Raw genomic sequence first — 144179 nt, forward strand, 5'->3', positions numbered from 1 at the left:
TATGTGATTATACATATTGCAGGGTCACATCAGTCATGCAGTCATACATGTACATGAGGTAATGATGTCTGTTATACTCTACTATACTTCCTTCCCCCATACCCTTTCCTCTCCCTTCACTCCCTTCTAACTAATATAAAGTAACGCTAAACTTCTCTATCCTCCCCTTATTGTGAACTAGCTTCTGCATATCAGAGAAAACATTCAACCTTTGGTTTTTTGGGTTTGCTTATTTCACTTATCAAGATATTCTCCAGTTCAATCCATTTATCAGTACATGTCATGACTTTATTCTTCTTTAAAGCTGAGTAAAATTCCATCATTTTCTTTATGCATTCATCTGTCAAAGAGCATCTAGGTTGATTCCATGTTTTACCTATGGTGAATTGAGCTGCTAAAAACACTGATGTGGCTGTATCATTGTAGTATTGATTTTAAGTCCTTCAGGTATAAACTGAGGAGCAATGCCTGGTTCTTTTTTTAATATTTACAATTTTTTTCTTTTATTTTATTTGTTCTAATTAGTTGCACATGACAGTACAATGCCTGGTTCTTATTGTTTATATTCTTATTTCCCAAAGAAATGGAGGCTCAAAATGTAAGCACATTGCTTTGCTAAAGCACTTTTGCCTTACTAAATTTTAACCCTATCTAACCCAGATACCTGTCTTGTTTATTATGTAAACTGTTTTAGGGATGTTTGGTTTGTTTTTGCAAAATGTTTATGTGTTTAATGGAAGAAGTGAACACAAATAAAAAGTTGAGTGGTTAGGAAATCAGGTTTTTCTTTTGTTTGGTCGCCTGGATTTGTTTCAGGACTTTTGTTTCAGTCAGCTTCAAGTGAAAGATGCATAATCCCTTGGTAAATTTCCAGTGTCCTTTAGGAAACTTGAGCTTTCCATCCTTCATTCAGGTTAACAGGAATTTTGGCAGTTAAGCCAAACACATCTTGGTGGACAGGCCTGGGGGAAATCCTTTAGGGAAATTGCAGCACTATCCATAGTGAAGTATAAATACAACATTTTATTTATTAGAACTGTCAGCTTTTGGGTCCCCTTTATGAGAGCTCAATAATCTTCTTAGCATTTATCATAATATTAAGTATTATTCTTCAGCTAAGGATGTCAGTCAATCTTTTATCTCTATGACCAAAATTCCTGACAGGAGCAATTTATAGAAGGAAAGTTTATTTTGTACTCTTGGTTTCAGAGGTCTGAGTTGAGGGTTTACTGACTCCATTGCTCTGGGTTCATGTGGAGAGAGAGCATCATGGTGGAAGGGCAAGGCAGAGGGAGGATGTTCTGCTCCTGGTATCTGGGAAGTGGTGTTGGGAAGGGAGAGGGCTGCAGGGAGAACAACTCTCCCAGGGTAAGCCTCTGACAACCCACCTCCTCCAGACACACCCGCCGACTTACAGCTATCACCTAGTCATTTCATTCAGAGTGAATGGATGAGGTGATGCTCTCATAATCTAATAATTCACCCTGAATGTCCATGTATTCAGGAGTTTTTGAGAGATACCTCCTCTCCAAACCATAGCACTGTGCACAACTCCCTTTCTGGATTTTTGTCTTCTAGTATCTAAAGAATGGCTCAATTCTATGGAATAAAAAAGGAAAAGTGATTATTTTACCCTTGAGAATAAGTTTTTTAAAAACTTGGCAGTATGAATCACATTAAATTCTAACACCCTTGTATAGTAGAGACGAGTGAACAATAACAACCAGTCATCGGGATGATGGAAATGGAAACAACCTAGAAGGCTGTGGGTATAGCTCAGTGGGAGAACACTTCCTTCACCCTGCCAGGCCCTGGATCCCATCCTCAGGGCTGCATAGAAAAAAACTAAGTGATTTGAATCAATGACATTTTCACAGGTTCTTTGTGTTTGCCTGGAAGTAAAAGAAGTTTGAAATGGAAGCACATAGCTCTTGGGAAAGATAATGTGCATGAGATATCCACAAGGCTCAGCAGCTACCATGTGAAGTTGTGTGCTGCAGTTGCTTCCACATCTAAATGAAGGCAAAGGACTTAGAAAGGCAAGAGTCCACATATCACAGGGAAAAAAAGACCCCGTTAGTCCATTGTACCTCAGGGGAATGAATGATGGGTATTGAGAATGCATCACACAGAGCAGATGGAAAAAGAGCTGGGACAAAAGGGTTAAGAGGATGCTGAGGAGGCAGCCAGTGCCGGTTCCCAGGTGTGTGCAGAAAAATCTCAGAGGAGATGGACCAGGGAAGGACACAGGTTAAGGCCAAAGCAGGAAGAGCCTCTGCAATCTGAGCAACAGCTGGATTCTTCTCTCCCCTCCTTCTTCCACAGGGACAGTAGAGGTATGTACCCTGGTATAAATGGACAATGTTGCACTTAAATTTGCTGAGCCACCAGGTTCAGCAAAGGGTAGGGATGAGTTGAAGACACTAAACGGAGAAGAATTCTGCAGGTGAATACTGGAAGATTTACCCTCTTCTCCTGATTGGCTCCTAGCAACCTCCTCTAGGTAGAGATTGGATGAGTCCTCCACGAAGAAACTAAATGGACCTACAGAAAATGCCTGAACCTCAGGGAGCTGGGAGTCCTCCCTCTTCTCAGCTGCGTCCTCCTTGAGCTTATCATACTGGTCCAGGGACTCACTCTTAGGAATTAACAGCCATCAATCACTGGCCATTTGAGGGAAGCCAATAATGAAAAAAGAGAAAAAAAAAAAAAAAAAAAAAAAAAAAAAACCAAATGAACAAAATAGAAAAAAAAAAAAAAAAAGAAAAGAAACACAATGGAAAATGATGCTAAAGGTATTAGAATAGAATAAGAAGTAGACAATACCCTTAGAGAAATGAAAGGACATTTTATTCAAGGAAAAATATCAGGAGGTAGTGAAAAAGATCCCAAAAGAAAACAAAGAAGAAATCTGGATAATAAATAATGTGGGAACCGAAACAAATAGAAAGCTCAAGTGAAGATTAGAATTAGGAAGCCTACCAGAAGAAATTAAAATTAAAAACTCAAAGAATAAGAAAGTAGAGTAGCTAACAAAAATTCAAAAGTCTATGAATTTCAAGGTCTCTTAAATAACTTCATCAAAAGAGAAAAGTAATAAATGAGGAAGAGAAATAATGTATATTTCTTACTTTTTATTTATTTTATAAATTTAAAAAATCTAAATTTAAAAAATTTTGGTAGTGGGGGTTGAACCCGTGGGGTCTCTACCACTAATCTACATCCTCAGCCTCTCTCTCTCTCTCTCTCTTTTTTGAGATAGTCTCTTGCTAAATTTCTGAGACTGATCTCTGATCTTGAACTTGAGTCCTCCTGCCTCAGTGTCTCTAGCTGGGGTTACAGGTCTGTAGTACCACACCTGGCAGGAATATAATATTTTTTTTTGCAATATTTTTTTCAAATTCAAATAATGCTAGTTTTGGTGTTAAAGACCTTTCCTCTTCTTAACCTTACATCCCAAGGCAAAGAACAATAAGGAAAAGACCCAGAAACTTGGTAAAACTACAAGAAGTGTTTAAGACAAAGGACAGAAGATCAGACTGTTCTGATGTATCTTAAGATCAGCACTGGGATTGAGAAAGACAATGGAGACAGATCTTTAAAATGACAGAGAAAAACCATTCTATCTGGGAAGGTTCAGCAAAGACAGCTCCATAAAAGGGAGTTTCCAGAAGTTTATGAGACAAATGCACTTCAGTGGAAACGAGGGTGTGTTCTTCCAAGACCAGCACAGGTGTCAGACAGAGCACAAGTTGGGAGCCAGAGCACAGGCCATGTGATATAGAAGGAGGGACACTGGGTCCAGGGAAGCTGCCCTGTGTCAAAGTCAGGGTCACACTGGAACCTGAGAATCAGTGCTCCCAAGAGACAAACATGGAACAACAGACTATGCAGTGTGTGGACGGTGCAGAAAACTGTACTCAGAGTGTCAGAAGTGACATCGGTGTGCAAAGTAAGAATGAGTGACAGGGACATACAAAATAAAGCTAATGGAAAAATGGATCAATCAGTAAAACTGTACAGAAAAGAAAATATGCATAGTGATATGCAAATGCTGCACTGAACTTAAGGGTCCTGGGCATCTGCATCTTGGGTATCTGAAGGAGGTCCTGGCATCAACCCCCTTACGTACTAAGGGACAACTGTATACAGTGCACTGATTGGCTCAGGAGTGAAGAGCTAATGACTGTGCATAGCAGTTACACTCAGCATTAGTAATGAAATGTGATCAGCTGCTTCTTTTTATTTGTGTGTGTGTGTGTGTATGATGTGATTCTACAGGACAGAATGTGGGAGGAAACAATACAGCCAGGAAAGACCCCTAAACCCCTTTTGTCCCCATTTGATACCTGAACAACGTGTGTAAATAAATCAACAAACACACTGCAGACTCTGCCAACAGTAGCATGCATAAAGGTAAAAGCTGAGTGAAGAGCCAAACCAGCAGAATGTGCCTGACTTTGGGAAAAAATGTCCAGAAGGCGCGAACTAGGTGTAAGCTATTAGGTTTTGTTTTTTTCCAGTCTTAGAGAGTAAACCCAGGAGCTCTCTACCAATGAGCTGCCTCCCTTTCCCTTTAATTTTTAGGGTTCAAACAGAGTCTTCCTAGCTTCAAAGTTGCATTCTTCTGCCTCATCCTCCCAAGTCACTACCATTACAGCCTCATGTAGACTGGCAACCACTGACCTTTCAATCTCATGTAAATGAATTCTTTCTGCGATTCAATTATTGATTTGATTGCTTTATTCATTACTGATTTTTTGCTTCTGGGGATTGAACCCAGAGCTTTGGGTATGCTAAACATGACTCTATCACTGAGCTATACCCCCCAGGTCCACCAAAATTAATTGTAAAAAGATATGGGCTTGAGTATAATTATAAGAAAGTACTTATACTTCTATAATTTTCTACATTTTTTCTTTTCTAAAATTTCTTCTATTTTCTTAAGTCAGAACTCTATGATAAAAGTTGTCCTAAGGGCTGTGGGTGTAGCTTGGTGGTAGAGATCATGTTGTGTTTTTATAGGTCCTGTATTGAATTCCCATCCCAGCAAAAATAAAAAAAAAATGTATTAAAGAGACCGCAAAATGGTTTTGTAGTTGTATGTGGGTACTAGTTAGGGGTCAGTGGAGTTCAGAAGATACTGTGAGGATCCTTAGGGAAGAATCAATAAAAGTCTCCTTCAAAAAAAGGACTTAATACTACAGTGACACAGTCACATCGATGTTCATAGTTGCTTAATTCACAACAGCTAGATTGTGGAACGCAGATGCCCTTCAATTGATGAATAAAGAAACTGTGGTACACATACACAATGGAACATTATTAAACCATAAAGAAGAGTAAAATTATGGTCTTTGCTGATAAATGGATGGAGTTGGAGAATATCATTCTAAGTGAAATAAGCCAAGCCCTAAAAACCAAAGGCCAAGTATTTTCTCTAAGTGGATGATGACACTTAATGGCAGGGGCGGGGGTGGCAAGAGAAGAATGGAGGAACTTTGGATTGTGTAATGGGAAATGGGGTAGGAGGCAATGGGGGAAGAAAGAGAGTGAACTGAGACAGTATTACGCTATGTACATGTATGATTACATGAATGTGAATCTACAATGTGTACAACCATAGAAATGAAAAGTTGTACCCCATCTGTGTACAATAAATCAAATGCAGTCCATAAAAATAAAAATAAAAAAAAGGAGAGGGCTGGATATAAGATACTACCAAGGTGTACTCAGAGTGAAGGGAAAGGCTTATACAGCTAGATGCATGAAGAGGAGCTTGGTGGAAGGACTCAATGGCAGGATTTGGGGACACAGGGATAAAACTTAGCTGCATTCCAGTTCTCCCCATTCCCTAGGATCACCTATGGGGTGCAGGATGGGTACCTCTGCAGGGTCACACTAAAGTTACTCACGAAGCTGGTATGAGAACAAAGGGCTGTACACACCACTGCACATTTCAACTTAGTGCCTGCATCTGGGAGGGACCCTTGTCTGTGCTCGTGGGGATTGGGCTCTGACACTTGCATACAGACCTTGCCTCTATTCTCTTGCTGCCCAGCCCAAACTTTTTAGATGTTGTGCCTGGAAAACTGGCTTCATTTTCTGAACTTTTAGAGGCTGTGCCTTCACCTCTCCTGATCTTCTGTTGTGAGCAGCATCCATTATCATGCACTGCTTGCCTGATAAATGACAGGGGCATGAAATGATCCAACAGCAAAGAACCAAGGCCCATAGCACTGCCAGCTCCAAATACTGGGAAAATTGTATCAGATTCTTATTCTGTGACAAGGGCAAATATTTCCTAAATTTTCTATGAGAATTAAATAAGAAAGTATATATAAAATATTAAAGTTGATCATACCAAGATGAAATCATTCTTCCAAGATGAAATCATTCTTCTCAGACTCAGACAAAATTGGAGCTGGAAAGTCCTGCAAGCCTGTCTGAGATAAGAACATTCTCAAGTTCTTAGAGACCCAGAGAAATTTCTTCTCAGTGTCACACAATTCTTGCTTTGCATGTCATGTCTGTTTGCCCCTATTTCTGTAATGCAGTTTATCTTTAGCATTGTGAAATCTGTGGCAATTCAGATGAGGTGCTGTGGACAGAATACTTACCAAGAAATATCACCCCACTCATGAGCTGGCAGTAACTCCTGCCTCAGTTCTCCAAGACCAGTGAACTCTGCATCTGCACAGCTCAGGTGAAAGTCCCAGTTTGCCTCTAAACATCACCCCTTGTCTCCACCTCTTGACAATGCCCATGGTTTTCCAGGGCATGTGAATTCTTCTTTTTTTTTTTTTTTTAATGGAGACCATAGTAAGTTATTTGGATTTTATTCAAAGTTCAGAGCATGTGAATTCTTAAAGCAATACTTGGTCATTCCCAATTATCACATTTTCAACAGGAGAGAGAATCTCTCTCCTGTTGTTATACAGGGTGACAAAACAACACATAGAATGCCCATAAATGCTTCTCCCTTTATTTCACAGATGCTGAGAGAATGATTGATGTGGGTGATGAACTCTGAGAATCAAAAGAGAGATAATTTCTTGGCAAAGAAATCCCCAGATATTCTAGAAGGGAATCAAAGCACTGTAAGAAGTAAGGTATGGCTTCTTGCTCATTCAAGGTAGTTGAATAACTACTCTGTCAACATTATTTTCCTTTTTTAAAAAAAGGACAAAAGCCAGGCACACTGGCATTTGCCTGTAATCCCAGTTGCTTGGGGGACTGAGGCAGAAGGATCATGAGTTCAAAGTCAGCCTCAACAACTTAGGGAGGCCCTAAGCAACTCAGCAAGATCCTGTCTGTAATAAAATACCTAAAAAAAGCTGGGGATGTGGCTCAGTGTTTGAGCCTGGGTTCAATCCCTGGTACAAAAAAATAAAAATAAAAAATAAAATATAAAAAGACAGATTGTGGTAGTGCCCCTATTGGGGTTGCCATGAGGGTTAGGGGTGGCTGGACTGTAAAGTGCTTGGAAGAGTGTTGGGCACACATAAGGCCCATGCTGGTTGTTTTCAGGAGGTCTCCGAGCCTCTGAAACTTCCCCATACTCAGGACTTTCTTGTGACCTTTTGGTAGGATAAAAACCAACATATTAATAAACGCAGGTGGAAAAATATGGCAGACTTCAAACAGCAGTTAAAAGACAAAAAGTTCTTTGAAAGTAATAAAATATAAAAATGTCATGTTTATTTTTTCAGTTATTATGTCTTTATTTTTTCTAATGTGTTCTAATTGGTTACACACAGCAGTAGAAATGTTGCATTTATTTCACATACACTTTACAAAGGAAAGATTGCAATAAAACAGATAAAAGAAAAATATCTGAAAATAAATAAAGTCTATTAATTGACCACATTGCTTTTAACTCAAAGACTCTGACTTAGGTTTTCTTTCCTTTGTATGACAGCTAGGGAAAATCAGTGCAATGGTGTAGTTGTAAAGTGTATGACAGGTCCTGCCCTAAGCAGTGCATGGATCCTTCCCAGTCCACCTGGAGCTTACAGCTGCTGGTGATCTCTGGTGCCTGGCAGCACAGTGATCCTGTCCTTCACTGCTTTGATACTTTCCAGGAGAGCTTTGCATTGTGTGAACTGTCCTGTTCCAGCTTGCTGTACACGTCTGTAAGCTTATTTACATATGCCGCAACGCTCTGCTCACTGACAGGTCCCTAAGTGGAGGCAGACACAATCAATCAGACATTGTGAGGCATCTATTGTTTTAAGCAAAACCAACTGCAATTCTTTTTTATTACATAGCTGCATCTTTAAACCATTTTACATATAAAACTGGAAACTTTAGAAAACTTATTCAAGGAATGTAAACAAAGAAGAAATTTAAAATATTCCTCCTCCTCCAAAGATTTATCTATATTTATAAAAAAATGTAAAATAATTTTTTAGAATTTCTAAATAGCTTTACATTTTGGAAATAAGGTTGCTTTGCTCACTTCTGTGGTTTTTTTTGCAGTGTGAGAAGAACTGAATTATGTTCTGCATACTTCTGTATGAAAAAAAGTGCCAGGTTTATTGGGAATTAAACTTTTTTATAGTTCTTGAGTTGGGGAGATAATGCAAAAGCTCAGATTTTTAAGATATGAACTCTTACATTTGGAAATATATTTCAGTGAGGATATTTTGTCTTCTAAATGTCATGTTACATAATAAAACAAGCTTCAAATAAACCTTTATCTTTAAATGTCCTTCACCTTTAAGAATATCCTTGGCTTTTGTATAATTTAAACCAACAGTATTGACCACCTTTCCATCAGGGAAACTGGGAGTAAGACCATGGTGAAATCATGAGATCTCTTGTGACTGCTGACAGATCTCTTCACCGTGCAATCCTGCTAACTGGCAGCCCCTGAATAACTACATGGTGACCTTGCGACACTTGCAAAAGAGGAGAAAAGTTCTGGTCTTTGACTTACCATCAGTGGAGGCTGGATGTTGCCACAGCTTGAAGTGAGAGTGTGACTCAGATCTTTTAGCTCCTTCAGTCTTCCATCATTCCATCCTGTGAGTTTGTTCCCTTCCTCCATCGCCTTGGAGCTGGTCTCCACAGATGTGATCTAAAATGGAAACAAAAAAGGAACACAAGAAGTGGAGTTTGGAGGTGAACAGAAGGTCTGTCTCTCAGGAAGATGCATGGCAGTTTATAGAAACACACGTCATGACTCTGGGGCTCCAAATTGCACCCCCATCACACTGCTCTAGATGTTGGAATAATTATAATGATGATACTTAAGAACTGTGTAATTATCAAATAATACTTAATGATACTAATAAACAATTAGTCATCAATAACTTATGCTAGTAATTATTACATAATAATGTAATTCAGTCTACATTTCTCCATAAATTGCAGATCCAGTGTCTGCACATGATTCTATGTAAAATATCTCAAACTCAATTTGCCTCCAAGGAAATCTTTGCATTTTCTGCAAACATGCTTTATCTAGTCCTCTCCTTTCCAGCAGATGGGAATCCCAGTGATGCTCCAACTTCAAGGTGTCCCTAGGATTCTCCGTCAAACTTTGAATCCATTGGGTACCTCCTTTAAAATCCACAGTGTGGGACACCATCCACACCTACACTGCTGCTGCCATGCTGCTGTCACCTGGTTGGCAACAGTTTTCTGATGGGGTGGCCCTACATCTGCCTTCACCCTCATGTAGACCTTCTAGGTCCTTCCTCAACTTTGCCACCAGAACAAATCTCTTCAAATGCAAGTCAGAATCTAAACCAAAAAAGACCATGATACCCCTCAGCTTGAAACCCTACAAGGGTTCTGTACTCACTCAGAATAAAAACCAAAATCATCAAAATGGCCTAGGATGCTCCATGTGAATGACCCTGGGTCATCCCTGGTCCTTTGACCTGCCTGTGTACACCTCACTTACCTGCAAACACACTCCCTCTTTACTATTTCTCATATCTCTTTGTGCCCTTGGCACTTGGTATATTTTTCTGTCTGACATAGTCTCCTCCATGAATATTTGGCTAACTCCATCATACCTCATCTTGCCCAACTTTCCTTCTTCCTGATTCTGGTTGTCGCAATTAATATTGAAATCCAGCTGCCCAATCCTTTCCTCCCTCCTTCTAGCAGAATTTATCTTGTATGATTATTTTTTTGGTTACTTTCTGTCTTTCCTTTCTAAACTTCAAGATCCATGAGGGCAGAGGCCTGTGCAGTTTTTGTTATAGGCTCCCAAGAGAAACTCCCATGATTTCTGAACCAAAGCATTAAGCATTCTGTGAACCTGACTGCCATCATGGGGGATTCTTGCAATCATCACAATGCATGAGGAAATTAGAATGGCATTTCAGATGGATTATGATGGCTTTATGCCACTTGAGTTGAGAATACTGAGAGTCCACAACCATGGTGGCATAAAACCCTGCATTTCAGGAAAGGAGAGGAGAGGAGGGAAGGGGGGCGGATTGTCCAATCTCCAATGGGGTTCAATCATTTTTTTTTTGACTTGTTGTAGTTGTTATTAGTATGGAGGAGTATGGAAACACTGTGAAGTATGGGCTGAAAACAGAATTCTGGGAATTACATGATAATATCAATTATAATCATTCTAACATTTATTATTAATGTTTAAAAAATCTTGGTCTGAACTTTTCACTTGGACAAATTTAATCAAGGGATGAGGCAGGCATTTTGAAAAATTAACAAACCACTTGGATTTCTGGATAAAGCATTTGTTCAGGAAAATCTGTTTCTAATAAACACTGGTACATGTAGAGATATTCTAGAAAAATGAAACAGGATGTTTCATTTTAATTTTGAATAAATATAAGGACACTGAACCCTCTTATCCTGATTTTTCTGAAGCACCACCTGCTCTGCAGGACTCTCTGACTATAGCATTATCTACTGCTTGATTTGTTTTTGAAGGTTTTGATTCAACCATGGCAAAATTGTGTAACTTTGCCTAAAGCTACAGAATCTATGTGCTCTTGGAAGAGCCACACATTCAGGACTTTACAATAATTGTGTAGTCAAGAGAGGCTCAGTGTATTCCCTACAAGATGTAAGGGTATTTCCAGACTCAAGGCTTGGGAAGATCTGTGTTTTGCTTCACCAAAGATCATACTTTTATTTTAAAGATAATCAATTTGTTTTATTTTTACCTGAGTCTGAAGTTTCATCTTATGTGATTCACTTTTAAGGTGAGGTTCACTGAGTTCCTTCAATCCTTCATCCAAATGCCTAATGTGTTCATCATCTTCAATACCTATGAAGAGTTCAGATTTATACACACTGAAACTAAATAAGGGCAACTGTGCCTCATATTAAATTTAACTTGCCATTTCATCATTGAATGTGAGGCTCTAGTTTGAGCATTTCCATCCAAACCTGCACAGGAAGGATTTTGAAAATGTGGTTAAGAGGAGCAGAAGCAACATTTCCTGTCACCTCTGAGGCATTACCCTACAAGATGTAAGGGTATTTCCAGACTCAAGGCTTGGGAAGATCTGTGTTTTGCTTCACCGAAGATCATACTTTTATTTTAAAGATAATCAATTTGTTTTATTTTTACCTGAGTCTGAAGTTTCATCTTATGTGATTCATATATATAGATGTATGACTTCATATATAAGTCTTTCATATATAAATCTTTCATATATATATCTTTCATATATAAAGATGCATGACTTTGGAGCAGTGCAAAGAGGCCTCAGTGATCACTGGCAGAAGTTAAAGGACCTCAGGTTTAATTCTGAGACAGATCTGATCTAAACTCCAGTGCCTGTGAGTCCTTGTCTACCTGGGATGCCAAGGCATGAATGATGCCGAGTGACTGACAGCTGTTGAGCTGAGTAGGACCTCACCCAGGACTGGAGGCAGAGCTGGGGTACTGCCAGGTGAGTCAGTCCAGGGACACACAGTAGGGTTCTCTGTATGGACTTGGTGAGAAGTTCATGTACTTTAGGGGAAAGAACATGAAGTTGACCCATGTCCTGGAATATGAGCAACTTACTTAGCTTCTTTTGGCTTCTGCTTATTCTTCCATAAAACAGGCGTGGTATCTATGTGCTGAGAATGAAGGCCATAATGTAAAGCCCTGAATCAGAGCAGACTTACACTGGAGGGGCGTTACCGCCATCATTAGTTTTTATGTTGTTTGTCTGTCTCTGTGGGGTGCTGGGGACTGAACCTGGGACCCTGGGACCCTGCACATGCTGGGCAAGTGCTCTACCACTGGGCTACACCCCAGCATTTGTATGTTTAATTTGAGATACAGTCTTGCTAAGGGACCAAGACTGGACTCCAGCTTGTGATCCTCCTGCCTCACCCTAAGTGTTCCTGGGAAGTTGCTGGAGTAACAGGTTTCACCAGCATGCCTGGCTCCCGCCAGCATTTTTACATTAACATGAACTGGAGAAGCTGGTAAAAGGTAGTTAATATCATGGATGCCACCAATAGTATTAAAGGCAATTTCAACCATGCAGAAGAGTGAGTTTAAAGCAGTGTTGATAACCAGGAGGAATAAATGTAAACATCTGCAGTTCAATTTAATGTGACTGAATTCATGTGAGCAGGATGTGTGCCTGGGGCTTAGTGTGATTTGCTTTGGAAGATACTCTATAACTTACTGCTATGGCTTGCATGTGCCACTAAAAGTTCCTGTGTTGGAAACTTAAATTTCCAAAGTCATAGTTAATGATATTTAGAGGTGGGACCTCTGGTAGGTAATTAGGAACAGAAGAAGTTATGAAAATGAGATTAGTGTCTTTATGTAAGAAGAGGAAAAGACTTGTTCTTCTTGCCCTGTGATGTCCTCTTCTATGTTATACTGCAGCATGAAAGTTTTTACCAGATATTATGGAGATGACAGAGACCTGCTCCTGAACTTCCCAGCCTCCAGAACTATGAAGCAAACAGACTTCTATTGTTTATAAATTTCAGTCTTAAGGCATTTTGGGATAGCAACAGAAAATGGACTAAAATCCTTAATCCTTCACCTTAAAAGATGAAGTTTCATATTCTCCACAACTGAGAAATTCCATCCCCAGGTATGTACTCAAGACAGACGGGTGAACATATGCAGCACAAAACATGCAAAAAACATGCATAGCAGTACTGTTCACAAACTCTGACCTAGAAAAAAGCTGTCTGTCCCCAAAGACAAAGTGGAAGACTCTTCATGATACTATATGAGGAGAGAAATCAAACCCTGAAAGTTTACAATTAATGTGAAATAACAGGTGGCTATTTTGCAAGTCATTATTGTTTTATTAAGAAAAACTACCTAAATAAAAACGGTGCATGCACAGGCCAATTAAGAGAGTATGTTCCAAAACGGGTCCCATTCTAGGCTCTGAGATTCAATTAAAAAATAAAAATAAAAACCAACCCAACAACTAATTGTATGTATCTTACTATATGAATCAATCTGAAAATAAGCCAATAGCCTAACACAGCTACTAAGAAAACCCAGATAGCAGAGAAGGTAGCTCTGTGCAAAAGTACTTGCCTAGTAAGCATGACACCTCGGGTCCAATCCTCAGGACTGCAAAGCAAAAGCAAGACAAAACAAACAAAACAGACAAACAGAGTTACCTGGGAGCAAACTATCCTATCCCAGGCACAGGATTACTACTGAATCCTGGATACAGGATTTCTTCTGTGCTGGTGGCCTGCATCTGAAGAATGCTTTTATTTTTAAGCACTGTCTTTAACTGTCTAGAAAAAGTGTCCCTAAGTCAAGTGGTAGGTAAGAATAAGGAAGACAGATTGAACTGTGTGGATTCTCAGTGACATAGGTATTTGGGGTGCCACAAGCACTTGATGTTTTCTGATCTGAGCAAATAAAAACTTGTATTGCTGTATTTCTCTGACATATTGTTTTTCCATTCTGTCTTTCTGCAATAAAATTCCCCTTCAGGACTGGTGTTTTCTAACACAACACCTGGGGGAACAGACAAAAAGCAGGCAGACATGTATAAAATAAGAGTAACTCTGAAGGAAGTAGGTGGGATGGTCTGTGGACTCCCGGAGTAGACCCACTTGTTATAAGACTTGGAAGTTGAGGCAGGGGTGGGAACAAAAGAATGGAGCTGTGAGCTGAGCATCCCAGGTGGAGAAGTGGAGTGAGCTGTTGCAGTAGGGAGGAAGGGCTGCTCTCAACCTGCAAGAAGGTGAACGTTATACAGGAGGAGCTTGAGTTATCCCAGGGGAAGGGGGACCAGGCGAGGGTTTTAAGGGGCTGTTTGATCTGACTGACACCAAGAACGTCACTAGAGTTTTGAGTAGAGATTAGACTAAGGAGGGACAGAGCAGAAGCCAGCAGGTGTTCTGCTTAAGTTCTGCCTGAGTCCAACATGGCTGTGCCCCATGGCCAGGGAAACAGGACAAAGATGGACTCAAGACATAATTTGTAGGAATATGCAAAACTTGGAGGTTAGGGTGAGAGATGTCTGCCTGCTTGTTGGAGCAAGGATATTTTATGGCTGTCCCTGTGGTCAGATGGCTATGGAGAGTGTACAGTGGGGAAATTCTTATTGTAAAGTTCTGAGTGTGCACATGAACAGTCTTGAAGTGAGAACTTACATTGTGTTTTACTGATGTCTGGTCATGATAATGACAACGGCTATAATTTGGATTTTGGAAATCCTCTAAAAACTAATGTGTTAAAAGGCTTGATCCCCAGAGTGTTGCTAGTGGGAGACTGTGAAACTTTATGAGGTAGGGCCTATAGGAAGCCTCCAAGTTACTGGAGATGTGCCTTCAAAGGGAACTGATTAAGGGACTCCAGTTCCTTTCTCTTTGTCTCCTTGATTCCTGGCCATCAGGTGCACAGATCTATTCCACTACATGTCCCACCTTGATATATGCTGCCTTACCACAGGCCTAAAGCAAGAGGCCAGCTGATCAAGGGCTATCAGCTCTAAAACTATGAGTCAAAATAAATCTTTTCTTTTCATAAGTTATCTCATGTACTTAGTTGCAATAATGGAAAGCTAACAACAATGGAGTCTCCTAATAAAGATGGCGACACTGGAAAGATGCCCAGTAGTAAAAGGAGTCTGGAGCTTATGGGGAAGGTATCATCATGGGTTGGGACATCAAAACTAAAAAAAAAAAAAAATCATATTTAGTTCCTCCAAATCTTCAGTTTTGCTTTCTGAGACTTTAGTTACTGGTGGTCAGCTCCAGTCTGAAAATATTAAAGGAAGATTCCAGAAATAATTCATAAGCTTTAAGTTACTTTAGTATAATATTATAGTCATTCTATTTTATTAGTTGCTGAACTTTTAGCATGCCTAATAAATAAAAGTTCGTCACTGAAATGTACATATAGAAAAAAATAGTATAGATAGGGTTTGGTACTATTCTCAGTTTTAGGCATCCACAGGGGTCTTGGGACACATCCCCTGCAGATAAAGGAGACACTATTGTAATGTTACCTTTACTTACAGATATGCAAATAAAAATTGTGCACTAATACTACTTTACAGGCAGAGGCAAATGTTAGACTAACTATGTACTGCTGATAAGAAAACCATATTAACTTTCTCCTAAATATTTAATATGACAACTCAATGATCCTGCTTTTCAAATAAAGCCCATCAATGGCAGAGCAAAAACTACTTTTTAACTCAATTATTCTAATTTTTCTTGATGGTAATATGTGCTTAATCTGTGGAGTCAGCAATTATGTAATTTATAATAACATTTTCTTTGTATCACATATACTTATTATGAAGGATGCAAATGCCAATATGTAGCAGATGTACACAATTTATAGGGGGAATTAAGTGTTTATCTTTTCCTATTATACAAACAACATAATTCAATCTTATTTCAAACAAATTTCATTATATTTCTTGATTGAACCTTTATTTTTATATTGCTTTTATAGACTAAAATTTTGGTTTTTTTTTTATTAAGGAAAAAAATGTGTTAATGTGAATCTTACCCCTTTTGTCATTAAATGTGTGAAGAGATTTAATATCCACAGAGGAATCAGGAGAAGAGTTAGGAGGATCTATTTGGTGTAGACTATGTGCATGGGTCGACTCTCCTAATTTTTCCCTTTGTTCATGCACTCAAAGCTCAAAAGGTTGTTTCTTGTGCAGATGTCTAAATTTGATGATGGAGGATGACTAGTGGTCTTTACATAAAGTAGCATGGCAACAATTATGGCAAGGACAGAGAACCAATGACACATTAATTCTTCTGAAATAAATGTGAGCTTTTTTTTGGCATAGGCCTTTCATGTGCAAACTGGCAATATTCTCTTAAAACATTATCTAACTCACCTAATAGCACGAATGACTTTTACCTAGATTAGCTTAACACTGTAGGCAAAGCTAAACTCATATGTACCTTGTATTTTATTGCAATTTGAATTTTTTCTTTATTTTTTGCTTCATTATAATTCGGCGCAATGCCACAGGCTTCATGTTCTATTTTGATCTTTATTAGGAGCAGTGCTGTGATTTATATTTGAAAAATAGGTATTGTTACTCTTCTCATAATAAGGACTCACAGGAAATATTTCTTCATGTGTTCAGTTTTAGAAAGAGATTTGCTCTGAATTAACTTACTGTTGTGTGGTTCTTATGGTGATCATATTCTTTTTTTTACTTTTGATCTTAAACATGGGAGTCAGATTTGACCTCCTTGTTTACTGAGTGTGAAATGGCTTGGAAAGCACATTTTTTGTTATTCTCAAGCTTGCTCTATCTTATCTTCTTATCTTTTATTTTCCTTTGTTACCACAGTTTCAAGTAATTTTCAAACAGCTTTTTTTCCTGTAGATTTGCTCTTCTTATCCTTTAAATACTGACTGAATTAATGTGCTATAGAAATAAATAATTACAAGTTAAATTGTCCCAAGTTTGAAAATGTACTGAGAACTGATGGAGAGAGTATTTCCTAGGGAAACCCAACACATGGGGGACAACTCTCCTACTGACCCTCTGGATGATGGACACAGTGGGGGACTCAAGACTGTTCAAACAACTATAAGTGTCCAGGGCACTTATTTTTACTCTAGTAAGTACTGCCTGGTCTCCTAAGTGTTCACTTCCAATAAAGAAGATGAAGGTCTCACTAGGAAGGAAACCATTGAGAAGCTCCAGAGTCCTACCAAGAGGAAAGCTCTCTCCCACAGATTCTGCATACCTCTGTGTAAAGACTCATGTTCACATTAAAACAGTCAGCAGGCTTTCAGGGAAATGAAATGACACCAGGTATGCATCCTCAGCTGGAGATGGAGGTGCCACTCAGGGGTAAAGCCTGGGTTTAACCTATAAGAAGCCCTGGGTTCAATCTCCATTAAAAGCACAAACACAGAAAAGGATCTAGCTCACTCTAATCATGTGCCAAAGACACCATCAAATAAAATCTGTGATGCTAAATAAAAGCCTTGCCATCATCCACGGTGCCATAGAAAGATCTTTGAGGAAAAGCACTGAAGTCCTGAGACAATGCAAATTAGAAATCACAGGAAAGCACTCAAGGACCAGAGAACAACAGGAAGATTCGAATTAGAACTCAGAGACTACATATTGCAATTCTGATGAGTGACTGACACTAAGGAAATAGAGACAGAGAGAGAGATGTTAAGTCTAAGGCATCCAGAATCACTATGAACATATTTTGAATAGATTAGAACAACATTAAGTGTTTAAATACAGACTCTAGAAATTGTGTTTCCTGAAAGTTGACAGGAGACATATCAGGAAAACACACACACACACACACACACACACACACACACAGAACAAGAGAGGCACCATCATTATGCACAGTGACAGTCACAACTTCAGTGTGTGCCTGTTGATCCACTGGATACCATTTCCTAACTTTCTCTGTTGTAGCATTATTTTAAAAAATAAAAGAGAGATTGGGGATGTAGCTCATGGGTAGAACCCTTGCTTAGCACATGTGAGGCACTAGGCTCCATTCTCAGCACAGGAAAGGATAAATTAATACATAAAAAAAATGATGGAGAGACTAAGGAATTGTTGCTCAGATAATCGGATTTGTCCCCAAATTCAACCTTTCTTTTCATATGTTAAAATTGTACTTCACATCCAGCACACACTTCCACATACAGAACCCCTTGGGGGCTACCATCTATACCCCTGTGGAGGTGGTGACTTACCCCCAGTGACTTTGCGCTTGACGGCCATTAGTTCTTTAGGGACCTGGCCCTTTATGATACCTTGTGCACTGAGCAGATTTCCAGAGAAGCTGTGAAAACAGAATTCATACTAATGTGTGAAAGAAACATTATTTCTTATAAAAGTAAAGAGTTTTATTCATTGCCTATTACTGATGTTTTATTTACTGAAATCATTATTGTTTTTTACTAGTGATGTTTTGGCCTGCCCACTAATTAGATCACAGCCCACAGTCTCTTTTACGAAGTAACCAATAAATATCTATTAAAGCAAAGGCAAAATGCCCTAAAGAGTGAATTTTTTAAAAATTTTCTTTTGGCAGTGCTGGGGATGGGTCCCAGGGCTTCTTGCAAACCAGGCAAGCACTCTACCTCTGAGATTCAAATCCAGCCCCAGAAAAAGTTGTGTTAATTTTAAATTTTCTTTATATCAATGCTCAACTAGTCATTGCTGCTACATAAGCATGATTTAGTTTATTACGGTCTCTGCTGCACTGATAGCTATATATTTTTCCATCAACAAGAAATTATACATAGAAACAACTGCTGTCTGTAATCTATAACTAGTTAAAATTCCATAAACAAAAAAGGAGCATCTAGTTCTTGTCTGTACAGAAAACGTGCTCTGATCTTTATAGGATGACTTAAATGAATAAAACCTTTTCCTATGGCAAATTCATTCCAGTTATGGGAAAGTTTCTGATTTTTCACTTTAACTGTTAAAATGATATTTTTTTCATTTTACAAGTCTCTACCCTGAAAGGAGAATAAAGGGAGCTGCAGCACAAGTATTCAGATGCTGTCCTGGCCGAGGGGTGCTTTCTGTGGAAGTATCTGCAATCCCTCCCACAGAAGAGTGGTACTCCTCAGCAATACTCCTCCCCGTAGCATCATTGGTTTTATTTAAATTGCACTAATATGATAATGCAACTTTGAACTAAGCCCATTTCCACCATTTATGATTAGACAATTCTGTTGTTCCAAGCAGCCAGTAATTCTTTTCCAGTTTTGTTGCATCATTGTGGGAAAAATTTTTAGAACACAATAAAAATGACCCTAACCAGTAATTTAAAATATTTTTCCTTTATAGCAATGTGGTTACAATTCATCTATAAAACAATCATTTTCAATCTGAAGTTGGCAACCATGTGAAAAGTAGAAGAAAATGTTCCTGTAACAAAGCCCTTCATAAATGTGATTCACTGTATTTTGAAGAATAGTAAATTAAAACAGACATTATATGACTGCATAAACAATGTGACCCTACAATATGTAGAATCAGAAAAATGAAAGACAACACTCCATGTAGGGTGATCAAAATGTATACATGCATTCTACTGTCATGTGTAACTAATTTGAACAAATAAAAAATAGTGTTCTAAATTAAGATTCTATGAAATATAAAAAATATCAATACATGAAAACACATTAATAAATAGGATCATTAATATCATATACAAAGTAAAGATTATGTGCTTTGTCAAATTTGATAAAAGACAAACTATTTTACAGGGGAAAATAAAATGATAAGAGACACAAACTAAACTTGGAACCATGAATTTCCATTCTGGAAGCTTCTCACTGTCAACCATGACCAAGATATGCTTTTTTATTATTTCTTTTTCTGGAGAATGTGTACAAGTTTGTCTTGTTTTACTGCTGAATCTTGTGTTCTCAAAAACTGATCATGAGGAGATAACTCAGTTGGCAGAGTGCTTCCTTCATAAGCACAAGGCCCTGGGTCAATCACCACAAAAAAAAAAAAAAAAGATAATAAAAGGGATGAATAGCGGACTAAAGGGAGGCTGCATCCTTGTCGCTCCCAAACTCTGGTTTCAAGCAGATGATATCTGTTTCTTGATTGTTCACTGTCAGGCACCTATCATCCGCCATTTGCCTGCCTCTCACCTGTCCATCGCCTGCCTTACACCTATCCACCACCCAACGCAGGAGGTACACCTCCGGATCATCCGACAATAGTCAGTAAACTGATCACCGACCACCAGTGAAGCACCAGCTGCCTGCTGTCAACTGGAAGTTCACTGTTACAGTACCTGCAGGTTTGAATACACGTGGCTGCCACCATTTTGAGACAACAGCCAGGCCTTGGCCGGACTAACTGAGCACCGTCTCCAACCCAACCGATCACTCCCTGCCTCTGGGGCCCTCACATTTACGGACTACTCCCAGCCGCCAGGACCCATAGACCAACTGACTATGCCCTATCACCAGGACCCCAGACCAACTGATTGCACCCGGCCTCCAGGATCCCACAACATACCAAACACACCCGACCTCCAGGACCCCTGCCAGGCCAACCCCATCCCATCTCCAGGACCTCCAGCTGACCACGTCCACCCCTGAGCTGCAGCTCCCCATTTGCCAACACATTTCGAAGCCAGAGCGACCACCTTGATAATCCTGAAAGCCTTAGCTCCTCTTTGTGTGGGGCAAATCCCATCCTGCAACGCCCGCTGGAGGCTTGAAGTTCATTGTCAGGTACCTCTCATGCATCAGGCTACTGAACACTGGGAGGTTTCATTAGTATATGACTGTTATACAGTAGATTTTCTTTTATCTCCTTTTTAAAAAATTTAAGTTTTTATTTCTTTACTTTTCTTGCTCTCTTTTCCTTTTATTTACCTGTTCCCTCAGAGTCTCTTTCTACCTTTTTTGCAAGCTAACATCCGATTTCTTTTGATTACACTCTCACCCTTTCTATTTTCTAGAACTTCTGTATATTCTTTTCTTGTCCCATAAACAGTCACATCCTGCATCCCTCTGCATCCTCCTTGTCCTCCATTAGAAACTGCGAACCTTATTGCAAATCTGTTTGTTTTACCAAAGATAATATTTGAACTCATATTGTTTATTATGACAATTTTGTTATTGTCCCCATAGGGGCTATTTCATCTAGAATTGCATAGTGTCTGATTTGTGCACTGCTAATATTGATCTCCCCTTACAGAAAGGGTTTTGGAAACCTACAGGGCCACTATAAGCCTATAGGGGGAAATCTGCAATACCCGAGATCTGCACTGCTAGAGGGGAAGATACATGAACAACATGAAAAAACAAGGGAAGAAAATGATCCAAACAAAACTAGATTCTACAGTAATAAAATCCAATACATTATGTTAGAAGAAATGTCAGAAAAGGACTTCAGTTTATATATGACTAAGATGATTCGCGAAGCAAAGGATGAGATAAGAGAGTAAATGCAGGAAATGAATGATAATACCAATAAACTGAAGGAGCACCTGCAGGAAGCAAACGATCATTTCAACAAAGAGATAGAGATTCTCAAAAAAAACCAAATGGAAAACCTTGAAATGAGGGAAACAATAAACCAAATAAAAAAACTCAATGGAAAGCATCACCAAAAGCCTACACCACGTGGAAGACAGAACCTCAAACAATGAAGACAAAATATTTAGTCTTGAAAATAAAGTTGCCCAAACAGAGAAGATGGTAAGAAATCATGAACAAAATCTCCAAGAAAAGAAAAGACCAAATTTAAGAATTATTGGGATTGAGGAAGGCACAGAGATACAAAGCAAAGGAATAAACAACCTATTCAATGAAATAATATCAGAAAATTTCCCAAACCTGAAAAATGAAATGGAAAATCAAATACAAGAGACCTAGAGAACACCAAATACACAAAATTACAACAGATCCACACCAAGGCACATTATAATGAAAATGCCTAATGTTCAAATTAAAGATAGGATTTTGAAGGCCAAGAGAGAAAAGCATCAGATTATATATAGGGGGAAACCAATATAGATAGCAGCAGACTTCTAAACCTAGACTCTAAAAGACAGAAGGGCCTGAAACAACATATTTCAAGCTCAGAAAGAACATGGTTGACAACCAAGAATCCTATACCCAGCAAAACTAACATTCAGATTTGAAGATGAAATAAAATCCTTCCATGATAAACAAAAGTTAAAAGAATTTACAAATAGAAAGCCTGCAACTAAAGAATGTTCTCAACAAAATATTCCATGAGGAGGAAATGAAAAACAACAATGTAGGTCAGCAAAGGGAGGTACTACCCTAGAGAAAAACCACTCAAAGGAGAAACCAAGCCAACTTAAAAACCAAAAATAAGCCAAATGCCTGGGAATACATATCATATCTCAATAATAACACTGAACGTTAATGGCCTAAACTCATCAATCAAAAGACATAGATTGGCAGAATGGATTAAAAAGAAAGACCCAACAATATGCTGCCTGCAAGAGACTCATCTCATAGAAAAAGATATCCACAGACTAAAGGTGAAAGAATGGGAAAAAACCTACCACATTCATGGACTCTGTAAAAAAGCAGGTTTTCCATCCTTTTATCAGATAAAGTGGACTGCAAGCCAAAGTTAGTCAGAAGGGATAAAGAAGGACATTTCATACTGCTTAAGGGAACCATAAATCAGGAAGACATAAGGATAGTAAATACTTATGCCCCAAACAATGGTGCATCCCTGTACATCAAACAAATTCTTCTCAATTTCAGGAATCACATAGATCAAAACACAATAATTCTGGGTGACTTTAACACACTGCTGTCACCACTAGATAGATCTTCCAAACAAAATCCAACCAAAGAAACCATAGAACTCAATAACACAATTAATAACCTAGATTTACTAGACATATATAGAATATCCCATCCATCAACAAGCGGATTCACTCTCTTCTCAGCAGCACATGGAACCTTCTCGAAAATAGACCATATGTTATGCCACAAAGCAGCCCTTAGTAAATGCAAAAAAATAGAGATACTGCCTTGTGTTCTATCAGATCATAATGTAATGAGAGTAGAAATCAATGACAAAATAAAAAAACAGAAATTACTCCAACACCTGGAGACTAAATAATATGCTATTGAATGAAACATGGATAACAAAAAACATCAGGGAGGACATAAAAAATTCTTACAGGTCAATGAGAATTACGATACAACATATCAAAATCTCTGGGACACCCTGAAAGTGGTACTAAGAGGAAAATTCATTGCATGGAGCGCATTCCAGAAAAGCACGAAAAGTCAATAAGTAAATGACCTAACATTACAGCTCAAAGCCCTAAAAAGAGAAGAACAGAATAACAGCAAAAGTAGTAGAAGACAGGAAATAATTAAAATCAGAGCTGAAATCAATGAAATTGAAACAAAAGAAACAAATCAAAAAAGCTGACAAAACAAAAAGTTGATTCTTTGAGAAAGTAATCAAAATAGACAAACCCTTAGCCACACTAACAAAGAGAAGGAGAGAGAAGACTCAAATTACTAAAATACATGATGCAAAAGGAAATATCACGACAGACACCACTGATATACAGAACATAATGAGAAGCTACTTTGAAAATCTGTATTCCAAAAAAACAGAAACTACCGAAGACATTGACAAATTTCTAGAGACTTATGCTCCTCCCAAACTGAACCAGGAGGACATACGCAATTTAAACAGGTCAATATCAAGCAATGAAATAGAAGAAGCCATTAAAAATCTACCATCCAAGAAAAGCCAAGCACCAAACGGATTCTCAGCCAAGTTCTGCAGGACCTTCAAAGAAGAACTCATTCCAATACTTCTCAAAGTACTCCAGGAAATAGAAAAGGAGGGTACCCTACCGAACTCATTCTATGAAGTGAAGATCACCCTCATACCCACTCTAGGCAAAGACACATCAAGGAAAGAAAATTTTAGGCCAATATCCTTGATGAATATATATGCAATGATCCTTAACAAAATATTGGCAAACCGTACCCAAAAACATATTAAGAAAATTGTGCACCACACTCAAATGGGGTTCATCCCTGGAATGCAAGGATGGTTCAACATTGGTAAATAAATATACGTAATCCATCATGTCAATAGACTTAAGGATAAGAATCATATGGTTATTTCAATTGACGCAGAAAAAGCATTCGACAAAATACAACACCCCTTCATGCTCAAAACACTAGAAAAAATAGGCATAGTAGGAACATACCTGAACATTGTAAAGGCTATTTATACTAAGTGCATGGCCAAAATCATTCTTAATGGAGAAAAACTGAAACCATTCCCTTTAAAAACGGGAACAAGACAGGGATGTCATCTTTCACCACTTCTATTCAATATTGTCCTCAAAACTCTAGCCAGAGCAATTAGGAAGACTAAAGAAATTAAAGGGATACGAATAGGAAAAGATGAACTTAAGCTGTCACTATTTGCTGATGACATGATTCTCCATTTAGAGGATCCAAAAACCTCCTCCAAAAAACTAGTTCTAGACCTCATCTATGAATTCAGAAAAATAGCAGGGTATAAAATCAACACGCATAAATCTAAATCATATTTATATGCAAGTGATGAAACAACTGAAAGGGAAATGGGGAAAACAACCCCATTTGCAATAGCCTCAAAAACAATAAAATACTTGGGAATCAATCTAACCAAAGAAGTTAAAGATTTCTACAATGAAAACTACAAAACATTGCAGACCTTAGAAGATGGAAAGATCTCCCATGTGCTTGGATATGCAGAATTAATATTGTCAAAATGGCCATACTACCAAAAGTGCTATACAAATTCAATGCAATTCCTATTAAAATCCCAATGATGTACCTTACAGAAATAGAGTAAGCAATCATGAAATTCATCTGGAAGAGTAAGAATCCCAGAATAGATAAAGCAATTCTTAGGAGAAAGAAGAAAACGGGGTATCAAATACCAGAACTTCAACTATACTACAAAGCTATAGTAACAAGAACAGCGTGGTATTGGCACCAAAATAGACAGGTAGATCAATGGTACAGAATAGAGGACATGGACACAAACCCAAATAAATACAATTTTCTAATACTAGACAAAGGTGCCAAAAATATGCAATGGAGAAAAGATAGCCTCTTCAACAAAAGGTGCTGGGAAAACTGGAAAACCATACGCAACAGAATGAAACTGAACCCCTATCTCTCACCCTGCACAAAAATCAACTCACAATGGATCAAGGACCTTGAAATCAGACCAGAGACTCTTCATTTTATAGAAGAAAAATTAGGTCCAAATCTTAACTTGTTGTCTTAGGATCAGAATTCCTTAACAGGACTCCCACAGCACAAGAAATAAAAGCAAGAATCAACAACAGAATAGAGTCAAACTAAAAAGTTTTCTCTCAGCAAAGGAAACTATCAGTAATGTGAAGAGAGAGCCTACAGAGTGGGAGAATATTTTTGCCACTCATGCTTCAGATAAAGCACAAATTTCCAGAATATATAAAGAAGTGAAAAAACTCTACACCAAGCATGCAAATAAACCAATCAACAAATGGGCTAAAGATATGAACAGACATGTCACAGAAGAAGATCTACAAGCAATCAACATATATATGAAAAAATGTTCACCATCTTTAGTAATAAGAGAAATTCAAATCAAAACTACACTAAGATTCCATCTCACCCCAATTAGAATGGTGATTATCAAGAATACAAGGAACAATAGGTGTTGGCGAGGATGTGGGGAAAAAAGTACACTCATACGTTGCTGGTGGGGCTGCAAATTAGTGCAGTCACTCTGGAAAGCAGTGTGGAGACTCCTTAGAAAACTTGGAATGAAACCCCATTTATCCCAGTTATCCCACTCCTTGGCCTATACCCAAAAGTCTTAAAATCAGCATACTACAGAGATACAGCCACATCAATGTTCATAGTTGCTCAATTCACAATAGCCAGATTGTGGAACCAACCTAGATGTCCTTCAATTGATGAATGGATAAAGAAACTGTGGTATGTATGTATATACAATGGAATATTACTCAGCTACAAAGAATAATAAAATTATGGCATTTCAGGCAAATGGATGAAATTGGAGACTATCATGTTAAGTGAGATAAGTCAATCTCAAAAATCCAAAAGGCGAATGATCTCACTGATAAGCAGATGATGACACATAATGGGGAGTGGGAGAGGGGCAAGAATGGAGGAAGGAGGGGCTGTATAGAGGGAAAAGAGAGGTGGGATGGGTGGGAGGGGAAGGAAAAAAAATAACAGAATGAATCAAACATCATTGCCCTATGTAAATGTATGAATATGCAAATGGTATGCTGTTACTCCATGTACAAACAGAAACAACACGTATCCCATTTGTTTACAATAAAAATAAATTTAAAAAAATTAAGAATGAAAAAAAATAAAAGGGATGAATATTTAGTTGGCAGACTGTATATTTAGGGGTGCTTGTTGTAGTTGTGCCAGGTTAGCTCAGGTGCAGGTAAGGATGTGGAGTCAAGAGCTCCAGACTCCGGGAGATGGGTAGAAGCAGGATTGTGGTGAACAGCCTGCAAACTTGTTTATTGAAGTAACATCTATATATTTTACAGTCTTCTTGCCCAATTGCAATGTGCCATGGAGGATCAGACCACAAGGTTCCTATACAGGTTCCCTTGGTATAACACTAGGTCAATTTGGGGCAGTTGTTTACTTTCCTAGGTGGCCAGAGCAAAATGCTCCTCTCCGCGGGTTTTCCTGACAGTCATGAATGTGTGAAGGTTTTCCTTTACACACTTGAGACATTCACTGCTGCCAGTCAAGAACTAGGATTTCTCCCAACAGCTTGTAGTAAGTTTCCTTGTAACGTAATAGATAGTAACCTGTCCTTTGAGGCCCTCTGTCATTTTTTCTGAAAGATAAATTTTGTTTAGATACTTTGTAGTAAATTTCCTGGGTGATACAATGTTGTAAAAATGTTGATGAAGTATCCATCATAATCACGTAGCTTAGAATTGGAGCATAAATTATGAAAGTGAGGCTTTGGTTTAAAAAGTACCACATAATAATTTATTCTGTATCTTCTAAGGCATTAAAAAATAAAAATTGCGTAGGAATAATGTTTTAGAAGTTCTTTCTCCTTTAGAAGATAAAGTTTGGCAGGTCTATGGTACAGACTTCCAGGTTTGGAGCTCCTTAACGAACAGAAAGGGAAAAAAAATGTGCTTATAGGACTTTGACTAAATTAGAAACCCTCTTAAGAGATACCAAACAATGTAAGCAAGATCTTCATCTACTTCTTAGAGCCAAATGGACAGGGACACTTAATGGCACACTTGATTTGTGACAGCTCCCCTGACCACACAGTAATGATCCAAACTAAGAATGAAACAAGATGAACTACAGTGGGCATTAGCCTGCATTTGAAGGATATTAAAACAGAACAGAAAAACCCCCAATCCTACAATAATTCACGTTTTCTCAGTATGCAGTTTTCACTGACAACCTGGAAGCAAGTCCCTCCTGGAAGTCTTCATTTTCTGAAGACATTTCATTTGATACACTTCCTAAGAACTGAATGGAGTCAAGATGCTCCAACTTTGCTGGATTTGTACACTGTTTAAAAACAAAGCTTCTGCGGTTCCTGGACTTCACTAGGTTTTAAATCAGCACTGGGCACAGTGGCTCCCAAGACTAGAATGGGGACTCATCACTCACAGATTGGAGAAATATGTCATAAATCTTCTCACTTTTGTCCTTTATGTAGAAAGCAAACCCAAAAGCTGGACTAAGAGTGTGCTTGTTCAACAAAGGGCTCAGATGAAACAGGACACTCAGTGATAAAAGACTTAAGTCATTGTCAAACTATGAAAGGGTTTTCTAAATCTCCCCTCATCCTGCTGTGCACTTGGCAGTTGTTAAGTCAGTTTTCTTTCACACCTTCCTTGCAGCAAAATAATTACCATTTTGGGTGGAAATTTGAGCCAATGCACGAGAGGAAGGGAATGGTACAAACACATCAAGTGAGAGTTTACAATCACATAACCTAACAGTAGATATCACCACTGGGGACTGAAGTGAACCATTAACAGTCTGAACAGACTTCCAGGTTTGGAGCTCCTTAATGAAACAGAAATGGGAAAAAAATGTGCTTACAGGGCTTTGACCAAATCTGAAACCCTCTTAAGAAATACCAAACAATGTAAGCAAGATCTTCTTCTACTTCTTAGAACCAAATGGACAGGGACACACTTAATGGCACACTTGATTTGTGACAGCTCCCCTGACCACACAGTAATGATCCAAACTCAGAATGAAACAAGATGAACTACAGTGCTATCTTAAAATATCTTAAAATAGCAGCATACATGATATTTTATAATACAAAAACAAGTGCACAGTTTCTAGGGCACTCACTGTAGTGAATTTTCAGAACCACGTAAAGTAACATTTAGACTAGTCAAATATCTATCTAGCATGATAATGTTATAACATCTAAAGGAGAGTAATTAATGACTTTAGAAGGGGGTGCACCTCCTCCCCCAAGCACCCCAGATGACAACCAATTACACTAAGAACAGAACAGAAAGGCAGGAAACAAAAGTTACCTTCTGTGGGTGACAGAATCAGTATTTTCATGGCCCAGTCCTTTGCAGTCCGGGAAGGGCCAAGGGGACAGCTCTTGCTTGCTCAGTTTCCAGGAAAGAGGGGCCTCCTTGAGAGGACTCTCCCTCTGCCTCTTGGCACCCAGGGGACAGCCAGAAGCCATCTGGTGTGCTGCGTGTTTACCTGATATGTGACCTTGGCCATCACACCCCATTATAGGACATCTAGAGAGACAAAAGACACACATTACCAGCTGGGGAGAAGGAAGAAATAGTTCTACACCATCCTCAAGGAAATTCATGAAACCCATACCTGCATAAAAGCCACCCCTGTTAGCAAGCAGCATTGTATTAGTAGTGATAGTTGACAGGTTCAGATCTAAGCATTTTTTACACATTATCTAATTTTTGCTGCAAACCCACAGGATAGAGTGTGTTATGATTCCATTTTGTAGGTGGAAAAATGAGGTTTACAGAATTCAGTTGACTTCTCAACTATTCTATAAGAAGTGGAGCCACATTCAAGCCTGTGCTTTCCAGTGCTAGAGTCAATCATGTAAGCACTGAGTTGTTTTCTAAACAAAGACCAAAAGTTCTTGCTTTGATTGATGCTACATAGCACATTGTTCCTAACATTGGGATTGTGATTTGCAAAAGTTTATATACAGTATTTAGAAATATTGTGGAGAAAACAATTTAAACGTCCATAACTAGGCCTGATAGCACATTTCTTAGAGAAGGAAATTCAACAGACTCAATTTCACCTTAAGCAAAACTGAACTCTCAGGAGAAAATGTGGCTGTATTTGTCATTCTGGAGAACTTCTATATTGCTGTTTTCCTGTAGAAAAACTGCAATTTCTTTGGCATTCAATTCTGAATGGGAAAAGGTACTCAAACCTCCAAACAATCTGACTCTTGCTTCAGTACTCAGCTGGTATTCAGCAGGGTGCCTTTCCCCCAAGGGACTCAGCTGAAGTTCACCTGTGTCCCAACTAAGGCTCCTCCAGGGAGGCCAACCAGAAACAACTGACTCCAATGCTGCCTCTGTAGCACTTATGTAAGTTCAGAGTCTTCTTTTTCTTCCTTGGTAGTGGGCATTTTGATGCCCCTTTTTCTTGCTTGAGGATAGCCATACAAGCTAAAATACATAATTAACATTAACAACACAAAAACCAGTGGTCTCACTCAGTCCTACTGCACACCCATGCTCCCGCCTCAGAAAGGGATCAGTCCTACCTCCAGTGGGACACATAGTTTCTCACTGCATGTCCGGACCCATCGCAGACTGGGGTCAGATACCTGGAAACCACAGGACAGGATCCCCAGGTTAATGGGGGAGGGAGATTGCAGCACATTCAAATATAACTGAACAGAAATAGCTGCTCTGGGTGGGATTCTTTCTGCTTAAATATAATCGGCTTTTGGCTAAGAATTCATTTTTAAAGAAAAAGTTAAGAGGTCACGACTGAATACTGCTGGGTACACGATGGCATTAACTGTTAGTTATTGTAAACTGTTTCTCTTTTTCAAAACTTGTATTGAAAAGAACTTGAATGGGAGTCCACAACTTAGGGATGGGCTTCTGTCTACACCATGCAAAGTTCTTATCTTTCATGTAAGAAGAACAGTTTTCCAGAGTGGTTTATTTTTTCTGCCATGATAACCCTTTTTTTCCACATGAACAACAGTGGTACATGTGAATTCTATAGACTTAAGAGCATTAATATTATCACCAGAGAACTTGAATAACCTGCATCTGGTCCATCCTTCGTCATGATCCACATTCACAATTATCAAAAATCAATCATTAATTAAGGAGACAGATGAAAGCTGGAAGAGAATTCATTTCTACTTGAAATTCTGATTAGGGATAAGTTTCAAAATACACTAGAATAAATATTTTCATCTTTATGTTGATCTTTAAAAAATACTCAATAAAAATGAAAACAGAGAAACCATGACAAAATAATTGTTTTTCTGAATATGCTTGTACAGATTCTCTTCATATTTCATTCCATATTTATCCTCCCTATGGTTCAGATCTCCACCCAAACAAGAGTAACTTTTGAGAAAAAGCAATAATCTAAAAAAAACTATGAATACTATCTTTTTAAAAATTGTATCCCAATGAAATTTCATGAAATGTCAATTTCCAATCTTGAGCCACAAAATAACGAATACTTTTTTATATTCCAATGAAATTTTTAAAAATCAACACATATCTTTTCCAGCTAACTGAAAAAACTGACAAGAGTCATCGACCACTTAAAGAGATAATATGTATTCTCTATTATAAACAAGGTTTGCATGCTTAACTTTTACTATTAACATGTTTAGTGAAATACTGCCTTATTAGCATAGTGAAATTATTAAAACACTTGCACCAAATAACTTTTTGAGGAGATTCTCCTTAAGTAAACAAGAGGTTACTGAAATAGCTTGTATGAAAAAATCACTGGCAGTATTTATTAGATATCTGCATAAAATTTAAATACTGAGTAGCACAATAGGACCTCTCAGTTTGCATGCTTTCAATGTATTAGCAATGCATTTTTTTAAAAATAATGTTTAGAGAAAATACTAGGAGAACTTATAGCTATAATTAAGATGTGGCAAATGTAGAAGTGATTACGATATTCTAGTGCATCTTACTTTTCAATCTGTTATGAATCTCTGCTGAACATTGTTTTCTAGTGTAGTCTAGAAATATGGAGGTCAATAAAATGATTTATAGAATCTGTTCTGACAGATGAACCCTAACACTGGTTCTGTAACCTGAACCAGAAAATGATGTCCCCCTCTGCCAAGAATAATGATTTATAAATGTCATAATTTTATTCCTGAAAATAAAATAAAACCAAAACCTAACTACCCCTTTCTGTACTTCCTGATCCAGATGCTATCTTGCTAGAACATCTGAGAATAAGTAATTGCAATAGAGTAACATGAGGAGACCCTGCCTGTGACGGGCATGGTCAGGAACCATTCTGCAGTAAGATGCAGAATTTCCTGTGACATGGCCATTCACATCACTTCCTGGTGCTGGAGAGCTGGGCAACCGAAAAACTTATCATTAGAGGCAAGTGCATTTCACAGCTTCTTTTACCAAGCAGCTTTTCCCTTCACGATAAGTTAATATTGTATAGGGCATGTGCAGAAACCAGTTTATACTGGCTTTTATATAAGCATCAATGCACTAAAAGAAAATGTAGCATGCTGGATTAATTTCTTAGTTGTCTGTGTCCAACATCATATTCAATTATCTGATTTGAATGATGTAGGAACATGATACTAATATGTAAAACATGTATAATGGTTTTGTGAGTCAACGACAATCAGCAGTTTTCTACTTCTTTGAAAATATGAATTTTTTAAAAGTAAATATTATAAATTCATGCTGTATTAAGATAGCAGATTAAGGTTTTAAAGCCAGGCAGCAGAGTAACTTCATAAACATTTCAGAAACCACAAGTAGCAAAAGTAGAAAATCTATCACTGACATTTAAGTGAATATTTTAGATGGGGACATTTCTGACAGTACAGAAACAGTTCAGCTGGCAAAGCTAATGAGCAACTTCACCCAAAGTTGTAATCCAATAAAGACAATCTCTAATTCAATACTAGACCAAGAACATACTCTTAGGACATCTGCAAAGGTGCTCCACTCTGATCTGAATCCCTGTATTTCACTTTAATTCAGATCATGTCCTGGGATTTTTATCTGTTTTAAAAATAATGCAAGAAGTCAGGTATCTTTAGAATTTTTCTTTACATAATTAGTTGGCTCCATGGATTTTCAGTTATTTAATTACCTCTGATGCTGCTGGGTAGTCACTTGTTTAGAGTAAGCAGATTAAGCCCAGTCTGCCTAGCACTATTTTTGGCAGTGTTAAGAATCAGAAGAAAAAAATCAACTACATCATCTATACATCCAGTTTTCTCTCACATCCTGCTCAGTGTGAGGTCTTACTTATATATTCTGAATACAGCATTTAACCTTTTGAAGACACATTTTGGGATAGATTTAATAACATTTCAATATTGTCTTAATCATTATTTTCTAAGTATTTTTCCCCTGAGGTGGTACTTTCCAATAATTTTTAGATTATCCAAGGACTCTACAAGCATTAGCATTCTCAAAGGAAAAGTCTAGCTTTCAGAGCTTGATCCAAACTGAGTAAACCAACTCTCTGCTCTTCCTGGATAGGATATTAGAGATATTAGAAGGGGAAAATGTATACAAAAAAGTAAAGGGAAAATCAACAGGGTTTGGGCTGATATGTGTGTGTGTGTGTGTGTGTGTGTGTGTGTGCATGCATGCTAGCACCCATCATCCCATCCATTAAGTGCAGACAATTCTCTTCTGTACATTTTCCCTCTGAACAGTGGGAAGGTGGGAGGTTGCTTTAGTTGCTCACTCTACATGCATGCCACCTCATGTTCCACAGCAGCACTGCATTTATTTTATTTTATTTTTTCAATTACCTTAACATTGCCAAAAAGGCAAGGAGTTGCACTGATTTTTTTAGACCAATTAACTAAACAGTACCAATGAAATATAGTAATAAAATGAACTTAACATAATTTTTGTAAAAAAATATGGTTGTATATAAATGTTAAAAAATAAAGAAATAATTAGTGGCAACATTATAGTGTGAAATGTTTGTGTTTAGGATTCTGATAGCGAGATTTAATTCCAAATCTGTGCTGAAAATTCGACATGATGATATATTCTGGGAAGATCTGTACATGAAAATATCAAAATTAAGGGCAGAAAACTAGTTAATTCCCTTAGAAAGCAGCACTCATACCCTACACAGATTCAAGAAGAGTTGATAAAATAAAAAATTCTACAGTATATTTAAGGTAATGTTAGAAACAAAGTTAAACATGATAAGGTAGGGTGACAGAACTCTAAGTAGCAAGACTTTCATAAAACATACTAACATTTATATACATATTTGTGTGTGCATGTGTGTGTGTGTGTGTGAGAGAGATATCTATCAAAATTCTCATCCTGCCTATAAAATGTGTCCTGTATGGTCTCAGAAAGTTAATTTCTTAGGAATTCACGAATATGCTGAAAAATTTGTTCAAAACTTGTTCAAAATCTTTGGGATTCTTCCTCATTTTTATTTAGCTTTGTTTATATCTGTTTGTCGTAAGTAGAACTGGTTAAAAATATGTATTTTGCACGACAATAAGTCTACACTGACTTCTGGCAATTTCCAACAATCTACCTTAAAAAAGTAAAAATTTGCCATTTTTTAAGACATTAAATATAGTGTGTGGAAAAAATATCTATCTAAAGGTAAGCAAGCTTAAATAGGTCCATGTGGAATAAGTATACGACTCAGCCAAGTGACCTCTTGGAAGGAAACAGTGTTTGATTGAGTTTAAGTGATTACATGTTTGATACCATTCATTATGTGTCCAGCCCAAAGTCCCAGATACATACTGAATTCATACAGGGACATAATATTTGAGCCAATAGTGACTGCCTATGAAATCCTTAAATAGTGCACAATCTGAACTTAATTAAAAGTCATTCATGTGTTGTTACAAAACCCTGAGGCTCGACTGGGGATAATTCAACTGGATGCCTTCTGTACCTGGCAATGATACTCAAGGTGTGTTCCAAGGCCACAGTGCATGTGGTTGGAGAATGAGGGGTAGCATAGTGTGTCATGCACAGTTATGAGGCCAAGTGGAGAACACAAACAGAGCAACAGCACCTGTGCCCTCAGGGCCTCATTCTTAGTGAGAAGGCAGACATCAGAGAGCAGAGGTGAAAGGAATTTTCCATGTTAGATGGTGAATAATGCTCTGGAAAGAAAAGACCTAGAAGGCTGAGCAGGCATGCTAAGAATGGAAGGCGAGGAACTGCGGAAGCAGAGGATGAGCCTGATGAAGAAGCACTGGGAACAGAGGTCTGGGTAGATGGACAGGAACTGCCAGGAAGAGAGACAGGAGCTTTTCTGGTGTGCTGGGGAGGGGAGTTGGAAGGGAAGGGAGAAGATAGAGCCCTCTTCCCTTGTTCACTGTAGGATGTGGATCAGGAGTCCCAGCAGGAGTCAGAGGAAGTGCAAGGCCTCAGGTGTGCTCTGAACATCAGAACTGCACTCAACATAGGAAGAGAGAACAGCGAGAGAGAAGAGAAGTTCCCAGATAAGGAGTCCCGGACATCAAGTGAGGAGGGCAGACGATAGACTCTGGAGGAAGGTGAGCTAGCTCTATGGCATCTCACTGTGTTGTCAGGTAGAACAGGAGGATCAGGACAACCAAATTGGAGGGGACACCTGCAGAATTTAACAAGAATGGTGGCTTTATGGTAGTCTCACAGTGGCTTTGGTAGAGCAATAGAATGAAAGCCTGTCTGGCAAAAATTCAGAAGAGAAACTGAGTCACACACTATGGACATCTTTCGTGAGAAGTTCAGATGTAAAAGGAAAAGGAGACAGAGAGCCCAGGCAGAGAACCTGCTGGGTCAGGAGAAGTTTTTCAATTTATTTTAAATGGAAAAATTTATTTTATGCAGAGAGATACAGAAGAGAGATTATAGGCACTTGGTGGCTAAGTGGAAAAGTTACTGTTCACTAGAAACTCTCATTAACTGGCAGCTATGTGTCTATGTATCAGCACAATTGATTAGTATTTAATTATTCATGTGTAGAAAGGGGCTTCCTTCTTTATTCACTCACTACAGTTGCTTTTGGGTACCTTGCTCTGTATTTACTTTATGTTTATTTTTAATTGATAACTGAAAATTGTACATATGGAGGGGATATGATATGTAAGCATTTCACTGTGTAATGATCAAATCAGGAGATCATTCTCAGAGAATTCAAAGAAAATCATTCGCTCCTTTACTCAAGTAACATTTTGTATCAAGGGTTGGAACTTAGCAGATTTCTTGAAGTCAGGTCTTACGATTCTCTGGGGTCAATGGACCTCAAGTTGGAAACTTCAGCACAAAATATCTGCATTTCTAACTGTTCTAGCACATTCTATTTTTTAGTCAACAGATCTTCAATTCTCTTAGCATAAGACCACAACAAGTAAATTTTTTACAGCACCCTTATTTTCAATGCATAGGTTGAACATTTAACTACTGACTAGTCGGAATTGCCCTAGGGTCCTAAAGAAAAAAGGATAAGCCAGATATTATTATCAAACATCATGACCTAGAGTCTCTCAAATACAGGATCTTACAAGTCACAGCACTGGCTACCACTTACTTGACTGTTTTTTTCTTGAGATTGCTTGCATGGAGCTTAGGTTTAGAGTTTGGTATAGAAACCTCTCCCAGAAGTTTTTTTTCCACTAAATTTTCCCGAGAGTTCACTGGATTTTTCTGGAAAAAAAAGGAAAAAGAGACAGAAGTCATTAGGGAACCCTGAAATAACAACTCAAAGTGATTAGAGTCAGGTTTTAGTTTTGACTTAAAAGATTCAACTGAAACACTACAAAGGATTTAAATAATATCATGGAAAAAAGGTACATTCTGATTGTTAAGGACCTTTACACTAATCAAAGAAGAGTGAGAAATTATAATTGGTGGGGGACATCTTTGAAAAATTCACATCATAGCAAATACAATTATAGAGGCATTTCTTGAATTATGTAATTGAGTTGAATATATTAGCATGTTTCAAATTTTTTCTGTGCAATTAGTACTTCTTTGAAAACACAGACATAGTTCTCTACAGAAGATACAACAGCAATAAGAGTAAAGGAATACTGCAAAAATGAACCAAAGAGTTTTCAATAGGAGTCTAGATTAACAGAATGCTAACTCCAACATGCAAACAATTAACATCTAAATTATGTGTTTAAATCTGTAATAGCTGCGGTGATGGTATTTAGCCCTTGAATTTCATTTTTCTGAAAAACTGCTCTCATTTTCACATCACTTTCTTGTTTCTTCTTTTCTTCACTAAGTTAGTATCTTGTAATGCTTTTAATCATTGGACAGCATTTTTTTGTTGGATATTACTAATTTTCATGTTTTTTTAAACCTTAATATTTATCCTGATCCCATAAAGAAGAGTCACTAATTTTTCCAAATCATTAATTTACCAAGTGGTACATTAACTCACAGAAAACTCATGACATTTATCCTCAATCACATAATTAGCTTACTTTGATTATATCCAGTAAATATAATACTTTTGGGATTTAAAATTAAAATGATGTTATTAAATAATATAGAAAACCATATTTCATATCTTGAAAGTATTGATCTGTTTAGAGTGAGTAAAATATTTTGGATTGTTTGAAGTAAATTTCATTTAAATTCAATGGAAATAAATATTCTCCAGCATGATAATAGTTTTAATGATTCCGAATCTGCATTCAAAAGCAATGAAAAAAAATTCCTGACAGAAAAATACCTAACACTGATCTTACCATCAAAGCAAACATAAGTTCCTTTATTCTTCACTTAGGTAAGAGTTCAATTGTTAGACACATGAGTTTGCTATAGTAAATACATTGTTACTATTTCAAGGAATATTATCATCAAATCAAATTAAAACAACATGGTTTGGTAGAATTTCTGCCTTCAGATATTTTACAGTGCTAAATATTCCATGCTTTCTTGAAAACTAAAATACTTGCTGATTTTGTAAAATGTATTTGCAAATTACACATTGAAAGAAGAATTGCAGCTGCAAAGAACCAAAAGGACTACAGACTACAAATGTATGGAATGGTAACAAAGTACTGGAAGTTCTCACTACACACTGAATACCAGTTTCAATTACATGATTAACAGGCGAATCATGATGTTTTATTTTTAGCATGCCCTTTGTATTTTACTGTAGCTTTTTATGCAGTATTTGAGGAAATTTCTCTATTTTTTCTAAGCATTTTTATCACTGGAATAACAGTACACTGATAAGAAATGAAGATTTATTTGGGCAGAAATAATATTAAAATAATGAGATGGAATTTAAAAATAAAAACAATATTTTCTAAAGATTTCAAATGAATCATTTGAAATTATTTATCTGACAATTAAAAAATTAGTAGCTGACAGAAATATACATTTCAAAGTCAACAGAACTGTATATTTCAAAACAGCCATGTACCCAGCTACAAAGTCAAGTGTTATTTCAAAATCACCTCCACAGAATTCTCACCAAGACAGATGATGGAAATTCATCTTTGTATAATTTTACAGTGTAAAAAACTAAAGTCATTCCTAATTTTAAAGGTGAACCCTGATCACTATCCACTCCATTTAGTACAATCTTAATCTATTTATGTAGGAATTTCCACCCTCATGCAAGAAATGGGAGGCCATAATGGTATCTTGTAAAGTACTGCCACTCGTGAATATTGATGACTTCTACTTAACCCACATCCACAGATCTCATGCCTAGGCTGAGGAACTCTTTAGGGGAACAGGTGCAAAATGTCATGCTTAATTGGTGATTGACAGGCTGGAGATCAAGCAGTCTTGGGGACTGGGGAGTGTCTCTGGTTTCTAAAGCCCAAGTGTAGGCAGTAGGATTGCACACACAGACTTGACCCCTGAGGACTATGCCCCCAAGCAACCTGCCCACTTCCACACATGCTCCACACTTTCATTTCAGACAGTGGCACTGTACGACCAAGTAATGTTAATGGTGACAGACTTCTAGAGTCTGTAAACAGGTGGACGTTCAGTGTAAGGCTGGATTTTTACACAAGCCTGGGGTGCAGTGGGTTATTGTGATGGAGAGAAGAGATGCACACTTCCCAGTCCTCATCATCACTTAATTTTAAGTAAACTCCTTAACTCTGCAGGTGACTGTTTAACATTTGTTATCAAACATGTATTAAACAAAAGTGTCTTCTAAACATAGCTTGAGAAAACCTGATCTGAAAATCCAAATCAAAATGTAACAAGATACTCAAAAATTTGTCTTCAATTTTGTAACATTTTGGATTTCAGGCTTTTGGGTTAGGGGACTTTAACCAAGAATCTGTGCATACATTCCAAATTCTGAAAACCTCCAAATTCAGAAACACTTCTGGCCCAAGCAAATCAAATAAGGGATATACAACTTCAGGTATAATGATGGATTAATTATATTCTGTAGGTGAAGAGTCAGTAGAGCACATTCTCACTAAAAGCTAATAGTGGTGTGACCCCCTTCATCTTTCCATGTGATGTCAGGGATGGTGGGTTTCTTCTGGGCACACATTTCTGACAACCCCAGGCATTCCTCTGCACATTGGGTGTCTGTCTGTGCTACTCTGTTGACCAGGGTTTTTGGATAGGGGTCAGTATACCTGTCGAACTCTGAGTTCAGGGTGACAGAGATGCTCATGCATGCTGGAAGTGGGTCCTATCTGTTGAGGCATCTGCATGATCCCTCTCACTGTTTGGCCTTTTAGATGACAGCAAAAGTGTGTGGAGAGAAAGAAGGGAAGGAGGTTGGATGAAAAAAAATGAAGGCAGAAGTGGAAACAGTCCAATCTTGTAATCACTGCTGTGTATGTTGGCTCTCACTCTGAGGTGTTAAAGCCAAAGTCAGATTAGATCTCCAACTCCCACAAGTCTGCGATCTTCAGAAAGTTGAAAAAGAAGGCATATAGTTCTTCAGAAAACGGCTATTCCAGTCCTTTAAACATATCAAGTAAGCTTAATAGAAAAAGCATCAACAACTCTTCTGACAAACAACAATCATTATGTTCACACCTAAATAATGGGACTTCTAGCTGTCAAAACCTGTAAGTGACAGTAAGTAGTTAATGTGAGTCAGGCCAAGTTAAGCAACTCAGTCTAGAGCGGTAAAGGATAAAGTGGCACCTGCAAGGTAACAACTTTTGGTTTCAGGATGAAACCCCCTCTGAGATATCCAAATGTACAAACAAGTCTCCTTGACCCTGGGATTTATACAATGTAAACATCCAACATTTACAATCTAATACCTCAAAGTACTCCATACTGGACATGCCAACAGTTTCTTCAAGAAATCCAAGAAACAGATTTGACATGATTCCAAGATTCTGTCTGACTGGATTTAATCTTTGACATTCTTGTTAAAGACCAATTAGTGAGTTGGCATTGCCTCTTTAAGACAGGATGGATAATAAAATCAATCTTGCCATGCATGAAACTGTCACCATCATGGGGATATGAGCCGCAATAATGAATATGCTTTTAGAAAAGAGAAGGGAAAAGTTGGGTTCATTTATAAGTTTCATGTGAAATATAAAGGCATCACTTTATCAAATTCTAAATCAAGGTGCAGGATTATGTATCATGAAAAAGGAACATGGAATATAACGCTGGAGGAAAAAGCAAGTGATACTCTGCAATTGGGTTCTGCCTCCAGCTTACTGATTGACACATTGAAGCAATACCTCTTTTTCCTCCTCTGTCTTCCCATGGGATTCACTGTTCTTGGTAGGTGTGTCCCAGCCCTCTTGGTCAGACAGAGCTTGACAGTTGATTGTTTGGGATAGAGAAGAGGAAGGTGTTAGGCTGGTGTTGTCTGAAGAAGTGGGTGCAGCCTTGTCCAGGATTTCACTTTTGTCCTCACTGAAGTCCAATATCCCACTTTCCTCCTCTTCTAGCTCGCCTTCCTGGTGCACAGCAGAAAAAGGAAAAACACTGAAGCAGTTTTCAGTTAGAGCTGAGACATGTGTCGGGGGATAATTTTAAATGTAAATGTTTATGGAAGTATATCTGCTTTTTAATCAAGCTTTCTGAGTTGCATTGGGTACTGTTCAATTCTTAGGCAGACTTCTCAGAAGAGCTCCCTTAGTGGGCTTCATGTTTACTGGCTTAAAGTAAACTTAATAGAAGTAATAAGATATTCCAAATGCTAAGTATATGGGTTAAAATTGTTGTGTATATGTACACGTTTTTAAAGTTCTGCTTTAAATTTTCTTTTCTACTTTACAGAACTACCATTTTGAATTCATCATTTAAAGCACTGACATTCCTGTTCATCGAAAGGCACATATAACTTCCCAACTCCCCCATCACAGTATTAAAGTGACATGAGAAATATGCAAAATAACCAGCTGGAGAGAATCTTCACTGTAACATCATATAAACATGAAACACTGTTTCACCCTAGCTTATCTGAACTATAGAAAGTTTTGCTAAATCATGGCTGGAGAGAAGATAGAGACAGACAGCATAACCCAACTTCACATCTGGTTGGCATTTGACAGCATGCCTACTTGTGGTTTAGCAATGATAACTTCAGGATAAAGATGTTTATTTTGCAGATACTTAGCATAAAACCTAAAACTAATGTTGCTCCCTTTTGCTAAGCTTTCTTTAAATTTTAATTTTTTTAGGGAACAGCACTGAATTCTCTATTTGCCTCAAGTAGAGCCAACTTTTCCAACACAAGACTCATTCTCTATTTGTCTCATGGCTGCTCATGTGTTTAGGATCTGCTTCAGGATTCACCCCATGAGAAGGCTAGTGTGGAGTCAGGAATTGCCAACATGGCCAGGTAGCAAATCCCCAAAGCTGGGAGAACATGCTTGTCATTCTTCCAAATAGGTCAAACAACACCCTTTGGTACCTGCAACAACACCAATCAATTCACATTCAAACTTTTTGGCAATTTCTTTACTCTTTCCTTTGGATGGGCAAAACAAACACCTTAAATATATTAGCAAGATTCCAAATACCCATGATCACTAGTTACTTTCCTGGGATGTACTCTCACTCCCCCTACCTCCCACCCTCTCTCCCACAGTGCTGTCCCTGAGTCCTGGGCTGCACTTAGTCTGACCTCCCATTTGAGCCTGATGGAAAAAATAAAAGCACCTCTTCTATGTGCCTGTTTCACCTGCAAAATTCCTAATTTCAATCTCTCTTTCTACCAGGTACTTAGGTTTGAATATATTTGTAGGAGGTAAATAAACTTGTAATAGGTTGTACTAAGATACTTCGCTTATACCTTTCTGTCTCCTTTTTGTAAACTTTAAGCCCTGAATTTGACAGTATAGCTCCTCCTGGATAATAAAGTATTAACCACAATATCTTAAGCCATCTTCATAATATCAAATACATTTTTAATTTCTAGTTACTAATAATCCTGTATGAGATCAGTGCTACATACTATTAAATACGTTTTTATATCAGTATTAATGAACCTTAGTGACAGAAAATCCACGATACTACCTATAACAGTCCCATGTGCCCTCTCCCTTCCATGATCTCACATTTCCTGATAAGAACGCATCAAAATTATTTTTGGTTCTATAGTTGAAATACAAGTATAGCAATGCAAAAACTTACAGTAATCAAGTTTAATGGCCAATGTAAAGTAAAATTCTAAATATGGTAGTTGCTGACATTCTTCATAAAGACTACTAAAGTAAACAAAAAAACCTTGGGTTAAGAGTGCACAACCAACATTCACTTAAAGTTCCAGACCTCTGTGACACATGGCTTAGGAAAAAGCAGTCATGTGACTAGGTTGCAGTTTTCAAGTGCAAAACCCATGAAGGATGTAGATTCAAGTTCTCTGAAAAATACTTTTCCAACACAAGACTCATCTATAGTTTTTACAGAAACAGAATTCCAAATAGTATTTTTTTATATGAGAAATTCTAGGAGTTGATTTGTTTATACATCTTGAATGACCAGGGCCTGACTGAAAAATAAAATCCCTCCTAATGTTTAAATATGGTATCTCTGCATTTCCATTCCCCAGTCAGCTGCCCTGAGCACCTGACTTGTCATGGAGAGGGACTTGTACTTTGGGGAGTGGGGTGCAGATGTCTCTAAGTAAGCACACAGGTCATTCCTCAGTGATACACAGAACAGCCAAGGAATCCTTTCTGCCCATAGATGAGAGATGGCACATTTACAGCATGGACTTTCATTCAGTGCAATGTCAACATACATCACTTCTCTCTGTTTGCAACTTTGAATGGCAGCAGGAAAGGGGAAAGGTGAGAGAAGCCAGTAGAGGAAGGGGCTAAAGCCACAGTCAAAGGTCCCAGTCCCTTTCAGCCCTTCTGATGTCTGATTTTTCAAGGTGTGCTTGGGAATTCTTATAGAAAGCATTTACATGTATATTTTGAGTTCTTTTGAGGCTAGGCTATACATTCCAACCTAGAAAAGTGATAAAAAGGTATATATTTCAATCATTTTTGAATGTAACCTAAGATATGTAGTCAATAAATTACTGAGTAAGCACTTTAATATGTTTAAGACACTACATTTTGGGAAAAGCAAACTTGAGAAATAGATTGCTCTTTTCAAGTGTTTTATTTTTTATTTTTTTTTGCCTACAGATTTCTTTTTTTAATACTATTTTAGACATTGATGGGCCTTTATTCATTTATTTGTATGTTGTGCTAAAATGCAACCCAGTGCCTCACACATGCCAGTCAGAAACGCCACCACTGAGTCACAACCTCAGTCCCATTGCATATAGATTGTTAGTAAAGATAATTTGATAAATGTGTCTATTATTATTAAATTGGAAGCTGGAAGAATAATCTGTATTTGTACTACAAAATAAGCACTGACCTCGATATCCAACAATAAAGAAATGGATGATGAAATGCCACACATTTTATTGTCATTAAAATGTTAATTATGAGGAGTGAGTAACAAGTGATAAGGGAAATATTTATATCACTGAAAAAAAAAAAAAAAAAAAAAGGATCCCGAAATTTCTACTATGCTTACCACTAGGGGAAAGAGGCGATTTTTTTGAAGACCTCAAGACTAAGACTTGAGTACTTTAAATGACATTAATAATTATAATACTGGTAAGTCTGACTTTATAGGACAGGCTAAATCATCATATAATAAAGTACGTGCAAGGAAGCTATTTTAGTATTTCTGCAACCATAACCCTATTACAATATACCTTTAAAAAGAAACTTACACAAGTTTAAAATGTGGATTTTAAAATCCTACCAATCATTTGCAATAGACTATGGCTGGGATTCATTCCTCTGAATTCAGACAGACAGGTATTTTCTGAGAATGTGTTTTTCTTCAGAACCTCATTTGTTTAAAAACTGTTTTTGAATGCTTTTTGGTCACCATTTCTTCCTTGCGTTTACTTGGTTCAGCTCTGTCCAGAGGCTAACTGTTTCTTCCGTCAAATGCCCTCTGGCACTGCCCTACCTGTCTCCTGAAGGCTTCAAACAGTGCAGATGAGCAGCTGACTGACTGCTCCAGAGACAGCCTTCTCTTACAGGGAAAAAAGGGCACACAGGCTTTGATGGCCTGGGTCTCAGGGTTCCAGTTTAATCTGGTGAATCTTCCACTGACAGCGAAGGTAAAAGTTGTTAACAAATAAGCCTGGACATTTTATTTCAGCTGGCTTCAGTCATCTAGGTGGGAAATAATTTCCCTTAATTGAAGCACTTTGTGTCAACAGGAGTTCCTGGCCTCAGTGAGAGGAAGAGGCTTGAGCCCCTACAACCTCCTCTTGTGGATCCCTGGCATGTGCAAAAGGAGTCACTCACTGGCAACAGGCCAGGCATGCATGCTCTGTGCATGCATTAGTCAGGTCACCATAAGCATCGTATAAATGTTCTTCTCACCTGCGGAAAGGAGAGGCTGCAGGAAACGTGATTGATTTCATGGGTTTCAGAAATGCAAAGTTTTCACAAAGACCACAATATTTGGTTTTGGATCAGAGCACTACAAGTTCTGAAACCTCCCTGCTGATTTAAAGTATCTGGGATTTCCTGTGGGTCCTGAGAATGCTCCAGCAACCAAGACTATCTTAGGTTACATGACTGAAATCTGTAAATTCTCCCCCACCAGTCTCTGTAACTCACTTCTCCCCAAATGGTGGCAGACCATTTTCAAGAGGAGCCACTAACCAAAGGAGGCACACTTACCTTCTCTGGACTCATTGTTAATGTTCCTCCTTCTGAGTCAAGGAGGGAATGGCTTCAGGGCTGGGGGAGCTGAGGGGTGGCAGATGTGGTGAGGAACATGAAAGGCAGTTTATTCCCACTGTTCTGACTCTGGTCTCCCGCTGGACCCTTTGACTGACCTACCTTGACATGCAGACTCTGTGGTCTGTTGGGAAGGATGGCTGTGTGTTCCCTCCAGTGAGTGGAAAGGCTCAGGACAGCAGCAGCTGCCTCTGTCTGGGAGTCGTCACTACACTGACCTTGGTTGTAAGAGCTGGCAGGTCTCCTGCTCTGTGTGTGGGCGCCTGCTCTAGGCAGCCGATTCAAAAATGTGACTGGATTTGAAAAATGCTTTGCTGTTGAAGAGAGATTTGATTAGCAATTGCATGTGCATGGTATTAGTCATTAAATAGATTTATTTTTTAAAGTTGTGACTTCTTGCAGTAAATTATGTGAAGAACAAATTAACCCACAAACCATTATCCATTCGTGTGTTAAATGAAGATTATTCAGATGGGTTTTCATGGAGGTTCACAGATTAAATGATATATATGGTTGCTAGGAGAGAATGTGTATTCTCATAGTACTTTTCCTACTGACACTTCTTATGATACAAATTTCACAACTAATTTTATGGGGCAGGAGCACTGGCAACATTTGAAGCAAAAAATATAGCTTAAAACCCTACAAGCAAATCCCATCAGGGACTGAAGAGAGTTTAAGGCTGTACATTATGCATGTATAGGGCCCATAATTCCATTACAGAAAAATGTATTCTTTCAATACTTGTTTCCACGAAGACAATTTATACTTAGATACCTAACTGCATTTTTATTTTTGATACAAAGCTTTGTTTTATACTTGAACAAGTAGAAAGTGTTCTTCATCCAAATAGAAGAAACTAAATGGACAGTGAGGTCTTTAATGGGCTGGCCATTTTGCATATTCAGGGAGAGCAAGACAAGCCAAAGAGACGGAGGAGATGTTCTCAGGGTGGAGTAGGAAGGTGATTTAGTCATCAAGAGTGAGTTCTATTTTACGTTTCTGTTCTGAGTAGTCAGGCTACTGAAAGAACGGCATAGATTTCTTGTCACTGTGGGGTTTTTGTTAACTATCACTTAAGGCTATGGGAGAAAAACCCAAGATTTAATTAAAGTTGATATAAAAGTGTCTTAACTATTTATTTTTATTACATATTTCTTTTTTTAAATTTATTTATTTTGATTCATTGTTTTTTAAATATTCAATTTTTTTCATAAGAAAAATTTAAAATATTACCAAATGTTATTTCTGATTACAAGAATGTGAAAATGTCTTTGAATGCGAAAATGTCTTTGAATGCTTTGTCATTTTTAAAATCAATATCCATATTATGTGATCATATAGAATGTTCTCATTAAATGGCTTTATGTGAATTAAACGTGTTTGTATATATATCTTGTACACAAATAAGAAAATTATTTATCTATAATACTAAATAGACAGATAAGAAATATGGTGGACAACATTTTCTTCCCTGAATCTAACTAGTTGTCATTGGTTATTTAATTTGGCTTGAACCTATTTCTTTTGGCAAGAAAGGTAAAATACTTTTGGAGTAAAATGTACTCCTCACTTACAGATGAAGTCCTTTCATGTCTGTTTATCTACTGCTAGGTAAAACCTAATTGTGGTACTGGGGTCAGACAAAGGGCTTTGAACATGCTAGGCAAGTGCTCTGCCTCTGAACTAACTTCCAGCCCCACTGTTGGTTTCAAGCAACCTGTTCTATAAAAGCGTGGACCAACCTGACATGGTGAAGTAGATACTCAGCACTCAGTCTTGGTTTGAGCACTAATGGATTTCATGGGTATGTATCACTGTAAAAAAATGCATGGTCTCTGAAGGACTCCAGGTAATTATTTAGTTTCTTCCTTAATAGAAGTTAAGCTATCTAATGCAGAAAACATTTTCTGTTTGTTCCCACCATTTATTTTCTGACCTTTTCATTAGAATATTTAGGAACTCTAAACAACCTGAAGAAATAGGTAAGTAATAACACCAAGTTTTACATGTTATGTCTTCCAGATGGATATGGCAGAACTAACAATTTAAATTCATTTAAATTGTTTTTATATTAATTCTTATATTTATATAAGATACCAACACATACTTTTTTCCTCTAAATAAATCTTGATTCCTGAATTGAATCTCTTCTTACACTTTTCACCCACCCCACCCCCATCTTCAACCTGAATGCTTTTGCTGACCTAAGTAATATTTTGAATGACATTTCAATATTTTATCTGTTAGATTTCCATTATTTCAACATAAATAAAAATAGTTTATTAAAATAGCCATTGCATTTTGCAATATACTAAAACTAATCCTAGCTAAATGTGAATTACATGTTTCTTTAGAATGACTGTATTTGGATACAACAATGGTTGAATAATTGTGGAATAATTAATTCATTAAATATTCACCACACAGTGTAACTGCAGCATAAAAGCAGTAACACTGATCAATTTATTTTATTTCCTACACAATATATATATTTTCCTGTCATATTTAAGTAGCATAGTATATTTAAGCTGCCCTCTCAACACACAAACACTCACACACATAGAAACACACACATACACATACATAGGATGCATTTGGGGGAATAGTGTTAGAATTTGAATTGGAAGCTTACATTCAGGAAATCGTGGAGTTTTTCTTCCTTGGTCTGTTTGTTCAAGGGGACATTTACCAAAGACATGGGCATCAAAACTAGCATAATCAAATGGCACTTTTCCAAACTTCTTCTGTTTTTTCAATATTGTAGCTCTGGGAGAAGTGATGCATAGTGATTGGAATTTGAAATCAGCTTGCTCCACCAAGCTTGTCCTGGAGAGAGGAAGGGAAGTAATTCAAAATCCAAGGTAATCATCATGAGTGTGTGAGTGTCAAACTTTCCAAGATACAGGGTCACTGCCTGAGGGTATCCACAGAGACACTGCACATTAACAAGAAGGGGTCACAATCCGAGTTGGCAGAGTACTCTTGACATGGAGTGAGACATGGAGGGCTGTTTGAACTCTGCCTGGTTATGATTTCTACTGCATATTCCACGTCCCAGTGTTCCACTGGCAAAGTTAAGAATATGCAATCTTCATTTACTCCATGAAGATGTCATGAGCAGTATGTCCTCAGCACTTTAAGTTCAACACAGAAGAGTGACATGTCACTGTGTAACTGAAGTGTGGAATAAGGTGCTGAGAAACTATGCATGTTTTGCTTATAAAATTGTTAATTATTAGCAGTGAAATGCCATGATCATGCCTCATGTCTCCTGGGACAATACAGATGGCAGACGACTTGGTTCTCAAATTGTGAGTTCCACATTGTGAGGCTTTCGTACCTTTGGTCTGAATGATTCTGCTGATTTATGCAATACTTCAAAATAATATCGCAATATTTCATCTATTAAACTAATATCATTTCAATATTAATCAATATTACTCTAATAACTATCCTATTTTTCAATATAATTATTCTATTCCAAGCTAAATGAGTTAATTATTTCTGTAGAATTATTGAATTTGGATTAAAGAAAGGCATCATATTTGTGAAGTACAGTTCTAGTCAAAGAAAATATAAATGTTCTAATGGTCAGAGAACCTAAACACACAAACTTTTAGAATCTAGCAATATCAAAACAGTTTTATTTTTTTTCTAAACAAAATGTGTCCAGCTCATCAGAATGTCAAAGTTTGAATGATGGTTTTTGGATTAGAGAAAGGAAATTTTCTTTTATTTGAAAATATTTGCAGGACTAGTGAATTTTATTATTATATATGTAATTTGGTTTATAGCCCTAAAGTGGCAGAAAATTTCTAATCTAAAAAAAAAATCCTTTATGAAACAAACTGAAAATTCATGGTATTTCTATATTTGATAAATTACCTACTTAGGGTGAAACTAGCGAATACAGTAATACTTACCTACAATCCCCATTTTAAGATTTCTAACTGCTGCTTAATCAGTAATTCATGATATTCACTTGGCATATGCTTTTTATTCATGTGATTTGAATGCCAATATTGACTCTTTAAATATATAGAAACAATATATTAATGGAAGCTATGTCCTGAAAATACTGAAATGCTTAAGAGCTGTTGTGACATTCCATTGCCTCATTAACAACAGTTATCTGAACATCTTTCTTAAACCTGAAATCGCTCTTCCTACATTAATAATTTTTGTAGAATAGACATACACCATCACATTAAACATCAACATACGTACTTTATTATTTAGGTGTGAGATCTTTCAAACTGATAGATACCATGAAGAATCTGGGAGCTATAAGGACCAATGGGAATTATTCTATTAATAGCAATCCATCATGGAATAGAAGTTTGCATTGAAAAACTGTATGTATATGAGGAACACAGGATCAACATATAATACCACAAATTTTGAGTGGGTATGAGAAGTCTAAGACATTATTTTCTTCAGGTAGAATAGGTGACGTCAATCACCAAGAGAAGTTCACCTGACATGAGGGATGTGTTATATGAGTGAATCATAATTTTGATTAATGTTGTGTTATTGAATGCTTTGCTCCTTTTAGACTCACCCATATTGTGTTTCCTCTGTAAAGAGACCAATTTCAAGTTAAATTTCTGTAGTATCTCTTAGTACACTTACAAGAAAGTATCATTCCCTATACCAGTCTTACCAACGAGCTGCCCACAGAGGGCCATTGTGGCTGAAAATGAGGGTCAGGCCACATGATGTGACCCATAAACGAGCTGAGGTCCTGCAGAGCTGAACTCTGGCAGGAAGAGAGCATCAGTAACTTCCTGGGAGCTCCTACCTGTACGCCTGGTCAGGACATGGTCCAATTTGGTAGGAATCAAGCAGATATTTATCTAGGGACATTGGCAATTTTCTAGCTGCAGCAATTGGACAACCAGAAAGGCTGTTTCAAAAGAGAAAAGCAGGAGAATGTGAGTTAAAATGATAAAATGATTTGCTCCGACATGTGCCTCTTGGCACACTAAATGTTAATTGACATTAACAGTTCACTTTGCACTATTCTCACATGAAAAGACCCCAAAGGGTTTTGCACACTACTTTGTTCCCCAACCCCATCTCAGAGGGATAAGATAAAAAACTCATGTTTAAAAATCCAAATATTATGTAAAGGAGAAATAATCAAATGATTCTGAAACTTTTAATATTATAAACAGTCTGTGCTCATACCAAATGCAGTGGGTCCAACTATACCTTTCAGCAGGGTAACTCTGATTTCTTAGGATATTCATCATAATTTGAGATATTGAATCTTGCAGTTTAAACTGAAATTTTCTTGGCTATGTGCTTATCAGTCAAACAGAACTTCATAACCACAGTCTACACATAATATAAAATGCACACACAAAATGATCAGCATTTTCACATACACGTACACACACATAATGGATTCCAATGTAAATGCACATAAATGCTTTATTTTAATTCCAATCTCAATGGAAAGATGTCACTTTCCTGCCTGGTTAACAGTCAAGTCATGTGTATGGAAGCTGACCTGATTCTTTCTTAATGCCTAGGGAGTAGAACCCAAGATAAACCTCTACCTTCAGTATCAACACTATAATGGTGGACTTCCAGAATAGCAGAAAATATGTTCTGTTTGTCTGACTACATGAACATATAACTCCAGGATCTTCAAATATAACAGTGTTTCATTTCTGAAACTGGCTACCAATATAAAAATTTCTAGGAAAGGATATAATAGGGTGATTTTTCTTTCTTTTGGACTCTGAAAAAGTTGAGATTTTTTTTTTTTAGGAGAATATTGTATCCGTTTTATTGGCAGAATTTTTTCTTTTTTTAATTATTTTATTTGTTCTATTTCATTGTATGTGACAGTAGAATGCATTTATACATTTTGATAGATCATACATGAATGGAGTACAACCTCCCACCTTCCCAATTATACACAATGCAGGATGACATCAGTGGAGAATAGTTATTTATTTCAAGTGGTAACCTATTTGATAGTGATGGAGTGATTCTGATAACACATAGCCCATGATTTGATAGGTGGAAAGCTTCAATTTTTAAAAATGTAACATGATTAGCAAATCATCAGAATTACCTCCTGTGAGTGTTTCGATTATTCTTCACATGACCCCTTCCTGTGCATCCTGGGGTGGGACACTTGAGCACATATTCACGTGTTGCAAGAACTAATCAAAAAATAGCACATTAAAGAGAAGAGTAATTTACCATGAATATATAAAAAAATCAACAAGTTCTTTTCTTAATTTTGCAATGCTTCAGTTACATAATCTACTATGCTCCCTTCCCAGATATACTTAGTTGAAAAAAAATAAGCACAAAAGAACTTCAGAAATTAAATCTAGCAAGATTCATTCTGTATTCATTGCTCTGAACTGCAAGTTATATTTAAGCCTACAATTAATTCTACTCTGCTAATATTTCATTTAAACTGAAACATCCATGACCTTTCTTCCACAAATATGTGCTCTCCCCTGGAGGAGGGTTTGGAGAACAATATTTGCCACATAGCTCTTCCTGCCTTTTCCCCAATTTGAGGTTCTGCCTGTGGTCTTTTTCAGTTCCTAAATGATGTTATTTTGATTCTCTCTCCAATCACCATCCACTGTCATGTGTGGATGTGTAGGCAAGAGTATGGCTGAGAGTACTTGTTGTGTGTAACCCCTGTTAATTGGGAGGCTAAGGCAGGAAGAGCCTAAGTTAGACACCAGTCCTAAGAACTTAGTGAGACCATGTCAACATAAAGAAATTAACAGAAGGGGCCAGGTAGAGTGTCCCACAGTTCAACCCCTAGAACCAGGAAGGAAGGAGAAAGGAGGGTATGGCTGAGTGAATCATCTGAGAATCAGTGTAAGGAATGCTAACTAAGTAGCACAGGATGAATTTGATTAGTGACTTGCTAACTCTTGGTATTAAGAAAGGGGATGCTAAGATGCCCCTATTCTTCCAGTTTGTGTGGCCCAAGAGGTGTCTCAATAGAGAGATTCAAGCAGTGTGTTACATCTTCCCAGCCCGGAAGGTGGCAACCCTTTCATCTGCAGAGACCCAGTTCACAGCAGGGCAGCAATGGGGAGATGAATGAAGGGCTTCCCTGGCTCAAGGCTCTCAGCTGTGATGTCCCAGGACAACACTGCAGAGCACATGCTTTCTCAGCGAGTGGAGGCCACAAGGGTGCTAGAGACCTCCCTGTGATGTGCTGTGGCTGAACCTGATCCCGGATATATTGGAGGCCATGCTTCAGGCGAGAAAGAGCTGTGTGACACAGGGCAGGGTGGCTTATTCTCTGTACTGTGATGCTCTGGCACCTGGAACTTGCTCACCCAGGAAGAACTGCTCCTCCCAGAATGAGCCAACTCCTAAAGGCAGCACACAGTTCATCAGTGGAGAACAGTCTTAAAGTGCCAAGTAACCACTTTGGAACCAGCACCCGAAGGGGCTGATTTGGTTCTAATATTCCGGGTCTTCCTTCTTTAATTACCCTAGGGTCATGGACCAGAGAATAGGGACAGACCTTATACCCAGATCTAGAGGAACCAGAAACCCTTAGCCCACTTACCCTGGCCTGTATGTTCCTTTATACAGAAGATGAAGGCTTCTCTTCTGGCCTGAAGTTCTCTTGCTCCTGCCTCCTGACTCACCTGGGTGTTCCCCAGTGGCATAAAGAGACCCCATCCTAGGAAGCGTGGGAAACACTCTCTCTTCTCAATGGCAATCTTATCTTTACCTTTTGGCCTTATTTTCTAATTTTCTACTAATCCTTTCTACTTTAAAAACCTACAGCCAGGAAACCGCTTGATCCAGAGAAAACTGTTTTCATTTCTCATTCCAAATTGTAAGAGAAAACATACAATACTGTGGGTACTTAGAAGGTGGCACCCCACCTTTAGGACAGGTGTACTCACCTTCCTGGGGAAGCCACACTTTGTGGGGGCACCCTGAGAGACTCTGGTGGTGGGGGAAACGCCCAGTGATATGTCCTGTGCCATCACACCCAGGGATGGGGCACTGGCTCCTCCTTTTTTCAGGCCTTGGGGAATCTACAGAGAAATCAATGGAGACATCCATGTGGTCATTCTTCCTTCTTTTCCTATTCAACAGTGACCTGGCAAGGTGACATTCTCACTTCATTCATTTTGACCATTAGAAACATTCTTTCCACATGGCCTTGAGAAAGAACCTTAGATAAGATTTGTGGAAATGTAAAGCACATTTGCAATTTCCCTGGTTTCCTAAGCAAAGATGGACAAGGGAGGAAGAGGTTAAAATACAAAGATGGTCTTCAGTTATCATGTGACATACTGCAGTTAAAGCCTCATTATGAAAAATCACCCCTTTGCCAGAGGGTGAACAGGCTCCTGAAAAGAAAAGCAGAAAGAAAAACAAAAGTGAAAAAGAAGAAAGAATGTATTTTATTCCAAACTACCTCCTATTGAAAGAGTCAGGAAAAAGTCAGATTCAAAATTAAAATAAACTACCATACCTGGGAAAGGCCTCCCTGGCCTTGTCCCTGTTGAGTCCCTAGCAGCAGGTAGCCCTGGGGTTGAGGGTCACCCAGTAGCTCATGCATAAACAGAGGTAGCTTCCTGCAGGGCAAACAATAAGTCAGGACTCAACTTTTGTGCTGCCTAACCAAGGGCTGCAGAGTTGCTAGATCCCCAGTGTGCTGCCACTGAGGCTCCAAGCACAGTGACCAGGGTGACAAGCTTTTGACTTACTGCAGGGACTGGGGACTGATGCAAAGACACCACTTGGAAAGGCAACAACCTTGTGGGGCCTTTCAGAGACAGAGGTGTAGAGGGCAGCGACCACCTTCCTGGTGGTATGGAGGGAGCTGCTGAGAAGCCAGGTGTGCTGTGGCTCTCAGGTGCATCCAGGCAGGGCAAGAGTCACCTGCGACACATTCAGTCAGGCTGCTACAGGACAACAGGCTGCAGATAAGGGGACCAAAGACAAGTTCAGCAGTTTATGATTTTCCTGGCACTCACAGTACTGAGGGTTAGATAAAAGGTTATATAAATACTTAACATAAATGAGCAAAAACAGGAATACTGAGGAGGTCAGTAACGTGGTCCAGGCTGTAATTACAAATTAATATATTTGTGATGGAGAGGTTAGATAAGCACAAGATAGAAATACTGTCTCAGAGCCAAAATTGCCCCTAAATCATGCTCTGAATGATAGCAGTCACAGGGAATAGTGTTTCTCCTCAGCATCCAGGGTGTCTGGAAGAAGAAAGAGAAGACTGTGAGCCCTAGCAGAGGGAGAAAAGTGGACTGCAGAAGGGTTCCATGCTTCTCAGCACACAAAGCAATGGGAATACAGAGAATGCTGATGCTGTAAGCAAAAATAAAATAATCCCTGATTCTGCCCAGGAAGCTGCCATGGGAAAGGACCTGCAATAATTCATGTGATTCTACCCAGGTAGCTTCCAGGATGCACTATGGGAAAGGACTCTGTGCACAAGGATGTGAATTACTGGTATGCTCCTTCTCCAGGAACAGGCCACTGCTACAGGATGAAGTGAGTCTCTGGGGCAATCTACTGTGAGGAGGCAAGCCTCTGTGATACCATGTCACCGCCATCCTGGGCAGATGGGCACAGTAGGTCGTATGTGATGCAATTAATTATATGGGGGTTAGTTGTAGCAAGCACTACCAATGGAAGAAGGGTCAGACACCAGAAGGCATGAGTCTTTGTATTTATTATTAAGGACAAAAAAGGTATATTAAGAGTTTGTGATGTTCCATGACTTTCTGCGTATCTGTTTATATTTAATCCAAATTTGGTGCCAAATTTGAAGGTGAGTTAGGTATGTAAAATCTGTAGACCCCTATTCAAAATCCTTGAAGTCTGATTAAAGTGAACAAAGAGGGGCTGACTCCACCATGGAGTGCTGCTCACAGGGAGCCAAGAATAGCCATGTGCATTCTGATGCCCTTCCTCTCTCAGATCTCCAGGAGGGGCCATGTTTCTAAACCACAGGGAAAGGTCTGGCATTAGGCACTGCACTCTGTGCCATGCTTTTTTTGTCTGTGGGGAGACAGAGAGGGTGCTGGAGATCACACAGCCTGGCACTGCCCAGGTGGAGTCAGGCATCTTTCCTTCATGTCTTTCCTTGTCTACCCAAACAAAGATGCAGATGAAAGGCTCTGAAGGGAGGCGCCTTTTTGCATGATGAGAACCAGAGTTTGAACTCATGGAACCTCTTAAAGTTGGTTCTTTTTTATTTTCTTTGCAGTGCTGCACAATGAGGGAGACCTTATACTTTAGGGATGTTAGATGTGAGTTTTCCTAGGACTGTATTCATAACAACAGCTATGAAGTTCCCATATGTTGTTCTGTCCTATGCAAGTTCCTACTGTCCCCCTTTACTAAAAAAGTGTCATAAGCTGGGCAATAAATTACATGGTGACTCTACTTACACTGAGATCCATGGTCTCTAAATGCTCAATAGCCATAGTATGCTGGAATTTTACTGTAGAACTGCTGATTCATCTGAAGCCTTGGGTAAAATGATATGTTAACATTCTAGTGTTCTTAACAGTGTAATTGTATGTCCAAACTGTATGCAAAGTCAGAATTGCCTGAAGAAGATGGCTATCAGTCAGGATGGATATTCATTTAATATGGAGTGCATGTCAGAATAGAAAAATCCCTTTGGTGCTTGCCCAGCAGGAACCAGGAAGAGGTATGTGAGTATTTAATGTGGACTCATGTGCATCCTTATTGAAGCCTACAGTTCCCCTGCAATATGGGTTTGACTTTTTTTTTGTCCGTTTTATATCAGCATAGCCCTGATCTTGCAGAATTAAATGCCTATAGCCTCTTCAGCAAAGGACATTCTATTATTTCTTAAAGTATGACTCCAAGTGACTCACCATTTACAAACACAGATTCTACTGTTTTGAAAATGAAAGTTTAAAATGCTTTATAAAAATAACCAGAGGATCATCAAGTATTTTACACTGTGGCTCAAAAAGTTTCTACAAACACTGGATTTCACTGGTAGTCAAGATATTAATTGTAGGAAGAAACATCACTTTGTATTCCATTTACAAACTAGGGTTTACCTTTCTGATTTCAGAGTCATTAGAATGGAGAAACTCTCTTATAAGCAATGAAACATGATGCATTAGAAATTGCAGATTTGGAAAATTTGGAATTAATTTCATCTTTTTGTCAGATTTGTAGCTCATTAAAAGAAAACAGGCAAATTTTTTTAAAAAACTGCATATTAGTGGGAGTGCACAGAGTTGAACACAATGTCTTTCCAGAAACCCACATCAGTCATTAGAATTCTGTTCCTACTTCCACCCTCTGTAGGATGTTTGCATAACATTATGATCATGCTCCTTGCTTCATTTGTCAGTTTTAGTCTTTTCTGTTTTCTCAGCTCTCAGATGAAAGACAGTATTTATCAAGACTGCAGCTGAGTACTCAAATGGAATTAAATTAAAAAATATACAATTCATTTATGCATAAATCCTCACAATGAGAACTTCTAAACCATACCAACATAGGATTCTGGTAAGCCATTTAGATCTAGGATCTTGATTTTCTCTAAGATATTATTCCCCTAATTCTGAGCTTCAGAATTACCTAAGATCAAATGAAAAAAAAATTTTGAACCATGGAGTTCTGAATCTGGCTTGTGGAAATAACCATCTTAAATGGGACATGTAGGCACTGAGGGACTCCTGGGAAATTCCACATAACTGTTGAAATCTACTGGACTGATATGGTGCAAGACCCTGATAAGAAAATGGGCAGAATACTCCATGGAAGACAGAGGACCAATTTTAAAGTCTTCTCAAAGTGTGTTCAGTCTGTCAATTCAATTGACCCAGATATTTGTGGTCCTGCATTCAAGGGCAAGTAAGACTGCATAAACCTACTCACACCCAGTTTGTTCCAAGAAGGATCAGAGCAGCCCACCTGGCTGACAAGTAACTTGATATCATTTTGAAGCCCAAAAGGAGCCAGATTATTTTGAAGGAGGGTGGGGAAGAAAAATTAAATTTCTGGACTTGATTTGATAATTAAAATGATCTGAAATGCAACAAGTACTATTTTACTTCTAACAATAACCAATAAAGTAGTTTCTAAAGGTATGATCTATTTTAAATAGTAATTACATTAAAAAAAATATATGCACTGAATATTTTTTTCTGTGTTAAGTTACTGCAAAACTAACCCGATTTGATTTAATAATGTAGAGAATACCGATAAAAATAATTATTACCCAGTTCTGAACTGCCTTTTTTTGGTACCCAGGACTGAACTCAGGACCACTTGACCACTGAGCCACATCCCCAGCCCTATTTTATATTTTATTTAGAGACTGGGTCTCCCTGAGTGAATTAGTACCTCGCTATTGTTGAGACTGGCTTTGAACTTGAGAGCCTCTTGCCTCAGCCTCCCGAGCCACTGGGATTACAGGCATGTGTTTAACCCTAACAAAATGCTCTTCTGAGATGAATGAAAAGATGTTTTCTTACATTTGTTGTAAAAGATGACTTGTCTTCTGCCCATGTCAATAACTCTGGTGTGCTGTCTTTCCCCCACTAGGTGCACCAGCTGAGATCTGCCCAGCTCCTTGCTGGTACTGTGGAAAACAGAGTCTCGCTCAGCCTGCAGAGCAATGGCTTGCACCAGCAAACTCAGGTTCCCCTGGGCTTTCTCCAAATCACTGGGCTCTTCTGCAATTGTGGCCAGGTTCTCCTGGTGGTCCTCCTTGGTCTCAGGGAAGGCAGGCTCTGCTGTACCATCCAAGGGTTCCACACCAGTGTTCTGTGGTTGTCCCCATTCTGGGTTGGAATCACCTCTTTTCTCACAAAGGACAAATCTGTTACCTTCGGTGTTCATTTCAGGAACTTCCAATAGATCTTTTTTACCTACTGACATGTACTTTGTACTATGAGGTCTGGTATCTTCTGGACAGTTGGGGCCATTGCCCCACCCACTCTCTGCCCTTTCAGAGTTACTTCTGCTGTCACTGGAAGAGCAGAGTGGGGTCTGGGAATCATCCACATTGTCGCTTTCATCATCAAAAGGAAACATAAAGCTATCATCATCACTCTCTGCTGATAAAGACTGGATGCCTCTGTTATTCAGGTTTCCATTTATGGCCTCAACAGATGGATTTTTTCCAAATTTCTCCAAGTGTATTAGAGATTTGACTACCAGTTTTTGATAAGAAGGGTACTGTTCTTTCCAAGGAGAGTTTTCTTGTGCAGTTGAATGAAGATTCTCACCCGCAGGTTTTATTATGATTTTTTCTGGGTAAAAAGAACACCAATATTTAGAAATCAATAATAAAAAATATCTCACACACACACACACACACACACACACACACACACACACATAGCTCTGCTCATATGTGTGTGCATGCACATGCACATATATACACATGTACATAATTAATATATGTAACATGGGGTCACTACTAATTTTATAAACATTAGAGAGAAAAAATACATGCCCTTAAAATAAAACTTAGGGCTTAATATTCTAAAACTGTCTTTAAATGAATAATTATAATTTTCAGCATTTTTTTTAAATTTATTTTTATTGTAAACAAATGGGATACATCGTGTTTCTCTGTACTTTAATAAGTAGAATTTTCAGCATATTAAGAGCTAAGAGCCTCTGGGTTGCTGACCAAGACAAGATGATACTTAACAATAGTAGAGTTATGGATGTGGAATGATTGTTACTGAACTAGTTCTAAGTATTCCCACATCTTAGCCAACCAGAAGAACTGAATGTATGTAAGACCGTACACTGAGATGAAAATGTCCGTCAGACTGCTATTGGCATGGCAATATACTTTCAAAACTTACGTGGTTTATGTTCTCTACTTTTCTCAGATGGACTCTCAGAGACTGTGGAATATTCATTAAGATAACAAAATACATCAGCATAAAAATGAAAATAAAAGGAACTCTGAAGTTTTTGGTTTCCTGTTTCCTGTTTACTTTTGTGATTCTCAAGTAAAATTCCACATTCAGGAGAACCCAAACACGACAATGGGGGATCAGAGAATAGTCTGAATAGTGACATGGTTCCTGGTTCAGTATTTGCACAAACATGTGTGACACATAAATGAGACAAGAGCAGGGCTGACTGCAGGATGGATGTGTGACACATAAATGAGACAAGAGCAGGGCTGACTGCAGGATGGATGTGTGACACATAAACGAGACAAGAGCAGGGCTGACTGCAGGATGGATGCAGATGCGAGCTAGCTGTCCCTGGTCCAGAGGTACCTTGGGTTCTGAGTGTCAGTGTACCCTATGGACAATGCAGGCCCCTGGAGTCAGTTGCCCAACCTAGCCAAAGCCAGTTATCACCCTGGAATGGCCACCAGTGCCACCCCTTGCCCATGGAGGGTGACAGTTAAGAACCAGGGTACAGGTACCCAATGAGGCTGTGACAATCTCAGGATGCCAACCCAGATCTCATGGGTGGTTCCAGTACACAACAGGGTACAGGATTCAACAAATGCCTCAGGGATGATTATCTGGCAACCAGTAGCACAAACAAAACACACGCCCACACACACACACACACACACACACACAGAGGAAAAGGTGAACTGTTTCTGTATCTGAACCACAGGATGGGAGTGTGAAAGCAACTCTCCAGACTGCTACAAACACCATGTGGAGGGTTTTCTGTGATCATTACAGCTCTGGAGGAAGAAAGGTACAGTACTAGTGCCAGGGCTGTGGGAGGGGTTGTTTGCCAGGAAGACCATGTGCCTTTTTGTCTGATTTAAATTCTTACATTTTCTCTGACAAGGACCCTCGAAAACGCATCTCCATTGTCTTCCTTCCTGGTATTTACCTTCCTAAACCAACAGTGCACTGCCAGGATCAAGTAAATATTACCCTGGTCACTAAAGGGATCTATGGAGGAAGAATTCAGTCACAATTGTCACTGGTCCCTATAAATAATGCTGATTGTAGGGTACTGTCTTCTGTTGGGATCTGTTCAGGGTAAACTGAAAAATTTAACACTTTAGTTCCTAGAAAAGGGTCTGGATACGAGGCATGAATATTAGGTAGGATGGGCCTATCACATCTGAAGTTCACACCAGGGCATTCCAGGTTTCAGCACTCTATTAACTCTATATTCCACAATGCAAATGGAGCTTTTCTCAGTATCACAGCGGGCTATTAAGATAAATTTTAAATATGACAATATAAATATGATAATTTTACCGTATGATTATCTACAGATAAAAGCACTTTCAGTGAACATGCTTGATTCATTTTACCCATTCTCTCACTCCTTTTAGTTATCCGAGGTGTCCAGTGATGATTGATGGACATTTTACCTGACTACATATATTTGGGCTGGCTAAGCATGCTAAAGACAGCGCTAGACAGCAGCACTGACCTCTGCTGCTAAGTTACATAGTTTAAAGAATGTCTACTAAGTGCAGATCACCAGAGAGAACAGCATGACCAGCAGCCACACTGGCAGGACAATGCATTTCATTGTAGGCTTCCAACAACTGGCAATCAGGGTCATTTCCAGTTTACACAGTTGTTTGGTTCAACTGTTTTGCTAAAGGAAAATAAGTATTGATAATTCTTTAGGAAAAGAGATGCCCATCCACAGAGGTGCCTAGGTGCATCTCACATGCTGATTTCTGGGGGTGTTCTTCACACTACAAACCAAATTCCTACATTCCCAAATACCTCCCTGGCTTTCACCATGGTCATAAAAAAAAAAAAAAAAAAAAAAAAAAAATCTCGGTTTGCTTTTGAACCTGACAGATCAGTGAGCAGACACAGGTTTCCCCACCTTTATGATGGGCCACCTTCCCCCCCCTTTTTTTTGTAAATGCTAGTTTTTATTTTTCTGGGTGGGACAGGGATGTATTTTGTGCTTTTGTCATTAGAATAACTAGAGCAGCTTTGTCCATAGAGCCCAGGGGCACAGGTTTAAGCTCTGATACCACTGTTCCACTCTGTGACTGCTGGACAGGTAGCTCAGCCCATATGGGCCTGTGTCCCTAGTCAACCCTGAGGACAGCTCAATGTGAAATCTGGGAAGGCCACATGGGAACACCCTCAGGCCTTCCATCAACGATGGCTCTTCTTTCCCTGCCTGAATACTATTTTCCAAGATAGTGAGCATGTGGGATTCATAACACCAATGAGGCTGGACTGTTCTTCATTTGGAATAACCAATAAAACTAATGGCTAAGGATATCAGGATTCATGGAATTAGAAGGTCCAGGGGACTCACCAACCACCTGGCATGTGGGACTGTTCAGCCACTGCTTCTCTAAACTGGCAGCCAGAGCAGGATGTTCAGGACCCTGGGGTGTGAGTCCCAGATTCCACTGCTGCCTGCCTGAATGACACTGGTTAGGTCCTCAGTCTCCTGAGTCCTGGCTCCTCATCTTCAAAATAAGAATGGACCAGCAACCCCATGACTGTATGTCTCAACCATCTTTCTTAGGGCAATGGAATGGCAAGGTGTTATTTTAAACAATCTTCACAGTAATTGTAGGGAAGGTCCTTTCTGGTCCAATTAATGGAAGAAAAATTACAGATCTAGGGAGCTAAGGGCTTGCTAAAAATCACATCAGGACTTAGCAGAGGGCAGAGCTACAGATCAAGGTTGCCTGGTTCCAACTCTGTGTGCTTGGCTCTCTGACATGCTACTCTATAACCTATAGCATGAGCATACCTGTGCCATGACTAATGTCTATCAAACACAGCCACGCCCAGGAAAAACTGCTCAGAATATTAACAGCTTATTATTTTCCTAAGTGTGGATATTTTTGAGAGTGAATTTAGCCAAACTATATAGTTACATTGTGGGCATGTATGAATATGTAACAACACCTCATCATTATGTACAGCTGTAACATATCAATAAAATATGGACATGTTTGAAAAGAGTGAATTCAAATTCGTACAAAGGAACCAGAAATACCACTGTTATCAAGCAATACAGAAAAAGATGATCCTCATCCTACAGATAAAAAACACAAAAACACAACACAAACCTAACAAGCAAACCAACCTGGACTTTGCTAGACCAGAAAGATGGCAGGTGGGACAATTCCGAGGGTTCACTCTGTGGGGACACAGCCAAGGAACTGGGTCAAGAGTAGACTGTGATCAGGGCAGGCCTTTCTCTGTTCTGTGTGCATCTCTAGTGTGGGTGAGGAGGGAGGTGAGACCAGGGTGCTGTCTTGTGTAGAGTTTTAAAAATGCTTTTCCTCCTATATAAGAGTTCACATCTGTTTGTTTACATTAGACCAATATCTCTAATTGGTAATCCTATACTGATACACTGACATATCCTTACATTAGCAATTCTGTTTTAAAAACAACTTTACAAAATTATTCTGAAAATCACAACAAATTTTGAATAGGTTCCTTCTTTGTAGCTGTATCTTATGATCACTGTATTTCAGTCCTATTTCTTTAACTATGAAGTTTACTTTTATAGGTAACTTATGTTTCTCAGGTCTCTTGAAATTACAAGTTCTACCAGGAATAAAATGCCCCAGAAAAATGAATTCATCATTCAAATTTCTGAAAATGCAGTGGTTTATTCCTTATTTTCTCTTCATTGAGAAATGATCTGTTAAAACACATCATTACAACTCCTAGAATTTCAATGTCTGGGGCAGATTTCCTCAAATCATGACCATGTGATCATATTGCCAGAACTCAATGCACTTTCTTGGTTAATTCCACTTAGAAGTGATTCTCATTGTACCTGTCTGCCTTGGGAAAATCTATTCTTGTCCTGTATCCTGATAGTGACAAGTTCAAATTCCCAGTGAAGATGGTGCATTTGTGTGGTTTTGTCCACATTCTCTTCTATCCCTATAAATGCCCACCTGCATCTCTTTGAGACAGACAGTTGAGAATATGGAATATAGTTCATGCCATAAAAAAGAAGAAAATGTTTCTGGATGACTTTAGCCTTCGTGGACACTGCATACATGCATTATGTTAATGTCCCAGCTGAAGATAAAATTTGGCACACATCTGGCCAGGTAAAGACTCTGGGGTACCCAGAGTAAGTTAAGAGGCTAGATGGAAAGTACAGCTTCTGGGCTGGGCACTAGTTCAGCTCCTTCTTGGGCTAGGGGTAACTTGTCCAGAGGATTATCTGTCACTTCTAGAAATTGAGATTTAATGATTTGATGCTGTGAAAACTTTGCCCAGTCTGCAATCTGAAGGTAGACAAAGGCAGGGAAGAACTGTTTTACAGAGAATGACTAATTGGAAAATAATTATTTTGCTTGTATTTCCAATTGTTTCTTAATTATTTTATTTCTAACACCTGTAAGCCATGTTACCTTCAGCACTGAGTCTCTGATTCCCAAAGATATCATCTGTAAAACTGTGACCACCATCATACATACTTTGTAGCACTGTACAATGGAATAAGTGATATAATGTGTGTGCCTGGAATATATGAAAAACTAAAAAATAATGGTCACTAGTGCTGTAATTTCAGTATATTCAATATCATCAGTAGTAGTGCAAATACTAAATATAAACATACTTATTAGCATTTTTAAACCTGTATATGTGTTCTTCAGTACCTGTAACTGAATGCTTACCTAAATCCATTTCATCAATGTATCACCTGGCTGATATCCATGAGGATCAATAGCTATAGTGAAGATGAGAAGACACCAAACTAGACAGTCTTTTGGCCTCAATGACTTATGAGAAAATGTTGATGCAAAATCAGACTCATTTTCTTAAATATTTGGCTAATTAATGACAGCTAGGTAAGCTGACTTCAACTCTATTTGCCATGATTCAATGACTTTCCCTAAGACTAGATCCAACCTGTAATTTTCATGAAACAAGTAAAACTGACCATCTTGAGGAAATGAAAAAATGATGAGAATGATTCTAATTTATAGATGAACCCTGAGACAGGTAAGATAGTCAAGAGAGAATAAATCTAATCTGAGATTTGTGCTCAGTCAATATACTTTTATATCTTTTAAATTAAAACCAAAGGCTATTTCTATAATTCTGTTTATCATAGTTATACACTTTAATAGTTATATTTATAATAAATAACAGTTACTATTAATAATAAATAGCTATAATCTAAAAATTTCAAAAACAGGATTATTTAGTATATTTTGATTCCTTAGAAATTCACATTCAGAATTATTAGAACATGCATACACCTCATTTCATCTTTTGCTAAGTTAAGCATTAGCTTAAATTTGCTTCTTTGTAATTTTTGAGACTTGCATGTCTCCGGTTTCAGTGTCCTGCACCAAGTCATCAGTGCTTTTCCAACTCCTATAGACATATGACCCCAGGAAACCACTGAGACTAGCTATGAGCTGGGGAGAAAGATTCTAAAGCTTCAAAATAACCACATTTCACTAAGCACAAACTAGTGTTTAGGAGAGTGAAGAAGCTAATTCATGAATTATAACGTGCACCTGAAGATAAATTTAAATGATTTATTTTAGAAATAATAGGCACAGTGGTACACTTTCTATACAATTTTCCTATTGAAGGAGTCATCAGGATGATGACATTAAGTCAATTCTATAGTCCAATACTATGCATAGTTATTAAAAAGATATGGGCAATATTAAAGTCACAAACCGTTTGCCTTGGTTTATGGTGTTATTACCAATTACCAATTACATTTTTGGGGGATAAATTACTAATTATATTTTGGGGGGCTAAATAATACTAACAATGACAATATATGTTCATAAACAAGTAAAAATAAATGTTTAGCTATAATGAACATTATAGATAACTTGATCATTATAAAGGTATTTTAAGGCTTAAATAAGACCTATACTCTGAAGGCGTCCTTCAGCAATTAGACACTCATCATATTGCATACAAAAGACACTCTTCATCTTTAAGGTTTTTATTTTCTTCAGAAAGAGTCATGGCCCATACAGTTCCCCTGTAGGGACTCAGGGAAGGGACCATGATGCTTATCTGAAGACCCTGTAGGTACTAATTAAAAGTATGCATCCTCAGGAGGTGAATGCTGAATGAAATCATTGCATGGTTTTTCTTCTAAATGCCAAAGACAACTCTACAGCCATACCCACCCCAATCTCTACATACATCAAGACTGCTTCTTGATGCCAAGGAGCAGATGCCCTCAGGCCACTGTCCCCGCTACCTGCATCAGCATGACCACATGTCACTGAGAGGCTGCCGTCCTGGGTCTTGCCGTCCCCGAACCCCCTGCAGTCCACGTCTGGGCTGTGGTGCTGCAGCATCATGAGCAGGGACTTCCTTTTCTTAACCGGGACACCCAGAGCCTGCTCTTCAGCCAGCTTCTTTCTTGCCATGGCACAATCATAGGCAGTGCTGTAGTGACTGGGCAAATTAAGAACATGGTAAAATAGCATTCTCTGGTATTTGGAATCTGGCTTTAGTCAAAGTCTTTGGAAACCTGGGACCAAAGGTTTAGGGTTAGCAATTGGCACTAACATGAACAGTTTGTCTGTGGGATCCACTGAACTGTGTGTATTCTATTTCACTGTCTGGCACAAGATATTTTTGAAAAAAAAAAGAAAAGAAAAAAAAACACCCTTCATCCTGAGTAAGCATATGCTAATCTGTGCTTTGCTTGGCACTTCACTGAATACCTGGAGAGGGATGAAAAAAGATTTGCTTTGGTCTTCTAATCCTAAGAAACACCTGATATGAAAAAATTACTACCAGATACAAAATATGCAGCCAGTACGAATAAATCACAAGGTTTTTCAAATAGTTATTTGCCACAGAATCTGCTTATCTTTGCCATAGCTGTGCCCTGAACTGGAGATGACACAGGTCTTTGGATAGGACTTGAACGAGGGAATGAAGAGGTGTCTGAGTGAGGGGACCAGCTACAAACAACCAAATGACCCATTTCCAGTATCTGTCTGTCTCTCTCTCTCCCGCCACTTTCTCTCTCTCTCACCCCCTCACTCTTTCTGTCTCTCACATACACACACACAAAGCTGAAAAGATGCCACATAGCATTCTTCCATTAGATTCTCACTAATTTAGCACACAGAACAAACAAATAAAAAGAGGAGAAATACAACTGGATTTCACAACAATGGACTACAATTTATCCTTATTTCTGTTCTCACATGGTTTTAACTGGAAGTGCCCCTGAGTATGGCCCTTTCAACACAAGTTTCCTACATATAGCTACCTCATTCAAAATTAATGCAGATCACTCTCTGTATGAAGTTAAGACAAATAGTTTCTTGGCAAGATCCATGAAGACCAGAGTTTAACCAACAGCAAGTCTATGAGAGATATTTATTCAATGATTTCCAAAGAAAAATGCAGAGGTTTTAGATGGAAAAATCCTGAGGAAATGTTACTAACTCCCACCTCTAAAAGATGATTAAATCCTTAGTAATACTGCTCAACAGTCAGAGACCTTCAAGTGTTCTTGAATAAACATCCGTGTAAATATGATGGCCTGCTCATGAAAACAGATTGTGTCTGATTTCTAATGAGTTCTTATATTTAGAAGACCAGATGCAAGAACACCCAAGGGAAGGGAAATGCCATTCCTTCTAGTAAAAAGAAAAGAAAATGATTCTGGAAGAAAAGATAATTCAAGAGTCAGAAATCTTTCAAATAAGATGAAAAACTAGAGAATTAGAAATTATGCTGATAGGAGAAGATGAGTGAGCTCCCCAAATAACTAAGTGCTTTCAAAAATATCTAAAATTCAAATTTCCAGTTACCAGAAGTGCCCAAATTTAAGGGCTTCAGAGGATGGAGAATACAACCAGATCACCATGAAAGCCAAAAATTCCTTTGTAAGAATACAGGGTAGCAAGTAGAGATGGATGTGGGCGGAGTCTGCTGATCTGTCAGGGAAAACACAGTGTCCACCACACACCTGTGGTGTAAGGAGCATGGGACAGACACACAGAACTACCCACACTGCTTTCCTGGTCAATGGAGAATCACTTCGTAAGGGGAAGGGGCATAGATGAGGTAAGGTGAATTATCCAGAAGAAATATTTTTAGGCTTGTGAACATTTGTTGACATATACTAATTTTATTATGTTAAGTGAAATAAGTCAGACACAGAGGAAAAACATCCATAATTCCACTTATATGAGGAATACAAAAGAATCAAATTCACAGAATCAAAGAATGAAACAGTAGCTGCTAGAGTCTGAGGGGAGGGGAAGGAGGAGGACCAACAGGCAAAACATTTTAAGGTGAATGAACTCCATAGAACTGCTGTGTGACACCACATGGAGGGTAACAAGAATGTGTTTTACACACATAAAAGGAGTTCAGAAGTAAGTGTGATAGTAAATGTGTTACCACAATAAAGTTTAAGACAAAAGGGAGGAGGAAGAGGAGAAGGAAGAGGAGAAGGGAGCGAACTGGTGAGAAGGGGCTAAGAAGATCTGTTGGCATCAGGAGGCAGTCATCCATGAGATAGGCTAGTGATCAGTCAGGAAAAAAAATTCCTCTTTGCTTATTGGATGACCTGATCCTTCCAGAATAATAATATCGACAACATGTGGATATTATCATCTAATATTACCTTTAAGGATATGTATTATACCTATCATCAGATAACTTAGTAATTGATGGGGAGGTAATATCTGAAATCAAGTTTACAGGTACCCAAACTGATGTTGCCTCTTTCATGATGCCAAAGCAGGACAACAGATTTGGGTAAATTCTGTAGGCATTTGTGAATTTACTGAATTAGAACCTGAATAAAATCGTGACTCTCTAATTAGAAGGAAGATGCTCATTTCAATGATTTAGGTGTGGGTATACAGAATAATTACATAATCTGAAGATTTTATTGAGTTGCCACAATGAAAAAAACTTACTGCAAAACCTAATGAAGAATCCCCTTAGATGGGTGTAGTGCACACCTGTAATCCCTGCAATTTGGGAAGCAGAGGGAGGAGTATTACCAAGTTCAAGGCCAGGCTCAGCACTGTCTCACATAAAAAAAAGACTGGGGATGTAGCTCAGGAGTAAAGTGTCTTGGGCTCAATCCCCAGTACCAAAAAAAAAAAAGAAAAAGAAAAAAAGAAATGTAACAAAAATTCTGACTATTATGTAGGATTATAGTGCATCAATAAAATATAAAATGAACAATAAAAACAACAAAAAAGCAACAATTCCCTAAATGAACAGAAACAGTAGCTGATCCTGATTAGGCTATTTTGGGGGATAGGGATACTGGGAATTGAACCCATAGGTGCTTTATATCCCTGGTCATTTTCACTTTTCATTTTGAGAAACGGTTTCAATAAGTTGCTGAGACTGGCCTCAAGTTTGCTATTCTCTTGCCTAAGTCAATCATGTGTACTTCATGCCTAGCAAAATGCTTTTAATGGTAATAAAAATGGAGCTCAATGTTTATGTCATAGTAACTGTGCAAGTATAGGATGGAGGGATATGTAAGGTTTATTAAAAGTACAGGTGTGGCTTAAAATAAATCACTGAATTTGATACCAAGGGTACAAGGATTATATTCAGTAATACTAGCTGAGTCATATACAACAAATTTATTGGAACATCAGATTTCTCATTCAGTGAATACAGATGATACTTTCTATATCACGTTTTAGGATAAAGGAGATAATATCTGTGCTAATAGTGACAAAGCAAAGGTAAAGATCGAGCCATCTGATTCCCAGTCCAGAGCTCCCTGGACTCCTCAACACTGCCTCCTGCTGTCAGTCTGCAGTTTCACCAAGTCAAATCCTGCCACACAGCAGGGTATACATGAATAAGTGTCCCTAAGTGTATGACACTCTTCTACACATTATTTATATTACATAAATCAGTTAGATTTGCACATAGCATCTGCATTAAATCTCATGTTCTCTGCATGTCTCCATTGCTAAGTACTCACAGCCCAGGCAGCATTTGGAGATTAAAGGAAAGGCTTCATAATAAATACGACCATGTGTGTGTGTATGGAAAATGGTCCCTTTTCTGAGGGCACAGTATTTGGGCTTTATTATGGCACTTCACTGTTATACTGCCATGAGGGAAAGTTGTGGTTTACATGTTACTGAGAGAAATGTCACAAAACACCAACACATTGTCTCCAGGTTGCCAGAAATGATCTCCACTGTGTTGTATTCTCCAGCCTGCAGAGCTCTGAAACTTTAAGGAGAAACATGATCTCTGTTTTCTTTACTTTTCTAGTAGTTGAGAAATAAAGTGAAAAAAATACAATCACATTGGCATTTATTATTCTATTCAATCAAACCGTTACTTTAAACCTCCAGACACTGCCCACCCCTCAACAGGGAAACTTATCAGTGTACAAATATATATCTCAGGTTTTCAGATTATTAAAATACCTTTAAAGGATCTGAATTTACAGATCCAGATTCAGTTCTGGAATCACGTTTGGGATAAATTCATTGAACTTTCAGATTTCAGGAAAAAAAAAACTGCAGATTCCCAAATTCTGTCAAACAAGCACAGTCTTTCAGCAATAAATTCCCAATGCAAGTTGTCACAAGATAAGAAACCAATTTTAAAAGAATAGGTATAAATAAATAAAAATTTAAAATAAAGTACACAAGCACAAAAAAAAGAATAAGTATACCCACAGATATAGTCTGAGTCCTCAACAATGATTATACAGAAAAATAAATGTAGATTATGAGACCCTGAGTCTAAGGAAACCATTTATATGTTCCAATATTTTCATGGAAAATTCATAGCAAGCATTTCCACTGATTTCTTCAAATTAAGCAGAATATCACATACTAATTAAAAGGGGCCAAGTATGAATTTGCATTAATAAGACTCATAGAAAAATTTAAAGAATAAAGGTATAATGACTGAAAAGATAAAATGAAATTATTTGCAGAGACACAATTGTGTTTGAGGGAAATCTAATGAGGTTACTATTAAAAAATCAATTGTTCTAAAACAGTAACAATTAGAAAATAACAACAAAAAATAAAAACCATTTCAATAGCATGAACATAGGAAATCCTTGGGACAAGTCTTACAAAAGAAATGTAAAACCCATACAAAACAAAGAAAATACTGAGAAAGTTAAAGATCTAAATAATGAAGATATAAAATATCCATAGAATAAATTTTTCAGTATAGCATGATTTCAGTTCTCCCCCAATTTATGTCAGATTCAATGTAATCCATATCCAACCCCAAGAACACTTTTAAAAAAAGAAATGAACAAGTTAATTCTATAATTTCTGTGGAAATTAACAGAAATAAGAACAGTAAAGACAATTTTGAAGAACAAAAACAAAGTTGGAAGACTGCCAGTCTTGGAAGTAAAAGCTTATCATAAAATTATATTATTCAATATAGTTTGTCATTAGTGCCAGCATAATTAAGTAGATGGAGCAGAGTAACTCTTCCATCTATTCAGTCTTGAAATAGACCTACATACGTATAGTTAATGGATGGCAAAGATGTCACCGAGGAGAGCACTGTTTCTTCAGTAAACAGTGCTAGGTTGATCTAAAATAATGTTTTTATATACCTTGTGGTATATACAGTTGACTTCTTCCATTAGATACTATTTTCCCACAGCTCATGACCCATAGTCAAAGAGGATCCAAAAATATTAAACAAAAGAGTCCAGAATAAACAATTCATGAGTTTCAAATTCTGTGCCACACTGCATAACATCATGAAATCAGGCACCAGCCTACTCTTCCTGCATAGGCTGTGCATCCCTGTGTCCAGCATGCATATGCTATACAAGAAGCTCCCCTGCCCCTGTCAATCAGTGACCTTCTCCCATCCAGTGACATGCTTTTTCCATCTTGGTTACATGGCCATCTGCAGTAGTATCACAGTGCTTGTTTCCAAGGAACCCAGTTTATTTCATAATGATCCCTAAAAACAACCAGCCAGTGGAGCTGGCAATAGGGAGAAGCCAATCAGGAGTTGCAAGTAATCTCCTTTAATAAAGCAAACTGAGGAAAAAGCAGTATGTTTAAAGCCCAATGAAGGTTACCTCCTGTAGGGCTGTAGTTGTGGTTAGTGGGAACACACTTGCCTGGCATCTGTGAGACCCTGGGTTTGATACTCAACATCACATGTAAAAAAATAAAATGAATGACCCATTGACAATTGAGGGTTGTCCAATAAATGATCCGAGAAGAATTATGAACTTAAAACTTCCCACAGTGAAACAATAAAGATTTTAGAAGAAAATGCATGGCCATATCTTCATGAACTTAGATAGGCAAATATTTGTCAAGCTTACAAAGAAAAACACAAATTTAAAGGAAAAGACTGATTCAGCAGAGCACACTGAAATTAAAATCCTTTGTGTATCAGAAGGTAACAAACAGTGTGGTGAGCTTCCTGTCAATATTCTGTTTCTTGGACAGTTTATTCAAGCATGTCCAGGCTGGTGATGTTTCACTGAGCTCTGTTCTTAGATGCACACCATTCTACATGTGCACACTCTTCAAAACCAATTATAAAATAACACTAAGAGTAAAAAAGCATGCCACTGGATGGGAGAAGGTCACTGCAAACCAGACTTCAGAAATGACGGTGTATATTATTGTGTAATAATTCTTCCCAATAAAGAAAAAACAGGCTACCAACTTAATAAAACAGGTGAAAGACTTGAGTAGTCATCTCACAATAGGACACTGCCAATACACAGATGAAGAGGTGTTCTATTTCTTTTGTCTCCACACATTCAGGTACCCTTCATACCCACCAGGATAGCTAAATAAAAATGCTTACAACCCCTAATGTCCTCAGGACCAGGAGCAACTGGAATTCTCACACCCTGTTGGTGTAGTAGGCTGTGATGGTGGCTTTGGAAAACTGTTTCACCTAGCATATGTGACCAGCGACCCAGAAATTCTACTCCTAAGTATACAACTGAGAAATGGGTCTTTATATATAACAAAAGGTAATAAAAATGTGCTGTCCAAAATGGGAACTATAGTCCTTTGACAGGAAAATGGGTAGAACATTGTGAACGATTAGTACACCAGAGTGATACTCAGGCATGAGGAAAAGCCAAATGAATAACACCAATTAATTCTATGAACTTACAGTTGAATGAAAGAATCCAGACAAAAGAAGAACAGTACATGAATCTAAAAGCTGTAGAACAGCACAATTAATCTCTGTGGAAAAGGCAGGAGACCAGCTATTTCAGTAATATGTGACCAGGGTTGTCATGAAGGAACTGCTGAGTTGCTGAAAGGTCCATGTCTTTGTTTTTGGTGGTGATTTCATGGTTGTATTCATCTCACAAAAATTCATAAAGCTATACTTATATAATTTTTATAATTTGTGTATTTCTATGCATGTGGGTTTTTTAAATTGTAAACAAATGGGATATGTGTTGTTTCTCTGTTTGTACATGGAATAAAGATATACCATTTGTGTAATCATAACTTTACATAGGGTAATATTGTTTGATTCATTCTGTTATTTTTCCCTCCCCCTCTCCCCTCCCACCCCTCTTTTCTTATTTCAACAAAAAAGCTACTGAAAATTAATTAGCAGGTCAATTTGCAGCATGGGATAATATGAATTGAAAGTTCCACTGATTGCCAGCAGCACTTACAAAGTCAAAGGAGCAGACATCAAGTGTGGGTGTGTAATCCTGTGGAACTGATGATCCTCAGGGACGAGTTAGTGAACACAGTTGTCTTTGGTATTTCTGGTAGATGGGTTCAAGGAATCCTCCCCTCCCAAATACCAATATTCTGAAGTCTCATATAAAGTTATGTGTAATTTACATATATACTATCTACATTCTTTAATATATTTAAAATCATGTCTAGATTACTTTTAATATCTAATATAAATGCTATGTAAACAGTTTTCAGACTGCATTGTTTAGGGGATATAAGTAAGAAAAACAGTCTGTACAGATTTGGTACAATACAATTATTTTCTAACTATTTTTAATTCTGAATTTTTTGAATTCTTGAATGCAAACCCAAAGTGCCAACTAGTGTTCTGAATTATTTGCATGTGTCATCTCACTGAATTCTTATAACTCTGAGGTTGGGGTTACTGTCTGAAGATTAGGAGGTTATTAATTATTAAAGACATTAATGGAGAAATCTATATTAGAACGCAGCCAGTCTGGAACTAAATTCTGGCTTATTAATTATAATTTAAGATTGTTTTTCAAGTTAGCTGTATCACAATATTCAATAATTCTTTAAACAGTCGTGACTTAATTCAGCAAATGATCACAGCCAATTATAAAAAGCTTTTCAAATGATCAGTCATATTTGTAGAGGTCATAAATGAAACCCACTCATGAAATTTATTTGGTTTAGAATTACGAATGAGCTTCTTTTTTTCTTACAGGATAACACACTATTATGTTGAGATACTTCTGTGGAACATTTTCTTTGACCTAGGCAAAGAAAGACATCTTTCATGCACTAAGTACAGAATAGAGTATGATTAAAGAGAAGTGATTGTTCTAGTTAAGAGTTTATTTTGCCTATGTTCTCAAATGATATCCATGCTACATTTAGCATAATTACACAATTTGTAAATTATTTTAAGTTAGGAAACAAGTCTGACTTCATTTACTTCCCATACCATGATTCTTTAAGGAAAAAAAAAAAAAACAAGTAAAATGTTTATATTTGATAGTGCTAATTAATTGGTATAACTGACTTTTGATTTTACTGCTTTTGCATACCTCTTGGTAAAACAAACCTGAAGAATTATTCACACAATCAATTTATATTGACATTCCTTCCTATATTTTCAGTATTTATATACTTAAGAAAATACTCATTCAATAAATGAATTTTTAGTGCCAAATAAAGATAAAGCACTGATTAAAACTGAAAAAAGTTTCTCTTCCTAGAGATTTTAAGTAGAAAAAATAAACAAAATTAGAAGATAAGTGCTTTGTAAAAGAAATAAAAGTGGCTCAGGGAATGTGCAGTAAAAATGGGTCAGACTTTCAGATAGCATGTTAGACAGCTTTACATTAGGTACTGTAACTGAATACCTGAGGTGGTCCACTTAAAAAGAGGAAAGGTTCATTTTGGCTGACAGTTTTGGAGGTTTCTTTCCATGACTGGTTAGACCACTATTTTCGGGCCTGTGGCAAGGGAATGTGTACTGTGGTAGCACTGTGGTCAAACTTCATCTCCTGGCTAGGATGCACTTCTCCATGACACAGACTTTCTGCAGGGCCCACTGCTTCAAAGTTCTGCCTCCTCCAATGAGCACCAGCTGAGCACCAATTTAAAACACAAGGACTTTGGGATGACCCAAACCAGATCCAAACTACAGCAGATGGGGATCAGGAAGAGCCCCATTAAGATGGCTAAATTTTAGTGCAGAGATCTAAAGGAGATAAGGGAGAAAGCATGTGGAAAGACTGGGGCACGGATTTGTATACAGAAGGAATACTCAGTGCAGAGTTCTTGAGGTCACACTGCACACACGTATTAAGACCAGCACAGAGTCCTCAAGCAGAGTGAGTCAGTGGGGAACTGCACGATATAAACCTGCACCGCCTAAACCTGTTATTTCTGCTGCTCCATGCCTTGATCCTGCACCCCTGGGATCCAGCCCATATGTCCTCCCTCAGCTCCTGCTTTGAGTATCAGCTAAACCTGCAGGTGTAGACCATTTCATCCCTTAGCAAGCCAAACATTGTTCGTGTTGACCTTTATTTTTGTTCAGAAAGCAAGAAGGGAAGTGGAAGTGCTTATTATCTTGCAAAATAGAAATTTTGGTATCATCTTCAGTGTGGTAAAAGAAATACATGCTGAGAAATACATTCCCCATTAGGGGCTTTGACTCTGAGTGATAAGGGAAGGCTTTGTATCATTTTGAGAGTGATACATATTGGTCTGTATGTTAGTAGGGTGACCCTGGCTTCTGTGTTGGGAGCAGGCCATAGGCCACAAGGGGGCAGAGACGGAGAAAGTGATGAGGGAGTATCCCAATAATCCAAGTGATAGGTGATGGGTGACCCTGAGTATGGTGGTGGCCATTGCGTGGTGAGAGAGGCTAGACTCTATTTGGAAAATGAAGAGAAATGGAATTATTGACAGACTAGAGGTGGGTCGTAAGAGAAAATGAAATGACCGCAAGGTTTAAGATTGAAACTGTGCGGTTTACACTGCTGAGGAAAACTCAGACTCAAGATTTGGGAGGATTGGAGGTCAGATGTTCTTTATGGAACATGCTGAATATACATGATCACTGCAAAAGGAAGCAGGATAGGGACATTTTGGTTGACACACTCAAAAAATACTGAATCCTAAGAGTAATCTGGATCTTCTGAGCCCCAGAAGTGGTCTTTTCTTTTATCACACTGAAGATGATACCAAAATTTCTATTTTGCAAGATAATAAGCACTTCAACTTCCCTCCTTGCTTTCTGAACAAAAATAAAGGTCAACACGAACAATGTTTGGCTTGCTAAGGGATGAAATGGTCTATAGACCTGCAGGTTTAGCTGATACTCAAAGCAGGAGCTGAGGGAGGACATATGGGCTGGATCCCAGGAGTGCAGGATCAAGGCATGGAGCAGCAGCAGACTGGACATGGGAAAGCTGGTGCAGAAGCCATCTCTCATGTCAGAGGAGTTAACACTCCAACAAGGACCTGGGAGACATACTACCATATTGCTAGATTGGCTTTTCAAAGCCTAGAGAAACAACGGTTCACTCTAGTTTAGGATTTCCAGAACTGCCACTGCAGACAGTAGGAAAGAAGTGGGCACAGAACTAGGATTCCTTGGAATGGTGATCTTACAAGGGCCAGGGAACTCATACCATAAAGAGGCATGATTTCTTGCCAACTCTCTGGGCCTGATGCAGTTCTTAGTCTCAGAAGCAAGGACTAAAAGAGAGGCCAGTTCACCTCAAGGGAGTTCTCTCCAACAGAAAGTCAAGTCTATGCAGCAATCGTCCCTGCTAATCCTTTCACCTAAAGATCTATGGCCATGTACTTGGAGAACAAGTGCCCTGGATAGAAAAGATTGGGCAAGCATTTCAAGATGGTTCTATGGTATCTGATTTGATACCAAAGGACTGAAGTTCCATAGCAGCCTGTTCGAGTGGCCGACAATAATGGCAGGTCACAAATGGAGCCCTGTCCCAGTGGTTCTCTTGGTTCTACACACCCACCTTTCAGTTACATGCCACATTTCTATAGCTATAATGGTAACAGTAATGTTCTGGATTCTTGGCTAGCAGCATAAGAGTTCATAAAGTGGGAACCATAAGTGGAATTTTCTAAAACTTCTTCCTTCCAATGATCCAGGTAGTAAATTCAGAACATAATATTCTGAAGGGAATGGTAAAGATGAGTATCACTCTTAAAAATCAGAGGATATGAGGCTGTTTGTCTATATTATTTTCGATGTAATTCACCAGTGTGGACCCTATAAGTGGACAACCACAAACTCAAAATAAGTAGTTTCAAACTGTAGCTCCTATGCCACAGTACAAGATTTTGGCCTTAGGAGATTCACACAGACTAAAACACAGGTGGAGCATCCCAAATCCAAAAATTTGAGACCTTAAATGCCCCCAAATCAAAAACATTTTGAGGATCAATGTGCCACTAGAAATGGAAAATTTCACATCCGACCTCATGTGACAGGTCATAATCAAAATGTAAGTGCACTAAACATTAGTACAAAATCACCTTCAGGCTGTCTGTATAAGCTATGTATAAAACAAGTGAATTCTGTGTTTAGATTTAGGTCCCATCCCCAAATACTGCATATTTCTTAGAATATGTAAATATTACAAGATACCCAAAATTCCAAAACAATTCTGGTCTCAAGCTTTTTGGATAACTTGCACATGGTTTGACGTCCCTGACATGGCAAAGGTGTTCTTCTCCATCCCTAGCAGAAGCAGAATCTGGAGCAGTTAACCTTTCAGAGATAAGGAAGAGATAGTTGATCTACAATCCTGCTGTGTTAACCTAGCTGTCCATTTTCAAGCACTCTGAAGGGACCTATATAATTGGACTTCCCTCAGATCATCACATTAATAATGCATTTCATGCAGATGAATGAATAAACAAAATGTGGCATACATACACAATGGAATCTTACTCAGTCATTAAAAGAAGAATGCTTTTGACATCTTCTGAAAAATGGATCTGAAGACTATTATCCTAGGCAAAATAAGTCAAACCCCAAAACCAAAGGTCAAATGTTCTCTCTGATATGTGGATGCTAACACACAAGTGTGGGGGTGGAAGAAGTTCAGGAGATTAGATAAAGGGACACAAGAGGAAGGGAGATGGGATGGGAACAGAGAAGACCGAGGAGTGATTCTGACATACTCTCCTGTGTACATGTATAAATATTCCACTGTGAATTTTTGTTGTACATCATGGACAACCACAAGATGGGGATCCTAATAAGATATACTCCATGTTTATAAAAATAAGTCAAATTATACTCTGTTATTATAACTAAAAAGAACAAAAATAAAAAAGAAAAAAATTTATGTTGATGGAATTACCTTGATGAGAACAGAGAAGCAAGAAGTGACAAGTATTTTGGAGGCCTTGGAAAGACATCTGCATTTGAGAGGTATAATATGCATCTAGCAAAGATTCAATTGATGAAGTGCTTATGGGCCCAGCAATCTAACAGGTGCCCAATTTACGAAAAAGGACAAATCATGGCATCTTACATTTCCCAACACTGCCAAGAAACCCATTGCCAAATTGGCCTGTTTAAGTTCTGGGATTTGTATATTCCACAATTGAGAGTGCTTCTCTGATGTTTGCATTGAGAGAAAAGGGAGACAGATGAGCTAGCACTGAGCAGCAGAATCACAATGAAGACATGCAGGGTACTGGATCAAGCCCTGTCATCTGCAGTGGAGAACATTACAACTAGAAACATAGTCCTAGTAGAGATGAAATCTCTCCCTATGAAGTCAGAGCTGAATATCATTGATCAAATCCTATGAGGTCCTCAGGTCATAATGTCAAACAGAACTGAAGAAATCTATCCTAAGATGGAGAGTTCAAGCACCATTCTGGAGGGGATAAGTGAGCCACTCCAGCAGGCAGCCAGGAGTTCCAGAAGCTCCATGACCTCTTGACTGGTAGATGCTGGGGGGGAATGGTACTTTACCCTGAACCACCCTCAACTGCAACAGATGAGATATGTGTGGGGTTCTCCCTACCAGCTACCCAGGAAGGAAATGTACATCTTGGTTTATAAATAGTTGCCTCAGTGTCCATTAGAATCTGCAAGTGGTTTGTAGAACAACACTTACAGAGGGCTCTGAATGTGCAGAGAAAAGAAATTCTGATAGGCATAGCTGCAGGGAAGGAGTACATGTGCATTTTTTCTTCACTTTATATGGAGAAAAAATTGGCCAAGAGAATAAAAATATATGGGTCCCTGGGGAAAATCAATAGCTTCTTGTCAGTCAGGAACAAGAAGGTGAGTGGAATATCTGGAAGGTCAGGGATAGGGAGGTCTGAGGCAGAAGCAGGTTATTGGTTTGGTAAGAGTAAGTATGGAGTTTGAAGGTCTTAATCTTCCAGGGTAACAACCGCCAAAGAGTACACATACACAAACACACAATGGAAAAGGCACTGAATTTTCACCCAGATACGATGACCAGCCTGTCTTCAGCCTTCCCAGGACTGACAAAATAGTCACTAATGGAGTAGCATTAATGGTGGGGTTGAGGCATTGGTTACAACCAACAGCACAAACTCCTGTTAAGACTAATATGCTAGTCCCACAGCCCATGTCTAATCTGCTGCCAAAAGAAATATATCATGATCCCTCTAATATAACTCCATTTGTTGAGGAAAGTAACTAGCCACAGGGCCACTCTAGGAGGGGCAGCAATTCACTTTGGCTGGAATCAACATATTCAAGGTATGAGTTTGCCTTTCCCCCTTCAGATCCTCAGCCAGTACTATGTGAGGGGATCTAGAATGTTTTCTGTACAAGCAAGTCCTCATCCAACTCATTGGACCCAGGAACCCACTTATGAAAATAACTATGGGAACACAATCACAAACTCCATGAAGAGGGTGGAACAGTATACAGTCCATAAATTGATACCCTGATGGAGGGATAGAGGGACATGACTGAAATGCTAGCTTGGAGGTGATACCCTGTCAAGATCAAGTGCCTTCCTGGAAGGCAACATAGGCAACATTATATAATGCCTTGTCCTCAACAGTTTGAATACATGGAACTAAAAGGCTGAATTAGAAGTGATTTCTTTTACCGTGACTCCCAGTGACCAACTTGTATAATTTGTACATTTCCTACCTCCCATTTAAATTCTGTGAGTCTTAAGAGTCTGATTTCCAAAGTGAGAAGGCTTCCACCAGGAGACACTGTAAGAGTACTCTTAAACTTTAAGCTCTGACTATCTTTCACTTGGGCTCCTCATGCTGAGATATCTTCCCTGCACAAGTCACTGACACTGACCACTGAAAGCACTAAGGCTGTTACTAGATCTGGGAATAGGAAAGGATGTATTTGGCACCCAAGTTTGTGTGAATGTGTCTCCTAGATGTTCCTGGCCAAAATCTGATAGAAAATCAATAGGTCACCACCCAGAGTAACTGAAGGCCATGGTGGACAGGGGCTCAGATGCTTCAAAGATGAAGATGTGAATCATGCCACCAAGTAAACCAGAAGTACTGGGCAGGGATGGAGAGGACAGGTGTGAGAGTAGGTAGACAATGAACCTAAGATACACAGCAAGTGGATTCAAGTTGTGGGAGTAGAGACTACAGCAAATGCCATGGTATGCCACTCCCTTTCCTCCCTTGAGGATGAGGGTATTCACTTTCCTCCCTGCTAAGAGCACTGGGATCTGACAGACCTCAGAAGAATCCATTTCTTGGATTTGCCCTCAGAGTCATTCAACCCAAGATCATTCATTCAACACACTCCAGGGGACAACTCATTTCACCCAGGCTGAAGGCAGGACCAACTGGAGGGCAATCTAGCACCAAGCTCTCTGCAGGACAGGCTGCAACATCAGTTGCAATTGCAGTTCAACTGTATTACTGCCCTGAAGTTTGAGTTCTTCCCTCTGCCCAAACCTACTTCCCTTGTAGCTCAAGACAATGTTCTCAAGATCACACCAAAACAATGTGCACAGAAACCCCTATCTCAGTCTCCTGGGGAACCTAACTCGGAGCAAGGGCATGTTGAGACGAATCCCAGTAAGCTCAAGGCAAGGACTGGTGGTGAGGCTGGGTATGCTGGTGACCATGGAGCTTGCTTTTGACCTCTCCTAACTAAGACAGGATACCTTGGGGAGTCTGTACACTTCCTCTGGTAGTCTTTGATCATGTTATTCTATCTTGGACCTGAAATGGGCATGATTTAGAAAGAAGCAAGAAAAGTTTTCTTAACACCACCTATAAGCTGAATTGTGTTAGAGGAAATGCTAACAAGGAATTTGATGCAAGGTGGGCCTATAGCAATAAATTGCATATTTTTTGTGGTGTTGGGGATTTGAATGCAGGGTCCTATACATGTGAGGCTAGCACTCTACCAACTGAGTTATATCCCCAGCCCCAATAAATAGCATTTTTAAGGTGACAGATGAAAAATTATAATACAATAAGAATGTCAGTATCAATTTTTATTAGTGCCATGAACAAGATACAATGTATTTAAATTACCTTCATTTGCATTAGTATTTTTGTAACTAGTCTCTCTGGAAACAGTGACATATCCAATATTTTAAAAAGAAGGACTAATAACTTGCCAGTGTTCTCTAGGAAACAACCATAATTTCATATAGGGGAAAACATGCCACATTACCCAAGGGTACTCAGAAATTCAGGAACATGACTGTAATTCTGAATCCCAACAAAACTCTAGAATAAGTTAGAAGAACATTATAGAGGATGCATTAGGTTTTACAAAAGTTGTATGAAAATTAAAGAGGAACTACAAATAAAGTGTTTAAAAAATAAATCAGCACTCTCCCTCTCCAAAATAGATAGAATAATAGAGAGGTTTGATTCTGTCTAGGTTTATGTAAGTCACTTAAAAAATGGCTCACTTCTTCAGCCTAAACATGATCATTCCATTCAAAATAAATTCTTGTAAACTTTAAAATGATCATTTAGTAGTTTTCTATTAATTATTATTAAATAAAAATAAAGGAATCTGTTTCATGTATGAATCTTCCCAGAAATTGCCAACGTTTTTCTGAATTAGTCTAATAACAAATTAGATACATGGTTCTGGGAAAACTGGAAATCCATATGCAGCAAAATGCAAATAAACCCCTATTCTCACCCTGCACAAATCTCAACTCAAACTGGATCAAGGACCTAGAAATTAGACCAGGGATCCTTCATCAAAGAGAAGAAAAAGTAGGTCCAAATCTTCATCATGTCTGTCAGTTTAGGACCAGACTTCCTTAACATGGCTTCCAAAGCACAATAAATAAGAGCAAGAATCAATTTATTGGTATAGATTCAAACTAAAAAGGTTTTTCTCAGCAAAGGAAACAATCAACAGAAAATCTTTGTCACATGCACTTTAGATAGAGCACTAATCTTCAGAATCTATTAAGAACTCGAAAAACTTGACACCAAAGATACAAATAACCCAATCAATAAATATGCTAAGGAAATGCGCAGACAATTCACAGAATTAGATCTACAAGCAATCAACAGATACATGAGAAAATGTTCAACATCTCTAGTAAAAAGAGAAATGCAAATCAAAACAACCATAAGACTTCATCTTAACCCTAACTGGAATGGCTATTATCAAGAATATAAGCAACCATAGATGTTGGTGAGGATTTTGGGTAAAGGGTACACTCATACATTGCTGCTTGGGTTGCAAACTGGTGCAGACTCTCTGGAAAGTAGTATGGAGTTTCCTTAGAAAACTTGGAGTGGAACCACCATTTGACCCAGCTATCCCACTCCCTGGACTATAACCAGAGGAGTTAAAATCAGTCCACTAAAATGACGTGGCTACATCAATGTTTATAGCAGCTCAACTCACAATAGCTAGATTGTGGAACCAACCCACATGCCCTTCAAAAGATGAATGGATTAAGAAACTGTGGCATATATACATGATGGAATACTATTCGGCCACGAAGAAGAATAAAATTATGACATTTGAAGGTAAATAGAGTTGGACAATATCACGCTGAGTGAAATAGACCAATCCCAAAAAACCAAAGGTTGTGTGATTTCTCTGGTAAGTGGATGATGATACATAATGGGGAGGTAGAAGGCAAGAATGGAGGAAGGATGGATGTGCAGAGGGAAATGAGGGGTGGGCTTGGGGCAGAGGAAGGAAAATAATAGAATGAGACAAACATCATTACCCTATGTACATGTATGATTACACAAATGGTGTTAATCTACTTCGTGTACAAACAGATAAATAAAAGTCGTACCCCATTTGTGTACTATGAATTAAAATAAAAGAAAAAAAATCTATCAAATGGAATTTTCAACAGAAAAATGATTTATAAGAATTGGGAGAACAGGAAGCATTGTAATTTCTAAACAAAATATATTCTTTGTCCAAATTTTAGAAAACTAGATTGTTGAATGTAACTCTGAAAATTAAAATGTGTAACTTTGAAAAAATCATAAGCAGTGATTTACTTCTTCATTTCATATTCTGGGCAGTATTAACTGTGGATGAGAGGAAGTATAGCCTGACCATAGAGAAGCTGACCTATGGTATGAAGTCTGGATTACTTACTAGTGTGCAGCTTTGGGTTATTTATATATACTGCTTATTTTCACTTTGTTTTTTCTAAAAATTTACATAGTAATAGTTTCTAACTTGTAATATTACTTTTGAGGAATAAATGAAATAACTGGATGAAAAAGATAACAAGTGTATGTCACATAAGACCTTGATGAATATTATTTTATTATGATCATTAATGGTAATGACATGCTTAAATAGTAATTTCTATTTCTCTACAAAGGTTAAATTAAACATTTTTCCCCATAAATTTGCTTCTCTGTTAATTCCTTCCTTTTTCTCTCTGAATTATGGGTTCCTTCTTAGGTTGATGCACCTAACAATTCCCTAAAAATTATTTTTTAAATTATTTTCAAGATACATCATGAAAAAAATTCCTTTTTGCCCTCTGAATTATCTGACTCCCTAACGTTGACAGATACGTTCATTGGGTTGTTCTTCTGGTCATGGGGACTGTTTCTGTGGCAGACCACCAGGAAACCATCTCATAGGCTGCAAATATCTCTCAAACTTTGAGCACTTGATTGTTTTAAATTTCTCTTAACCCCTTTACAGGAGACATAAAAGTCTCTAAAAAGAAATTTTAGATAAGAGCAGATTTTAAAAGCAAGATTCTAAATGAGCCAAGTTGTTTAATAGTTTAATCCTTCCTGAGTGTGTGGATGCATGTCCTGTTTTTATTAAAACAGTTTATAAAACAAAATTCTTCATGATAAGAATAACATAGGTAGGGCCATAAAAATTCCCTACTATCAAACTCCTACAGAGAAGAGCATCAATGTTAGTTCTAACAGGTATGTGTTCCTCTAAACGGGTGGACCAAGGCTGGGACAGAATGAGTCATATGCCAACAGGGAAGTTGCTAAGAAAACCTGTGTTCCAGGAAACCACTGAGCATGGTTGCCTGGAAAAAGAATGATGTAAATTTTAATGCATACCTTCTAAATTACAAGCATGTCAGATACTGTAAAACATCCTCTATTTTTCAGACACAACCCTGAGGAACGTTGTGTAGATAATCGTTTTTAAAAACTGGGACTAACTCCCAAAGTACAAGAAGTAAAATCAAGAATCAACAAATGGGATGGATTCAAACTAAAAGTTTCTTCTCAGCAAAGGAAACAATCAATAACATGAAGAGAGAACCTACAGATTGGGAGAAGATCTTTACCACATGCACCTCAGATAAAGCACTAATCTCCAGGACACACAAAGAACACGAAAACTTGAACACCAAAAAAAACAAATAACCCAATCAATAGAAAATCTAATGGGAATTTATACTGCAAACCAGGTAGATCTTTCAAAATACATTAGCTATGAGGTGAGTTATGATAACTAAGGTAGAAATACATGGAACCCTGCAAAAAATCTATTTGTCACATTACCGTCTAACATTTAGGTTGAAAAGAACCAACTGTGGCTAGTGGATGAAATTATCTAATTGTTAAAATAAAATGTGTATAATTTGGGATCTGGGTGATACACTATTCAGGTTCACAGATGGCAGTTCAGGTCACTGACCGTCAGTATAAAATCCAACCATTTGGTGTTTAAAAAGTGAGTGGCAGCCCACATTCCATGAAGTACAGTGGGAAATTGCTGTTCTTTGTTATTTGACTATCAGATCGACTGTTTTGGGTCATTATCAGCACAGCTGTCTCCCTTCTCGGCTTCTTTGGTGTACAGACAGCCTAGGTGAAGGAAGCACTCTGGCTCATTTTTTACTCTAAAACAAGGATCGTGAGGCTTGAAATGTATGAATCATTCAGATAATTAAAGTCAATCAATATGTAAAAAAAATAATGTAGGGAAGATCTTACTTGAGCTCCTTGATTATGGAATCCATCGGTACTACTGAAACACAGAAGGAAAGGCGTCAATCAGAGGATGCCTGAACCTTTTCACCCACCTAGAAGTAATAACCATGAATGGTCACTGCCTCTCACTGGGTGCCTTGATTTTTTTCTTGTTCTGGTCCCCTGGAGATACAAGGACAGGCAGGGATGTCCTAGGATTGCTTACTGTGGGACTGCCTAGTCACAGTTTAAACTTTTGAACTATGTGTCTTTAGAGGTTCATTTGAAAAAGAAAATAAAAGACCTCTATTCTTCAGATGACATACTTAATGACATTAAACACATACTCAAGAAAAGTGGAAAGCTTTACTAAATGAAAAGTCACAAGATTTTGTTTCACAAACTTCCTACCTAAGGAAGAAAGGAATATGCTTATAAACGTCAAAAATGTTAATACCAATGACCTTTTTTTAAAAATGATTTTTAGATGTTGACAGATCTTTATATTTTATTCATTTATTTATATGTGGCACTGAGAATTGACCCCAGTGCTTCAAACATGCTAGGCGAGCGCTCAACCACTGAGCCACAATCCCAGCCCCACCAATGACCTTTTAAAAGTGAGAAAACTTACAGAAAAATGGTTTTGTTTTTTTCTGACTGAGGTGCTGGGAACTACTGGAATTCATGTTTATAAATACCTGCCTCCACCCAGGACAAGCAGCACATGGAGGCCAGCAAAAGGTGTTATTCAAGGTTACATGCACTTCACGAGAAAATCAAAGATATGTGTGCATGTGCCAAAAGAATTCAAAGTCCAAAAAAGAAACTGCAACTTTAAAGTATGCCTTTAAAGTAACTACCTTTAGAAAGTATGAGAGAGTAGTATGCTTTCAGACATCAAAATAAGAGATCAGAAGATTCCCAGTACAATCACTAAAATGCTGGTATTTATGGCAGGCATGAGCTTATCTTAAATAATGACACAAACTCTGAAAGTTGTATAATATTGAGACATTTACCCCATGAAAATTTATGTCTAGAAATACATTTCAAATACAAGGGTAAAAAATATGGTTACTTTAATACTGATTTAAACTAAAATTTAAAACAAGACAGTATAATGCGTTTGGGTAGAGAAAAGTTCTCTATGATACACACAATTATTCTTAAGTTTGGGTGTCAACACCAATGATGACCACAGGTCACATTTTCACTAAAAAAAGAATTATCCTTAAATGTGTGAAAAATATTTGGAATTTTGGACTTTGTTTAGACAGCAATGAACTACCTTGACATATGTAAACATACAGCTAAGAACATGTTGAACTTGACCTGCCATTTTCAACTGCAAATATCAACACCCATTCAGATAAGTGCAGGATGAGAGCTGGGCTCAGCTTTTCTTAAGCAAGGTAGGGTGGGGAAAGCAGTCATGCAGAGTGCTATCAGGGTCATGGTGAATCTACAATCTTCCACTTAGAATTAAGGGTCACAAAAATATAGCTAATTATATTAAAAATTATTTTTCTTATGGGGTGTTACTGCCATTCAATCCTGTTTTCCATGTTGAGATCATCAAAGGCCTGTATACATGTCAACATTACATTACCATTCATTGCTTACAGAAAGAGAGGGATAAACACCAAGTTAAACCTTCCAAGCCTACTTTGCAGAGCTCCTGGAAATTTCCAGCAGGGATAGGAAAACAAACATCATCCTTTTACTAGGAGCTACAAAAATCAGCTAATATGAAAATCAAAATCAGCTTTAGAAATAAATTTCATTGAGTTTTTCCTCAGTCACTTGAGGTCGCTTTTAAAATCTGAAGTGACCATGAAATATTCCTCCCTTGCTGAAACTTAGGAAGTTTTGCATGATGTTCAAATCTACTCATAATTGTATTTTGTAAATATTAGCACCATATATCATTTGGACTTTACAGAGTACTTTAACTCTTGGTTCACAGTATTTTTTTTCTCCAAATGCCAAGGTCAGTGTTCTGACTTGATTGGAACAAAAAAGCCTGAGGAATGTGTGATCATTCTGACTACATGCTAGGGATAGGACTCCGGTACTCCTGTCTTTCACAGTATGGTGGGCAGAGCATCAGGAAACCTGTCTGCTAACTCACCATCCATTTCTTCAGAGTGTGTCAGCAGCATTTTGTCTTCAGTCTCGGCATCCATCTGTAACATGAACACAAGTCCTGAGGTCATGCCTTTGATGTTAACCAAAACACAAAAACATACAACTAGAAGTTCACTTCCTTGCTCTTGAATCCTATTCTGACTCTCTGAGGATCCCGCAGTGACTGCCCTCCATATCAGGGGTTTTAAGAGACACATCTACAGATGCTGGAAACCAGAGAAAACAGCAACAAGAAGCCTGACAGCTTTGTCCACAAGTGTTTTGCGTTTCACATGTATCAGGCAATATAGTGATTAAAAAAATTGATCAGCTGTGTTTGTAAAGGGATAAAATCTCAAAAACTAAACTAAATGATTCTTTTATGTTTCTAGACCCTTTCTGATACACACTTCTTTCTAAGAGAAAATAAATGTCAGCCTAAACAAGCAACTTGAAGTCAAACTCATGTAATGCTCCTAGAATATACCATGAAAAAATTTTATCTACAATAACCTACATTTACTCCCCAAATTCCAGGGAAAAAAATGGTTACAATCATCTGAATGTAAAAGGAAGGTGAAGTCTGAGTTCTGTGGTAGTATTAAATTCTCATCAGTACAAAGAATTTTAAATGTCATCAAATAATTTATTGAAAGGTTGCAAACACTTTCAAGGACTTTTATTTTCATATACTCAGACTTGAAGACATATATCCATTTCATGAGGATCTGCTTATCCCTGTACTAGTTTAATTCACTTCTGCACACTCTCAGAAAGAATTCTTAAATATAATAATTTGTTTTGTCTGTTGAAAATAAAAGGCAGGTGGAAGGCTTACTCTGTGGCTCACTCCTTACATCTTAAGGAGCAGATAGGCAGTGGTTGCCCTGGAAATGAGAGCGTGTCCCTGCTCCCAGGAAAGGCTGTTATTGAAGGCACTGACCTGCACAGACCTGTGACACAGAGCAGATGTAGCAATGATGGACTCTAATCTCCACTGATGAGCCTTTCATGTGTCACAGTTCTGCTGTTTCATGCTCTCCGAGTCCTGTACATAGTAGGTCCATTACTTCTGATTACTCTAGTTGAGACAAATGACTCCAGAACACACTATGTATCATGTCCAGCTAAACCATTATAGACTATGTATCCACTGCACATATTTTCACCTAGAATACGACTGATTAAATTAATGACAACTGCTGTAAGCTAGAACCATTAAAACTACTAGAACCCTTCTGTCACTGCTTCATAATAAACACCATACCAGTCATTGAACTGCTTTTTAAATTAGCAAAGAGAATGTGTTCACAACTTTGAAAAGCAGTTACTTTTGTCAAATAAAATGGTTCATTGTTGTGAATATTTTAGAACTACACAACAGAAAATAAAAATACAACAAATATAATTTTTTCCTGTTGATTTTCCTTTTAAAATTGCATGAGTAAGGGCCTGGGGATATAGCTCAGTTGGTAGAGTGCTTGCCTGCCTCGCAAGCACAAGGCCCTGGGTTCAAATCCCCAGCACTGAAAAAAAAAAAAAAAAAAAAAACTGCATGATGTATGAGTTAATGGCAAATAAGGCAGTGCCCAAAATTCAAAGGGCTTGGTGCACTCAGGATCGGGGACACTGCCCGGTGAACCAACCCCCTCCAGGGAACACCCCTGTTGCTTAAAAAGTGGCTCAACTCATGCAAATGTCTTTCCATGTGCTACACAGATTGAGAGTGATCAAAACCACGTGAGGGTTAAAGGATTAAACTCATCACATATTTCAAAGAAAGCTATTCCCACGGGAGAGCATCCACATAATACAAGTCTAACCTCTGGCTACCTGGGTGCATTTAACTCTCTCAAACCACCTGAAAAAATACCCCTAGAGAAAAGGGGGGGGTTGAAGTTTTTGAGTTTCTTCACTCAAACTGAGACACACATGGTGAAGAATGCTGGACGTTACACATGAAAGTTTCAGGCACATACTCAAATGCAACCTTTATTCTAATAACTTTTAATTAGATTCTATTTTGCAATTTTTCTATTCCAGGGTCTGAGTCTTGCCCTCCCCAATGCAACCACCTCCACTTTAATGTCATTGGAAGGAATGCATAAATATTCACGGACCTGCCCACAAATGTGCTTGGAATGCTGGTCTCATGACTACATTTTGTTGAGCTCTTGTTCTCCTCTTAGTGTGGCACATTCACTCTCTATAAACATTTAAAAGACTGGTAACTCATTCATAAAGCAGTTTTCAAATGTAGCTTGTGAACCAAGTAAAGAGGGAAATAGTTCAAAGCCAAAGTTATCCATGTCACTCTGTCCTTCATAACGGAGGAACAATATTTATTGAGTTTCTAGTCATGTATCATAGTTCAATGGAAAAAAAGAATATCAGAAACATAAAGCATACACATTTTTCTTTTCAGGGGTGGTGAGTTTAATGTTCATGAGATGGTTCTCTCTCGTCATCCACCCCAACTCAAAAACAGGTCTTCTGGATTGGGGATGTAGCCCAGTAGTAGAGTACTTGCCTGCCATGCTCAGAAATCTGAACTTTATCCCCAGCACCATAAGCAAGCAAGAAAGAAAGCAAGAAAGCAAGCAAAAACAGGTCTTTGTTCTCTACTGCCTGCACACAGGAGTAAAGCTTTCAAAGTATTCTTAATTTGGATTATTTCCATGATCAATAATACACTGCAAATGGAAAGACTTTATTTTCATTACATGAACCCTTGTCTTCAATGATGCCTTGTTCAGGTTGTGGGTCATTCAAGTGGAAAAAGATTTCTACCTCAGTACCTGTCTTGAGACCCAGAGTTGGAAGTTGACTGTATAACAGTCTCAAATTCTTCCAGAATCACATGATCATGGTGTAATTAAAGAAAATGACATAAATACCATGTACTGCACTCTTGGAAACACCACTCCTTGAAAAGTTTACTTTTTTTCCCATTACAAAAGAATGTTTAATTATCTTTACTGCCTAGCCTCCAATACTTTTGAAAAGACTACAATTAACTTGGTAAACTTTGAGTCATTCCTTTTCTTGATTGGAAATTTTATTTTCTAAAATCTTGTTCTTCTCCAGATTCCATAGTGTAAGGATGAGAACAACAGAAGACATTTTCAGAGATTCATACAATGAGACCTTTCTGACTTTGACACTCTAGTTCTCAACAAGGCTAAGAAAAACTGAAGGTGAGCTTTGTCATTATTTTTTTTTCTGATCTGACTTTAAGAAAAATCTCCTTTAACCTAAGAATATGGACATAATGCCTACAATATTTAAATAGAAATAAGAAAAAAGTGGTTCTTGCTCAGAAATTAATCACAATAAAGCCACAAAGAAAATGTTTAAAAAGGTTTCATGTTCCAGTTCTCTGGGGGAAAGAAGTGAACACGGAGAAAATGGCCAGAGGGAAAGAAATGTATAAAATACCAAAGGTCAAGAGGCAGAAATTGAAGGAAGGATGTGCAAGAATCAGAAATGGAAGTAAGTCAATATGCAGTGAAGAAGAAAACGAACCTTAAAATAATAGGCAACTGTTTGGTTGAACTTGGAAAACTCTCACAGAACATCTCTATACACTTAGAATTCTACATAGAAGGGTATACAATGATTTCCTATACTTGTTCTTGCCCATCTTTCCTTACTGAAACTTACATCAAGGGCGATGAGCATAACTCTTTCTCGTTACCTCAAGGCTCAGATCTGCGACCTTTTGGGGGGCTGAAGAGAAAGTTTCAGAATTGCTTCTTTGTGGAGGAAGATTCAAGAAGCAATATATAAAACTTGAAGAATCAATTTTGCTTTCATTTATGCAAGACTCTTGAATGGTTTTTGGTTCCTTTTGATTTCATTTTCATTCACAATTCTATTTTAACGTGATGCCAAATAAATAAATTTTAAAACAGCCATCAAAGAGATGTACACCTCTAATTCCAGTGACTGGGGAGGCTGAAGCAAGAGGATGGAAAGATTGAGATTAGTCTGGACAACATACCAAGGTTGCATTTCAAATAAAAACTAAAAAGTGCTGTGAATGTAGATGAATGGAAGACAACCTGGGTTCAATCTCCAGTATGAACAAATAAACAGACAAACAACCTCCATCTCTCCCAATAGATATGCAATCACTTCATCCTATAGAAGAAAAAGTAGGTTCAAATCTTCAACATGTCGGCTTAGGATCAGACTTCCTTAACAGGACTCCTATACCAAAAGAAATAAACAAATGGCTTTCTTTCAGCAAAGCAAACTATCAGCGATGCAAAGAGAGAACCTACAGAGTGGGAGAAAATCTTTGCCACTCATCCTTCAGATAGAGCACTATTCTCCAGAATATATAAAGAACTCAAAAAACTCTACACCACGAATACAAATAACCCAATCAACAAATGGGCTAAGGAAATGAATAGACACTTCACAGAAAAAAAAAAAGATCTACAAGCAATCAACAGACATATGAAAAAATGTTCACCATCTTTAGTAATAAGAGAAATGCAAATCAAAACCACCCTAAGATTCCATCTCACCCCAATCAGAATGGCAATTATCAAAATACTAGCAACAATAGGTGTTGGTGAGGATATGGGAGAAAAAGGTATACTCATACATTGCTGGTGGGGCTGCAAATTAGTGCAGCTACTCTGGAAAGCAGTGTGGAGATTCCTTAGAAAACTTGGAATGGACCACCATTTGGCCCAGCTATCCCACTCCTTGACCTATACCCAAAGGACTTAAAATCAGCATACTACAGTGATGCAGCCACATCAATTTTCATAGCTGCTCAATTCACAATAGCCAGACTGTGGAACCAACCTAGATGTCCTTCAATTGAGAATGGATAAAGAAACTGTGGTATATATATATATGCAATGGAATATTACTCAGCCATAAAGAATAATAAAATTATGGCATTTGCAGGCAACTGGATAAAACTGGAGAATATCATGCTAAGTGAGATAAGCCAATCTCAAAAAACCAAAGGACGAATGATCTCGCTGATAAGCAGATGATGACACATAATGGGGAGTGAGGGGGGGGCAAGAATGGAGGAAGGAGGGACTGTATACAGAGAAAAGAGGGGTGGGGGTGGAGGGAGAAAAAAATAACAGAATGAATCAAAAACTATTACCCTATGTAAATGTATGATTACAAAAACGGTATGCCTCCACCTCATGTACAAACAGAGAAACAAGATGTATCCCATTTCTTTACAATAAATATGAATTTAAAAAAAAAGCTAAGCAAAACAAATCCCTTGGTGATGTTGAGGTTTATTCTACTTTGAACAGAGCTCTATACAATGTGAGAAGTTCTCTGCATACCCTAAAGTTGCAGTGATTCCCTGTTTTATGCAGATTTCACTGTGCACCTTTCCAGAGATGTCTGAATTGGTAAAGTGCTTTTGTATGCTGTAGAACATCATTCTTGTGATATTTTCTTTCAGTCCTGAGAAAGTCATGGCAATGATCAGAGGAAGTTCTGTGGCTGCCAAGTAAAGCTCCTGGGATCCTCCATAAGGAACACTTTTTCCTCAGTGGATCCTTTACACAAATGAAGTTGCAAAACCGATGAAGAGAAACCCAGGAGGTAGGAAAAGACATATTCCAAAATCAAACAACTAGATGATGCCAGGACTGAAATGGAATTTTTCCAGACTGAGGAACAAAGAACCCTACATTGAGTGTACTTTCTTTTGATGGTGCTGGCCTCAATTTGTTTTAGACATAGCTTTGAATCAGGCTACAATTGTACTCAAGATGTTTACCTGTCACAGAAGGAAAAATTATGGGACTAAGACTACTGCAAGGATCTGGATCCTACAACTGAATCTTCCTACTCTGTCCCAGCAAAGCAGCCCCCAAATGGAAAATGTGCTTTGTATCTTTTTGAATAAAACCAGGAATTAATAGTCAGAAATCTATTCTAAACAGAAATAAAGGAAAAGGAGGAGTTTCTAACAAAAATACTTCCTAAAAATTATATGGCTAAAAATATTTTAAGCATTAATATATAATATTAATTTCATTATAGAAGATGCCATAACAGATAGAAAATAATTTTTAAGAAATATTTATACTCCTTCTCATGACTAGACTGTAACACATTCATAAATAATAGTTTGGCAATATCTGATACCTTCATCCCTTGCTATCTGTAGGGGAATGGTGCCAGGACTTGGACATCAAAATGCACAGCTCAAGTTCCTTATATGAAATGGCATAGAATTTGAACAGAACTTACACAGGTTCTTTAAATCCCATATACTTTAAATCATTTTTGTATAACTCACAATACCTAATACAATGTAAGTGCTAGGTAAATAACTGTTATATTATTTATAAAATAATGACTTGCAAAAACTCTACAATTCAAGTTTGGTGAGTCTGCAGACAAAGAACCTTCAAATACCAAGGGTCAACAGGATTCACTGCCAAACATACTTTCAATAGTATCTTGTGGATTATTCACTGTCTCTTGGTGGCCTTTGGAGGAGTTACCATCATTGTTCCCACTGTGCATTTGAGGTGAGTGAGACTCATAGGGGTACACAACCATCTAGATCTTTCTGTCACTAAGTGGCCCAGGCTCTCCAGGGGTAACTGAACCCTTCAGTCACACTCAGTTCTGGGCTCAGAAGAGTAGCCCACAGCTCACTAGCTCCACTGTCCCTGCAGGCTCCTAATCACATCTCCACCTACCTGTCTGGCAACCCTTCTCTGGTTGAACCCCTGAAATACTCCCTTAGTGAGTTCCATGTTGTTCCTCACACAGACATCACTCTCTACGGCAAATAGACAACCTTTTAAAATAGCAGTGCCTCACACGTGTCCTCCCTTTCCCCAGTTACTTCCCTTTACACTCAGAAGAATACCACAGGCTCCCCCTGGCCCAGATGGCCTGACAAGATTTGGTTCTCTTCTCTTTCCATTCACATTTTCTGTTCCAATAAAGCTGGGTTTCTTGCTTGTCTTTATATCAGTCTGGATCATCTTCTCTTCAGGCCTTTGCACATGATAGTATCCCTGCCTGGACTATTCATCAGAGAAGATTGACAGGACTTGACTCCTCACCTCCTCTATATACCTGCTCATGTCACTTCCTGAAAGAAAACTTTGCTACCCTGATGTAAAAACAAAGTGTATTCCTCACTGCATGCTGCACAAGGAGCTCTCTCTTCAACCTATTCAACTTCATCTTTAAATTTAATATTAACTGAATTTTTATATATTTTTATTTGTTTATCATTTTACCATTAAAAAGTAAATCCAATTAGTACAGGGACTTCATATAATTCTTTATGTAATTCCTAGAATTATATAAAAGTGCCTGGAAAATAATGGGCCCTAGTAGACTGAGTTAATTAATGAAAGAGTACTAGATGATACATTTAATTATTTTTAAAAGTTACGGATTTACTATACGAATCTCTACAGAAAAACATTTTAGAAACACTCACACTTCTTCGTAGGGCATCAGGATTCAATTACAGATGGGGATTCTGATTTTGGGTTTTTTTTTTTTTCTTTCAAAGCCCAAATTCTTCTGACACCCACACTGGCAGAATGATCTATTCATGTAAAGCCTTCTCTCAGATTACCAGGACCCAGTGGTGTCTCTAATACAGCTAGAAAACATTTACAGCAGTTTGTATTCAGTACAAACCTTCTCACTATAAATAAATAGGGCAGGAGGCATGTGTAGATGGCAGAGAGTTGTCATCTGTTGCATTCTCACTGAAAGGCCATCCTGGTTTAGCATGGATACAACTGATTGGCAGGAAAAAAAATACACAAGAAATAAAAATAAAGCCCCACTCTGTTATCTCCATAAATGGGGATATGCAGATGCTCCCACATGAAGCCTAGGGAAACTCGTTTAGCAGGACCTTGAAGGTGAGTGATTCACTTTTTTGAGTTTCAAGGCAGTTTTTTTTTTTTCTTTTCTGAGTAGCTGAACAGCTTGTTTACCAAGAAATCACTGAGACAAAAAACATCCTGCCCAGAAGAATAGAAAGAACAGAGATGACAGGAAAGAGAAATGAGAGGGGGAATTGCCACACAAAGCAGGAGAAATACGATAAGCCCAGTCACTGCTAAGCAGTAAGAAAGAAAAGAACTTCCTCCAAAGGAATGTACTAGTTGTTTTGATTTTTTAAATAAATGTCTTTTTTAACCTTTGTTTATTTTTATGTAGTGCTGAGGATCAACTCAGTGCCTCACACATGCTAGGTAAGCACCCTACCACAGAGTCACAAACCCAGTCACTAGCAGGGATTCTGGGAGAGACAAGGGGCAGACCAACCTCAGACTTAATCATTTAGCAGTCACTTGAGACACAAAAGGGCTCCACTGGAAGAGGTGGCTCCTGGTGGACACACACTCTGCAGAAGTGGTCATTATGTGACTGAGAAACCACCCCACAAAAAGAGGCCCTGAGCAACTTTACCTGGGGTTTGTCTGCAGCACTAAATACACACTTTCCAAGCCGCCCCGAGCACCTTTACCCAGTGCCTGTCTGTAGCACCAAGTACATACTTTCCAGTCCACCCTGTGCAAATTTACCCTGTGCTTTGCAGCACCAAGTACACACTTTCTAATTCTCCCAGAGCACATTTACCCAATGCTTGTCTCCAGCAGTAAGTACACACTTTCCAATTGCCCTTCCATTGTAAAGCCAGAGTTCTCTCTCTCTACCACTGAACCAGAAGCAGGCACTTAACATTTCATATTTTAAAAGCCAAAGGGAAGAGTGTCCTCAAGAGGCTTCCCTTCCAGGGTTCAGGCTTCAAATGAACTTTATTAGAAAAATTAAACAGGAAAGTGCAATTTTAAATGTCCCTTCTGCTAGTCGTTCAAAGAAGAGTGAGCACAATATATGATCTGGAACTACTTTCCTTGTTCTCTCTCCAGAAAGAACACACAGAAAACATATTTAAGAGTTAACTCTGGTCATGTATAACTAAATAGAAAAAGTAAAAATAAAAATCAAAAAAGTTAACCCTTACTACTGATAAATATCAAACAAAAAGAGAAGTGGATTTGGACCTTGCAGATTACCATTTTCCAAGGTTTTATCTGAATTCTTGGGGAACATTCTCTGTGCCTACCTACTTGAACCAGGATAAATGCCCTGAAAGCCTATGTACTTCCTGTTGGTGGGTTTTTTATTGGGGCAGGGTGGGGGCGTGGCAAAGTAACCTAGTTGGTCAGGCGTTCCACGTAAACAACCTGTTGACTGTTGGCTTAACCAGGACCCACAGGATATATACAATGTATCCTTCTGAATGTGAATTTCCTGACAAATAAGTGTGAGATGCAATCAGCAAATGAAGGGCACCAAAACATCAGATTGTAAAAGGACTTAGAAACATATTTTTAAAAATCAGACATTATCATATAGGACGTCAAAGTGCATTCTACTGTATGGTATGTCTAATTAAAACTAAATTTTTTTTTAAAAAATGCAAGTGCATTTTTCACGTGGGTTGACCCTCTCTCCTTCAACAATGGATCATCAGTTTGTATTTCATTAGTTCCACCTCAACTCTTGATCATCTCCTCGCCCTTCTCACCCATTCATCCACCCACCTACCCACCTACCCTCCAAGCTTCTTCTCCAGGCAATGCAACTATTCCAAACTGAATATCATCTGGTATTCCCGTGTCCTGTGCCTTGGCAGTCCATCCTGACCCTCACCTGGTGGATGTCTTGACCGTCCATCTGACCGTGCAGTGACATGGACGTCCTTGCAGCGGCTCCCCAAGCGGCGGGCCCAGGCTGCTGCAACCCCAACCTCCGGTCCCTGGGGGTTCCTGATGCACCGCCAGGCACGCTGGGCCTACAGTACAGCTCTCTGAGCCCCTCCCTCAGTTCTCTAACTGGAGGCCACATTCTCTAGAAGATCGTGGGCTACAGGTTCTGGAACTCTCTATGTGCACCACTCCCTCTCTGCTTACGTCACAGTGACGTTGGGGAGGGGGTTCCACCAATCACTCTCCACCCAGGGTTGCCCATCACCACGTGACCTGGCAACAAGCTCTGCCTCTGAGCTCAGAGACTCCGCCCTCAACAGATTGCACCACCCTGCATGAACAGCGCTAGAGTCGAGAAAGGAGCTCTGCATGGACACCAGAGAGAAGCTTTGCATGGACACCAGAGGGACACCCTGTGTTTTTTCTTTGTCTTTGTTCCCTGAGTAATGCAGCAGCTATTTACATGTCAACGAGAGGCATTGTGTGTAGTCTACGCCATCTTTAAATGACTGACAGTGTGTAGAGGGGCGTGCCCCAGTTCTATGCAGACTAGACCATTTTACATAAGGACCCGCCCATCAGTGGATTTTGGTACTAACAGGGGAGAGTCCTGAAATCAACGCCGCCATACACACACACTAAAGGACGGCTGTATTTACTCACTCATTGACCTTCTTTCTTCTCCCACCATAGCAGGAATTTGTACCATCCATTCCTTTCCCAAAAAACAACAAAAAACCTCACAGGTAGTAAGTGATCAATAAACATCTGTCGAAAGAACAATGATGCAGTGGTTGCTTTAATTAGAGAACATGTTCAGGACACATGTAAGTCTCTCAGTTTTGCACTGAGTTTTTCACTCTATGTCTCCATCCTAGCTCTGAGTAGACACTACCTCTACTTCTGAACACATCTAAAACACAAGTTGATGTAGCAGCAACTTAGAAAAGCAGTGCCCAACTGTATTCCTAATTCTGGATTCAGACCCTAGCGTGTGCTTCTCACAGAGACTAGTAGCCCTTCTTGTACTGAATGCCTTCATGTAGTACAAAAGCATTTCACCACATGGACTCTGTGGCAGAAAACTGTGTTTCATAAAGTACATTCTTTCAGTAGTTGTTGTGAAAGGGGTGTGAGGAAGAGGAGGAGAAGGTAGTTACATCAAGCTAAGTGGCAGGCAGATCCAAAGGATATTATGAAGTTTCCAGTATCTTTGAAAAACCAGAGATTGTTTTTCCTATTGGAAAAGGCACTCTCTAGGGAAGCCTAGATGTGGAAGGTGAATGTGCTGAAAATACCTATGAATCAGAATGTTTCCCCATCCCAGAGAGATGAAGTAATTCAATGACTGACCAAACTCAAGTAACAATTCCACCTTTACCCAGAAACATTTGCTCTTGCTAGCAGTCTCTTGGACAGATATTTAGCTACTGTAAAGGCCCACCCAAAATACTTGAGTTATATTGCAATCAACTGTTTCTTCCTAGCTGCCAGGAAAAGGATGAGAAAATTCCAGTACTGATGTTCCATGCCATTGCCATGTCAACTAGGCCTCAGATACTTTTCAGTTTGCCCAAATTGAGCCCCTCTCAACATTTGGCGGTCCTTACCAAGCAAATACTTCACTTTATGCCTATAACCAACTTCTGCAATTTAAAGGAGCTATTCTTGCTCTGACATGGCTAGTTTGGAAATGGAAAAATTCATTCCTGATTGGCTTCCTCTTACAACTGAACTGCTTCAGAAAGCACAGATGGATAGCTCCCAGTTGATCCACTGTCGGGAGCTTGTGGCACATCACCTTTCTACTCTGTTGTCTTCCCTGCCTCTAAATTCCGTTTATGTCTACGGTCCCCGCAAGCACACCCTGTGACCTGTGACAAAGGAGTGTTCAGATTACATCCCTCCTCTGTTTCAGACCCAGATTTCTCCAAGGACAACAGCAAGCCAGAAGTGCCAATCAGAGGTACAGCTGACTTCTACCATCATCTCCCAGCTGCCAGGTGCTAGCATACCCCTCCTAAGCACAAAGTAGAGGAAATGGAAGTGACTTATTTCTATGATGGAATCAAATGGCTCTATAATGAAGAAGTGCTTCAGAAAATGTGGGTATTGTGTGTGGCACCGATTTATCAAGGCAAGAGGGACATGCTTCCCCTTGCCCACCTTTTTAACCTGTTTCTGTCATGTAGTCTAACTTCCAGTGCTAAATTACGACTACTCTGGGAATGAGAATATGCAAAACCAGGAAAGTCTGTAGAGAGGTATGTACCTTATTCAGCTGATTTGAAGTAAGCCAGGAATTTTTTTTTAAATTTCATTTACTTGTACAACTAACTAAAATTCATTGTTTAAAGACCTAAATTCAAAAGATCCAAAATATTTTTTAAATTAAAAAAAAAAACTTTGTAGTATATCAGTTCCACTCTATTCACTGCCAAAATGTAGTTTGCCCAATGTCAAAAATTACACAAGAATTTAATGTTCGGAAAAAAACTCAAACTTAGAGCTAGAAAACCTTGTTCCTTTGGTCCTGATTTAAATCCCTTTCCTTCTGCTTGCTTCTCCAGTCATTAATGCATTTTATGCATGTTCATCTCCAACTCATGACTTCTACTGCATAGGTAACCTCTGAAATTTATTTTAGCAGTTTAGTATGGCAGCCATGTTCAATTCATGATTCAAATTCCAATTAGTATGAAAAGAGTACTTTAGAATTGTCCCATATGAATCAGAGGTGGTAGTAGGAAAAGTTGTCACGTAACCACATTTTTTTTTGTGTTGGCCTTACTTCAATTTACAGAGTTTAAAAGATTAAAATAACTTCGCTTTTGTTTAAAGTGAGGCTTAAAATGACATGTAATTAAGACAGATTTGTCAAGAGCATTTTTGACAGTTGTATAAAAGAATTTGTGATAAAGTTAATACATCCAGGTGATCACCAAGAAACATGTATATAACCTATAATTGTATTTTTTAACTGATCTTTTTTCACTCATTTATAATCAGTAGGAGAGATTGTCTAGATATTGGGGCAGCTCTATGATTTGAGTCTTATAATATGTAATAATTAAATTTAGTACCCTAGCTTTATGTTAAGCTATTTCTTTTTTTTTTCAATAAATAGTCCCTGTGGTTTTTTTTTTTTTAATTTATTTTTTATTGTGAACAAATGGGATACATGTTCTTTCTCTGTTTGTACATAGAGTAAAGGCATACCATTTGTGTAATCATACGTTTGTTGATTCATTCTGTTATATTTTTCCCCTTCCCCCCAACCCTCCCATCCCTCTTTTCCCTCTATAGAGTCCTTGATTCCCCCATTCTTGCCCCCCTCCCTAACCCTCACTCTAACCCTAAAACTAACCCCTCCCATGCTCCATTATGTATCATCATCCACTTATCAGCGAGATCATTCTTCCTTTGGTTTTTTTGAGATTGGCTTATCTCACTTAGCATGATATTCTCCAATTTCGTCCATTTGCTTGCAAATGCCATAATTTTATCATTCTTTATGGCTGAGTAATATTTCATTGTATATATATGCCACAGTTTCTTTATCCATTCATCAACTGAAGGGCATCTAGGTTGGTTCCACAATCTGGCTATGGTGAATTGAGCAGCAATGAACATTGATGTGGCTGTATCTCTGTAGTATGCTGATTTTAAGTCCTTTGGGTATAGGCCAAGGAGTGGGATAGCTGGGTCAAATGGTAGTTCCATTCCAAGTTTTCTAAGGAATCTCCATACTGCCTTCCAGAGTGGTTGCACTAATTTGCAACCCCACCAGCAATGTATGAGTGTACCTTTTTCCCCACATCCTCGCCAAAACCTGTTGTTGCTTGTGTTCTTGATAATCGCCATTCTGATTGGGGTGAGATGGAATCTTAGGGTGGTTTTGATTTGCATTTCTTTTATTACTAGAGATGTTGAACATTTTTCCATATGTTTGTTGATTGTTTGTAGGTCTTCTTCTGTGAAGTGTCTATGCATTTCCTTAGACCATTTGTCGATTGGGTTATTTGTAGTCTTGATGTTGAGTTTTTTGAGTTCTTTATAGATTCTGGAAATTAGTGCTCTATCTGAAGTATGAATGGCAAAGATTTTCTCCCACTCTGTAGGCTCTTTTTTCACATTGCTGATAGTTTCCTTTGCTGAGAGAAAGCTTTTTAGTTTGAATCTATCCCACTTGTTGATTCTTGCTTTTATTTCTTGTGCTATGGGAGTCCTGTTGAGAAAGTCTGGTCCTAAGCCGACATGTTGAAGATCTGGACCTACTTTTTCGTCTATAAGATGCAGGGTCTCTGGTCTGATTCCGAGGTCCTTAATCCATTTTGAGTTTAGTTTTGTGCACAGTGAGAGATATGGGTTTATTTTCATTTTGTTGCATATGGATTTCCAATTTTCCCAGCACCATTTATTGAAGAGGCTATCTTTTCTCCATTGCATATTTTTGGTCCCTTTGTCTAGTATGAGGAAATTATATTTGTTTGGGTTTGTGTTCGTGTCTTCTATTCTGTACCATTGATCTACCTGTCTATTTTGGTACCAATACCATGCCGTTTTTGTTATTATTGCTTTGTAGTACAGTTGAAGTTCAGGTATTGCAATACCCCCTGCTTCATTTTTCCTGCGAAGGATTGCTTTAGCAATTCTGGATTTCTTATTCTTCCAGATGAATTTCATGATTGCTTGTTCTACTTCTGTAAGGTACATCATTGGGATTTTAATTGGAATTGCATTGAATCTGTATAGCACTTTTGGTAGTATGGCCATTTTGACAATATTAATTCTGCCTATCCAGGAACATGGGAGATCTTTCCATCTTCTAAGGTGTTCTTTAATTTCTTTCTTTAGTGTTCTGTAGTTCTCATTGTAGAGGTCTTTCACCTTTTTTGTGAGATTGATTCCCAAGTATTTTATTTTTTTCGAGGCTATTGTAAATGGAGTAGTTTTCCTAATTTCTCTTTCTGAAGATTCATCACTTATGTATAAAAATGCATTGGATTTATGTGCATTGATCTTTTATCCTGCTACTTTACTGAATTCACTTATGAGTTCAGAGAGTTTTCTGGTAGAATTTCCTGGTTCCTCTAAGTATATAATCATATCATCAGCAAATAGGGATAGTTTGAGTTCTTCTTTTCCAATTCGTATCCCTTTAATTTCTTTGGTCTGTCTAATTGCTCTGGCTAGAGTTTCAAGGACAATATTGAATAGGAGTGGTGAGAGAGGGCATCCCTGCCTTGTTCCAGATTTTAGGGGGAATGCTTTCAGTTTTTCACCATTAAGAATAATATTAGCCATGGGCTTAGCATAGATGGCCTTTACAATGTTAAGGAATATTCCCACTATCCCTATTTTTTCTAGTGTTTTGAGCATGAAGGGGTGCTGTATTTTATCAAATGCTTTTTCTGCATCTATTGAAATAATCATGTGATTCTTGACTTTAAGTCTGTTGATATGGTGAATTACATTTATTGATTTCCTGATGTTGAACCAACCTTGCATCCCTGGGATGAAACCCACTTGATCATGATGCACTATCTTTTTAATACATTTTTGTATGCGATTTGCTAAAATTTTGTTGAGAATTTTTGCGTCGATGTTCATTAAGGAAATTGGTCTGAAATTTTCTTTCCTCGATGTGTCTCTGTCTGGTTTAGGTATCAGGGTGATATTGGCTTCGTAGAATGAGTTTGGGAGGGTTCCCTCCTCTTCTATTTCATGGAATACTTTGAAAAGTATTGGAATGAACTCTTCTTTAAAGGTTTTGTAGAACTCGGCTGAGAAACCAACAGGTCCTGGACTTTTCTTTGTTGGTAGGCTTTTGATGACTTTTTCTATTTCATTACTTGAAATTGGTCTATTTAAATTGTGTATGTCCTCCTCGTTTAGTTTAGGCAATTCATAGGTCTCTAGAAACTTGTTGATATCTTTGAAATTTTCTATTTTGTTGGAATATAGATTTTCAAAGTACTTCTAATTATGTTTTGTATTTCAGTCGTGTCTGTTGTGATATTTCCTTGATCATTCCGAATTTTGGTGATTTGGGTTTTCTCTCGTCTTCTCTTTGTTAGTGTGGCTAAAGATTTATCAATTTTGTTTATTTTTTCGAAGAACCAACTATTCATTTTGTCAATTTTTTGTATTGTTTCTTCGTTTCAATTTCGTTGATTTCAGCTCTCAGTTTAACTATTTCCTGTCTTCTACTACTTTTGGTGTTGGTCTGTTCTTTTTCTAGGGCTTTGAGCTGTAGTGTTAGGTCGTTTATTTTTTGAGTTTTACTTCTTTTATTAAATGCGCTCCATGAAATAAATCTTCCTCTAAGTACCGCTTTCATAGTGTCCCAGAGATTTTGATACGATGTTTCTTTGTTCTCGTTTACCTCTAAGAATTTTTTAATTTCCTTCCTAATATCTTCCGTTATCCATTCCTCATATAATAGCATATTGTTTAATCTCCAGGTGTTGGAGTAATTTGTTTTTTGCTCTTTCATTTATTTCTAGTTTCAATCCATTATGATCTGATAAAATACAAGGAAGTGTCTCTATCTTCTAGTATTTGCTAACATTAGCTTTGTGGCATAATATATGGTCTATTTTAGAGAAGGATCCATGTGCTGCTGAGAAGAAAGTGTATTCACACTTCGTTGGATGGTATATTCTATAAATGTCTGTTAAGTCTAAATTATTGATTGTGTTATTGAGATCTATGGTTTCTTTGTTCAATTTTTGTTTGGAAGATCTGTCCAGTGGTGAGAGAGGCGTGTTAAAATCACCTGGTATTATTGTATTGTGGTCTATTTGGTTTCTGAGATTGAGAAGGATTTGTTTGACATACATGGGTGAACCACTGTTTGGGGCATAGATATTTATGATTGTTATGTCTTGCTGATTTATGCTTCCCTTAAGCATTATGAAATGTCCTTCTTTATCCCTTCTGATTAACTTTGGCTTGAAGTCCACTTTATCTGAAATGAGAATGGATACCTCAGCTTTTTTGCTGGGTCCATGTGCATGGTAATTTTTTTCCCATCCTTTCACCTTTAGTCTTTGGGTATCTCTTTCTAAGAGATGAGTCTCTTGCAGGCAACATATTGTTGGATCTTTCTTTTTTATCCAATCTGCCAGTCTATGTCTTTTGATTGATGAATTCAGGCTGTTAATATTCAGGGTTATTATTGAGATATGATTTGTATTCCCGGTCATTTGACTCATTTTATTCATTTATTTGCTTATTTTTGACATGACTTGGTTCCTCTTTATTTGAGAGTTCCTTTAGGATATCTCCTCCCTTTGCTGATTTGCTTCTTTGTTTTTCATCTCTTCTTCATGGAATATTTTGCTGAGAATGTTCTGTAATGCTGGCTTTCTTTTTGTATATTCTTTTAGCTTTTGTTTATCATGGAAGGATTTTATTTCGTTGTCAAATTTGAAGGTAAGTTTTGCTGGGTATAAGATTCTTGGTTGGCATCGATTTTCTTTTACGGCTTGAAAAATGTTATTCCAGGCCCTTCTAGCTTTTAGGGTCTGGATTGAAAAATCTGCTGATATCCGTATTGGCTTCCCCCTGAATGTAATTTGGTTCTTTTCTCTCACAGCCTTTAAGATTCTGTCTTTATTTTGTATGTTAGTTATTTTCATTATAATGTGCCTTGGTGTGGGTCTGTTGTAATTTTGTGTATTTGGAGTCCTATAAGCCTCTTGAACTTGATTTTCCATTTCGTTCTTCAGATTTGGGAAATTTTCTGAAATTATCTCATTGAATAGGTTGTTCATTCCTTTGGTTTGTTTCTCTAAGCCTTCCTCAATCCCAATAATTCTCAAATTTGGCCTTTTCATGATATCCCATAGTTCTTGGAGATTCTGTTCATGATTTCTTACCATCTTCTCTGTTTGTTCGACTTTGTTTTCGAGGTTAAATATTTTGTCTTCAATATCTGAGGTTCTGTCTTCCAGATGTTCTATCCTATTGGTTGTGCTTTCTATGGAGTTCTTAATTTGGTTTATTGTTTCCTTCATTTCAAGGATTTCTGTTTGTTTTTTTTTTCAATATCTCTAACTCTTTATTGAAATGGTCTTTTGCTTCCTGTATTTGCTCTTTTAACTGTCTATTGGTGCATTCATTCAATGCCTGCATTTGCTCTTTCATTTCATCGTTTGCTTCCCTTATCATGTTGATTATGTACATTCTGAACTCCCTTTCTGACATTTCTTCTGCCATGCTGTCATTGGATTTTATTGGTATAACATTCAGATTTGTTTGAGGCATTTTCTTCCCTTGTTTTCTCATATTGTTCAGGTATCAGTGGACTGCAGAGATGTTGCAGATTTCCTCTATTGACTTATAATGTCCCTGAAGATTGCTAGTGTATCCCCTCTTATCCTTCAGTAGCCTGAAGTCTTAGAGGAAGTTGATACTTCGGTGTTCCCCTAGGTAGCTGCCTCTCTAGGGGTGGTGGTCTTCAGGTGGGGTATATTCCCTGCTAGAGGGCAGAGGTGCCTCTACTTGTTGACCAAGGTTTATCCAAAGGGGAACTAGACTGCGGGCTGAGGCAATGCCTGTTTGGGCCTGTGTCTCTGGTTTTACTGTCCTTGTGGGAAAACCTCACTCGGCGGGGAAGACCCACCCGGTGGGGAGGTCTCGCTAGTCCGTTCCCCTCCTAGAGGTTCCCCTCAGTCCACAACTACTGCCTGGGCAAGGCAGCCTTCCCAGGCAACGTTTCCAGGGGCCTGGACCTACCTCCTGGGCTTGGGAGCCCTGCCCTTCGCAGACGCATCTCCTTAGGTGGCCCCTCCTCAGAGAAGCTGCCCGCAGTCCTGGAACCTTCGCTCCATCCCTCAGCTGGTCTCTGTGTAGCTCTTTCAAGAAAAGGTGCTTAGATCCCCGGCTTGGACCATGCTTTGCACCTAATCGCCTAGCTATGCGACCCTCCTCTGAAGAGTCACTTGGAGCCTCGTACATATGCTCCAAGCCCCAGTGACCCGTCACTCGTCTCTTCCTCCAGGCAGCCACCCGGTGTTCTGTGTGGGCGCTTGGAGACCAAGCCACTCACTGTGCACCTCCACCTCCTCAGGACAGCCCCCTCCCCGTTGTTCAGGCGGTTGCTGAATCCAAATAGCTCGCCACCCAACTCTTTCTCTGGCAGCCCCCGGAGCCCTGGCAGATTGCTCCAAAAAACCAAAAAACCCAGCGGTGTGCTGCTCGGCCTCCTCTGCAAGGTTCCCCACTTTCCGAGCTCACTGTTCCAGCGGGGGGAGGTGTGTCTTGCTGCCTGGGCAGGGCAGCCTTCCCAGGGGCCCAGACCTACCTCCTGGGCCTGGGAGCCTCACCCTTCGTAGACGAGTCTCCTTAGGTTGTCCCTTCTTAGAGAAGCTGCCCACAGTCCTGGAACCTTCACTTCGCCCCTCAGCTTGTCTCTGTGTAGTTCATTCAAGAAAAGGTGCCTAGGTCCCTGGACCGGACCTTGCTATGCACCTAATCGCCTGGCTATGCGACCTGCCCTCTGACCAGTCACTTGGAGCCTCATACGTATGCTCCAAGCCCCAGTGACCCACAGCTCGTCTCTTCCTCCAGGCAGCCACCCAGTGCTCTGTGTGGGCGCTTGGAGACCAAGCCACTCACTGCATACCTCCACCTCCTCTGGGCAGCCCCCTCCCCGTTGCTCAGGTGGTTGCTGGATCCAAACAACTCGCCGCCCCACTCTTTCTCTGGCAGCCGCTGGAGCCCTGGCAGATCGCTTCAAAACCAAGCGGTGTGTCGCGCAACCTCCTTTGCAAAGTTCCCCACTTTCCGAGTTCACTGCGGGGGGAGGTGTGTCTTGCCGCCTGGGCAGGGCAGCCTTCGCAGGCAACGTTCCCAGGGGCCCGGACCTCCCTCCTGGGCTTGGGAGCCTCACCCTTCGCAGAAGAGTCTCCTTAGGTTAGAGAAGCTGCCCGCAGTCCTGGAAACTTCAATCCGCCATTTTTCGCTCTGCTTTTTCGCTCCGCTTCGCTGTCCGTTTTTACTGCTCCAGCGGGGGAGGGGCGTCCCGCCGAGTCACTCTACTTCACAAAGTTCTCTGTGTTCTGGGGCTACTGCCCCATCCAGGATGCCTCCCCTATGGGAGAAACTCACCCGGCGGCTTTGAGTTGGTCCCAAGTCACTATCTCCTCTTTTGAATCTTGAGTCCTGGAGCAACATGAAATGCAGCCACCCTCTAGTCCACCATCTTGAACCAACCCCCAAGCTATTTCTTGATAAAAGTTATTCTCCCCTCTTCTACCCTAGTCTATCTATATTTTTCTTAATTTCTGAATCCTAAGCTCCCTTCACAGTCTAAAGAATGTGTTGCAGCCAGAACCATGTACTGATGATAAAAGCCTCTAGTAGCATAAAATGTTGTCCTTAAAAAAAAAAAAGCTATATTATCAATATGATTTAGCCACAGGGCTGCCCCTTATCACTTTCTGATGCTGTAATATGAATATCACATCAGTATTGAACACCAAAATTCAGATTTTAATCAGTTTCTCATGCTCTAATATGGATATCATATCAGTAATAAGGCCACAAGGCAGATATTTTATCAGTTTTTGATACTACAGTACATATACCACAGTGGTATTAAAGGCCACAAAGCATCTATTTTATCAGTTTCTGATGCTATACTATAGATATAACATTCATACTAAAGCCCACAAGGCAGGTAAAACGGTTTATTATTATTATTATTACTAAAGTCAACAATGTAGCTATTACACTGGTTTTGGACATTATATCATGAATTATATTAAGATTAATGCCACAGGGAAGTTATTATATTATTTTCTCATGCTGTATATTGATATTTAATTGCACTAAATCCAAAAGAATTTATTAAACTAATTTTACATGCTACAGCATAATATAACATCAATATTGGAGTCACATGGCAACCTATTTTATTAGTTTTACATTCTGTAGTATGAATATTACATTAATATTAAAGTCTGCATAGAGGTATACCATTATATTAAGAAGCCACCATATGAATATAACATTAATGCTAAATGCCCATGGTGGCTATGACTTTTCCGTGCTAGAGTATGAATGTGATATTAGCACTAAGGATCACAGGGCACCTCTTATGTTAATTTTAGATGTACATATGGATAACATATGAGTACTAAAGGCCATAGGGCAGGAATTGTGAGCTTTACTTGTAATAGTGTAGATACTGTATTCCTAATAGACACTACAAGGAAACCATTATGTTACTTTTAAATGTCTTGTTATCAATATAATATTATTTACAAAGGCAAAAGGGTAACTCTTTATTAGTATCAGATGTTATGGTATGAATATATTGTCATTATTAAAGTCCATAGGGCAAGTATTTTATCTGTTTTCTATACGAGTATTAATATTAAAGGTCAATGTGTAGCTATGTTATCACTTTCTCATCCTAAAATGCAGTAGTAAAGGAAACAAGGCAGATATTTATCAATTTCCAAAGTAATACAGTGAACATTCTATCATTATGGAAGGCCACAGAACAGTGGTTATATCACTTTTACATTATGATATGGACAATTTATTAATATTAAAACCCACAGAAGACCTTATATATCATATTGGTTTAAAATACAGATAATACATTAGTATTAATGCCACAGTGCAGTTATTTTATCAGTGATAATGATATATGTGGATATTATATTATTATTAAAAGATACAGGGAGCAATCATATTAGTAATAAATGATATTTTATCATATTAGAATTAAAGGTCATAATTTATATATGATAAATTTATATATGATATTATTTTTGATGCTGTGCTATGGATATAACAGTAATACTAAAGACCATAGGGCATGTAAAATCAATTTTCATTTTGGTATCACATGCCACGAGGCAGGCACATTATCATGTTTAAAAGCTACAATGTGGATACCATCTCAGCACTGAAGGTCACCAGGCAGCACCTTGCACTTCCTGTGTTCTATTATGATAACTATCACTGCCAATGGCAGCAGCTGCTCTATCACTTTCCGTGCTCTAATATGCTTGCTTATCATACTAAAGGCTACAAGGCACCTGTTATATGAATTCTTCATGGGTCCATGGGAATACCAGTCCTAAAGGAGACAGGGCAGCTATTTGATCAAGTTTTGATACTACAACATGGACAATGTAGCAATAGTAAATGCCAAAATCTATCTGTTTTATCACTTTTCATGCTATAATTTGAATCTCTTTTCAGTTGTAAAGTCCAAAAGGCAGCTAGGTACTATTTTATCAGTTATAGACGCTATGAAATGGGTTTCTGGTCAGTTCTGAAGGCCACATGCATCTGTGATATTAGTTTAAATGCCATTAGGAGGATAATTTGGAAAGCCCCAAGGAGCTGTAATATCAAATGAGTTTTCAAATACAAATGTCCTGGTAGCATTAATGCCACAGGGGCAGTTATTATATGAGATTTGAAGCTCTACATGAATATTATTACTAAAGGCCTTCAGGGAATGATTAGTAACTAATGCCACCATTTGGTTATATGAACATTAAAGGTCACAGTATATATGATGTTATATGATCTGCATGAATACAAGTGACAATAATAATGACCACAGGGAATGCCACATGAATTTTCTTTTTTCATGCAAAAGGCTACAAGGTTGCCCCATTATCAGTCTTTAGAGCTATAATATGGATACCATGTCAGTATTGAGGGCCACAAGGTAGTTTCCTTATCAGTTTCCAATGCTACAGGGTGGATTTCAAATAAGTACTGAAGTCCACAGGTCATCTATTTTATCATTTTTACACAGTACAATATGGAAAACATCTTAATACACAAGGCCACCAGGCAGCAATTTTTCAAGTTTTGAACCTATAATATGGACATCATGTTCCCAAAAAGGCCACAGGCATGTAAAATGGATTATCATTTTCTACAAATGCACAAGGCAGTCTTTACATTAGATTTGGATGTTATAGTATAGATATTATTTTAACATAAAAGGCCACAGGGAAGCAGTGATATTAATTTTACATGCTAGTGAGATCAAAGTAGTAGTATAACCAGAATAAATTATATTAATTTTACTTGCTAAACAATGGGTATTTTATTATTAAAGGGCATATGGCAGCTGTTGTGTTAGTATTAGGTGGTTACTATGGGTATCTTATTAGCATTAAAAGCCACAAGTCATGTATTATATTAGTTTCTTATAGCATGGATATGACATTAATAATTAAGCATAGTACACATGAAACATGGGTAATTGTTTTAGTGTGAAAGGCTGCTGGGTAGCTATTATATTAGTTTTGGATGTTATGTCACGTATATTATATTAACATTAAAGGCTACAGGGAATCTAGCATATTAATTTTACATGCTATACTATGGATGTTCTACCAATAGTAAAACCACAGGGCAGTTATTAGTTTTACATGCTATGGTGTGGATATTACCTCAATATTAACAGTCACGGGTTAGCTCTTCTGTCTCTCTTAGATGCTACAGTATGCACAGTTTATTAATAATAAAGTTCACAGGGCAGCTATAGTATTAGTTTTAGAGTTTATATGATGGATAATATATTATTATTAAAGACAACAATGCTGTTACTATATTACTTAAGAGTATATACATTACATAAATATTAAGAGTCAGTAGACTATTATTTTATTAGCTGTAGATGACATTGTTTGCATATCATGTAAGTATTACACATCACAAAGGAGCAATTACATTATTTTAGATTGGCTATCATATTAATATGGTCATAGGCAAGGTATTATAGTAACTCTAATTGCTATAGAATGGATGTACTATATAGTATAATATTTAAAGATCATAGGGCAGCTACTATTTCATGTTCAGGGGGCAAGTTTTGATATGTTATTAATATTAAAGGCTACAGAACAACTATCATATCAGTTTTAGAGGTCGCATTGTGGATATAATATTAATATTAAATGCCACAGGAGAGCTATTATATTATAGGCTACTTTATGGATATTGCATTAGTCATAAAGGCCACAGGACAGCTATTTTATGTGTTTTAGATTCTACTGTATGGGTATTGTGTAGTATTAAAAAGCTACAAGGCAGTTATTTCTTCAGCTTTTAAGGTCACATATGCATACATACTAATATTAAATGCCACAGGGCATCTCTTATAATATTTTAAGATGCTATAGTACACATATTTCATTAGTATTATAGTCCTACATTCAGATATTGTGTTTGTTTAAAATGCTACAACGTGGATATTAGATTAGTATTTAAGTCCACAGGGCAGTTACTATACTAATATTCGATGATTTAGTATTGATATCATGGTAGTATAAGGCCACTGGGTACCTATTATATTAATTGTAGATAATAATTCATGAATATAATATTACTATTAAAAACCATATGGCAGCTATCATATCACTATTATTAGATGGCATAGTTTGTATATTATATTAGTATTAAAGGTCACAGTGTGGCTATGATTTTAGTTTTAAAAGCATACAGCATAGCTGGATGCAGTACACAGTTCTGTAACCCCAGTGGCTCAGGAGGCTAAGGCAGGAGGATCACAAGTTCAAAGTCAGCCTTAGTAACTTAGCTAGGTTTTAAGTAACTTAGCAAGACCCTGGCTCAAAAGAGCAAAAAATGTGGTTCAGTGGTTCAAGTCCCAGTAACAAAAACTAAAAAAGGAACAAAAGAAAACTATTATTTATTATAGATGGTTATGTCAATATTAAATATCACAATATAGCTATGATGCTATAGTATGAATGTTACATTAATACTGAAGTCCATATGACAGTTATCACATTAGTTTAAGAAATATATTACATATTATTTAATGTCACAGAGCAGATATTAGATCAAATGGCTATATATGGATTTTATATTAATATTAAAGGCCACAGGACAGCTAATATATTAGTATAAGATGTTGTAGTATACATGTTATATTAATAATAAAAGCCAACTATTATATGAACTATGTTACTGCATCAATTATAAAAGTTCAACTATTATATGAGCTATGTTACTGCATCAATATTACTTTAACTCAAAGACCAGAAGTCAGCCATTATATTAATTATCAGTGTTATTCTTTGGGTACAATATTAGTATAAAAAGACACATGGCAGCTATTATACTAATTTTAGAGAGCAAAGTATGGGTATTACATTGATGTTAACAGATGAAGGCAGCTTTTTCATCAGTTTAAGGTACTAATGTCTGGCTATCATATTACTATTAAAGGCCACAGGACATATATTAATGTAAGATGCTATCATATGCATATTATATCCGTATTAAAAGCTGCAGGGCAATTGTTATGTTTCTTTTAGATATTATATTATGGGTATTATATTAGTATTGAAGGCCACAAAACAGCTATTTCATTAGTGTTAGATGTGACAACATGCTTGTATTAATGTTAAAGACCACAGAGCAGCTATCAGTTTTCCATGAAGTAATATGGGTATTGTATCAAGAATAAGGGCCACAGGGCAGTTGCTATATTAGCTTTAGAGGTCAGAGAAAGGATATTTGACTAACTGAAGTTTAGCAGCAATTATATTAGTTTTAAATGCTATTCTATGAAGATTATAATAATATTAAAAGGCACAGAGAAGTTATTACATTAGTTTTGCAAGGTATGATATATTACATTAGCATGAAAGGCCACATGGAAGTTATTAGTTTTAGAAGCTGAGGAATGGATTTAAATTAATAATGAAGAAACACAGGACAGCTATTATGTTACTTATAAACTGTAAACATATTATATTAATATTAAAGTTCAAAGGTCAGCTATTATGTTAGCCTTAGATGCAATAACATGGATATCATATTAGTATATAAGGTTACAGGACATATATTACATTAGTTTAAACTGTTTAAGTAGAGATATTACATTAAATAAAGACTACATATCACATTTTTTGTTGTTTTGATTCTATAGCATGGATAGTACATTAATACCAAAGGCCCAAGGCATCCACTGAATTAGCTTAAGATACCATAATATAGATATTACATTCCTATTAATAGCCACAGAGCAGCTATTCCATTTGCTTGAGATGTTAGAGTATGTATATTATCTTTCTACAAAAGGATACAGGTCAGTTATTACATTAGTTTTGGATTTTATACCATGAATATTATATGACTATTAATAGTCACAGGACAGTACTATATTAATAGATGGTATATTATGGATATTACATAAATAACAGAGGCCACAGGACAGGAATCTTAATTTTAAAGAATGTAATATATTTATCATATTAACATTAAAGGTCACAAGTCATCCCTTATACTAATTTTAGATCCTATTGCATGGTTATAATATTAGTACTAAGGGCAGAGGATATAGATGGAATTAGGATGTCATATTATAGATATTATATTAATGTTTAAGTCCACAGGGCACCTATTATATTAGGAAGACATGCTATCATATGGATATTAAGTTAATATTACAGAACACATGGCATTTATTATGCTAACTTGAGAAACTGTAGGATGCATAGCCTATTAGTTTAAAAGTCACAGGCAGCTAATATATTAGTATAAGATTCTGTAGTATGGCTATTACAGCAATATCAAGGGTCACTGGTCAGCTATTACATCAGTTTAGTTATAGAGGCTACGTAATGGATATCACATTATTATTAAGGGCTGCAGGGTAGTTATTATATTCACATTAGAGACTTCAGTATGGACATCATATTAGTATTAGAGGCAAATACATTGGGTGACATTGCTATTGATGGACATTAATTAGTAGTAAAGGACATAGAGGCGTCTATTAAATTATATGAAATGAGACAGTTTGTATAGTACATTAGTGTTAAGGTCCACAGGATAGCTGTCATGTTAGACTGAAATTGTACATTATGTATATAATACTACTGTAAAAGATAGCAAAGCAGCTATTATATTAGTATTGGATGCTATAGTATGGATATTTAGTTCATATAAATGCCACAACAAAGCTCTCATATTAACTTTTGATATGATGGAATGGATATTATAATACTTTTAAAACCACAGGACAACTCTTACATTAGTTTTAAATGGCACAGGGTGGACATCTTTAGTATTAAAGACCAAAGAATATAATACCTATTCTATTAACTTTAGATTTTTCAGAATGGATATCATTAGTACTAAAGATCACAGAGCATCTATTATAATATTTTTGGTACCATAGTTCATCTCAATTAGTATTGAATGTTACACAGAAGCTATTATATTAGTTTTAGAGGTCACAATATGCATACTCCATTAGTAAGAAAGGCCACATAGCAGCTATAACAACAGTTTTTGATGCTGTAGTATGGATATTATATTACCATTAAAGGCCACAGGACAACAATTATATTACTTTCAGGGAACATAGTATTGATATTATATTAAAGTTAAAGGCCTCAGGGAAGTTATTATACTAGTTTTAGATGCTATGGTATGGAGAGCATATGCTTATCATAGGCCACCTGGAAGTTATTTTATTAGTTTTAGATGCTAAACTATGGGTATTATATTAGCACTAAACCAAAACTCAGGTATTATATTGAATTTAGATTCTCTAGTATGTACCGTACATTATTATTAAAGTCCACAGACCAGCTGTTAGGATAGTTTAAGATACTATTACATTAGTTTTAGATTCTATATTATAAATATTGTATTACTCTTCAAGGCCATGGGGCAGCTATTTTATCAAGTATAAATGGTCTATTATGGCGATTATATTAGTACTAAAGCCCACTGGACAAATATTACATTAGCATTAGCTGATATAGTATGAATATTATATTAGTGTGAAATGCCACAAGCAGCTATTATATTAGTTTTAGATGCCACATAACAGATATCACATTTATATGAAAGGCCACAGTACAGCAAATATATGAGATGCTATAGTGTGGAGATTAATTCAATATTAAAGGTCATGAGACAGCTATTATATTAGTTTAACATGCAATAGCATTGATAGTTCATTGATGTTAAGGGCCACAGAGATGCTATAAATTAGTTTTAGGTGCTAGAGTATGGATATTACCTTAGTCTTAAAGGCCACAGGGCAGCTATTATATTAATTTTAGGTGCTACAGTGTGGATATCACATTAGCGTTAAAGGCCACAGGGTAGTATTTATATGTTTTAGATTTTATTTTATGAGACACATATTGTTATTAGAGTCCACAGAGCAGTAATTATATCAATTTTTCATGCTATTATATAGATATCATATCAGTAAGAAAGGTCACAGGGCAGCTATAACATTAGATTTAGAGGCCATAAATAAACATCAAATTAGTGTTAGCAGCTACATGGCAGTTAATGTATTAATGTTAGAGGCCATGATATGGATACTATACTAGTATTAAAGGCCCAGGGCACCTATTGTATTTGTTTTAGAGGATATAGTATGAATATCATTAGTATGAAAGACCTCAAGGAAAGTAATATATTAGTTTTACATGCTAGCAAATCAATATCATTAATATTGAAGGCCACAGGGCAGTTCTTATTTGATAGATTATGGATAATATGTTAAAGTTAAAGGCCAGAGGGTAGTTACTTTGTTAGTTTTAGATGGTATAGTGTGGATATATTAGTATGAAATACCTGAGGACTTGAATTTTTTAAATTGTGGATGGACATAAAGTCTTTATTTTATTTACTTATTTTTCATATGTACTGCTGAGTGTCAAATCTAGTGCCTCACATGTGCTAGGCAATAGCTCTACCACTGAGCTACAGTCTCAGCACATCTATCTTATTAATTTCAGATGGTTCAGTATGGATGTAATATTGGCTGTCCAGGGGTCAGTTCTTATATTGGTTTTAGGAACTACAGTATGGATATCATATTAGTATAAAACATCATAGAGCAGCTATTGTATTCATGTTACAGACCACAATGTGGTTATGATATTTACTTTAATGTCACAAAACACTTAAGAGTCTATATTAGCATTAGAAAACATAATACATCTCTTATATATGTGTTAGGTGAAACCATATGATATCATATTGACTTTAATAGTGACGGTATGGCAAATATATTCATGTTAAATGCCACAGGGCAGCTATTAAATTAGTGCTAGATGCCACAATATAGATATTATGTATTATTGGTATTATAGATATTATATATTATAGATATTATATATTATTGGTATTGAGCTAGAGTGTGGACCTATATCAACATTAAAGGACACAATGCAGCTATTTTATTATTGATAGAGAATGCAGTGTGGACACCACATTAATATAAAAGGCCACAAAATACCTACTATATTAGTGTTAGATCCAACTGCATGGATGTTATATTAGTATTACAGGCCACAGTGTGGTTATTACAATAGTATTTGTGGCCAAAATGTGGATATTACATTAATATTGAAGTCCACAAGGGGGGCTATGAGTGTTAGATGCTTCAGAATGAACATTCTATTAGTATCATAGGTCACAGTGTATACATCATATTAATATTAAGGTCCTATGGCTGCTGTTGTATTAGTGTGCAAGGCCACTCTGTGGGTGCTGAATTAGTGTCAAGAGACCACGTGTGGACACATTAGCATCAAAGGTCACTATGTACGATGGAATAGCATTGTAGGCTGCACATGGATAGCACATGAGCATTATGCACCACCACATCATGTCAGGACAATGCTGGGTCCTGGAAGGCATCTGACCCTCACGTGGTCACTGGGGCTCATCCCAGGATGCCAGAGTTCAGCAGGACACTGGTACCCTTCCTGATGTTCCTGACAAATGAACAAAATTCAGTACTATGTTAAGATTATTCAAGGCCATGATTCTGGATATTCAAACATAAATGAAACACATTACCCATGATTTTTTCAAACAGTGATGACTGAACAAGTTTTGGAAAACTATACTGAATATATTAACTATTACTATATTAATATTTAACTACATTAAAATATACACAGACTGAAACTCTAACAAAATTAACTTATAATAGTACATAATTAAAATTTGGGACAACTAAAAATTTATAGGACACAGAAGAAAATCTATATAATCTTAGAGTTAGTGATGAGGACATATGTGTGTGAATTCTAGTACTGGGACTGAAACAAGTTCACACACATGCTGGAAAAGTTGTCTAAAAATGAGCTACCTCCCCAATTTTAATTCATAATACCAAAAGTCAATTGACAGAAGAAATATATTGATAAAAATGAACTTTAGAAGATTAAATTTTTACCAAGTATTCTATTGCATGCCTACAATCCCAAGGGCTCAAAAGACTGAGGCAGGAGGATTGCAAAATCGAGGCAAGATAGGGAGATTCTAAAAAGGGTGGGATGTGGCTTGGTGGTTGAGCAAATCCCAGCATGTGTGAGGCCCTGGATTCCATCCCCAACACCCTTCAAAATAAAACAACAAAAACACCAAAAAAAAAACCCAATGTTATACTGTGAGAAAACATAATGACAAGCCAAACACTGAGATAAAATATTTACAAACACATTTATGAAAAGAAAGTTCTATACAAAATACACAAAGAATTCTTAAAAACCAACAATTAAAATTCCAAAGTAAATTGGTAAATATCTGAAAAGACACATGACCAAAGAAAATACAAAGACAGCAAAGAGTTACACAAAATGTAGTCCAGAATTTCATATCATCAGGGATTCACAAATAAAACAGTACTGAGGTAGCATGGCACAGTTATTAGGGACTGCTGGACTCTAAGGACAGGCACTCCACCGATAGCTCCAGGATGTGGCACCCCAGCACCCTCAGGCATTGCTGGGAGAACACATGACACAGCCACCTTGGAGGACAGTGTGCCAGTTCTTCTCAAAGCAAAATAAGTCTAATGTGTGACCCAACAGTGTGCCTACAAATTAACTGCATTTAGACAAGTGCTTTGAAGAGAATGTAAGAACAAAACCAGCATGTAATTATACAATGCATCTCTGTTGATGCTGATCAGATCATAATTTGGGATGTTCATCCATAGCTGAATGCACAATTGAACTACTGACTTACTCAAAGACACAGGTGCATCCTACCTGGTGTGCTGCTAAGTAAATAAGATGGGCCAAAGAGGCTGCATGGTCCAACTTTCATGACGTTCTAGAGAAGTTGAACTTGCAGTTGAAGATGCACAGGATGAAGCCCAGGAGGGTCCCCAATATAGGATCCTCCATTTACATGGAGTCTAGGATCCCCACCCATCCCCACCCACCCTATGTGTTGTTGTGTTCAGAAACTCAAAAACTCCCTGAACTACTTCTTTGAGAGATTTCTATGAGGAGTGAATCCTGTAGGCATGATGGATTATTACCTCAATCTCTAGCTCCTTTCCCCACATGATGGGCAGGGGGCTAGAAGTTGCAAGATGAAGTCATCATTTGGTCTTTCTCATGAACATCATCATCCTGAAGTTGCTCTAGTGTCCACCAAAAGTCCCTTTTAGAGCAAAAGACCCTCCTACCACCCCAGAGATTCTGTAGGATTTAGGAACTCTGTGTAAGGAACCAAGTCAAAGAACCCACATTGGGGTTTCCTAACACCCTGATCACTCAAGGATATGAAGATTATTAATATATTAATAGTTAATATAGTCAGTATAGTTTTCCAAAACTTGTTCAAATCATCACTTTTCGAAAAACTCATGGGATATGCTGGGCCAGAAACTGTGGGTGGAGGCCAATGGGTATTTCTTATTTTGTCACAAACTGTAATCTGGAACAGAAAAGAATTAATTGCTCATAACAGAAAAATGAATTAATGACATGGCAGAAAATAGGAGATAGTTCTCCCCCTGATGGGAGCGAAGTCACACAATAGCAAGGGAAGAAGGTAGTGATCTATGTCATAATGGATCAGAATCCACCAACTAAACATCATTATAAACTTAGCTTAAGATACACACAGATGGTTTCATATCAAAATAGGAGAAGGTAGGGATTAGAACACGTATATACTTCCTTGTATTGTCCATTTTGAGGAACATGATGCAATGGGCAGTTTCTTGGTCCTGAGGCCATGGAGAAGCTGGCATTAAAGCTGGAAATGGGGCTGGGGGTGAAGCCAATCCAGTGAGCTCTGCTGCGCAACTCAGCAGAGTAAAGCAGCCTTGAAGAGGGCGCTGCTGGATACGTCAGTGGCTGTCCTATTGCTGGCACTGACTGTGAGCAATCACAACTCTGAAGGCTGGATGCAGAGCCTCCCCTGGCTGTGTTACTGCAGTCACCTGTGCCATGTGGATCTGGGGTTCTGCTGGCTCCTGTATGAGGCAGTATTGACGCCAAGGCCAGACTCCACCAGGTCCACTGCCTCTTCCTGCTGCCCCACTGGGTCGACTTCCCTGGCTGAATCCTGGATGCAGGTTCCATGGGCCACCAGTGGGTGCTGCATGCCCCAGAGTGCTACTGTGACACCAAGGATGACCAGTACCTGCTTCTGCCCACCTGTGTGCACACCATCCGACCCCACCAGCCATACCCTAAGGCCAACAAGTGGCTCTGTGATGAGAAGTACATGCCTGTTAATATTCTCACCAAGGATCAGGTGGACCAGGTGCTCTGGGAGGAGTAGGTATTGCAAAAGGAGAAAAAGGAAAGATTTTCCTGAGCTGGGTCGACTTGCCAATGCAGTACCAGGTCCTAGCCCTCGTAGACTGTGCAGTTCATCAGTGTAGTTCAAGTCTGAGCCCTGGAAAACTGTGCAATTGACTGGCACAGTCCAGGTCTGGGCCCTGGCACATTGTGCAGTTTGCTGGGTGCAGTCCAAGTCTGGGCCCTGGCAGACTGTGCAGTTGGGTGGCAGTCCAGGGTGGAGCCCTGGCAGACTGTGTAATTGGCTGGTGCAGTCCAGGTCCAAGTCATGGGGGACTGTGCAATTCTCTGCTGCAATCCAGGTCCAAGTACTTGGGGATTGCATAGTTGGCTGGAGGAGTCCAGGTCTGAGCCCTGGCAGACTATGCAGTTGGCTGGTGCAGTCCAGGTTGGAGCCCTGGCAGACTATGCAGTTGAAGAGAGTGAGACCTTCCCCTGCATGCCTAAGGCCCTGTGTTCTCTCCTCACTATCACAAAAACAAAAGAAAAACCCTTCATCCTTTTTCACTGGGTGATAAAATTTCCTTGACAGATGTCCTCAATTGGTCAGCTGACTCCCACACTCTCTTCTAAGTCCATTCCTGTTTTCTTTTTTACTTCTGTGTGTTTTCCTTCTCTTATTCTTTTCTATGAGTAACATTTTTGTTTAGACTTTTAAAATATTTGATCCAGGTGTGGTAGTACACACCTCTAATATGAGCTGCTCTGGGAGGTTAAGACAGGAGGGTCACATGTTTGAGAAACCCACCTGGGCAGCTTAATGACATGTCTTAAAGTAAAAAGGGCTGGGACATTGCTCAGTGGTAGAGCACTGACACTGTGAGGGAGGCCCTGGGGTCAAAACCCATCACCACAAAATAAAGTAAAACTCTACTTTAAAATAATTACAGTCTCCCAGGAAGTTGGTAAAATAATACATTTTGTATACTCTTCATCCAGTCTCCTTAAGTGGCATTGTTTTATACAACTAATACTAAACCAGGATATTGACAGTGCTATGACTGGTTATGAAAGAGAAATGCTCTTGTAAAAGCAAACTGGTTTTACCATATGTGTATTGACAGTGATTGAACGTGGCTTGGAAGGAAAAGCAGGTCCTGATCTCACAATCTATAGCTAATCGTAATCCTGTTGATGTTATACTTCAGGTACCCCGAGAACAGAGATCTTTGGGAAGGAATAAGTTTAAATATGTAGTTGGTGCTTAAGATAGGCTAAGGCAATCACACCTTTTAAGCTAAAGTATCAGAGGACTGAAATTACCTCCCTCATCTTGGTGGCTTCTTGCTAGTTAATAAAACCAGGAGATGAAACAGTGAAAACAAAAAAAACAAAAAAACAAAACAAAACAAAAAAAACAGATGCAATGGGCAGGAGCTGGGATGGCAGAGAACTCACCTAGATCATGTGACTCACTGAGTTTGATCCTTACCACCACATGAAAATAAATAAATGAAAATAAGGGAATCATGTCCATCTGCAGCTAAAAATAAATAAATAAATAAGGACAACTAAAAAATATATATGTATAAATATATATATATATATGTATATATAAAAAAATCATTCTCAAAAATGCAATGGACAATTTAATTGCCAGATAAAAGTTTTTTAATAGAAATTTATGTATTATTAATTAATTAATTAATTAATTTTGGTACTAGGGATTGAACCCAGGGGTGCTTAACCACTAAGCCACACCCCAGTCCTTTTTGCTACTTTATTTAGAGATAGGGACTAAGTTGCTTAGGGCCTCACTTTGAACTTGTAAACCTTCTGCCTCAGCCTCCCAAGCCACTGGGATTACAGGTGTGCACCATCATACCCAGTCAGAAATAAGATTTTGACATCACTCTCTAATCCAAGGAGTCAGGGCTCTTTTGAAGATGTGGCAGATACTAGAACCAAGGGAGTAAGTATAAAGCCAGGGTAACATTTAAGTATCAGAAAGAACTTTGGGAAAAAGCAAGAAAATATGCTAAAGGACAACAGAAAATAATGGAAAAAAGATCCCAGTGGAAAGACCCCAAAGGTTAAACCAAGAATGAATTGAGAAATGAGGAACTATAGAATTGGATAATAAATAAAAGGGTAAGGTAACTATCCTATGTCCACAGTGATACAAATAAGTATCACTGAATAGATAAATAAATGGGTTGACTGGAAACCACTCATGCAGAATTTCAGATAATTGGGGCACACACTCAGCCTTCAAGGAGGTGGAGTTAACTCCCTGTTCCTTATGTGCAGGCCATGCAGGGTGACTTCCTTCAGAAGATCATAGACAACGTGCACATACAGAGTTAGAAACTTCCTAATGAGAAACCTGAAAGGCCCTGCCTCAACCAGGTGAGCAGAGTCAGTACTAGCAGGATATTCCCCTTTGGGGACTGAGATGCTGTCCACCTCCGTGACCTGCCTCTCCTAGACCCACAGCCCCAGGATAAATATGAAGATAAAAAGTAAACTCCAATAGAAAACAATGTAAGAAGTACCTGAAAGGCCTTCTCAACCTTGTTAAGGTCATCGCAACAAGGAAGGTCTTAGAAACTGTTCACCACAAAAAGAAGTCTATAGGGACTGGAACTGAATGTCATTTGGGATTCTAGATGGGATCCTGGAACAGGAACTCAGGCAGAACTGAGAATTCAAAGGAAATGCAACTGCACTTAGTGATAGCACACTAGTGTTTGTTCTTCATCACATCTTTTCTAGGACGTTAACCCATCTGAGACTGTGCACATAAATCACATCAAAAGAAAAACAAGGATGAGGCTACCTGGGAAATCTCTGCACTTTCTTTGCAATTTCTGTATAAACATAAAAACTATTCAAAAATAAATCCTTAAGATATGGTCATAGGTTTTCAAACATTTGGTTGTTTGTACAATTAAAACTGCTGATAACTGACATTCTAACTTGTTCTGTATTTTATTATGAATCCAAAAAGTATTTTAACAGAAAATTAAAACATTTCATCTAATATATGATTCAAGATAGTGCCACTTTTACAGGTTTTATGTTGATATAAAAACACACATAGTCAACTTAAACTTTTATGCAGTCACTAGGTACTAGGTGCAGCTTCTAAAAACTTGACCACTTCGTACTAGAGGAAAAATATAACATTTTAGAGACTATTTCAACTCATGACTAAACTTTCTCAACAGAGGGACTTTCACTGTGACTGGATCACTTATCCCAAAGAATGCTTGTCCTTTTTTAATTTCTATTCATACTCTTTACCAGTAATAGATTCAAACTGTCATTTGGACAAATAGTCAGAGAGAAGAAAAAGATAAACAGGATTGGCAACCACAGTGGATAATGCCTTGTGAGAAGAAGAGATTAGAAGAACACTAGAGTCCATAGCCTCCACAATGCTCTGCAGGAGGTGAAGAAACTGGGGAAACATAGTCCATGGATGATCTTAGATGCTGCTATGTTTTGGAAAATTACTCCTCCTTTTAGAAATCACAAACCATCATTGGAGGCCCAAACTCTAGAATGGTTCCAAATTGAGGTGAACTTCTAAGTCATTTTATTATCACTCTATCTGGTCATAAAATTTATGATAACTAAAAGATCTAGGTGCTGAGGATGCAGCTCAACAGAAAAGCACTTGTCTAGCATGCAGAAGCCCTGGATTCAACCTCCAGCACTACAAAAGAAAAAAAAAAAAAAAACTATGTCTTATTTACATAATAAAGTACAAAATGTATAATCACTTCTTCTATCAAAACGTGTTAAACCTGAAAGAGTGGACACTATCAAAATAAAAATATTCTCCTCAGAGTGGATTGCAAAGCTAGACCATCATGAACAGTAGTGCCTCATCATAAAGCATGTTCATATTAAGCACACATCAAAACTGACTGTTGACAAGGGAAAATGAACATGGTCTAGCTTAGGAAAGGACAAATTAGAAGCATATGATACTGACATCAAATACTCCAGGATAAGCCAGGCACTTTGACAAGTCTGTTAACCCAGTCCTTAGCAGGCAAGGAAGGGGGATGACATATTTGGGACCCACTTAGGCAATTAGGCAAGATCCTGTCTCAAAATAAAACATTTAAATGGCTGGGGATGTATGTAGCTTAGTGCTTGCCTAGGACATGCTACCATGGTCACTTGGTTCAATTCTCACTGCCAAAAAATGGTGCAGGCCAGACATATGATCACATATGAACAGGGCAGAAGTCACATGATCAAACTAAATTGCACTATGTTCAGTTCATAATATAACGTGTCAAAACCTCACTTCTACTAATTCAAATTTGATGACCTTTTAAGTATAATAAAAAAGTATGTTCTTTGTCAATAAATTCAACAAACATGAGCAGTATACATGAGTTTGATCTGAAAACCATAGAAGCACTATGATAAAACCTAGTCATGGCACTTCCAGTTACAATAGGCCCATCACCTTGATGGCAGGGAGTAAGAGAAAAACTTTCAGATGAATGTTCAACTTTAGGAAGAAAAATGGATACACTTTCTAAGTTTGAAAATTAGAAAAGAAAATGATTTTCAAAGGATTGTTTTTATAAATATATCTGAATTACAAAAAGCAACTGCTGTCTTGTCTCTTAAATAGTATGATTTGAGTCCTGAGGAAATTTCATACAGTGGTTTTAAATATCATGCCATAAAATAAATGACATTAAATACATCACCATTCTGCTTCTATTTTCTAAAAAGGATTTGAAATTTTTCCTTAGAATAAAGTCATCCGCATTAGGAAGATTTACTGTGATATATGTGTATGTATATGTGTCTTTGTGTCTGTGTGTGTGTGTGTGTGTGTGTGTTGCTGAGATCCAAGCTAGGGTTTCTCACATGCTAAGTGTTCTGCCACACTAACGTGCACGCAGTAGATCCACCCTGAGCTATCTTCAGGCAATACCCCAAGCTGCTCTCCCCAGCCCATCCCCCCAGCCAACCCTGCCCTGCCCCCACCACTCCTTGTCTCACCCCACCCAGCTCTGCCTTGCCTTGCCCTGACAAGAGGGTGGCCTGACCCAAGACAGGCGACCTTACCATGAGAGAGTGCTTCACAAATGGCGGTCCCTGCCACAGGATGGGTCCAGCACGCGGAGTCCCTGGTCTCTCCTCCATCCGTGCCCACCTCCGAGGTCTCCCTGTCCCGGATCCCCGACCTCCAGGCCCAGACCCCTGAGGTTAATCCAAGATTGTGCTCCAGCCGCCCAAAGACACACCAATCCATGACCCTGCCAAGGATGGAGGCCTGACCAGAGGGTGGCCTTTCCCGAGGGCAGCATCCTGACCCGGGGGCAGCAGCAAGCAGCCTTCCCCTAGGGCAGCAGCATTACAGACTCCTGTACCTGAGGGCGGCGGTAGGCGGAGTTACCCCGGGATAGCGACCTTACTGGAGGGTGGTTGCCTTTCTAAGGGCGGCCTTACCCAAGAGCAGGTCCCGTCAGACCCGAAAGGAAGAGCGGCACCCTTCCCCACTGACAGGGCAGCGGTCAGGCGAACACAATGGCAATCGGTCCACGCAATGTATCTCCGCAAGCTCTATAGCAACCAAACTCCAACACCTGACATGTTGCAGAGGCCTCCAGAGAGCTGGCTAACTCGGAGTGGGTGGTCCGGATCTGCGCTGTGCATCCACCTGCCCAGCCCTGGCACCACCCTGAGAGCTGGGCATGCGCAAAAACCACCATTGGCCTGGGCACACCCCTGCGTGACTCCGCCCACTGTGTACTCTGCGTCTGAGTTCCAAACCACTTGAGTCTGCTTTGGAGGCCGGAGGCGCATGCAGGGGGGAGTTCCTGCAAGAGCGGAAGTGCTGCCTCTGACCCTCCTGCCCTCGTTTAGGTACTGGGGAGCTCAGGGAGGAGACGCAATCCTGTGAGAGTCACTGCGGAGTTCCGGGGGATAGAGACTCCTCCGCGTCCCCACCGCGTCCCAGGGACAGGGCCTCCTGGTGCCCCGCATATTCAGTTTGCTTTCCTGGGTCGGGAGGATACCTGTAGTGTGAATTTCCAGAGGCTTTTTTGGAGGGTGCTCGCTAAAGGGTCTGAAGTTCTCAGGGCTTTCCCATGATGGGGTCGTTTTATTGTGTCCACTTAGGAAACAAGGGCAGCTCTGCCCACCAAGCTAAACCCCCCTACCTGGAGCATGGCAGGGAGCGGCCCTTGACTCTCAACCCTCCAGCCTCTCCGAGATGTGTGCTACTAGGAACTGTCTTCCCACCCCAGCACCTGGCCGGGCAAGTGAGGTTCTGGGTGGAGCCCCTTCCACCCAGAACAGCTGGGCCAGCATGGTCCATCAGGGGGCTTCCTCCACCCTAGCACAATGCGTGGCCAGTGGGGTTCATCTGGGAGACCCATCCTCTTTGACCCACTAGTACGTGCTGGGTACTGTGGCCTGGGCAGGTGCAACTGCTGGCGTCGCAGGGTCAAGAGGTGGGCAGGGTTCCTGGGAGAGCCTGGGATCATGGGAGAGCAAGAGCTCTGCATTTTGCAGATCTGATTTTAGGAGGAGGATTGTAGGAAACAGAAAGTCTTGCTGAGTAGAGGGTGCATCAGTCTGAACCATACTGAGTCCTGCCAACAGGAAGCAGATCCACCTGGTGAAATATGTGGAGGATTACCTGGCCTCCATCAACTCTCTGCCTTTACACCTGAAGAGAAATGTCTCAGTGATGCAGGAGATCAAAGCAAAATGCCAAGAAATCCAGAAAGAACTGGATGAACATTATAAGAAATTGAAAGGAGAGATAGATGGTTCTCAAAAATGCCAAGTGCTACGCTGCATCCAGAGAGCCTGATCTGAAGCCAGGAGCTGGGTGATGAGAAGATTCAGATCCTGAGTCAGATGGTGGAGCTGGGGGAAGCCAGACCAGACAAGTGGACAGTCATGTGGAACTCTTGGAGATACCTCAAGAGATCAAGGACACCCCTGGCAACAGCTGCAAAGCTAGTCAAGAGAAGACAAAGAACAAGATATTTGTACAGGCAGGAAAGCTGAATTACAAGTGTACCCTGTGGCCACTCAACAATGTGAATCAAATGGTGAATGTATCCAGTAATAATCATGACCACAATAACATCATCTCAAGAACACACAAGGAAAAGAATGCAAAGACCTCAAAGAACTTGCTCCACAGCTAAAGCACAGAAGGAAGCAAACCCTGAAAACGTTCCCAGTGATGCAAATGAGCCCACATACTGTCTGTGCAATCAGGTAGCCTATGGAGAAATGATACCTTTTGGAAATAGCAAGTGCCCCCACATCAGATGGTTCTACTTCTCCTACTTGGGACTCAGTAACAAGCCAAAGGCAGTACCAAGTCTAAGGGCAGAAATGAAAAATGGTGGGCAAAGCATTGCAGAAGTCCCCAAAAAAGAAAGTCTATAAGAGGTAGTTTGTGGGCATTCTTTAGAACACAATTAGCCCATGTATGTATTTCATTGCCACCTATTTTGAGGTGTGTGAATTGTCAAATGTATTTTCAAGAAATGTTAGAAAAGGTGCAGTTCCCTTCTCTGGGAGGGCAATGATTCTCCTGGCATTTCAGTTTCACTGGTATATGTGTGAGAAGACAGTGTGCTGTGGATCAACATTTTAGGACTACAAATTATAGGTTTGAATTAAACACTTTAAAAAAAAAGTGTCCACATACCTTCCCAAAGTCCTCCCCACCACATGGATGATAAGATGATATGTAGTTCCTGAGCCTGAGCTTCTCATCTCAGCTTCCTGAATTTGGACCTTCAGCTCCCTGAGACCTTGACCTGACTGGGAAATGGAGCTTTGGACCTATGGACTGAACAGCCAACATGTGCCTCACACTTAATAAACAGAAGGGGCTGTGCACTCTTAGTGTGCTTAAGCAACCTGCAACACATTACCTGAAGGACAGTCTGTTAAGGAGGAGAGAGAGAATGGCTCGTTGATCACACAGCTAGGAAAGCACTGCCAACAGTGATCCTGATTGAAGACTACCCTTACAGTTTCCTAAGATACATTAGAACACCCTTGATACTCAGGTTACTGGTTTCCATGGAAAATGATCATGTACACAGTGTTTAGAAAGGACACGATAGCAAGGTCAAAACTTCAAATCAAAAATAAAATAAGGTGGCCAACCATTCAGCTAAACATCATTTTGAGTCTAAGGTATGAGTGCATACCCAGGGCTCTGAACTTTGCAGATCTCTACTCATCGACCTTCTGTAGTCAGTCATGGGCCACAGATTCATGTAGTCTCATCTTCGGCTCTCTTGCCTTTGCCTAGAGCCCTCCCAAGTGATGGACTTGCAGAACAGTTTTACAGGCTTAGTTTTCTGCTACTCCAAGCAGAAACTTTAGCACATGAAAATAGCTTACCATAAGCAAACTAAGTACGAATACTAATCTAAGTTAGGAAGAGGACTAAAGTCATTGAACATCTGTTTTGACTTGCCTTCCTTTTTTCATATATTTTCTTTTTCCCTTCTGCTATAGCAATTTTACCCAACTAGATTTCTACTGAGTTAACATTAAACACAGTTTTTTTTTTCTCTTTTTCCTTTTTGTTGTGCTGGGGATTTAACCCAGGGCCTTTTACAGGGGAGGCATGTACTCTACCAACTGAGCTATATCTCCAGCCACTACTTTATTAGTAGCCTTTTATAAGGCTACTAATATGTACTTTGTTAACAAAAAGTACTAGTGTTATGAGGATAGTTGAACTGCAAATAATCAAGCTAGCAGCTCTTTATCTTCTGGGGTACACATACTTCAGGGGGCCACCCACCTTCACCCTCAGAACATTTCTGACTGTGTCTCCATTTAGCACTTTTAGCATATCATTAAATACTTGTGTATGTGTATTGCTACTGTTTGTAACCCATAAAGAGTGGGTACATTCCTAATGTGTCTGCTCTTTCTCCCTACAGCCTGGTATAGGGTTTGCTATAATATTAATATTTTATACTCATTGTTTGCTACAATATTAATACCCATTGTTGAATGGTAATTTAAATTATTTCATCTTCTAGAACTAGAGATCTAGTTAGACTTTAATGTAGATGGCTCATGGATAATGTATTCCTAGAGTCTTTCATACATTGTTAGAGCAAGTCTGGTCCTAGCCATAGAGGTAACACTTGCTCTAATTCTTCATACTGGGTGACTTCAATTTTATTATTAAGCAGAAAATACTCCAAGTGTGGCATACTTGTTTGGCACTCTTCTGACAGTACTGTGGAAGCAGAAGCCTGTTATATCAGAAATACTCTGTTAATTAAAGGCATAAGGCATTCAGCCAATGTGTAATAAAATTACCATGTTCAACATACAAACTGCTGTCATCATCATTTGGGTTCATGCCTCCTGCAGGCATAACATTAGCACTGCCATGTTTTGTTCAAGGATTAGAGGTCTCCATGTGTTGCCAGTATTGCCTAGTACCTTCCTGACACCTTTTTTTTTTTTTTGGCGGTACTGGGGATTGAACCCAGGACCAACTGAACTACTGAACTATATCACCAGCTTGTTATTTTCTTTTTTCTTTTTTTTTTTAATAGTTAGTAATTTACTACCACCTGTGTTATGTAATAGGTTTCAATAGTGGTTTGTAGAATCAAGCCCGATTTTTTTCATGTCTCTCATTTTATCCACAGTGTCTGGCAAAAACCCCAAATAAATATCCTACTAAATGTGGAACTGGTTTATTCTTCTATATTTCCTTGTATTATTTCAGTTTGGTATATCACCTTTACCTATTCCTCAACCCCAAAAACAAAACAGTGAAAGAAATACTATGTCTTAAAGGATTATTTTCAATGTACTTAATTATTAATTTTTCTCTATTTGAAAAGCAAAACATCAGCATTTCCTTATTAATTTAATAAAAACACATTTAGTTTATTGAGAAGATAATTGTATTAGACTGTGAAGACTGCTACAACAAGCTACCAAAACCTGGGATTTGGTATCTGGTAGGGCTTACTCTGGTTCACAGACAGCAGTTTTGCTGTCCTCACATGGTGAAAAGGGGTAAGGGAGCAAGACAGCTGTCCCCTAATGACCACCAAGTGAACACACCTTATACCATCACAGTGGTGATCAGTTTTCAACATGTATGTTTTAGGAAACACACACACTTGCAGACCATAGCAGTAATGTTTTCTGCAGTACAATGAGTTTGAAAATGAAGGACCAGGGCTGGGGAGATAGCTCAGTCAGTAAAGTGCATGCCTTGCAAGCACAAGTCCCTGGGTTTGATCCACAGCACTGCAAAAAAAAAAAAAAGAAGGACCAAGCGTAAGACCCGAGATTCCAAAAAAAATGATAATCCACTAGGCAGCACCTGCATTTAAGCCCAGTGAATCAAGAGACTGAGGCAGGAGGATTACAATTTTGAGACGAGGCTCCACCACTTAGCTAAAACATAAAAAGGGCTGAGGATATAGTTCAGTAATAAAGTTCCCCTAGGTTTTAGGATATAGCTCAGTAATAAAGTTCCCCTAGGTTTCATCTCTATTATCAAAACAATTATATCAATATAATTTATAAATTGAGAAAATTAAAAGTGATCTTGGGCCAGGTGCAGTAGCACATGCCTCTACTTGAGAGAGAGAGACAGAAGGATCAAAAGTTCAAGCCACCCTGGAAAATTTAGTCAGAGCCTATCTCAAAACAAACAAGCTGACAAAAAAAGAGCATATAACTCACAGGTAGAATGCCCTTGGGTTCAGTCCACACTGCCACACACACACACACAAAAATCTTGGGGAGTTGACAAAGGCAAAAGAGAATCTTCTAATTTACTGAATCCTTTCCCTTTTGGAATTTAATTTTAAACTGTAAATGTCTTTTTGGTGCTCTTTCACTGTTTTCACTTGAGTGATTACATATTGAAAAACACTGCGGTCAGAACTCCAGATCAGGAGCTAATGGGATAAGTAACTAATGTCTAGAGAAAAGTGAAAAAGAGAGCTAAGGCTTAAACCATGGTTCTCAGAAATGTGATCTGGGACCAGTAACATTAAATTTCAAAGGAACTAACAAGTACAAATTTTTAGGGTCAACTTAACAAGCCTTCTGCACAATTCTGATAATACTTTAAAAATTGAGAACCTTTAGTTCAAACCACAAAATGTACTCGAAAAAGGTTTCATTTTTATATAAAATGTGATTCACAGATAAGAGACTGAGTAGAAAAACAGACTTCTTTTTGCACAAATACTCCATTTCAAATATCGCCAATGTCTGCAATGACTGAGGAAATTGCGCTCATTGTTCAGGGACATACTGCAGTATTTCTTGCTCTTGAATCTGTCTTAACCTTCTGGGTCACAGCATGCTGTTGTTGCATTGCTGCACATGATTCCTGGTGACAGGTTCCTTGTGTGTTTGTCAATGTGACTGAGAAGACTACAGAATCAGTCCTCTCCACACAGGAAGACTGCCCTGAACTGTGTATCATGGCTGCTATTCTGGGTCTTGACTGTTAGTAGGTGTTCTTTGTTTTTTTCCTTCTGAAACTGCTCAGTCAAAATACCAAGTGGAGAGCAGATTTCTGTGGTTTTCAAGTATTTTGTAACTATGTTATCAGAAAAAGTGACAAAGTTTATATAGTTTATATAATGTTCTTTTTACAAAAAGTCTTTAGAAAAAACAAGTTGGACTCCTAAGTGAATATCACCCTTGCAAGACATAACAAGTGCAAACATACCCAATTTGCCGTAGCCTAACAATTCCTCTAATAAAAGTATTCACTGAAAAATACTGAGGAGCAAAAAAGTTTAATTCTAAGGTTGTTTTTATCTTCTTAATTTCAGTAAGTATTGGAATCTAAAGGATTATTTTGCAATTGAAAATAAATTATATCAATATATATTCCTAAAATCATTTAATCTTAAGTGAATTCTTCAGAAATTCCTGCAATGTTTAATGTTAAAAATAAGACATTGGTCTGGGGATATGGCTCAGTTGGTAGAGTGCTTGCCTTGCAAGCACAAGGCCCTGGGTTCAATCCCCAGCACTGCAGAAAATAAATAAATAAATAAATAAATAAATAAATAAATATGTTTGTACAGTTTATATCAATTAGAAATTAACTGAGATATAATCTCTAGTAATTTTAAGTCATAGTATATTTGCATATGTGATAAATATACATAATGTATATCCCTCATTACTTCATCTGACAATATATTATCAAAGACATTTAAATGGTTATTTGCAGTCTCATTTCTCAGTTTGTGAGAATTCACTTTAAAATACGTTGCCTGACAAAGAATGTTAGTCAGTACTGATGCCTACATCTGCCTATTCCCTCTTTAGCTCGCTAAGTCATTATAATAAATGAAGTGTACAGATAATCCCTTTAATCACTGAAGAAATCACAAGTTACTGATTGTATGTTAATGAGGTATTAAATTAGAAAAATTACATATGAAGTGTACAATATCCATTCTTTTTCAAATAATCTAAGAGCTGGGAGGACATGAAGAAGAAAAAGAAAATTTAGAGTCATCTATACTTCTTATTCTTCATTTAGTTAAGTTCACATAGGCCAAATTAACCAGTCCTTTTTGTTCTACTTTTTTGCTTTTGATCGTGCTAGAGAAAGAACCCAGGGCTTCACCCTTGCTAGGCAAGCACCCTACCAATGAACTACAACCAAGCCTTTATAAAATTTTGGAACAGGGTCTCAATAAGTTGCCTAGCTGATCTTAAACTTGTGATGGCCACTTCTTCTTACTATTTGGTATCACCTGCCTGTATTATCTTGTTATTGCTACTCTGACAGCTGGGTTCACACTTCATTTGTGTTGACATTTCTGTCCACATATGTTGTAAGAAGTTATCAGGAACACAAAGTCTAGCATGGTCACCTGCTAGAGGTGGCCACTTGACTGAAAAGTAGTGGGTAGAATTTCCACAATACATTAACATTTGGGGGAGGAAGGAAAAAGTATATTTGATTGATTCATTAAACAACTATGTATACTATGCATTGTAGGATATACTGGACATGAGAAGAAATAGCAAGTAGTAGATCTAATCCCCATGTCTTGGAAACCATATTTTAATGAGTTATATGCAGAATGGAAGATGCAATCAAGAAATACTGGTAGATACTTTGAATTCATTCGTCAGTCCCTCAAGTTTTCCAGAGAGGTTATAATTGTAAGTTGGAAATTATACAAGATTTAATATCGATAGGCTAAGTCTTAAAATAAATAACAAAAATATCAACAAATTAAGCTTTTATAGAACACTAAGCATTTCTAAAGTAATTTCTACAGTAAAGAAAATGATGACTCACTAAAATTATAATTACTCATATAGTTTTAAACCTATAAAGATTTTTTTATTATAAACTAAATTTATCAAAACCATAGTAAGTACGTTGTGATGTAACTCATGGGTAGAGTGCTTGTCTAGCATGTGAAGGCCCTGGTTTCAATTCCTAGCACCACCAAATATATGTAGGTCTGTGTTTGTGTATATGTGTGCATGTGTGTACATATAAATGCTTTTTATCTTATATAAATTTTAATTTTTGTTTTCTGCTTTACTAGGGTCTTAAACACAGGGAAACTTTGCCACAAAGCTATATCTTCAACCATATTTATTCATTTTTTATTTATTTATTTTTCTTTGAGTCTGGGTCTCACTAACTTGCCCCCACTGACCTTAAATTTGTAATCCTCCTGTCTTGGTTTTCCAGGTTGCTGGGATTACAGGCACACACTACCATACCCAGCTTAAATTAATATTTTATAAGAAACTACTGTTAATTTCAATAAATATTCCCTGACACACTAGATAACACAAAGGATATTTCATTAATCTCTGAGACAGTTCCTGTTTCATAAATTTGTTTTCAAGAAATACATGGAAGCAAGTCACTCATCGTATAATATTAAGGATACAGATACCATGCTGTTGCTTCACAGAAGTGCTTCATGTCAAAATCAACTCAGAATCAAGATTTGACATTTTGATAGAACTTTTGAATTTCAGATATGATAAGAATGGTCATTTTAGAGACACAAACATCAAAGAGTAATGCTGATAGACAATTCATGGTGTATTTTCAAAGAACATATTAATCTTACTTAACCAAAACTTATAAAGAGGATAAAAGAAACAAAGTCCAGAAAAGTAGACTGGCAAGTCTTGAGTGGTGATTAGAGTGGATGCAGTAAGCAGCAAGGAGAGAAATCCATGTTTATTTTTTAAACTCACTTTTGAATTCTGAAATAAAAGTAATGAATTCCTTGGTTGACAAAGGCATCTTTCCTAGTCAAGTTTTGATCCATAGTAAAAAGGTCAGGCACTAAAATGAAAATTCTCACTATATATTCCTCCTGTTCTGAAGGGATTGATAATCACAATGATTATGAATAATTGATTGGAATCAACTGATCTTCAAATAATGTGTTTTTGAATTCCAGTAAATTGAATAATTTGCTAAAATAACATTAAAAATAGGAGTTTTGACAACAAATGCGTTATGAAGCCAAAACAGAGACTTTTAAATGAAAAATACTGAAGCAACACCTTAGGCTAAATAATGCCATTTCTCTTAGCAAAAAATAGTAGGTAAATCTGTGTATTTTATTCTGTATTTTTTCAAGCAGGTATTTACAGAGGTTGTCCAGCACCAAACTTTCTGGACACATAGGCAGCATTATCCACTTTGAAGGTCACAGTTCAATGACAAATGCAGGCCAGGAAGCACAAGTAATGGGACCTCAGGAATCCCACTGCCTCTGCTGCCAGCACTAGCCATGAGTCCATGAGTAATAACAACAGATTTGGCAGCCACCTTCCTTTCCTTTTGGTCACCTCAGTAAACCCTCAGTGGGAGCCCAGACCTCTGTAATATCACCTTGCCTTCTCTATCTGCATTGTCCTATGACCCACCCTTTCCTTTTCTTGTTCTGCCATGTGTTTGCTAGACTCAGGACTTGCCCAAGACTATGTTAAAAAGACCATATGATAAAGGAATGCATGACAAAAAATTTCTTATATAAAATCAGTTTTATTTCCCTCCAGGAATATTTGTATTTAGACTGCCCATAAAAATTCAAGCTAAAATTCTTGCAAAGAAATTTAAAATGGTGTACCACAGGCAAGTTGGACCACCAGGGTGGGATAGAGCTGAATATAAAGCAGGGGTTTCATTTCTCCAGCTTCCCTTCTTTACTAATTAAAAGACTGAAAAGAAGATATACCTCTGAAGTTTTAAATTAGGTTTCTATTCCATACCTGTCCCTTAATCCATTTTAGCAGGTGTGTTAGTCAGATTTCCACTGCTTTGACAAAATAACTGAAGTAAATTAAACTTAAAGAAGAAAAGATTTATTTTGACTTCCGGTTTCAGATACATAATCATGTTTGACTCCATCTCTCTGGGCACATGGCAAGGCAGAACATGGCAGTGAGCAAAGAGCAGAGGAGAACTGCTCACTTCGTGGTGGACAAAAAGCAGAGAGGCCAGGCACCTAATATAGCCTTAAAGGGCATACCTAAATGTCCCATTTTCTCCAGTTAGGCCCCAACTCTAAAGATTCCACCCCCTACAATAGCCTGTGAAGTTGTAAATTCACCAGGGGATTAATTCATTATGAGGTCAGACCCCTACTGATTCAGTCACCTCCGAAAGACCTCAACTCTGTATGCTGCTGCATTCAAGACCAAGTCTTCAAAACAAAAACTTTGAGGACAATCCAGATCCAACAACAGTAGCAGGAAACCAAGTTGTATGATTTGATCACCTGGGAGAAGTCTTGAAATTTTTGGCATGGAAGAAAGCAAAACTTTTATGTAAGTGACCCACTGTTGGCTCCTCAACTGGGAATGGAAGAGAGAATTATGAATGCATTGAGCAGCAAAACCTGTTTCTGACAAAGGGCTGGAAGATGTGCCATCTTTAAGCATGTGAGAAGACCTCAGGAAGACGTGCTGTCTCCAAGCATGTGAGAAGACCTCAGGAAGATATGTTGTCTCCAATCATGGGAGAAGACCTCAGGAAGATATACTGTCTTCCAGTTTGTGAGAGGACCTCAGGAAGATGTGCTGTATTCAGGCAAGAGAGAAGAATTTGGGGTGGGAGGATTGCTTGGTTCACCTATGGAGGCAAGACCTTCAGATCTTGGGTTTCTGGTATTTACCACATTTCTTCATGCCCTAATATAAAATAGAATCTATATAACATACAGAAGTGAGGAATTCTCACACCTGGCATAGTGGGCATTTCACATCTAACTCCTGACCAAAAGAGCCTCTTCCATGATTTGGTCATATTTGAGAGCCCAAATCACCCTTCATTCCCAATCCAGGTTGTTGAACCCAGGGCCTCACACCTTCCAGTCAAGCTCTAGATATTGAATTATATCCCTTTTATATTTTATTTTGAGACAAGTTCTTGCTGAGTTGCTGAGGCTGTCCTCAAACTTGTGATCTCCTGCCTCAGCCTCCCTCATAAATGGGATTACAGGCATGTGTCCCCATTTCTGGTTCTCTTGCATTTTCCTATGCTATCACATAAGTGAACTTGCCTAGACAAAGCATGCATGCTTCTGCCCTCAACTAGTGATCTCCTAATTCTCCAAAGGCTCAGCCTCTCTGCAAGAGGACAGGTAATTGTCCATTTTCCAAGAATTAAAAGCATGAAATCTCTGGTGAATATTCAAACAAGAAACCAAATACCAAGGAGGTTATTTATTTTGGGGATTTTATAACTGAAACACAGATGTACAGGAATGTTCCTTTACTCTCACTACCTTCATGTTTAGTCACAATCTTGGTAAAATATTTTTGAAGACACCAACTTAAAATTTTGCTTAGAATCAGGAGTCTTAAATTTTATTTTTCACTAAAGAGAATGAAAAGAAGAAAAAATTCAAAATATGATTCAAGATTCTTTCAGTCTAATAACACTAACAAGTAAAATATTAAAAATCATCAGTGCATCATTTATAAATATACATCTGTCTAACTGGGGACAGGGGCACTCACTTGCAATCCCAGAGACCTAGGAGGTTGAGGCTGATGAATGCAAGATTGAGGTCAGCCTCAGCAGTTTAGTGAGACCTTAAGCACCTTAGTAAGAACCTGTCTCAAAAATTTTTAAAAAGGCATGTGAGAGAACTGGGGATGTAGTTCAGTGATAAAGTGCCTCTGAGTTGAATCCCCAGTACCAAAAAGAAAATTGTATGTGTTTATCTTAAATACTAGTCTGGAATTAAGAGTCTGAGTGTTTCATACATGCATAATAATGGACTGTTGGCATATCTGTTGTGAAAATTATTTGTCATGGCTATAGAGAGTAAGATCATGTTTCAGTATAAAACTAACACTTGAGGGCGAGCAGATTCTACTTTGATTTGTTGTTTCTGAGCTATTTTTCAACTCTGCAACCTGCCTGGTTCTGCTGCCTACCTGAAAATTGTACACAAGGCATTATCTATTTTTTTTTTTTTTGCATTTTCTAAGGACTGTTGTGGCATAACATATGGTCTATTTTCAAGAAGGTTCCATGTGCTGCTGAGAAGAAAGTGAATTCACTCATTGATGGATGGAATATTCTGTATGTGTCTGTTAAGACTAGGTTATTGATTGTGTTATTGAGTTCTATGGTTTCTTTGTTTAGTTTTTGTTTGGAAGATGTATGCAGTAGTGACAGTGGTGTGTTAACGTCACCCAGAATTATTGTGTTGTGATCTACTTGATTCTTTGAATTGTGAAGGATTTGTTTGATGTACATGTATGCACCATTATTTGGGACATAAATATTTACTATCTGTATGTCTTCCTGATTTTTGGTTCCCTTAAGCAGTATGAAATGTCCTTCTTTATCCTTCTCACTAAGTTTCGCTTGAAGTCCACTTTATCTGAAATAAGAATGGAAACCCCCACTTTTTTCCTGAGTCCATGTGCGTGGTAGGTTTTTTCCCATCCTTTCACTTTTAGTCTGTGGATGTCCTTATCTATGAGATGAGTTTCTTGAAGGCAGCATATTGTTGGGTCTTTCTTTTTAATCCATTCTGCCAATTTGTATTCCCAGTCATTTGGCTTATTTTTGATTTTGAACTTGACTTGGTTTCTCCTTTGAAGGAGAAAACTTCCTTTAAGGTAGTTCCTCCCTTTGCTGACCTACATTGTTGATTTTCATTTGCTTCTCATGGAATATTTTATTGAGAATATTCTGTAGCACAGGCTTTCTATTTGTAAATTCTTTCAACATTTTTTATTGTAAACAAATGGGGTACAACTTGTTTCTATGGTTGTAGATAAAGTAGAGGCATACCATTTGTGTAATCATACATTTACATAGGGTAATTGTAGTTGATTCATTCTGTTATTTTTTCCTTTCCCCCCACCACTCCCACCCCTATTTTCCCTCTATACAGTTCCTCCTCAGGGTTCCTGGAAGTGGGATATGGTCAGTCTGGTTGCAGGATCCTGAACGTGGGGTGCAATCAGTCAGTCTGGGGGTCCTGGTGGCAGGGAGCAGTCAGTCAATGTGAGGGTCCCATAGGAAGGGAGTGATTGTTTGGCCTGAGGGATCCTGGAGACAGGGCTCATTCAGTCCATCCACCAGGAGTCCTATGGGGCTTGGCTATTGTCTCAAAAGAGCAGCAGCCACCTGTAACCAAACCTGCAGGTACTGTGACAGTGAACTTCCAGGCAACAATAGGCAGCTGGTGCTCCACTGTCAGTCTGCTATCAGTTTGCTGACTGCTGTCGGATGATCAGGATGTGAACCTCGGGCGGTGGGTGATGGGTAGGTGAAAGGCAGGAGATGGACAAGCAAGAGGCAGGCAAATGGCAGATGATAGGTGGCTGACAGTGAGCAATCTGCAATCAAAAAGGTGCCAATATGCTGGCAGACTGCAGGTGATCATAGTAGACAAATGGGGTGATATGGGGACCGATAAGCAGCAAAACCTGCCTCACAAAGAAACAGAAATCCTCTCTTGAAAACTGAGTTATGGAGCAACAAGGAATGCAGACTCCCTCTAGTGCACCATCTTGGATCTCCCCTGTTGCTTTTTCTTATGCCATCACATAAATGAACTTGCCAGACAAGGCATGCATGCTTCAGCTCACAACTCATGACCCAGAACTTTCCAGTGACTCATTCTATCTGAAAGAGGACAGGTAATTGTTCATTTTCCAAGAATAAAAGCATGATATCTCTGGTGGATATTCAAACAAGAAGTCAAATATCAAGGAGTTTATTTATATAGGGTATCATGAAACTGAAACACAGATGCACAGGAATGTTCCATCACTCTCATTGCCTTCATGTTTAGCCACAATCTTGGTAAAAAATCTCTGAGAACAACAACTTAAAACTATACCTAGGGTCAGGGGTCTTAAGTTTTGTCCCTAAAGAGAATCAAAACACAAGAAAAAAATTCAAAATATGATTCAAGATCCTTCAAGTCTAATAAGATTAACAGTAAAAAGTTGTATATCATCAACGCATCATTTATGAATAGACAGCTGTCCAGCTGGGAACAGGGGCACTCACTTGCAATCCCAGAGATTTGGGAGGTTAAGGGCAAGGAATGTAAATTTGAGGCTAGCCTCAGTAGTTTAGTGAGAACTTAAGCAACTTAGTAAGACCCTGTCTCAAATATTTAAAGGGGCTGGGGATATAGCTCAGTCTGTAGAGTGCTTGCTTTGTAAGCACAAGGCCAAGGGTTCAATCCCCAGCACAAAAAAAAAAAAAAAAAAAATTAAAAAGGCATGTGGGTGGACTGGGGATATAGTTCACTGTTGAAGTGCCCCTGAGTTGAATCCCCAGTACCAAAAAGAAAATTGTGTGTTTATCTTAAATACTAGTCTGGAATTAAGAGTCTGAGTGTTTCATACAAGCATATTAATGGACTGTTGGCATATCTGTTGTGAAAATTATTTGTCATGGCTTTAGAGAGTAAGATCATGTTTCAGTAAAAAACTAACACTTGAGGGCGAGCAGATTCTAATTTGATTTGTTGTTTCTGAGCTATTTTTCAACTCTGCAAACTGCCTGGTTCTGCTGCCTACCTGAAAATTGTACTGGATTCTGCTCTTTCCTGCATTTTATGAATTCTCACCAAATTTTCATTTCTTCTCAATTCCTACTGTATTTGACCAAAATGCTCCAAACATTTTCAATTTTTCCCCCACATTCCTGACTTAAACCTATCATCCACTGGGCCTAGCGGCACATGCATATATGCATATAATTCCAGGTACTCAGGTTGCTGAGGCAGGGAGATTGTAAATTTGAGGCACTTCTGGACAATTTGGCGAGACCCTGTCTCAAGTTCTTTCTGTTTCTTTCTTTTTTTGTGTGTGTGTGAGAAAGAAGGTATAGAGTGCTGAGAATGAAACTCAGTTGCAGAGTGCTTGTCCACTAGGAATGAAGTTCAATCCCCAGTGTCATAAAAACAAGGAATTAGTGGCTGGCTCTCCATGTCTTAAAGGTCTCTCAGTTGTTCTATAGCTGGCCTTTCACCTGAATGTGAGGAATCCCTGAGAACTGAGGCTTGCTTCTACTCATCTCAGAGTCATCTGGATCAATGACAGACAGTGTGCATGCTCTGTAGTGTTTCCCACATACTGTGCCCAAATTTCTGTTATTGCCACTGTGGTCAGGAACACCAATTCTGGCCAACATGGCATATTTCAGGTTTCCTCAGAGCTGAACAGTGGTTGGTGAGCGTGATCAGTTTATTTCACATTTCCCAGTCTGACCATGTTCAGAGTCTGCTTATACCACAGCACATCCTTTTTAGTTTGTGTTACAGGCTGGAGCCCAGAGTTGACCTCCAGGGACTTGTTCTTGGTAGCACCATCTTTCTCCCTTAGGTACAGAAGGGCCCCCAAACAACTGCAACAGCTAACATGGCCAGAAAGTTAGGGGATAAAAAGCTTTATTGTCATTTTAAAACTCATCTTAGTTGCTCATTTATTTCCTTTCCTTTTTCCCCTTGTATTTTATTGAAGTGTTATAATTATAATAATATAGAGATTTTCTTTCTTTTTTTTTCCATACTAGGCATTAAACCAGAGATGATTTCCACTGAGCTACATCCCCAGCACTTTTTATATTTTATTGTGAGACAGGGTCTTGCTAAGTAGCTTAGGGTCTGCTAAGACTGGCCTTGAACTTGTGATCCTCCTGTTCAACCTCCTGAGTCTGGGACTATAGATATGCACCACTAAAACTGGATTGTTCCTTTTTTCTTTTCTCTCCTTTCTTTTCCTTTTTCTGTGGAACGGGATTTTGAATCCAGGAGCACTCTACCACAAGTTATTTCTCTAGATTTTTTAAATTATTATCATTTTTATTATTATTATTTATTTATTTTGAGACAGATTCTCTCTAAATTGCCCAGACTGGACTCAAACCTGTGATCCTTGTTCCTTAGCCTCCTGAATAACTGGGATTCCAGGCATATACCACTGTTATGGCATCAGTTTAGCTCCTTCTTACTCTGGGTCTCTTTGCTAGCTTGCCTGGTGCCCTGTGCTCCTTGCATGAAGGCCAGTTTATCTTTAAGGGCACCCTGGGGCTACCCCACAGGAAATCACTTCCTCCTGCACACTGCAGACTCCATGCTGCTGAACCTCACCTCTTCAGAAGACTTCCCAAACTTCTTCAACTGAGGCTGCTGCTTCCCCTGTGTGGTCCTGGGACACAATCCCAGTCCCTCTTTGTTGTAGTTTGGATCTGGAATATCCCCCAAAGGCCCCTATGTTGAGAGTCTGACTCCACACTTTAGCAGTGTTCAGAGGTGAATTTTAAGGGGCTCTGATTTCATCAGATTAATCCATTGATGGAGTCATATCTGAATGAACTACAGGGAAGTGGCAGGGAACATAGGGGGTTGAACTGGATACAGTGGCACACACCTGTGATCCCAGTAATTTTGGAACCTAAAGCAGGACTATCACAGTATGTTCAGCCTCAGCACCTTAGACCCTGTCTCAATTAATTAATTAATAATCTGGGGGTATAAGTCAGTGGTAAAATACCCCTGAATTCAATCTTAGAACTAACTACAGTAAAAGAAAAGTAAAGAAAAATGAAAAGGAAAGAACTTTAGGAGAGGGACTTAGTTGAAGAGAGAAAGTTTTGGGGGTTTGCCCCTGGGTACTATACCTTGTTCCTGGCCTTTTCTGTTTCCCAGTTACTGTGAGCTGAGCTGTTTTGCTCTTCTTTCCCATGCTCTTCCATTCTCTCCTCCCACAAGTCCAGAAGCACTGGAGCCAGATAACCATGAACTGAATTCTCTCAAGTCATGAGTTGAAACTAATGATTCCTCCTTTAAGTCTTATTTATTTATTTTTTCCTGGTACTGGGCAATTATTGGGTTAAATAAAAACTAAAGGCAAAATGATCATATGAAAATGTTTTATTTTTCTTCCAAATCAGAGGTCAATGAGATGGCACAAAAAATTGAAGAAAGCAGGAGAAAAAACCTTTTTTTGAAGAAACTTTTTTTCTTTTAGGGACAGAAACCAAATAAAATATAAATGAAATAATAAAGACCTTATTATTCTTAAGGTTTCTAGGTTTATGTAGAGAGCTTGAGAAACAGCTTCAGCCACATGTGGCACAATACTGGTGCCCTGCCAGTGTCCCTGCCACCACGGGACACAACTTCAGGAACCCCTAGTGAGACCCACTTGATAACATACACATCATAACTTCTTTCTCTTCCTGTCTCACCTCCTTACTCCTCTATGGTGGTTCTTGGAATCAACTCCCAACAAAACCCATGCATTCCTTTTGTTTATTTACTTTTGGTCCAGGAATTAAACCCAGAGGTGCTTGACATTGAACTTAATCTCCTGTCCTATTTATTATTATGTTTTTAAATTTTGAGACAGGTTTGGCTAAGTTGCTGAGGGCCTCACTATATTGCCGAGGCTGGCTTTGAATCTGTGATCCTCTATTCTCCTGAGTTGCTGGGATTATATGTGTGCACCACCACACCCAGTCATATTCCCCTTTTATGCATCTAGCTCTGGGAAAACCTAAGTTAAGAACGTAACTGGCTTATTTGAAATTGCTCAGAAAGGCAGTTGTTTTGGCACATGACTTTAAACCCAGCTACTCAGGAGACTGAGGCAGGAAGATCACAAGTTCCAGGTCTGACCCAGAAACCTAGTGAAACCCTGTATTAAATTTAAATGAATGGACTTAGGATGTGACTCAGTGGTAAGGCATGCCTGGGTTCAATACACAGTACAATAATATAAGAGAGAAAAGAAAAACAAAAGAAAAGGAAAGTACTCATGACAATCCTTACTCACATGAGGGAGTAGAGATCTTAAGGTACCTGTCCTCCCCACTACACTGATGGGTAGAATCCTTGTCTGATATCTCTCTCCTTTTTTGTGTGCATGTATGTACATATGTATGGATATATGTACGTATGTGTGTATTTTTATTTGATGTTGAACATGGAACCCAGTGCCTCACACACGCAAGGCATCCCTCTGTCCCAGAACTACAGCCCTAGCCCTCTCCTTTCCTTTTTTTTTTTTTCTGTTTTAAAGTCCTGAGGATTGAACCCAGCGTTGCTCTACCATTAAGTAACAGCACAGTCCTGTTTATTTTTCATTTTGAGACAGGGTCTTGCTAAGTTGCCAAGGCTGGCCTTGACTCTCTGATCTTCCTGCCTCATGGTCCCGAATTTCTGAGATTACAAGTATGTACCTTATAGCCAGATGACTGATTTGACTCTTAGGCTCTTTCTCCTAGGAAATATAATTTTCTAGAAGCTGTACAGTAATCTCAGAGATATTTAAATAGAACATCTTAGATTCCATACTGATTATGTCATCAAATATGCTCACACATCTTGAACTCATTCGGTGGCAGACAAAATAATTTAGTCACACACACAAGTCCCACATGACTTGTTTTCTTCCAGACCTACATAGCATATTATTGGTATTAAAATATTTTCACTATTCAATGATTAATGAATTGTCAGAGAAAATTTTAATTTAGAGTTTAATGGTCTGGAGACCCATTACTTGCCTTTCTTGAAACAAGGAAGGAAGACATTTCCATCTAACCGTGAATCAAATTTGGAACCAATTTTTCAACCATCAATTTTAGCAGAAACCCTCTTAGTTTGGAATCTGACATTACTTGGGATGGATTAAATCAAACAAATTGGCCTATATCTAAAATAGTGCAGTTCTTGGCTTACAAAGAATATTAAAATTTATATATATAAAACACACACACACACACACACACACACACACACACAGAGGCATTTTGCTGCTGTTACTGTTACTGGAGATTGAACTTGGGTGCTTTACCACTAGCGTATATCCCCAGACCTGTATTGTATTTATTTTAAATTTTGAAATAAGATTTTGCTAAATTTCCAAGACTGGCCTCAAAAAAGAAAGAGAGAGAGAAAGAAAAAGATAGATAGATAGATAGACACACACACACACACACAGAGAGAGAGAGAGAGAGAGAGAGAGAGAGAGAGAGAGAGAGAGAAGACTTACTCAGTTTACAGACGGGACTGAACTTTAAGTGGGAATCTTACTCTGCCTGTGTTTCCCACCACTTTTCACTCTTGGCAGAACAGTGGCAACATTGCACAGAACAACAACCATTTCCTCTCCTCCTGTCTTCTTCTTCCTCCTCTTTTTTTTTTTTCTGTCTTGCAGGTTGAACACAGTTTGCTTTACCACTGAGCTACATCCCCATCCATTTGTATTTTTCATTTTGAGACAGGGCCAAGCAGAGTTGCCAGGCTGACCTCAAACTTGCCCAGTCTGACTTTGAACTTGTGATCCTCTTGCCTCAGCCTCCCAACTCCCTTATTTCTTTTCTTCAGGCACGTGCATTTTGCAAGGCCCTTGCCTCTGGCTTACTGACAAATGAGGTAGGACTAATAGAGGGACTGTCTCTCTTTCCCTCTCTTCCATGTCATCATCTTACCTGAGAGAACACAGGGTTTACATGTTGTCTCTGTGTTCTCTCTGTCTCAGCACATTTCCCTCTGCTCTAAGCAAGTTCTGTTCACATGGAAAATGTGGGCTTTCAGAATTGAGAGTCCTGGATGGAATGTGCTCCCACCATCCTCATTTTGAGTCTCTCTGAGCTACCATGACAGGTCCACAGGAATGCGCATGTGACCGCAAGGAATAGCCTCATGTCTGCACAGACACAGGTTCCATTGCCCCACTGAACTTCAGAAAACACAAGTTCAAACACAAAACTTAAGACTTCCAAAATAGGGGCTGGGGAGATAGCTCAGTCAGTAGAGTGCTTGCCTTGCAAGCACAAGGCCCTGGGTTCGATCCCCAGCACCCAAAAAAAAAAAAAAAAAAAAAAAAAAAAAAAAAAAAGACTTCCAAATAGTCTCAGAGGATGATCAAAGCAAGCAGTGCTCTCCCTCCCAGAAGCTGGGCCATGTGCAGCTGCACAGTATACTCACCATGAAGGCAGCTCTGTATCCATCCCACCAGACAGCTACCATCTTCCTCAAGATGGTGGGCCTCCCTCCACCATTGTCAAACTCCATGCTTCCTTTTGACACCTTTACCACAGTAGAACCTTCCTCTTTTATCTAGAGCAGACTCTTCTCTCTTCTCTAAGTGGCTAATTCAGTTTAGACTGGACTAAAATTGTGGCTCCACGCCAGGAATAATTCTTGGTTGTTAGAGACAGTTTCTCATTCTTCCTTTTTTTCCA

General features: G+C 38.4%; 1 protein-coding gene and 2 pseudogenes across 1 annotated transcript; 2 read left to right on the top strand and 1 right to left on the bottom strand.

Moving 5' to 3' along the window:
* Positions 1-8012: 8012 nt before the first annotated feature.
* Positions 8013-64779, bottom strand: LOC124973010 (suppression of tumorigenicity 18 protein-like). The gene is given in 18 exon segments (XM_047537217.1): positions 8013-8101; positions 8104-8182; positions 8942-9082; positions 11157-11260; positions 18146-18234; positions 28525-28749; positions 29584-29661; positions 29760-29822; positions 31484-31573; positions 35762-35877; positions 39882-40103; positions 44523-44734; positions 47056-47249; positions 49225-49329; positions 50512-50602; positions 52337-52471; positions 56933-57712; positions 64608-64779. Coding segments are annotated over 18 exon segments (2985 nt in total).
* Positions 64780-97053: 32274 nt separating this feature from the next.
* LOC124973038 (cyclin-I-like) lies at positions 97054-98050 on the top strand (annotated as a pseudogene).
* A 25478-nt stretch (positions 98051-123528) lies between these two features.
* Positions 123529-125854, top strand: LOC124973011 (inhibitor of growth protein 1-like; annotated as a pseudogene).
* Positions 125855-144179: the final 18325 nt, after the last annotated feature.

Source organism: Sciurus carolinensis, chromosome Y, assembly GCF_902686445.1.
Source record: "Sciurus carolinensis chromosome Y, mSciCar1.2, whole genome shotgun sequence".
Classification (NCBI taxonomy): Eukaryota; Metazoa; Chordata; class Mammalia; order Rodentia; family Sciuridae; genus Sciurus; species Sciurus carolinensis.